The following is a 144,179-nucleotide window of genomic DNA, read 5'->3' as shown; positions in this document are numbered from 1 at the left end:
TTCTACACTACAAGAAAATCACATGCATTAGTTCCTTATAGTTGCATTAGTTCTAATTGAAATTTTATAGACAATGTACAACTGTGATGTCAAATTCTTCTGCTCCTCCCTCGGCACAATGACTAAGTAACTTGAGGCATAAGTAGCTTAACTACAAAAATGTTGCACAATATATATATATATATATATATATATATATATATATATATATATATATATATATATATATATATATATATATTTACAACAATAAGTTTAATGGTTCCAAATATATAGAAAGAAAAAAAAAATTGTCCATCCAATCCTCATTCGTCTCTGCCTACAACCTGCCATCCCTTATTTGTCTCTACCTACAACCTACAAAATAAAATAAAATAAAATAATTAATTACAATTTCAAATAATAATTTTTTTTTAAAAAAAAAGCCTATCTATAGCTAGAGCTGGGTATCAGACCGTGTCAAATCGGATTGGGTCCAACTCAACTCGGTCTGAATTTTGCATGGCCTGACCCGAACTCAATCCGATCCGCGACTAAGTCTGGGTCATTTGACTCGATCCAATCCTAACCCATGCTGGCTTGAACCGATCCGAGTCCGACTCGGTTAGGAAAATCGAGTCGAATCGGATTTGGCCAGTCTAATTTGGTCATCTATATTTGTGTTTTTCCAATGTATTGGCACCTTGCTTGCTCTTTTTCATTTTTTGTGGCATGTCGACAATGAGGTTCTGTCATGGTTTGTTGGCATGTGTTGGTATATACAAGCCATGTGTTAGTTGGGCTTCTCCATATAGATGTAGCCCAAAATAGGTGGACAACAAAAGCATAGAGATGATAGATGGTTCTAAAACATCTAACAGTCCACTTCAATGGACATGTGTGGCCCATCTGATGAGGGGACCAGCCTCATTTTTGGATCAGGTCATCATCATGGTCAGGCCCACCTGATGCATCTTTGTGTTCCACACACATGACAGGCTGGCACATGTTGCCAATTTAGTGGTGCATGTGTCATGTGGACTTAGCAAAGCATTTCAAGAGAACTATGAGAAGAAGTTTAAGCTGACTCAGGTTTGAATTGCATACCATAGATGAACTCCGGTTGAGAAATGATTAGGATAACGTAGAACTCTCACATTCTTGTGAATGTTAAGAAGCCTTCGCTTACTATAACATTGTTGATTTTCAAAGCAATTGCAACTTCTTTGTACAAAAGGATATAAATCTGCATATGGTTGAATTTGCATCTTAGGTTACTCCGTGGCGTCATAAAACAAAGAGAGAGAGAGAGAGTGAGAGAGAGAGAGAGAGAGAGAGAGAGAGAGAGAGTGTGTGTGTGTGTGTGTGTGTGTGTGTGTGTTATGACGGCCTATGAGATTGGAAGAAACGGACCTCTGATTTTGCTTCTTCAAATGATGAAGCAATTGCTTCAAATGCAGCTTTCCCATCTACAAACCACTGAGCCTGACTTCCATCTTCTGTCAAACCCTAGGGATTTAGGGTTTTCAGGATTTAGGGATTTCGAGTGCGACCGTGAGGGTAAAGAGGGACGGGTAGGGTAGGGTAAAAAAATAAAAATGGTAAAGTATATGTGTGTGTGTGTATATATACACTGAGGGGTAAATTAGTAATTTAGTATTTAATAACACATCCGGTGCGGTTCAAATCTGTTCAGCTCGGATCTAAACGGATCGGTGCATTCCGATTTGATGTTAACCCGAACTCGAACCAATTAATGATCAGATCTACATGATCATGCTCGAACCTAACCGATCCAGGCCGTTGGTTCAGTGCGATTCTGATCGGATCAGGTCTGTCAGGTTGGATCCACCGGATCGGGCCTGATATGCCCAGCTCTATCTATAGCAATATTCAGTCACTAGTAATAACACATGCATACATGAGGATTGGTTCTATATATGTACTATATGGTGAGAGAAGCTCTCTATACTATAATAACCACACTTGAATTTGGACATACAAAATTAGAATGAGAGAAGATGCATGTGCTAACTCACTTATTAACTAATGGACCTATATTAGCTTTCTGCTTCACTAGTCTAAAAAAACACCTACAAGCATGTTTAAGGATGCTTCTTTCTCCCGCATCGAAGGGTTACAAGCCATTAGCTTGTGTAATGCTTCTATAACAAAGATTAAGACTTCCTACACAATTTATGGATATACAACCCTTTGGGTTAGTAAAGGGATTACAAGTAATCTTATTAGAGGGGCTGTTAGGATGCATTTATTTGCATGTAAAGCCTTTATAGGTTGTAAAGAGATTACAAATTTTAACTGTAATTTGAAACTTGGTAAAAAGCCATGTTTTTTAACCTGAAATAGTGTGATGAAACCAATGGCTTGGATAAACCAACCATGGCCTCATATGAACAAATTCGGTATCAAACAGAGAAGCTCCCAATTCACAATATTGGATAGGAAACTTGGCCTCTCCATATACACAAATGTCCCTAATTTTTCTTATAAAATTTAGGCTGTTTGTCCAAATGTCCCCTCATATTTGTTGGGCAATCTTCTATGTTATTGATGTAAATGAAGACTAGATATGTTTATATGATTTAAATCTTTCATCTAGCTTATAACTACATATATATGACTTGCAGAATGTTGTCATGTGGTCAATGGACAGGCATTATGAAGTGATAGTGGATTGAGTTTACTTCTTTAATGAATTTCATGACTCGATTACGCTGTGAGTAGAGAGTGGGTTGTTGAACAATGCTTTCTTTTGGTACTTATGTTTCAAGCAAATTCCATCAAACAATGATTTATATATATGGTATTTGATGTAACTTCTTTTCATGGCATATCAGATCTTTCAAAGCATATTAGACCATATGTTTTCATAGATTTTGACACTCGTAGTATGCTAGTGCCTATACACATGTCCGCAGTCCTTTCATCAATTTAGACTGCCTAGTTAGTTAGTTCGTCCCATGTAAAACTTTAATTGGGACAACATGAAAAAGCTTATACCTCATAGATGAACTTTTCCATCCATCAGTGGCAATATAAAAACAAACTTTTGGAACAAAGGTCTAATAGTCCACTTGAGTTTGTACTAGATATCATTTCATGTAAGGATAGGATGCAAAATCAAGTTCACAATCCGTAGTGTAAATTCATTACTTAAGCTTAGGAAGCAACAGAAAATCCATTTAAGTTTACAAGGATTAGTTTCCTCTAATAGTAACACTACATCCAACCATGATTTGTTTCATACATTCTAGCATTATACTTTGATTTCTTTGAATCTTTCTATAAAACTAATCAAAATCAAGAACTTGTCTATTGCTAAAATTATTGGATCCTTTTGCTTTACTTTATCTCTTGTGTTGGATTTCTTAATATTATTCTTAGAAAAAGATAAACATGTTTTATCATTTAAATAGGGATTCCTTGAAATCTTGACTTTTATTCATGCTTTTTTGTTCATATATATAGTGAAGATGAAGTTGAAGGCAATGCTTCCAAGCTATTTCTCTTCAGAAAAACATTCTAAAAAACTTCAGAACCTTGGTCATATTTCTATTCTCGATTATATACCTGCAACGCCATTCAAAATCAGTCTGAAAAGTCCAATTCCAGAGTCTTGAACTTCTTCTATTCCCAAGCACTTTGATTGAGCTTAACTGAATTTTATTTTTCATATATATGGTTTCAGATGTTTGATTCTCGTGAAATGTCAAGTGGTTTCTCTTGCTCTTTAATTAGAGATCAAGACTGAAATAAAAGGAGAAAAATTATTTTAAAGCCAAAGCAGGAAACAATTACAAAATTTGCTACTCAAATTGTGCAAGAACACATACCACACACCTGCATGAACACACCTACACAAATGCATACACGGCCATACCCACTCACACACATTGGCCCACAAACACCCACGCCCACGCCCATGTGCACGTACATGCACTTTGAAAAAAAAAAAAATTCTTTGGTGAAATTGGTGTTCTACCTTTTCATCTACAGGTTCCTATAAATTCATCTGTTGTTGGCATTTAGCACTTTGCCTTCCTTCAATAGGTGGTAATTTTGGAATGATTTTTTTATATGTTAGGTTATAACATAGCATTAACATGACCTGCATTTTACTTCTGTTGTGATATTTTTACATGTTAAGTTTTTTTTTTTTTTTTTAAGGAGTGCTATATTCATTTTTGGACAAAATTACAGGGATTCGGGTCTTCCATGGAAAAAAGGACCACAGAAAGACCTATCGTAAAGGCCGAACCAAAGAACACCAGAAAATTACAGAAAATCAGAGGAGATCTTCCTCTCCCTTATCCTCTGAGCCCCACATTGTCCAAGAAAAGGACTCCCCTCACCTGTTTAGGAAGATCAGCAAAACAGGAGAAATATAACCGAGATTGGGACAAGCTGCCCATCCGAGCAAGAGCGTCAGCCGTGCCATTCCCCTCCCTAAAGATGTGTATGAAATTCACCGTTGCGAGACCCCGGAGCGTATCTGTAAGAGTTCTCCAACCTTTCCATACCCAGCCACTGTTGGCCCCATTATTTTATTTTTTTTACATGTTAGGTTGAAACATAATTAACATGACAAATTTGCATCATTTTTCCTATTAAACAATCGTGTTAAGTTTTTTTGGATGACTATCAGTTGTAAGAGATTTAAATTTTAAAAAAAAAAAAAAAACAAATCAAAACAAAAGCCTAATGTTGTTTTTTTCTTTTTTTTCCTCTTTTTTGTGGAAATGCTAGCGATGCACCAAATCCGTCGCTAATTTAAGAACAAATCGAAAAATCAGGAACGGATTTCCTCTGCAAATCAGCGACGGACCGTATCCGTCGCAAAATTTTATAGTGAATTTCTTTTTTCGCTAGTTCAGCGACGAATTTCTATTTTTAGCGACGGATCTTATACGTTGCAGATTAGCGACGGATCCCATCCGTCGTTTAATTTTTGTTGTGCAGCAAGTAGCGACGGACTATGCGACTGACTAAGTCCGTCGTTAATTTCGTTTTCAGTATTTTAGATCTCAATGTTATCATTTGCTTTGTTACAAAAAAATTGTGATAAGTTATTTGTTGTTGATAATATTGTAATTAATTAGTCATTGCTGGTATTATTTTCAATAAATAGTTGCATAAAGAATGTAAATACCAATAGCAAACATGCCAAGTATGGACAAGTCAAGAGTCATCCATCAAAATTTATCAAGTTGGGAAGGATTTGAGATGATATTTGAGAGAAGACTGAATACCATCTCTCTCATAAAAAAGGGAAAAGAGAGAGAGATAGAGAGAGAGAGAGAGAGAGAGAGAGAGAGAGAGACTTGACCTTACATTTTAAGTCACCCTTAACTATGACATAACTACATGCAAGAGGTACTTGTCTCATGGATAACTTCGACATAGTAAATCACAAACAAGTAAATTTGTCATCAGCTAAAAGTCTTGGGCATGACAATTTTTTCTTCTATTTTCTAAACACTTTTAAGTTTCTGTTTCTCCCTTTGTCGTTCAGCTAATTAAGGTGGTTTGGTTGGTATTTTTTTTTGTCTATAGATATGCATGCAATTTGTATAAAACATGAGTTTCTCATCAAATGCTTGTTGAATTGGCTCACCAAAGCAGGGGTCTCTTGTTCATGTTTATGCACAGGTTCTAATTGTTTGTCTTGATGGATCCTATGTAATGTTGTGGTTGTTATCAACACTACCAAAAAAAAAACAAAAAAACAAAACAATAAGGAGCGAAAGCTATAGATTAAAACCGTAGCTATTGGCCCACAGCTATGGTTTATATCCGTAGCAGGTCGTAGCCATGACCACTTTTATAAACAAAGAGCAGCCATGGTGGACTCCCAAGATTGTTGCAAAGAATTTATAGATCAAATGAATATGAGCAAGTTAACTAGGAGAACAAATAAATAATAGAAAACTCGACATACACTAGACATGAAAAAAAAAAAAGATGGAAATTTTTAGAAAATGAATCTATTTAGCAGTGAAAGAAATGGGACAATGATGATAACTTAATTGAATACATGATGGGGGCAGGCTTTCTTTTCCTTCTTTTTTCTTTGATCATTAGGCCTTTCTTTTTTATTTCATAAATCATTTAACTAAATGAACAAAAATGTTGTATGTGCACAAAACAACATGAAAGAAATGACTGCAGTCACCAAAAGTGTCCAATTAAATCACCTAAGCCCCATGGGTTATACTATCTGGGGCCCATATCTATGCCTAATTGTCCCTTTGAATTCCTAGAGAAGAGAACCTTTACATGTGACTTAAAAGTCTTTTAACTGACTAGAAAGCATATCACATCTAGCCTATACACTAACTCATATTGCTAAATTACACACCCTAAACATTTTCTACAGCAATACATAAACAAAAAACAAACCTGGCGAACATATGGCTAGCTCCATCTGATGCAATAGCTCATATCCCTACAAGAAAACCAAGACAAAGGCTTTTAGAGCAACACCAAAGAAGAGCAACAAACTACATTCAATAAGACAAAGTTAACAATGAAAATATGTGGGTACTTGTTTCGAATAACGAAGGTGAGCATCCATTGCCCCATTAACAACTTCCAAAAACTTAAACATATTCTTGGTTTCAACATTAGAAAGAACCATGACCTGGAAAGAAAAAGAATATGCCAATTAATGGCACCAGCCACTAGCTATCCTTAGACATGTATTCGGGATCTCATATCAATGCAACTCTACTAGAAGTAGCATATTAAACATGGATAGAATATTCTGTGTGCATAAAGTTGTAAATACCATATTGAAGTGGGCCTGCTTGAATGAAGACGTTGCAATGCGGAGGTCCTGAAATATGCCTATACCTAAATATTTCTATCTTACGGCATTGAGTTGACAAATGAAATATTTTTTAAAAAATCAGATTTTCTATGAGTCAAGATTAGAAAAAGCCTCTTAATTAGTTAAAAATAGGTCAATACCTCTTCTAAGATAGCAGTAACATCTGACTTTGTGCCTTTCCCTGCTGATAGAAACTTCTCACGAGCCTGTAGCACAAAACGGACATTGGAATAGTCTATCATAGATCTACCATGAAATTATTAATGCTAACAACATGAGAAGAAAGAGGAATTTGGAAAATAAAAAATAAAAAAATTCGCAACTAAAGTAGAATTGCATTCTCTAAGCCCATTCCAATTAGCCTAACATTAATACCTACAACCTTGATTCTACTATGACAATTATTGTGCTGAACATATCCTTGAATTATTCCAAGCACTAACATTTAAACTAGATTAGATCCATGACCAACTCAAAGATGGGATCAATATCACAAATGATTCATACATGTACCTCAACACTTGTGATACCCTCGAGGACCTGAACTTTTAAATCACGGATTCCATCTGTTTCTTGCCCATCAAGGGAAATAGTCAATTGTGTGTAGCAAAAGACAAAGGTTTGAAAATTCACAAAGGTAGTATCACACTTCTAAAGCCTGGCTCACTATAGGGATTGCTGATTCATCCATGATTCCTTCCTCCTTTAGTAATGTAAATGAAAGATTAGAGACAAAATAAAAAGACTAAAAGGTATTTGTGTATATTAAATACTAAGAAATGAAGGACGCTTGAACAAGGAATTGATGGAAGGGAAATGGAACTCTTTGAGACCTATTGCCCCATAAGAGTTTGCCTAATCAATCATAACAAAAATGAATTAATTTGAACCAAAAAAGGGAAGCTTTCTTTTTCAAAAAATGCATCAAACTCAAAACAAAAGTCAAGGAATGAATAAAACATTACTTGGAGTTTGGACCATTTCAAATACTCGGGTTCATGAAGACTATTAGAGACATCGTTAGATGAAGACCATTTCAAAAAAATTCTGGATGGATTCCTCAGTCCACATTTTTAGGTACGCCCAAATTGGCCCTTGGGTGAGAGAATGCCATGAATCTCTGTTTGCATCTATTGTATACATGGCATACATATAAATTGAAAACTGTTAAAACAGAGACATTTCATCAAACATATATTGTGCATACCTTAAACATTCATAGCAAACGACAAATGGCAAGACTATTCTATGTCTGCATCCACTGTATACATGGCATACATCTATAGAAACTCAGATTGTCTAGATCATTGGTCCCATTGTTTACTAGACATGGCCAACGAACCCCCACTAATCGGAAGATCTTAACCATAAAAATCTCGATGAATTTGAACCATTAACATATTTATGAAAATCAAACAACTAATCAAAATTTGAACCACTAACAGATGATTAACATCATTTGCTAGCGATTTGGGCCATGGACATATGGATAATGAGAAGCACATATCATGGATAATGAGAAGTACACAAGAAAATCAAACCAATAAACCATAAAAGTGATTTTTTAAGAAAGCCCTAATCTTTTTGTCATTACAGATTTTAGGAAAGTCCAATTTCAATATTATATCCTAAATCTCCATTTAAGAGAAATGAGTACCGGAGGCAACTGGCCACACCAAATCTGAAGATGATGTTGGAGACGATGCGCTAAGAGGGGGAGAGAGAGAGAGAGAGAGAGAGAGAGAGAGAGAGAGAGAGAGAGAGAGAGGGAGCCCAAGATAGGGGGGAGGGGGGGGGGAGAGAGAGAGAGAGAGAGAGAGAGAGAGAGAGAGAGAGAGAGAGGGGAGTCCAAGATAGGGGAAGAGAGAGGGAGGGAGGGAGAGAGAGAGAGACAGAGTCCAAGATAGGGGGAGAGAGAGAGGGAGGGGGAGAGAGAGAGAGAGAGAGAGAGAGAGAGAGAGAGAGATGCTAAGTGGGGCCTTTCGTAGGAAGTTCCTGCATTGGAATGCTAGGTGGGGCCCACCGTGATGTTTGTGAGAAATCCACACCATCCATCCATTTTGAGAGATCATTTTAGGACATAAGACCAAAAATGAGGTGGATCCAAAACTCATGTGGGCCATATGAGAGGTGAGCAATCCACACCATCCCTTTTTTTTACATTTAGAATGGTATAGAACCGTTCCAAATTTGGAACGGTTTAATGCCATTCCTAAACCAAAAATGTAACTTTTACAAATTTGCAAAATACACGTGGTGCGCATATACATATACATGCATACATATGTATGTATATAAATTTATATAAATGTAACCTTTTTGAATTTGGAATGGTTTAAAGCCATTCCTAAACCAAAAATGTAACTATTACAAATTTGCAACATACATACACGTGGTGCTCATGTACATACACATACAACATACATATGTATGTATATTTATATAAATGTAACCTTTTTTCTGAAGCAATCATATGGTATAATTAATCAGAAACTATTCTCCAGAAAATATATGATTTTTCAAAGAAAACATTAACACTATGGTCCATGATCATTATGCAAACATCCATATATACTATGTGCATATATACATATACATATATATGATATTTATATAAATGTAATCATTTTCCTTTAAGAAATATGGTGTAATTCAACTATATATTTTCAGTCTATAAATCATGTTACAACTAATTTTGCATTTAAAAATATATAATTAAAAAAAAAAAAAAAAAACATGTAGCTTATGATTATTATGCACACATGCATACATACATGTGTGAATTTAGTACTATTTGATTGTACCAACTTGGTTGATTGTAAATTTACAACTCTTTTGATATACCATTTATTCACTAAAATGCCACACTTATTGTGTTACAAATTAAAAAACCATTCGCATCATGTGCGTTCTACATGTTTCTAGCTTATGTTAATCCCAACACTAATGGTTTACTTAAGTAAGAACAATGAGGCCTCGACAATGTGGCTAACAGATTTTTGGAGCCGTGGATTGTGTCCACGGTTTTTGTTGCAAATCAGAAAAATTAGGTGAAGAAAGAATCAAATCTAGTTGTGTAAGATATCCACACCGAAATATCTAGGAGATTATGATTTTCTGACTCCATGATCTTTTCTGAGCCTTGACACAGATGCTCTGCAAATTTCGCTTCATGAATAATTGCAAAAAATGAAAAAGTAAAATTTGAAGTATTGAGCCATGTGTCTTGCTTGCTCTGGAACTCTTCAAAGTTCAAGCCACTCTCCGTTAAGGGACACTCCGCATATCATGCTATTCTGCACTCTCTCCTTCCCTCGCCGGTGCTCGAGGCACGCCTTGCCAGCTAAAGATACAAAAAGAAGCAATTGAAAGTGAGAGTTCCACCCTCATTGCCTATTTAAGATTTGGTGTGTGGAGGACGAAGGCACCGGCATCGATAGAGCTCGAGTGCGAGTTACATTCCCTTGCCTAAATCAGCCTCGCCTCTACTTCATTAAAGGGTAATCCAAGCTTGATTTTATTCTTTTTTTTTTCTTTGCCAATTTCTATAGTTTTAGTAACATAATTATTATTCGGCATCTTATTAACTCACTTCTTGAAGTATCACATACATTAATATTGTTAACTCTATGACCCACCTTGAAAATGTTGGAACCTATCATAATTTGTGTGGATCCCCAAGTGCTTCAACCAATGGTATAGATCAACTCATTAGTTTGTAAACTAGTGGGGCTCTTGTAGATTAGAGAATTATAATGTTTACAACTGTGTTCCAATATCTGCTTAAACCATGCCATTAGTGATGGTTTGAAGCTAAGATATTGCCTTTTCTTACTTACCTAGTAGGGAGGGCCAAAGACCTTTTTTGGCTGTTCCTATTCGGGAAGGAAGACCTGAAGACATTTCGGATTGTGGTGGTGAGAAGGGCAAAATACATTGTTTTTTATTCTCACTTGGGAAGGAAAGCCAGAAAAAACTTTGTTTGAGCTGGTGAGAAATATCAAGGTTTTCGCCTCCCTAAAAATATATCAACATAAAGACTTTTTATTTTATTTTTTTGGCAAAATAGGATTTTATAAAACTGACCACAAATAGTACTAATGATATTGATTATTATAATTCATCTAACGTTCCCATAGATTTTTCATCTATAATCTAAGCATGCCTCTCTTTCTTTGGGCATGAGTTATTGGGAAATAATCAACTCCAACCAATTGTATGCTACAACCTTTTTATTTTTATTTTTATTTTTATTTGTTGCCTTCAAATATATGCTTACAGCTTCACTTAAATACCATTTTTTTTTGGAGCAAAAAAGTTAAATTTACATACACATATATAGGGTGTGTGTGTGTGTGTGCGCGCACATATACACATACTAGTCATGGGCTCTAAGGTTATTTTTTCCTTTAAAAATCATACGTGTTCAAAGGCAAAATTAGTCATAAAAATGAATTGCGCAGATAAATAATCACTTCTCTTTCCTGTCTTTTTTTGGTACATATACCCATGTGATGATGTGAATTACTATGCTAGGTTTCAACTGACTTGGTAGAACAAGTCTGTTAGAACAAGTAGATGTTTTGATAAGTAGTGGATCCTACAATTTTTGCCAAGTCTATCATTTAAAAGCCCACTCCAACTTAATAGAAGAAATACTAAGATGACGATGATGGTGATGATGATGATGATGATGATACATGTAAGCATGTATGCACTAAATATTTAGGTTGCCTCTACCATATATAACCAGAGTAACTATAGACAATTTTACTTACGAAATAAATCTTTGGAGAGTCTTGAATATTGGGTTTTAAAAGGACATCGAAAGGAATTTTCAACATATGAAAAGAATATTAGGAAATTTAGATGTGTCATCGGCTATCATTTTTAAATTTTTTTTATGAGTTACCTGCAACATTTTTTTCTTATTTCTATGAAATAGCCTACTGCCGTACCCATATCTGTGTATAAAACTAACTGTTTTCTCAAGTGATGATAGTACTCTATTTGGTTCTTTTTTTTTGTACTTTTGAAGGGTACACTGCCTTGGATTTTAATCCAAATCGTCCAATGCATGCAGGGCTTGGGTGGTAGTACTAACGTGGAAAGATGCCGTTTGGAATGGGTTCTTCCAGCAGCTCTAAAAAATCGAAGAATGTGGCCATTGATGCCATGAAAAATGGTCCAAACCAGGGACTGAGTGAGCTGAACCTCAAGAAGCAGCTGAGCGTATTGGTTGTGGATGACAATCCAGTCAACCGCAAGATTCTAAAGATGATGCTGACTAAACTTGGGGTGGAAGCCCAGGAGGCTGAGAATGGTCAGGAGGCCGTGGACCTCCACCTTGATGGGGCCCACTTTGATCTGATCCTGATAGACATGGATCGCCTGTTATGGATGGGCCCCAGGTATGCATGCAACTGATTAGTGGCAAATGGCTGTTGCATTTATGTCATTGCTTGGAACCAAAATCCTCTGTATGATTTTATTAGCTACAGCTGGGGGGCGTGTGCACATAGGCTGAGGATATGCGCAGTCCTCGGGTTTTTAATTTTAAGATTGTAGTTCATTGAACCGGACTTTGATCTGCTGGGCCCCACTAGGAATGGACCGTAACCCAAAAATCTTGGTGGACGATCCAAACTTTTCAACTTGTAGACTCGAAACATTCGGTTCAGAAAATAAATACAAACACAATTTAAATTTTGAAAAAGTGGGGATGATTTTGAAATGTAGGGCCCAATAGACCAATGGTTTGGATCACCAAACAGTTGATGAGAATAGTGTAAGTGTATAGTGGGCGGGGATTAGGTGAGTCCGGGGGAACAGCTTATGATGGACCATAGGAACTTTTTAATGGTGGGCTTTCAATCACCACTGTTTCCTGTGGTGTGGTCCACTTGAGACTTGGATCCGTTTCATTTTTGGGTCATGCTTAAAATAAGCTGACAAAATTGATGGACGGAGTGGATATACAAGACATACATCAAGGTGGGCCCACGGTCAGGACCCAGACTCACCTAATCCGTGCCATGCATAACATGATCAGTTAGCTTTGCATTCTCCTCAGCCAAATATCATGCGTGTTCCTCTCGTAAATGCGGGGCTTTCAAGTGCAAGGCTGATATCAATAAAGGTTCTTCACGTTACAGCTGGACAACGAGCCGAGCTGATTCAAGGTTGGCACAGCTCGGTTCGATTTGGCCAGCAGCCTACCTCAACTCGAGTTTAGCTCGATTCGGTCTTCGAGTCTGACCGGCCAACTAAACTCAGTTTGGTCAGTAGCTCGGGCCAATCTGAGCAAATTAACTTTGAGTCGAGCTCAAGTTCGAGTGCCCAAATAAAAAGAGGGACAGAGAGTCAATGAAAAGAGATTTACTGGCTCAAGTACTGGAACAGAAAAGGAAAGGATGGGCAAAGAGAAAGAAAATTAGAGATTAAGAGATTGATTTGAGATTGAGAGTGAGAGAGGGCTGGTCAGGTCGATTATGGCAAAAAAACGGAAATGGGACTTGGGAGGGAGGGCTGGTTGAGTGGGCTAGGGCAAAAATAAATAAATATATAAATAGGGCGTGTGTGTCTCTGTGTGTGTGTGTGTGTGTATATATATATAATTTTAAATGTGTATAGGTTGAGACGAGCTCGAGCTGACTTGAAATATTTTTGAGCTGAAAAAAAGCTCGACTCAGCTTAACTCAGTTTTCAATCAAAACCGAGTCGAGCGGGTTAACCGAGCTAACTCGGCTCATGTCCAGCTTTATAATCACACTTATTGGCAGGATGTACAGAGTTGTACCTTTCTTAAGTCTCTTGGGGATGGCCCACCGCTCAAAACTCATGATGGACGGATGATTTTGATCATCTTCACAGCTTTTCTTTTGAAAAAAAAAAATGTGGAGTCTTATGCGGACCGTTGAAAGGAAATTTTGACAAATAACATTCAATTCCACTAATCAACAGATCAAGTCTGAGTAAACTCAAACGAGTCACATTTGATACAGACGAGTAAGCAATTCATATGCCACACATGTTAGCAATCCTGGGTCACAACACAGGCTACATGATCAGACCACGTATGGAAGTGGCCCACATGATTAATGTTCACTCACCCACTTCTTTTCTGTCTTGATAGGCGATGAGGGTGCTGCGGACCATGGGAGTTGGGTGCAAGATGATCGGGGTTAGCGCGAACTCATGCAGCAGGGACAAGCAAGTGTTCATGGAAGCCGGCATCGATGAGTACCATGTCAAGCCCATGACTCACCCCAAGCTCATTTCCATCCTCAAGGTGGTCTACGACGCTTGAACAAGACATGCATGCATGCATGCACCCGTGAAAATAAGACCTGCCATCATCCTAATCTAATAGTAAAAGCTTATAGTAGAATGTAGTAGTGCCAGTTACAAATACTAGTAGAGTTTCGATCTTTGTCTCAGCTGTAGCAGTCACATGACATGAAACTCTCCCATAAATAAAACTTCTTACTATATATCTATCAGGCCGAAGTTCCTCTTTTGCTGTGTTTTATGTGTATTTTGAGACTGAGGATCGTCAAGATGTCTCCCACGGGGGTCTTCAGATATGATCGGATGGTTAGAACCGTCCATCCATGTTTGGGTGTGGGACACTGTAAGAAAAGTATGCTAAATGGATGATTCTTGCCACTGATATGTGTAGGTGAATGTGGACCATTGAAAGGAACATTTTAACGGCTCGCACTTTTCTTTTTCTTTTTTTCAAACCGGTAACAATTCCTTCATAGGAACAGAGAGTTACAGGAATGAAAACAGGAAGAAAATACATTCGGGAGGAGCTACCAAGAAAAGGAGGCAGCCCCTCTTATCGTAACGGGGTAATGCAGCGACAAGGTACTGAGCTTAAGCCCACTCTATTTAGCAACAGGAAGCCTCGAATTAAAGGAGGGAGATCTCCTAACGCCCTGAAATCTCGGTTGGCGTGCGATGCTTATGAACATATACCTAACTAGTTTTACACGTGGGACCAACTGGGTGAAATGTGCCAGTCACTACACGGGCAAAACGGAGTCCGATTGGGTGGTGACCACCCCAACACTACACCTAGCTGATGGAAAAGTTATTTGGGCTCTATTATTATGTGTGTATGTGTTATCCACGCCGTCCATCCATTTTGCTGGATTATTTTAAGGTATATTGCCAAAAATGAGACCTAGATAAAGATTAAGTGGACCACACCACAGGACTAGGTGGGGATAATGCGCCACCGTTGAAACTTCCTATGGCCCACAACGATGCTGATTTGCCATCCAACCTGTTCATAAAGTCACGTAAACCTGGATGAAGGGAAAACATAAATATCAGCTAGATCCAAAACTTCAGTGGGCCACAGGAAGTTTTCAACAGTGCAAATTCATTCACCACTGTTTCCTATGGCGTGGTCCACCTGAGATTTGGATCTGTCTCAATTTTCAGTCCGTGTTCTAAAATGAGTTAGAAATGGATGGACGGCGTGTGGATAAAACACATACATCATGGTGGGACACTAATAGCTTTTCCCGTATCGACCTGGATGGGTCACTGCCGAATCCAAGCCCATCAAGACAGGTCCTATTAGGGTCGAAACCCACTTAGGACTGCCCTGATAGTTTTTCTTTTCTTTTCTTTTCTTTTTTTTTCTTTAAGGGTCGTGATTCAATGAAAGGCCCAGGGTGTCAAACACATGTCAAATATATTTCATGTGAATGACACGTGTTAGAGGTTAGGGCCATTCATCAGGGAAGCAGGATCCAATTTGACAGATCATTTTAGGGTATGAGCCCATAAGGGAGGCCGATCTAATGCTCAAGGGGCATTCAATCCCCACTGTGTGGTCCATTTGAGCCTTGGACATGCTTTGCTTTTGGGCTCATGCCTTAAAATGAGCTGAAAAAATGGATGGACGGCATGGATAAAACACATGGACCATGGTGGGGCCCATAGAACCGAGCCTGGACTTTGAACCGAGTCCATCCAGACAGGGAAACGACGCATCCATTGTCCATTCATCAGGTAGTGGGCTCCCTATGTAGTGGGCTCTTTGAATATGTCATTTACCAAAATCAGTGGTAGCTCGCTCTCCCATCCGCTGCAGTTAATATTTACCAAATCTGCTACACTGTTACATTGAATTTAGATTGCTAAACAATGGCACACTCATCAAATGAGCCACAAATGTGACATTATTTTCTTTTCTTTGTTTCTTTTCCCTAATTACTCAAATTTCTCAAATGAATTTGACAGATCAACAGACCAATATTCTTTTGTCCATGACAGGTTCATAGCGTCCGCTATCAGATGAATGGTTTGGATCTCTAACACATGTTCCACATGAGGACCCATGTTGAAGCATTATCCCTTTCAATGGCACATGTAGCATCCTTAAGTAGGGGTGTAATGGGTTAGGCAGACTGTTGTATTTGATGTCTTAAATCTAATCAAATTCTACGCAGATTTTTTTCGCAAAACTGCAAAAGTGCAGGATTTGTTTCCGATTTCGTTAAGGATTCTTTCCGATTTTGTTTGGGATTCTTTTTACAACTATATATATGGGTGTAAACGGGATTGGGAGGTATTCTAAGGGATTCTAAGGCTTTCTAAAATAGTTCTAGGGTTTCTAAAAAGATGGAGCAAGGGAGAAATTTAAGGATTGCCCAAGTCTGGTAAGTCCTTTCTCTTCGTAATTTCTGTTTTCATAGTGAAGATTTGTTACTTTCGTGGTTTTTTTTCTGAAAGAGTTTTCTACGTTAAATTTTTGTGTTCTCTTGTGTTTGCTTGGTGCTCTTGGATTACTATCCTAGATCCATCTCTGTGTGATTCCGCAGCACAATTCCTAACAAGTGGTATCAGAGCAATCGTTGGGGCACATATTTGAATTCGCAGGATTAGCATCAATGGGAAACGCCAAGTTTGATATTGAGAAGTACTCGAGTAAAAATAATTTTGAGTTATGAAAGATCCAGATGATTAGTCTATTAACCAAGCAAGGGGAAGTTAAGGATCTTGAGGAGTGGAAATCGACAATGAATGATGAAGACTGGAATACTCTTGATATGAATGCCTTAGCTTCCATCTGTTTATATCTCACGGATGAAGTTCTCTACAATGTTTTGAAGGAAAAAATTGTAACTAGTTTATAGGCGAAGTTAGAGGATATCTATGCGAAAAAATCCTCTGAAAATCGCATACACTTGAAGCTACAGTAGTATACCTTCAAGATGGTGGAGAGTGGAGATCTGGAGGCCCACATCAGTAACTTTAATAAATTGGTTTGCAAACTACAGGATATGGAGGAAGTGATCAAAGATGAGGAACAAGCATGTATATTGTTGAATTTTCTTCCGACATCGTATGAATCATTTAGGGACACAATGTGCGCCACAAATAAAATCCTGAGTGTCAACACTGTTATCTCGGCCCTTTAAGGAAATGCCATGAGAAAGCTAAACGGTGGCATGGAGACATCTTCTAATGCACTGTTTACGAGGGGAAAAATACTGAACAAGGTATAGGATCTTCAAGACCTATATCCAAATCCAAGGGCAAGGGTAATGGAAAATTAAAGTGCTAGAACTGTGGGATGAATGCATGGACACGTGAAGAAGGATTGCACAAATCCTAAAGCAAAGAAAGAAAACTCAGAGGTTTCTTCCAAGGAGGCCAATGTTATCATATCTGATGAAGAAACAAGTGATGTGATGTTCTGTTTGTGTCTATGGTCGGATACTTACATGACAATCTTAGAGATGAGTGGATCTTTAATACAGAAGCATCATATCACATAACTCTTCATCGAAGTTGGTTTGCTAGTTACAAGGAATATGATAGCGGACAGGTCTTTATAAGCAATAACAATGCCTGTAATGTTGTGGCTATTGGTACTATGAGTATCAAGATGTTTGATGGGATTGAGCGTATCTTGACTGATGTCAGGCACGTTCCTGATATAAAGAAAAGTCTGATTTCTCTCGATGCACTCGAGGCTATAGAGTGAAAGTTCACTGATATTGATGGTGTCCTCAAAGTTTCGAAAGGGGCACTCGTAGTTATGAGAGCGCAAAGGCATGGAAATCTTTACAGGTTGATCGGGAACACTTCAATAGGTGGAGTAGCAGCAGCTATTGTAGATTCCATGTATGTACGTATGTGGCATGTTCGTCTGAGCCACATGAGCGAGCGGGGCATGAAGGTACTATCTGATCGTTGTTTGATTCCAGCTTTTAAAAATTCTGATTTAGATATATGCAAGCATTGTATATATGGTAAACAATTTAGATTATCTTTTAAATTTGAAAAACATGTATGTAAGGGATTGCTTGATTATGTGTACTTTGACGTATGTGGGCCATCACCAAAGCTTTTCATTGGGGGGTCATCATAGTTTGTTTCATTCATTGACGACTACTGTAGGAAAGTTTGGGTTTACTTTATGAAACGTAAATCTGAAGTTTTCACCATATTCAAACAATAGAAGGCAATGGTGAAAAAATAGTCAGGGCGAAAAATAAAGATTTTAAGGACTGACAATGGTGGAGAATTTACTTTCACTAAGTTTAATGAATATTACAAGGATGAAGGGATCATCAGGCATAATACAGTGCGCCACACACTTAAACAAAACAGCGTGGCTGAGTGGATGAATCGAACTCTCTTGGAGAGGGTCAGATGCATGTTAAGTAATCCTGCATTGGGCAATGACCTATGGATAGAGGCCGTTAACACGGCTTACCATTTGGTGAACTGGTCCCCGTCTATGACAATTGAATGTAAAATCCCAAAGGAAGTATGGAGTGGTCATAAGCTATACTACTCACATTTACGTATATTTGGTTATGAGGCTTACTCTTATGTACCGTCAATTGAGAGAAATAAGCTAGACCATAGAGCCAAAAAGTATATTTTTGTTAGCTATGGTGTTAATGTGAAAGGTTACAAGTTATTCGATAAGGTTACATGTAAGGTCATCACTAGCCGTGACGTCAGACTCAATGAAAACTCTCTATTCCACAAGAATGATCAAGAGGAGCAAGAGGAACCAAAAAGGTTAATCGTATACGTCTAGATTGACGCAAATGATACTCAAGTAGAAACAGATGTGTAGAGAGAGGTACAAATGATTAATGTTCACTCACCCACTTCTTTTCTATTTTGATGGGCAACGAGGGTGTTGCAGACCATGGGAGTTGGGTGTAAGATGATCGGGGTTAGCGTGAACTCACGCAACAGGGACAAGCAAGTGTTCATAGAAGTCGGCATCAATGAGTACCATGTCAAGCCCATGACTCACCCCAAGCTCATTTCCATCCTCAAGGAGGTCAACGACACTTGAACAAGACATGCATGCAAGCATGCACCCGTGAAAATAAGACATGCCATCGTCCTAATCTAATAGTAAAATCTTATAGTTGAATATAGTAGGGTCAGTTACAAGTACTAGTAGAGTTTTGACCTTTGTCTCAGCTGTAGCTGTCACATGACATGAAACTCTCCCATAAATAAAACTTCTTACTATCTATCATGCTAAAGCTCCTCTTTTGTTATGTTTTACGTGTATATTGAGATTGAGGATCGTCAGGATGTCTCCCATGGGTGCCTTCGCTGCAGATATGTTCGGATGGCTAAAACCATCCATCCATGTTTGCGTGTGGGACACTGTAAGAAAAATATGCTAAATGGATGATTCTTGCCACTGATATGTGTAAATGAATGTGGACCAGTGAAAGGAACATTTTAATGGCTCGCCCTTTTTCTTTTTTCTTTTTTACAAACCAGTAACAATTCCTTCATAAGAACAGAGAGTTACAGGAATGAAAACAAAAAGAAAATACATTCAGGGAGGCAGCCCCTCTTAGCGTAACGGGGCAATGCAACAAGAAGGGCTTAACTGCAGCCCCTCTTATCGTAACGGGGCAATGCAGCGAGAAGGGCTTAGCCCTCGCGTATTGAGCTTAAGCCCACTCTATTTAACAACAGGAGGCCTCGAATAAAGGGAGGGAGATCTCCTGACGCCCTGAAATCTCAGTTGGCATGCGATGCTTATGAATACCTAACTAGTTTTACACGTGGGACCAATTGGATGAAATGTGTCAGTCGCTACATGGGCAAAACGGAGTCCGATTGGGTGGTGACCACCCTCTTGGGGGCCTTGTACAAAACCTTAAGATCTAGCCCCTCAAAACAAACCAGAATTATGGAATAATAATGCAATGAACTAAATCAAAACATAAACCACACCACACCAAGGATTTTTATGTGAAAAACCCTCAAAGAGGTAAAAACCACGGGACGTCGTCCAGATCAACAATCCACTATAAAGCAGAATGTTACAACTGATCACAAGCACACATCGCTTGGATCAAACCTTCTTCACTCACACAGGAGTGGATAAACTATAAGAGAAATAAAGAAGACAGAGAGATCTCACCGATTACGAGGACGTGGAAGCATTGAGATATGGTAGATCACCTCTACAAGCATAGCCTCCCTTCCACAAGCTTCCTATCTCTCTTTCTCTCTCTCTCTCACACCTTTTGATAGCCCTAAGCCCTCTTAGAGTACCTTTAGGAAACCTTAAAAAACCTTGGAATACACCCTAATCTTGTATACACCCCTTTATATAAGAATAGAAAGAGGTAGAACCCAAATAAGAAACAAAATCCGTAAAATATGTGTTTCCGCAATCGCATCTGCGGAACTCTTCGATGATATTGACGGTCTCTCAATGACAGGCTTCAATATCATCGACGGTGCTTCGATGATATCGAAACAGGACCAAAACTGTCCAGCGACTAGGGATGAAAAATCCAACAATTATCGATGTCATCGATCCACTCTCGATGATAGCCTCAATATCATCTGAAGGTCTCTCGATGATAACGACAGGACCAAAAAACTGTCCAGCGACCAGCACTGAAAAATCATGTAATTATCAATTATATCGAAACTTATTTAATTTTATCGAACCCAACAATGAGGAGAAAATCGGCATCAAATCTCCACCTTTTCGACTCAGGAGTAGTTCACCTTCTTCAAACCAGTCTGGTTTCTACAAACCTCAAACTTGCCCTTGAGCAAAGCCTTGGTCATCATGTCTGACCCATTATCGTCTGTGTGAACCTTCTCAACCTGTAACACCTTTTGTTCTAAAATATCCATAATCCAATGATACTGAACCTCTATGTGCTTCGACTTGGAGTGCTGACTTGGATTCTTGCTCAAGTGTATAGCACTTTGGCTATCGCAATAGACCACGTGTTGCTCCTACTTCAGGCTAAATTTCTATAGAAACCTCTTCATCCAAAGCATCTCTTTACATGCCTCTGTGACTGCAATGTACTCGGCCTCTGTCGTCGACAATGCTACGACCTTCTGTATCTTATTCTGCTAAGAAACCGCTCCCCCTACAAACGTGAACATAAACCCCGATGTAGACTTCCTAGAGTCTATGTCACCTACCATATCTACATCTGTGTAGCCCTCTAATACAGGTTTTCTATTACCATAGCATAAGCTTAACCTAAATGAGCCTCTTAAATACCGCAGTATCCACTTCACCGCTGCCAATGCTCTTTGTTAGGATTGGCAACATACCGGCTGACAACACCAACCACATATGCTATGTCTGGGCGTGTACACACCATAGCATACATCAAACTTCCTACTTCTGACGCGTAGGGTATCTTTTGCATCTCTTCCACCTCTACCTTCGTCTTGAGACACTGCTTATCACTTAATCTGAAGTGACCATCCAGTGGAGTACTGACCGGCTTCACTGCATTCATATTGAACCACTTTAGGACTTTCTCAATATACTACTCTTGTAACAGCCAAAGCTTCCTGCTGCTTCTGTCACGGATTATCTCCATTCCTAAGATATGTTTAGCCGGGCCCAAGTCTTTCATCACAAAAGACTTGCTCAACTCCTATTTCAGTCTATCGATCTTCTCGATGTCTTTTCCCATGATGAGCATGTCATCAACATATAACAGCAGAACTAAGAAATCACTATCTGAGAACTTGCACGTGAACACACAGTGGTCCGACTTCGTTCTATCATACCCATGCTTCAACATAAACAAGTCAAACTTCTTGTACCATTGTCGTGAAGCTTGTTTCAGCCCGTACAAGCTCTTCCTCAGCCTACACACCATATGCTCCTTGGCCTTGACTTCGAACCCCTCTGGTTGGTGCATGTAGATCTCTTCTTCCAAGTCACCATGAAAGAAGACAGTTTTAACATCTAACTGCTCTATCTCCAAATCCATGCTAGCTACCAATCTAAGCAACACCCATATGGATGTCATCTTCACCACTGGTGAGAATATCTCCTCGAAGTCTATGCCTTTCCCCTGACCGAACCCTTTCACTACAAGTCTGGCCTTGAACCTCGTCTGTGAATTCTTCTACTCAAACTTCTTTTTGTACACCCACTTGTTGCTCAAAGCTTTCTTTCCCTTAGGCAATTTCACCATGTCATAGGTGTGGTTCTTATACAAGAATTTCATCTCCTCTTACATAGCTTTCAACCATCCCCCTTATGCTCATCGGTTAGGGCCACAGAATAATTTTCTGGCTCTCCCCCATCAGTTAGCATAATTTACTCATGCGGTGAGTACCTCTTGGACGGCTGTCTGTTCCTAGATAACCTCCTCACTTGTGGCTCAATAGGTAGATCAAGTGGGGGCTGCTCCCCTAGTCCATCTTTTGAAGGAACTCCCTTGTCCTCTGCACCTTGTTGTACTCCCCTGTCATCAGACACCATGGGAGGAATAATCGGATCCATGTCCTCTAGCTCACCTGAACTAGGCTGGTTCTTCTCTGGCTTACCAATGTCTTCTATACACTAATCTTCAAAGAAAACCACATCTCTGCTCCTGACAAGCTTCTTCTCGGTCGGATCCCACAATCTGTATTTGAACTTTTCATCACTGTACCCTAAGAAGACACACTGTCTGATCTTCATATCGAGCTTGGACCTCTCATCCTTTGGTACATGAATGAATGCCCTACATCCAAACACCCTGAGATGACTGTACGATGGATCTTATCCAGTCCACAACTTCTTAGGTACTTCTCTATTCAATGGGACTGATGAAGACCTATTTATTAAATACACCGCCATGTGCATTGCTTCTCCCTAGAACGTTTTGGGCAACTTCGCATGGGATAGCATGCATCTGATTCTCTCAACAATGGTGCGATTCATTCGCTCAGCTACACCATTATGTTGGGGGGCCTTGAGAACCGTCTATTCATGCTGTATACCCAAGGACTTGCAGTACTTATAAAAGTCACCAATGTATTCACCACCATTGTCAGTGCGGATGCACTTCAATGATTTACCTATCTCTCTCTCGACCATAGCATGAAACAATTTAAACACACCAAAGACCTCGTCCTTGGATTTCAAAGCATAAACCCAAACTCTCCTAGATGCATCATCTATAAAAGTAACAAAATACAATGCCCCACCAAAGGTTTGTGTCCTCATAGGACCATAAACATTAGAATAAACCAAATCTAATGCATGCTCTTTATTAACATGAGAAGCAGTTTTAACGAATGAAACTCTATGTTGTTTCCCTGATAAACAATCAATACAGGCTTTGAGAGGTGTACCTGTCATGTCTGGAAGGACTCGCTTCTTTGCTAGTACCTGAAGCCCTTTTTCACTCATGTGGCCTAGATGCCTATGCCACATGTCAATATCTAAATCTTCCGCTACGTTCAACCCACCCTTGCACACACTGACACGTCTTATAAAGGGTACAACACTTCTTTCCTCTAGCTGTGATCAACAAACCCTTGATGAGCTTACACAGCCCACCAGCAAACTGACTTTCATAGCCATCATCATCCAGCCTTCCCATCGACATCAAGTTGAGGCGAAGGTTTGGGATATGCCTCACATCCCTGAGAACCAATGTGCAGCCTACATCGGTCTTCACACAAATATCACCGACCCCTACGATCTTTGATACACCAGAATTTCTCATCTTCACGGTCCCATAGTCACTTGACCTGTAGCTTGTGAAGAAGTCCCTACGTGGAGTCGCATGAAAAGAAGCTCCCGAGTCTATCATCCAGCTGGTGTCCTGACCCGTAGCCGTGAGACATACATCGTGATCTGCTGAAAGAATAATTATAACATCACCATCTGAAGTGACTACAGTGGAATCTGATTCATCTTCCTTCTCCTTTCCTTTTCCTTTCTTGTCGTTATTCTTACCACGATATTCATACTTGTAGTGGCCCTTCTTGCAACAATTCCAGCAATCAACATCCTTTCTGTTACTCGGCTTGCCTCTTGATTTATCTTGTGCCTTCTCGCCCTTCCTGTTCTTTCCTCTCCCCCGTTCCTGTGTCACAAGGGCCTCTTGTTAAGTAGACTCCTAAGACTTCCTCTTTGTCTCCTTATTGAAGAGGCAACTAGTAGCCTATTCCATGGATTTCTTTCTGTCTAACGCGGAGTTACTTAGAGACACCACCAATGTCTCCCAACTGTCAGGCAATGAACTAAGCAATAGCAAAGCCTGCAATTCATCATCCAGGACCATCTTCATAGAGGAGAGTTGGTTCATTATATTGCTGACCTCATTCATGTGCTCGGCCACAGAACCACCATCTTTGAACTTGAGATTCACAAGTCGTCTTGTCAGAAAGATTTTATTACCAGCTGTCTTCTTCTCATATAGCCCTTCCAATTTCAGCCATAGGCTAGCGGCTGAGGTCTCCGTAGACACATGGTGGAACACAGAAACATCCAGTCATTGTCTAATAAACCTCACTGCCTTCCGGTCCATCTTCTTTCAATCATCATCAGACATATCCTTAAATTTTGCTAATATGCCTAAAATTGGAGAATATAGGTCATTGCAATAAAGCAAGTCCTCCATCTTAGCCTTCCATATGGTCCAGTTAGAACCATTGAGGCTGATCATCCTTGATGAGCCACCTTCCATCATTCAAAAAACTGATCCTACCCGTTCAATGAACTTAGCTTTGATACCACTTTGTTGGGGGCCTTGCACAAAACCTTAGGATCTTGCCCCTCGAAACAAATCAAAATTATGGAATAATAATGCAATGAACTAAATCAAAACACAAACCACACCACACCAGGGATTTTTATGTGAAAAATCCTTAAAGAGGTAAAAACCACGGGACCTCGTCCAGATCAACAATCCACTATAAAGCAGAACGTTACAACCGATCACAAGCACACACCGCTTGGATCAAACTTTCTTCACTCATGCAGGAGTGGATAAACTATAAGAGAAACAAAGAAGACAGAGAGATCTCACCGATTAAGAAGACGTGGAAGCGCTGAGATATGGTAGATCACCTCTACAAGCATAGCCTCCCTTCCACAAGCTTCCTCTCTCTCTTTATCTCTCTCTCTCTCTCTTACCTTTTGATAGCCCTAAGCCCTCTTAGAGTACCTTTAGAAAACCTTAGAAAATCCTAGAATACACCTCAATCCCGTATACACCCCTTTATATAAGAATAGAAAGAGGTAGAACCCAAAGAGGAAACAAAATCTGTAAAATCTACATTTCCACAATCACATTTGCGGAACTCTTCAATGATATTGACGGTCTCTCGATAACAAGCTTCGATATCATCGACGGTTCTTCGATGATATCGAAACAGGACCAAAACTGTCCAGCGACCAAGGGTGAAAAATCTAACAATTATCGATGTCATCAAACTACTCTCAATGACAACCTCGATATCATTTGAAGGTCTCTCGATGATATTGACAGAACCAAAAAACTGTCCAGCGACCAGCACTGAAAAATCCTGCAATTATCGATGATATCGAAACTTGTTCGATTTCATCGAACCCAACAATGAGGAGAAAATCCCCATCACACCCCAACACTACACCTAGCTGATGGAAAAGTTATTTGGGCTCTATTATTATATATGTCTGTTATCCACACCGTCCATCCATTTTGCTAGATTATTTTAAGGCATGTTGCCAAAAATGAGACCTAGATAAAGATTAAGTGGACCACACCACAGGAATAAGTGGGGATAATGCGCCACCGTTGAAAGTTCCTATGTTCCATAACGATGCTGATTTGCCATCCAACCTGTTCATAAAGTGACGTAAACCTGGATGAAGGGAAAACATGAATATCAGCTAGATCAAAAACTTCAGTGGGCCACAAGAAGTTTTCAACAGTGCAAATTCATTCACCACTGTTTCCTATGGCGTGGTCCACTTGAGATTTGGATCTGCCTCAATTTTCAACCCATGTCCTAAAATGAGCTAGATATGGAAGGACGGCGTGTGGATAAAACACATACATCATGGTGGGACCCACATAGCTTTTCCAATATCGGCCTAGATGGGTCACTGCCAAATCCGAGCCCATCAAGAAAGATCCTTGTGTGAGGGTGTCAAACACATGTCAGAGATATTTCATGTGGATGACACGTGTTAGAGGTTAGAGCCATTCATCAGGGAAGCAAGATCCAATTTGACAGATCATTTTAGGGCATGAGCCCATAAAGGAGACAAAGCTAATGCTCAAGCTGGCATTCAATCCCCACTGTGTGGTCCACTTGAGCCTTGGACATGCTTCGCGTTTGAGCTCGTGCCTAAAATGAGCTCTTAAAATGAGCTGGAAAAATGGATGGACGGCGTGGATAAAATACATAGATCATGGTGGGCCCATAGAACCCTGCCTAGACTTTGAACTGAGTCCATCCAGATAGGGACATGACACATCCATTGTCCATTCATCAGGTAGTGGGCTCCCTAGGATGTGGGCTCTCTAAACATGTCATTTACCAAAATCAGTGCATAGCTCGCTCTCCAATCTGCTGTAGTTAATACCAAATGTGCTACACTGTTACATTGAATTTAGATTGCTAAACAATAGCACACTCATCAAATGAGCCACATATGTAATCTGGATGGTGGGACAACTTTTTCTTTTCTTTTTTTCTTTTCCCTAATTGCTCAATTTTCTCAAATGAACTTGACCGGCCAACAGACTAACATTATTCTTTTGTCCATGACATGTTCCCAGTGTCCACTATCCGATGAATGGCTCGGATCTCTAACACATGTTCCACATGACGACCCATGTTGAAGCACAATCCCTTTCGATGGCACATTTAGCATCCGTAAGTGGGGGTGTAATGGGTTGGGCAGCCTGGCACACAAATTTGTGATAATGTAAATTTAACTGAGAGTATTCAGATAAAATTTCATTTTCTTTGTCATTTCTTAAAATTCTTATATAATGTTGATGTAAAAATCTGGTCAATCCTCCCTGTCTCGTGAACCTGCACAAAGAACAAACAAAGAAAACCCTAGCTTGTGTGCCGGAGACTCTCCGATGCCAAAGTCAGGAGTCTAGGTCTAGTTGAACGTAGAAGGGTTAAGGCCAGAGATTGTGCGTACCTCTCCCCTGTGGGAATCTTCTTATTTATAAGTGGAAAAAGGTGGTGGCGTAGAGGGTGATCGTCCACTACCAAAAAAACAGGCAAAGGCTATGGATTTAATCCGTAGCCTTAGACCTAAGGCTACGGATTAAGTCCGTAGCTAGTCCGTAACATGACCGTCGTCGTAGGTGCCATAACGATAGGTCTTAAACCTATGGCTACGGATTAAATCCGTAGCTATAGGTCTATGGCTACGGATTAAATCCGTAGCCTTTTCCCCTGTAGCAAAAAAAATAAACAGCTATAGATATTATTTGTGGCTGAAAGTCCGTAGCAATAGGCCAAAATTTAAAAGGCTACACCTGTCTGATTAGTGGCTACGGATTTAATCCGTAGCTGTAAGTTAAATAGCTATAGATATAATCCGTAGCAATTATATCTGTAGTAAAAACTTCAAATAACTACGGATATTATTTGTAGCTGAAAGTCCGTAGCAATATGCTAAAATTAAAAAGGCTACACCTGTCTGATTAGTGGCTACGGTCAACATCCATAGCTATTTTGTACATTAAAAAATTAAATCATTTGTTCATTCAATTACCACCTGTTCATTCAATTACCACCTGTTCATTCAAATACCACCTGTACAATCATTCATTCATTCAATTACAATTACAATCCTTCATTCATTCAATTACAATTACAATCCTTCATTCAATTAATTACAATTACAATCAATTACAGTTACAAATACAATAATGCTGAAAATACAAATCTTTGGCTTCATTAGAGAAATGTGCTCGACTTCACCGAATTTCAGCAGCTTCGTATATTCCATCATCCTACAAACAGTCATGTCATTCATAAATTAGAATGCCCATTAGAGAAAAGAAAGACAGTGAAAGAAGTGCATCACGTATAACCACTTTTTTTTCTTAATGAATTAAAAAAAAAAAAAAACTCAAAGAGGAATAAAATTGACACAAAAGAAATGGTCTCACCATATGATTATAGGTTTAGGTTTGGTTTAGGTTTAGGTTAAGGTTAGGCTATAGGTTATAATTAAGTTTAGGTTATAGGTTAAGGTTTAGGTTATAGGTTTTGGTTTAGGTTTAGGTTAAGGTTTAGGTTATAGGTTATAGCTTTTGGGAACTTGATTACAGGTTAAGGTTTAGGTTTAGGAAATCGGGTTCGGGTTCAGGATCGGATTTAGGTTTGGGCTTTCAAGTTTAGGTTTAGGTTAGGGAGTTAAGATTAGGATTAGGTGTAGGTTTGGGTTTAAGAATTTGAGAATACATTTAGGTTTTAAGTTTAGGTTTAAGTTAAAGGTTTTAGGAAAGGTTATAAGTTTAGGTTAGGTTTATGTTTAGGTTTAGGTTTAGGTTATAGGTTATAGCTTTAGGGAATTGAGAATGGGTTATGGTTTAGGGAAAGGTTAGGTTTAGGTAATAGGTTTTGGGATTTGGGAATAGTTTTAGGTTATAAGTATAAGTTTAGGTTAGGTTATAGGTTAAGGTTTAGGGATTTGAGTTTAGGCTATAGGTTTAGGTTTAGGTTTAGGTCTAGGTTGAGGTTTACGGAATTGAGTTTAGGTTATAAGTTTAGGTAATAGGTTTTGGGATTTGGGAATAGTTTTAGGTTATAAGTATAGGTTTATGTTAGGTCATAGGTTAAGGTTTAGGGATTTCAGTTTAGGTTATAGGATTAGGTTTAGGTTTAGGTTTAGGGATTTGAGTTTATGTTATAGGTTTAGGTTTAGGTTTTATGTTTAGGTTTAGGTTTATGTTTGGGTTTTGGGATTTGAGAATGGGTTCGGGTTTAGGTTATAGGTCTTGGGATTTGGGTTTTAGGTTATAGGTTTTGGATTTGAGAATGGGTTTAGGTAATAGGTTTTGGGATTTGGGAATAGTTTTAGGTTATAGGTATAGGTTTAGGTTAGGTTATAGGTTAAGGTTTAGGGATTTGAGTTTAGGCTATAGGTTTAGGATTAGGTCTAGGTTGAGGTTTAGGGAATTGAGTTTAGGTTATAGGTTTAGGTTTAGGTTTAGGTTGGGGTTTAGGGAATTGAGTTTAGGTTATAGGTTTAGGTTTAGGTAATAGGTTTTGGGATTTGGGAATAGTTTTAGGTTATAAGTATAGGTTTAGGTTAGGTTATAGGTTAAGGTTTTGGGATTTGAGTTTAGGCTATAGGTTTAGGTTTAGGTCTAGGTTGAGGTTTAGGGAATTGAGTTTAGGTTATAGGTTTAGGTTTAGGTTTAGGTTGAGGTTTGGGTTTTGGGATTTGAGAATGGGTTCGGGTTTAGGTTATAGGTTTTGGTTTTGGTTTAGGTTATAGGTTTTGGGATTTGGGAATAGTTTTAGGTTTTAAGTATAAGTTTAGGTTAGGTTATAGGTTAAGGTTTAGGGATTTGAGTTTAGGCTATAGGTTTAGGTTTAGGTCTAGGTTGAGGTTTAGGGAATTGAGTTTAGGTTATAGGTTTAGGTTTAGGTTTAGGTGTCGGTTTGGGTTTTGGGAATAGTTTTAGGTTATAAGTATAGGTTTAGGTTAGGTTATAGGTTAAGGTTTAGGGATTTGAGTTTAGGCTATAGGTTTAGGTTTAGGTCTAGGTTGAGGTTAGGTTATAGGTTTAGGTTTAGGTTTAGGTTTAGGTGTCGGTTTTGGTTTTGGGGATTTGAGAATGGGTTTAGGTTTAGGTTATAGGTTTTGGTTTTGGTTTAGGTTATAGGTCTTGGGATTTGGGAATGGGTTCAGGTTTAGGTTATAGGTTTTGGATTTGAGAATGGGTTTAGGTAATAGGTTTTGGGATTTGGGAATAGTTTTAGGTTATAAGTATAGGTTTAGGTTAGGTTATAGGTTAAGGTTTAGGGATTTGAGTTTAGGCTATAGGTTTAGGATTAGGTCTAGGTTGAGGTTTAAGGAATTGAGTTTAGGTTATAGGTTTAGGTTTAGGTTTAGGTTGAGGTTTAGGGAATTGAGTTTAGGTTATAGGTTTAGGTTTAGGTAATAGGTTTTGGGATTTGGGAATAGTTTTAGGTTATAAGTATAGGTTTAGGTTAGGTTATAGGTTAAGGTTTTGGGATTTGAGTTTAGGCTATAGGTTTAAGTTTAGGTCTAGGTTGAGGTTTAGGGAATTGAGTTTAGGATATAGGTTTAGGTTTAGGTTTAGGTTGAGGTTTGGGTTTTGGGATTTGAGAATGGGTTCTGGTTTAGGTTATAGGTTTTGGTTTTGGTTTAGGTTATAGGTTTTGGGATTTGGGAATAGTTTTAGGTTTTAAGTATAAGTTTAGGTTAGGTTATAGGTTACGGTTTAGGGATTTGAGTTTAGGCTATAGGTTTAGGTGTAGGTCTAGGTTGAGGTTTAGGGATTTGAGTTTAGGTTATAGGTTTAGGTTTAGGTTTAGGTGTTGGTTTGGGTTTTGGGAATAGTTTTAGGTTATAAGTATAGGTTTAGGTTAGGTTATAGGTTAAGGTTTAGGGATTTGAGTTTAGGCTATAGGTTTAGGTTTAGGTCTAGGTCTAGGTTAAGGTTTAGGGATTTGAGTTTAGGTTATAGGTTTAGGTTTAGGTCTAAGTCTATGTTAAGATTTAGGGATTTGAGTTTAGGCTATAGGTTTAGGTTTAGGTCTAGGTTGAGGTTTAGGGAATTGAGTTTAGGTTTTAGGTTTAGGTTTAGGTTTAGGTTTAGGTGTCGGTTTAGGATTTGGGAATAGTTTTAGGTTATAAGTATAGGTTTAGGTTAGGTTATAGGTTAAGGTTTTGGGATTTGAGTTTAGGTTATAGGTTTAGGATTAGGTCTAGGTTGAGGTTTAGGGAATTGAGTTTAGGTTATAGGTTTAGGTTTAGGTTTAGGTTGAGGTTTAGGGAATTGAGTTTAGGTTATAGGTTTAGGTTTAGGTTTAGGTTTAGGTAATAGGTTTTGGGATTTGAGAATAGTTTTAGGTTATAAGTATAGGTTTAGGTTAGGTTATAGGTTAAGGTTTTGGGATTTGAGTTTAGGCTATAGGTTTAGGTTTAGGTCTAGGTTGAGGTTTAGGGAATTGAGTTTAGGTTATAGGTTTAGGTTTAGGTTTAGGTTGAGGTTGAGAGAATTGAGTTTAGGTTATAGGTTTAAGTTTAGGTTTAGGTTTAGGTAATAGGCTTTGGGATTTGGGAATAGTTTTAGGTTATAAGTATAAGTTTAGGTTAGGTTATAGGTTAAGGTTTTGGGATTTGAGTTTAGGTTATAGGTTTAGGATTAGGTCTAGGTTGAGGTTTAGGGAATTGAGTTTAGGTTATAGGTTTAGGTTTAGGTTTAAGTTGAGGTTTGGGTTTTGGGATTTGAGAATGGGTTCGGGTTTAGGTTATAGGTTTTGGTTTTGGTTTAGGTTATAGGGTTTGGGATTTGGGAATAGTTTTAGGTTTTAAGTATAAGTTTAGGTTAGGTTATAGGTTAAGGTTTAGGGATTTGAGTATAAGCTATAGGTTTAGGTGTCGGTTTGGGTTTTGGGAATAGTTTTAGGTTATAAGTATAGGTTTAGGTTAGGTTATAGGTTAAGGTTTAGAGATTTGAGTTTAGGCTATAGGTTTAGGTTTAGGTCTAGGTCTAGGTTGAGGTTTAGGGATTTGAGTTTAGGCTATAGGTTTAGGTTTAGGTCTAGGTCTAGGTTAAGGTTTAGGGATTTGAGTTTAAGCTATAGGTTTAGGTTTAGGTCTAGGTTGAGGTTTAGGGAATTGAGTTTAGGTTATAGGTTTAGGTTTAGGTTTTGGTTTAGGTTATAGGGTTTGGGATTTGGGAATAGTTTTAGGTGTCGGTTTGGGTTTTGGGGATTTGAGAATGGGTTCGGGTTTAGGTTATAGGTTTTGGTTTTAGTTTAGGTTATAGGTCTTGGGATTTGGGAATGGGTTTAGGTTTAGGTTATAGGTTTTGGATTTGAGAATGAGTTTAGGTAATAGGTTTTGGGATTTGGGAATAGTTTTAGGTTATAAGTATAGGTTTAGGTTAGGTTATAGGTTAAGGTTTAGGGATTTGAGTTTAGGCTATAGGTTTAGGATTAGGTCTAGGTTGAGGTTTAAGGAATTGAGTTTAGGTTATAGGTTTAGGTTTAGGTTTAGGTTGAGGTTTAGGGAATTGAGTTTAGGTTATAGGTTTAGGTTTAGGTTTAGGTTTAGGTAATAGGTTTTGGGATTTGGGAATAGTTTTAGGTTATAAGTATAGGTTTAGGTTAGGTTATAGGTTAAGGTTTTGGGATTTGAGTTTAGGCTATAGGTTTAGGTTTAGGTCTAGGTTGAGGTTTAGGGAATTGAGTTTAGGTTATAGGTTTAGGTTTAGGTTTAGGTTGAGGTTTGGGTTTTGGGATTTGAGAATGGGTTCGGGTTTAGGTTATAGGTTTTGGTTTTGGTTTAGGTTATAGGTTTTGGGATTTGGGAATAGTTTTAGGTTTTAAGTATAAGTTTAGGTTAGGTTATAGGTTAAGGTTTAGGGATTTGAGTTTAGGCTATAGGTTTAGGTTTAGGTCTAGGTTGAGGTTTAGGGATTTGAGTTTAGGTTATAGGTTTAGGTTTAGGTTTAGGTTTAGGTGTCGGTTTGGGTTTTGGGAATAGTTTTAGGTTATAAGTATAGGTTTAGGTTAGGTTATAGGTTAAGGTTTAGGGATTTGAGTTTAGGCTATAGGTTTAGGTTTAGGTCTAGGTTGAGGTAGGTTTAGGTTTAGGTTTAGGTGTCGGTTTGGGTTTTGGGGATTTGAGAATGGGTTCAGGTTTAGGTTATAGGTTTTGGTTTTGGTTTAGGTTATAGGTCTTGGGATTTGGGAATGGGTTCAGGTTTAGGTTATAGGTTTTGGATTTGAGAATTGGTTTAGGTAATAGGTTTTGGGATTTGGGAATAGTTTTAGGTTATAAGTATAGGTTTAGGTTAGGTTATAGGTTAAGGTTTAGGGATTTGAGTTTAGGCTATAGGTTTAGGATTAGGTCTAGGTTGAGGTTTAAGGAATTGAGTTTAGGTTATAGGTTTAGGTTTAGGTTTAGGTTGAGGTTTAGGGAATTGAGTTTAGGTTATAGGTTTAGGTTTAGGTTTAGTTTGTTAAGGTTTTGGGATTTGGGAATAGTTTGAGGTTATAAGTATAGGTTTAGGTTAGGTTATAGGTTAAGGTTTTGGGATTTGAGTTTAGGCTATAGGTTTAGGTTTAGGTCTAGGTTGAGGTTTAGGGAATTGAGTTTAGGTTATAGGTTTAGGTTTAGGTTTAGGTTGAGGTTTGGGTTTTGGGTATTTAGAAAGGGTTGTGGTTTAGGGTAAAGGTTTTTGTTTTGGTTTAGGTTATGGTTTTGGGATTTGGGAATAGTTTTAGGTTTAAGTATAAGTTTAGGTTAGGTTATAGGTTAAGGTTTAGGGATTTGAGTTTAGGCTATAGGTTTTGGTTTAGGTCTAGGTCTAGGTTAAGGTTTAGGGAATTGAGTTTAGGTTGTAGGTTTAGGTTTAGGTTTAGGTTGAGGTTTAGGGAATTGAGTTTAGGTTGTAGGTTTAGGTTTAGGTCTAGGTTAAGGTTTAGGGAATTGAGTTTAGGATATAGGTTTAGGTTTAGGTCTAGGTTGTGGTTAGGTCATAGGTTTAGGTTTTGGTTTAGGTTTAGGTGTCGGTTTGGGTTTTGGGGATTTGAGAATGGGTTCGGGTTTAGGTTATAGGTTTTGGTTTTGGTTTAGGTTATAGGTCTTGGGATTTGGGAATGGGTTAAGGTTTAGGTTATAGGTTTTGGATTTGAGAATGGGTTTAGGTAATAGGTTTTGGGATTTGGGAATAGTTTTAGGTTATAAGTATAGGTTTAGGTTAGGTTATAGGTTAAGGTTTAGGGATTTGAGTTTAGGCTATAGGTTTAGGATTATGTCTAGGTTGAGGCTTAAGGAATTGAGTTTAGGTTATAGGTTTAGGTTTAGGTTTAGGTTGAGGTTTAGGGAATTGAGTTTAGGTTATAGGTTTAGGTTTAGGTAATAGGTTTTGGGATTTGGGAATAGTTTTAGGTTATAAGTATAGGTTTAGGTTAGGTTATAGGTTAAGGTTTTGGGATTTGAGTTTAGGCTATAGGTTTAGGTTTAGGTCTAGGTTGAGGTTTAGGGAATTGAGTTTAGGTTATAGGTTTAGGTTTAGGTTTAGGTTGAGGTTTGGGTTTTGGGATTTAAGAATGGGTTCGGGTTTAGGTTATAGGTTTTGGTTTTGATTTAGGTTATAGGTTTTGGGATTTGGGAATAGTTTTAGGTTTTAAGTATAAGTTTAGGTTAGGTTATAGGTTAAGGTTTAGGGATTTGAGTTTAGGCTATAGGTTTAGGTTTAGGTCTAGGTTGAGGTTTAGGGATTTGAGTTTAGGTTATAGGTTTAGGTTTAGGTTTAGGTTTAGGTGTTGGTTTGTGTTTTGGGAATAGTTTTAGGTTATAAGTATAGGTTTAGGTTAGGTTATAGGTTAAGGTTTAGGGATTTGAGTTTAGGCTATAGGTTTAGGTTTAGGTCTAGGTCTAGGTTAAGGTTTAGGGATTTGAGTTTAGGTTATAGGTTTAGGTTTAGGTCTAGGTCTAGGTTAAGGTTTAGGGATTTGAGTTTAGGCTATAGGTTTAGGTTTAGGTCTAGGTTGAGGTTTAGGGAATTGAGTTTAGGTTATAGGTTTAGGTTTAGGTTTAGGTTTAGGTGTCGGTTTAGGATTTGGGAATAGTTTTAGGTTATAAGTATAGGTTTAGGTTAGGTTATAGGTTAAGGTTTTGGGATTTGAGTTTAGGTTATAGGTTTAGGATTAGGTCTAGGTTGAGGTTTAGGGAATTGAGTTTAGGTTATAGGTTTAGGTTTAGGTTTAGGTTGAGGTTTAGGGAATTGAGTTTAGGTTATAGGTTTAGGTTTAGGTTTAGGTTTAGGTAATAGGTTTTGGGATTTGGGAATAGTTTTAGGTTATAAGTATAGGTTTAGGTTAGGTTATAGGTTAAGGTTTAGGGATTTGAGTTTAGGCTATAGGTTTAGGTTTAGGTCTAGGTTGAGGTTTAGGGAATTGAGTTTAGGTTATAGGTTTAGGTTTAGGTTTAGGTTTAGGTTGAGAGAATTGAGTTTAGGTTATAGGTTTAAGTTTAGGTTTAGGTTTAGGTAATAGGTTTTGGGATTTGGGAATAGTTTTAGGTTATAAGTATAGGTTTAGGTTAGGTTATAGGTTAAGGTTTTGGGATTTGAGTTTAGGTTATAGGTTTAGGATTAGGTCTAGGTTGAGGTTTAGGGAATTGAGTTTAGGTTATAGGTTTAGGTTTAGGTTTAGGTTGAGGTTTGGGTTTTGGGATTTGAGAATGGGTTCGGGTTTAGGTTATAGGTTTTGGTTTTGGTTTAGGTTATAGGGTTTGGGATTTGGGAATAGTTTTCGGTTTTAAGTATAAGTTTACGTTAGGTTATAGGTTACGGTTTAGGGATTTGAGTTTAGGCTATAGGTTTAGGTGTCAGTTTGGGTTTTGGGAATAGTTTTAGGTTATAAGTATAGGTTTAGGTTAGGTTATAGGTTAAGGTTTAGGGATTTGAGTTTAGGCTATAGGTTTAGGTTTAGGTCTAGGTCTAGGTTAGGTTATAGGTTTAAGTTTAGGTTTTAGGTTTAGGATTTGGATCAGGTCTAGGTTAAGGTTTAGGGAATTGAGTTTAGGCCATAGGTTTAGGTTTAGGTCTAGGTTGAGGTTTAGGGAATTGAGTTTAGGTTATAGGTTTAGGTTTAGGTTTAGGTGTCGGTTTAGGATTTGGGAATAGTTTTAGGTTATAAGTATAGGTTTAGGTTAGGTTATAGGTTAAGGTTTTGGGATTTGAGTTTAGGTTATAGGTTTAGGATTAGGTCTAGGTTGAGGTTTAGGGAATTGAGTTTAGGTTATAGGTTTAGGTTTAGGTTTAGGTTGAGGTTTAGGGAATTGAGTTTAGGTTATAGGTTTAGGTTTAGGTTTAGGTTTAGGTAATAGGTTTTGGGATTTGGGAATAGTTTTAGGTTATAAGTATAGGTTTAAGTTAGGTTATAGGTTAAGGGGAATTGATTTATGTTATAGGTTAGGTTTAGGTTTAGGCCTAGGTTGAGGTTTAGGGAATTGAGTTTAGGTTATAGGTTTAGGTTTAGGTTTAGGTTTAGGTTGAGAGAATTGAGTTTAGGTTATAGGTTTAAGTTTAGGTTTAGGTTTAGGTAATAGGTTTTGGGATTTGGGAATAGTTTTAGGTTATAAGTATAGGTTTAGGTTAGGTTATAGGTTAAGGTTTTGGGATTTGAGTTTAGGTTATAGGTTTAGGATTAGGTCTAGGTTGAGGTTTAGGGAATTGAGTTTAGGTTATAGGTTTAGGTTTAGGTTTAGGTTGAGGTTTGGGTTTTGGGATTTGAGAATGGGTTCGGGTTTAGGTTATAGGTTTTGGTTTTGGTTTAGGTTATAGGGTTTGGGATTTGGGAATAGTTTTAGGTTTTAAGTATAAGTTTAGGTTAGGTTATAGGTTAAGGTTTAGGGATTTGAGTTTAAGCTATAGGTTTAGGTGTCGGTTTGGGTTTTGGGAATAGTTTTAGGTTATAAGTATAGGTTTAGGTTAGGTTATAGGTTAAGGTTTAGAGATTTGAGTTTAGGCTATAGGTTTAGGTTTAGGTCTAGGTCTAGGTTGAGGTTTAGGGATTTGAGTTTAGGCTATAGGTTTAGGTTTAGGTCTAGGTCTAGGTTAAGGTTTAGGGATTTGAGTTTAGGCTATAGGTTTAGGTTTAGGTTTAGGTTGAGGTTTAGGGAATTGAGTTTAGGTTATAGGTTTAGGTTTAGGTTTTGGTTTAGGTTATAGGGTTTGGGATTTGGGAATAGTTTTAGGTGTCGGTTTGGGTTTTGGGGATTTGAGAATGGGTTCGGGTTTAGGTTATAGGTTTTGGTTTTAGTTTAGGTTATAGGTCTTGGGATTTGGGAATGGGTTCAGGTTTAGGTTATAGGTTTTGGATTTGAGAATGAGTTTAGGTAATAGGTTTTGGGATTTGGGAATAGTTTTAGGTTATAAGTATAGGTTTAGGTTAGGTTATAGGTTAAGGTTTAGGGATTTGAGTTTAGGCTATAGGTTTAGGATTAGGTCTAGGTTGAGGTTTAAGGAATTGAGTTTAGGTTATAGGTTTAGGTTTAGGTTTAGGTTGAGGTTTAGGGAATTGAGTTTAGGTTATAGGTTTAGGTTTAGGTTTAGGTTTAGGTAATAGGTTTTGGGATTTGGGAATAGTTTTAGGTTATAAGTATAGGTTTAGGTTCGGTTATTGGTTAAGGTTTTGGGATTTGAGTTTAGGCTATAGGTTTAGGTTTAGGTCTAGGTTGAGGTTTAGGGAATTGAGTTTAGGTTATAGGTTTAGGTTTAGGTTTAGGTTGAGGTTTGGGTTTTGGGATTTGAGAATGGGTTCGGGTTTAGGTTATAGGTTTTGGTTTTGGTTTAGGTTATAGGTTTTGGGATTTGGGAATAGTTTTAGGTTTTAAGTATAAGTTTAGGTTAGGTTATAGGTTAAGGTTTAGGGATTTGAGTTTAGGCTATAGGTTTAGGTTTAGGTCTAGGTCTAGGTTAAGGTTTAGGGATTTGAGTTTAGGCTATAGGTTTAGGTTTAGGTTATAGGGTAGGTTTAGGGAATTGAGTTTAGGTTATAGGGTTTGGGATTTGGGAATAGTTTTAGGTTTTAAGTATAAGTTTAGGTTAGGTTATAGGTTAAGGTTTAGGGATTTGAGTTTAGGCTATAGGTTTAGGTTTAGGTCTAGGTTGAGGTTTAGGGAATTGAGTTTAGGCTATAGGTTTAGGTTTAGGTTTAAGTTAAGGTTGAGGTTTTGGGTTATAGGTTAAGGTTTTAGGTCATGGGTTTTGATTTAGGTTATAGGTTATAGGTATAAGTTAAGGTTTAGGTTTAGGTTTAGGTTTAGGTTATAAGACATAGGTTTAGGGAATTGAGAATAGGTTAAGGTTTAGGTTTAGAAAATCGGGTTTGGGTTCGGGATGGGGTTTATGTTTGGGTTTTCAAGTTTAGGTATAGGTTTAGGTTAGGGAGTTAAGATTAGGATTAGGTGTAGGTTTAAGTTTAGGGAATTGAGAATACATTTAGGTTATAGGTTTAGGTTTAGGTTAGGTTAAGGTTATATGTTCAGGTTTAGGTTATAGGTTTAAGTTAAGGTTGAGGTTTAGGTTATAGGTTAAGGTTTTAGGTCATGGGTTTTGGTTTAGGTTATAGGTTATAGGTATAAGTTAAGGTTTAGGTTTTCAATTAGGTTTAGGTTTAGGTTATAAGACATAGGTTTAGGGAATTGAGAATAGGTTAAGGTTTAGGTTTAGGAAATCGGGTTTGGGTTCGGGATGGGGTTTATGTTTGGGTTTTCAAGTTTAGGTATAGGTTTAGGTTAGGGAGTTAAGATTAAGATTAAGTGTAGGATTAAGTTTAAGGAATTGAGAATACATTTAGGTTATAGGTTTAGGTTTAGGTTCTAGGTTTTAGGTTAAGGTTATATGTTCAGGTTTAGGTTATAGGTTTAAGTTAAGGTTGAGGTTTAGGTTATAGGTTAAGGTTTTAGGTCATGGGTTTTGGTTTAGGTTATAGGTTATAGGTATAAGTTAAGGTTTAGGTTTAGGTTTAGGCTATAGGTTTAGGTTATAAGACATAGGTTTAGGGAATTGAGAATAGGTTAAGGTTTAGGTTTATGATATCGGGTTTGGGTTCGGGATGGGGTTTATGTTTGGGTTTTCAAGTTTAGGTATAGGTTTAGGTTAAGGAGTTAAGATTAGGATTAGGTGTAGGTTCAAGTTTAGGTTTTGGTTTAGGTTAAGGGTATGGTCCTTGCAAAGCAAATACAGATATAAATATGGCCATCCGACATAAATGCCAGGCCCTTCCAATGCTGTCCATAAAAAATGGACAGCTTCATCATGGTCATAATAGCGGTTCCCTCTTTCCAGGGAACCCCGCTCTTCCGAATAGCTCCGACGCACATCCGGGTCTGCTCCATTAATTTCGATCAAATACATAAACACGGCCTATCCAAATGGCCAGGCCCCTATGTTATCCATAGAAAATGGACAGCTTCATCATGGTCATAACAGCGGTTCCCACCTTCCAGGGACCCCCGCTCATCCGGATAGCTCCGACGCACATCCGGGTCTGCTCCATTAATTTCGAGCAAATTTAATGGAGCAAATACGTAACCACTTGGTCCCAAATACTTACTTTATAAAAGAAAATCTCCCATGTTTTCTCAAATTTTCTATTTCGATCTTTTTTAGCTCAAATCCATGTCAATGCATGAGAATCATACATAAACATGGATTTTAAGCAAAATACATGAGAGAAATTACAACATAGATATCATGCACACGATATCACATAATGTACTGTTTAATGAACTACACATGTGCATTCTTGACAAGAGACGTACCAGATGCTTGAATTTGAAATATGCAGCTCCAACCCTCCCACATGCAACATCCACCTGAAAGAATGCACATAACCGTCATGCTTGAGTAAGAAGGGAAGTACAGGCTCCACCAATGAGGTCAAGATTATGTCCAAGATTATTATTTTTTCATGCATACTCATACTCTTCACATGATCTTTAGCAACTTCACAAGTAGATACCACATTTAGTAGCATCTCAAGCAAGAGATTGGCTGACAATTATTTTAAGGAAAAAATCATGTGTAAAGGAAATTAAGAATCAACATTATCCAATTTGTATTACATTAGAAACTTTCAAGCAATTCCCTTCATTAGGGGAAAACTATATATACATGTCTATTGGAAGATATAGACAGTTTTAGGTGCTAACTTGGTTGAAATGTGAAAAAACAAATCCCAAACAAATGAATTAATTTCATATATTATCGAATGCTGAGAATTTATCAAAGCCAAATAAAAGGTTTTTTTTTTTTTTTTTAAAAGGGTCAGCATATTAAGAATTTAGTTAAAAACTGTCTAAGAAAATCATCTCATATGCAAATCCATACCTAAGAAAATAACATTAAGTTTCATAAGAGGGAAGTATTTCAGTATTCATTGAGTATATCCATAGGAGCTTTCCAGTTGTGCAATGAACAATGGTCCATTACCAACTCGACAGTAAATGTGGCTATACAGTCAGTGAATCCTGACTGTCCAAATGGTTAGCACTAGTATGGATGGCCCATGGTACAAAGGCCAATCTAACTGAAAAAATAATAGCAAGCAGTTAAAAAACTTCCCCCTTTCTAATACAGAGTTAAAAGGACTTGAATCAAGGATACAATATCCTCAGATACTATTACCTACATGGACTTGAATAAAAAAAGAAAGAAAGAAGATACAATGGAATATTGAAATTTCTGAAACCAACCCAAATGAGAGCTGTTTGTTAGGGAGGGTGTACAGATCTTCATAATATAAATACAGAATTTTAGCCAATCCAACCTGCAAAAATCATGAGTTAGCATTAAATCCAACAAACAACACATTAAGCTTTCATGAGACTTCAATCTTTTGAAATAGCATTTTATTTGCAAAAGAACCATGCAAAAGTTTATAAACTGAGCTGAAGTCTCTCATCAACACTTGTTCAAAATTCACAACATGATGCACAGAAAGTGCAACAAATTTCCACCTTTGACCACTAAAAAGACAATGCTAGAATTCTTTTTTATAAGTTTAAAAAAAATGCCAACATTCTCTTGAATAGTTGCACAGTGCATGAAGCAAAGCAACAACAAACTTAGGTGTGGGAGTCAGGAAGTGTCTACTTCAAAATGTTATCAAGTATCAGCATTTAGGAAGTGGGAGCAGGAGCAGGAATTTGAAGCGTGACTCAAAGTAGGAAGAGCACTTGGTTAGAACTCAGAAGAATCGTGCAACTAAGCCCTCTTCAAATAGTTACAATTTAAACAATCCAATGCCCTGTAAGACAACACATCTTAAACACCGCTGGAATGCAAGTAACAAAAATTTTAATATGGAGCCAGCATCATTTGATTCATTAATACAACCTTGAGTTTAATTCTAGAACTCAAAAGAACGTATAAAACATGCAAAGAAGCAAACTATTGTGATATAGCACATCATCGTACGTAATGGGCCAGACTCCATTTAAAATGGTGGTGACTACTCCTCACGTGGCACTAATGCAAAACTATCCAGACCACGAGCCCCACTGTGTGGAGCATGTCAATTATGCAGATCAATCAGCCAGCATATGCTCCACATATGTAGTTGAGAGGATTTGTGGTGTGCGACGCATGATGCTGCCATCTTTAAATCATGATAGACAGCATTGGGAAGATCTGTTCTATTTTCCATCCAGAGAAAAATATCTACAACTCAAATAATTTCTATACATAGTAGCATTCAAGGAATAAAGCCATATATACACAAGTGGGCCCGCCCCAATGTAACACTCATGGAATAAAGCTTATTCTACAAACCCACACACTAAATTCTGATAATGACTGCCTCTTACTCTTAGAAATGTTGCAGGGAAAAAGAAGGTGAAAAATGGCATGGAACCAATCATGGTAGTTTATAAGAATGTAACAGACAGGTATATTCCCCCACACACATATTTATAAGAATGTTGTCTGCTAGTTTGACCTATTGAAAGTCAATCAAAGAGGACCTACTCAAATGCATATAAGGAATGCTTTGATATATTATGGCCCATGACATTGAAAAACAACAGAAAGAAGATGAAGAAATAAATATATATGTATATGTATATATTTTCACCTTTTTCTATTTTTCTCTCAAAATGATTGATTTCACTTCAATCTATCAAATATCACTCAAATCTTGTGTTTTGATTCAAAATAAGTCTAGATCCAATATAAATTTAGTTTTTAAGCTTCCTCCATGGTTGATTGAAGAAACAACTACGTACAAAAACTAAAGTTGGAAAATTTTGAAATGGCTCCTTTATGGCTGTATCAGCCCTGTATCAGTGTCAATGTGGGGTGTATCAGCCTATATCAACTGATATGGGCTGATTCAGCCCTTTTTCTCTGGCACAACCCTCTATCACTTAACAGGGTGGCTTATGATATTGCCGAAACGAATTTTCAAAACCACGAGCAACTTGCCTATGAAAAGGGGAAATGAAGTCACGCAGTTGCATGTTAACATTTTAGAACATAAACACTAAAACCTTAAAACCTGGTCAGTTACAGAGATAACTACTTAGTGAAAAAAAAGGTACTGAATCTGACCGACCTTGAACTTACAACTTCTACTTAGAAACCAAACACCCTAACCACTAGGCTAACAACAGATTAGTTGTTAAATTGCCTCCTTTTTTTTTAATTATTAGAAAGAGGCAGATTTTGGGCCAAAACAGTCCAAGAGGGCCAAACCTAGGACCGGTAGTCAAACCAAGCCAACCACAAGAATGGGTTGAGTACTGGTTTTACACTTAATGCAAGTAGTTAGAATCTACTCAATAGATTGATGCATGTAGTTGTAATCTACTCAGTACAACCACGGAAACATATAGCAATGTTAAACAGTTGTCTTTCTTTTAACTAGGAAAGCAATGCCAAAAAGGTGCCATGGTGAATAAATAGTAATAACCGTAAGGCGTGGTCCATCGTACTCAACTCTTACTAAGAAAGGTAAAATATAATCCTGGTTAAAGCATGCACAGAACTTCATGACTAAATGCTCAATGGAAATAGAGTCTTAAGAATTTTGTAGAAGTACAATTTAAAAATCAAATATGACCAAGCACCTCCAAAAGGCTACAACAGATAAGCTCATTCATGAGTAGCAATCATGCTAACTTTAGAGGCTATAAAAGCACTCCTTGGCCAGTGGTTCACACAAAGCTTACAACAATGAGTTTGATTTTTTTGTGAACTGCAAAGGGAATACTTCACAAAGCAACTTATAGCTTCTCGGCATTGGGGGAAAAAAAATACAATACAACTATAACACACACATTGAAAAAAATAAAATAAAAAAGTACAACTACCATCATTAACGAGGGAAGGAACATCAAAAGGCAATATATTTGACAATGAATGATAGCTAAAACTTGAAAACAATCACAAGAAATTTCCATTGGCACCTTATCAACATTGTCCCTAGCAAATTGAAAACATGCACAACTGTTAGAGAAGTTAATGAGACGAATGAACCCATTACTGGTATAACACGAAATTCCAAGCAAACATTTTGAAGGGCGCTACCTAATGAATGGCCTAAACCACATACTATGCCACATTGGCATCTGTGTGAACCACTGAAAAAACACTCAATCCTATTCGTGAGAATATTGTTCAACATTTCTCGCTCTTAAAACTTACCTTAGCAACAATCTCGAGAAAGAACATGGCATGCCATATAGTCATATCATGGCAACATTACATGCACATCAGCAAATTGACATGAAATACCTGAATGTAAAACCAATACATGATATCAAAATAAGTGCAATGACAGACATAAAGGAAATGTGTACAATTATGGACTAGAGAGTGTGATGCACCTGCTAGGCATTTAATAAGATAAAACAATCAACATAAGAACTACAAAACATAGATTGATCAAGGAACTATATCACCCATACATGTGCTTCATGAATCCTTATAAAATTCCCACTAGCCTTTGCCTCTGCTAATTTCCCCTTCTAGACCTTATTAAGACCTTTGTATTCATACCTTCTATCTTGGAAACTGAAATTACAAAGCATAGTAAATACCATTTAGTTTGGACGAAGTATCCAGACATACCATGTGAAGCCGTAAACACGCCCACTAGTGAATTGAACAAGCTGGAATTTGACTAGTTGGTATTTATTTCTCAAATTAGCTATGAAAGCCATTCAGAGGAACCCCTTTTAGAATGAATTTTTCAAAGCTTGACAAAGAATAAGATATATATATATACCCTGCAAACTAGTAACCTAACCAATGTTGGTGAAAAGCACAAGAAAAAATGAAGAGGACAAACATCAACTTATTTAAGATCATTTAACTTATAACATATTTCCATATTGTTTCAAGTTCATCATGAGTTCTTTTCCAAAGGGCTTAAGCTCATAATACATTTTTTCCAACCTGGTTCTCAGTAGGATTTGGAAGTATGGTAATTGTGGCAGATGTTCCTCTATGATCTTTTGCAGCCCACAAACTTCTTTAATCTCATGGTATAGACGGTCCTACAACAACAATTGGAATCAGAAATATATAAAACTGAAAAGGTAAAGATGAATAAATGATTGAATCTACTGAGAGAGCTACCTGATTCTTAGGATTTTTCGCAAGTTCATACATAGCCCATTTTGTTGTTACCAGAGTGGTATCCGATGTTTCAATGATTGCTTCCCAGACCAAAATGTTGGCTTGGAATTTCGTGTATGGGCTGTTCATGTTTACACCATCAGTTCTTTTAGAAAGCCCATTCGTGTATGGGAAACATTTGGTCTGTTCAGCATCATGTATGCAGCCTTTTTTTAAAGCCAAAATTCCAAAATTCCTCATATATTCCAAAAGTAACATTATACATTATAGGAACTTTCCTTGCATTTGAACAATCTGTAAAGAGAGAGACAGACGGTTGATCTTTGCCCCCTTTCTCTCTCTTGAAAGAAACCAAAACGAACAAAACCAACACAGTAATAAAACAGAGAGAGGGAGAGAGATTAGCTGTATGCTTTTGGATTAGGCAGCAGATACAAAACCACATGAGAGAGCCATCAGCAGCACAACTGCCTCTTCTTCCTCTGCCAGCTTCCTCTTTCTCTGCATCTGCAACAACTTTTTTTTTTGACAAGAAATCCATATATAGTAATATTAGAATGTCTCATATATGCAAACAGAAGAATCTACGGCATCTTATTCCTATTCACAACCCTATTGACAAACCCTAAAATCCAGATCTCCCTCCTACAGAGAAAACGAAGGATCTTCTGCAGAATCTACAACGAAAATCACAAAAAAATCCTCTGACTCCTTAAAGAAATACAATCCAAACACATGCTGTAAAAAATCTAGAACAAACGCATGTAAAAATATGTAACTCGCCGTTGCAGTCGATATAACCGTCCCTACGTAAGATCAGGGAAAAACCTTCATTGGGATTTTTGATCCATCTCAGAGAGAGAGAGAGAGAGAGAGAGAGAGACTAACCGTTCTTCTTCTCCTTCTCCTTCTCCTTCTTGTAGCGAAAGGGGGTTTTGAAAGCCCTAGCAAGGGAGACAGAGAGGTTGGGAAACAGATAGGGAAATGGGGTTGAGAGATAGAGAGAGGGTGAGGGAGCGTGAGAGATCAAGAGAGGGCTGAGTGCAAGAGAGAGAGAGAGAGAGAGAGAGAGAGGATGAGGGAGGGTGAGTCGCGGGCCGGCGAGAGAGAGAAATAGGGATTTACTTATGTGAAATAGGGTGCGCGGGAAGGGTGCGCGGGAGAGGTCCGCAGACGGGATTTTAGGGGTGATTTATTTTAGGACTTGTGGGGCCCACCATTGTGTATATTAATTATCCACTCCGTCCATTCATTTTAACGGCTCATTTTTAGGATTTATCCAAAAAATGAGTCAGATCTAAGATTTAGGTGGACCACACCACATATTAACGATATAAATTTATTTTTTTCATTCTTTCTCATGGTGTGGTCCACTTAGACTTTTGATCTTTTTAATTATTGGGCTCATGCACTGAAATAATATTTCAAAATTGATGGACTGATTAGATAAAATAAATATATTGCAATGGGCCCCATGGAACCCCTTAAGCATCGTCCGTCTCTAATAAGGTCATATGGGGAGGTATGTTTTAGCTACAGATTAAGTTAGTTTTAGCTACGGATTAAATCCGTAGCTATTTAGCTACAGATTAAAGCCATAGCTATAGACCTATATAGTCCGTAGCCTTTGCTCATTTTTTTGGTAGTGGTCCCTGTTTTGGCAGGGATAAAATCCTAGTAGGATTCTGAGTTTATGTGTGGTGGAGATCCTTCTGGATCTTCGGCGAGGAGAACTTTGTTGGAGATGCTTTCCGCAATCTTCGGCGCGGATCGCGGGAGGACAGCAACGTTGGCTAGGTCGAGCTTGGCCTAATGTCGGAGTCGAGCTCGACCTGATGCTGAGAGGTCAAGCTCTTCTTGGTTGGGCCCTAGTCTGCTGAGGTTGGACTCGGCGTATTTGCTAAGGTCGGGCTCAGTCTAATGTTGACATATGGAGTTTTCTTCCTAGTTAGTTGAGAGGTGAGTGTTGGACTGTTGGGTTGTACCTGTTGCTGTTAGAACACTTGACTTGGTCTGTTGACAGTAGGTCTGCATATTTTCCCCATAACAGTAAGTCCCCCCTACTTACCAGTCCGCGTAGTGGATTGGATAAGTAGTATGTATTCAGGCCAAGTCAGGACTAACATCAGGTTGAGATAGGACTTGGGTAGTGATAAGCCGAGATGTCGAGGAAGGTGAACCACCTTAGGAGGTCAAGGAAGGTGAACCTCCTGCGTGTCATTATAAGTGATGGGAAGTCGGCGATCGTGGAGCTCGAGGTAGGAGTCTCATGATGGCAGCATGATGGCGATGCTCGACTTGCGGGTACTTAGCATATGCTAGTTGTCCTCGGAACGGGGCTCGAGGTAGTTGTACGCCCCGTGTCCTGCAGGGGGAGCTTTAGCATGTGACGCTATGACTCCCCATGCTCGGGCATTGATGGGGTGCCATCAATGCACTGAGCGCGACATGAATAAAGGGGCGAGAGGGCACCCAGAGCCCTGTATTTCTTCCCATTTTTCTCTGCCTTCCTTCGGAGCAGGCGATTTCCAGTAAGTCAAAAATTCCTCTTTTCCTCTTCTTTCTAGTGGTTTTTCCCTCTTCTGGCTAGTTTTTTCCCTTTCTAGCTAGTTTTTCCCTTTCCGGGGTAGTCTTTACTTTCCTTCTTTTATCTCGACCAAGATGTCAGATTAGTACATGGTCAGGGAAGTTTCCGAGACTTTTCACAATGATTCTTATTATACCATAGAGGATGACCCAACGAATATCTTAACTCCCCCTTCGGACGTGGGGGATGAAGAGGTGGGATTTCAGGGTCTAAGTGATGAAGGAGTTCGGCTGGAGCCAGGTTGCCTTGCTACCGCAGCCGATGAGATTGGTACTTACGACTCTGTCATTATGGAGGCCGATCTCCTGAGGGTAAGGGGAGATTACTAAATCCCTGAGTCTATGAGTCTTTAGGCTCCGGAGTTGGGGGAGGTCCTTGGTCAGCCTCGCGTGGGTGAGCTGGTCGTTTATGTCATGGTTCTCTAGTGCAGTCTTCACCTGCCTCTACATCCGACGATATAGAGATTTCTTACGGTAGTGAAGTTGGCCCCGGGCCAACTAATCCCAAATGCCTGGAGGGCTCTAATCGAGACGTGCATCCTCTGGAAGTAGCTTGGTTTCCCCGAGTTATCCGTGGCAGAATTCTTATATTTGTATAAAGTCAAGCCTAACCACACCCATCTAGGGTGGTACTATCTCTTTGCCTTGGCTAATCAAGGTCGGAGACTTATCACTGGCAATCCCTCTTCTAATAAGAGATGGAAGGACAAATGATTTTTTGTGTTTAAGGAGTGGGTAGACCCAGTGATTGGCATTCCCACTGAGTTCTCAACTCCAGGTCGGGTCTAATCAAGTTGCATCCTGGTTCAAAGTAGTTCTACACTTGCACTAACCTTCTATTTTTGTTGTTCGTAGTGGCTTCCTCATGCGTTCAGCCCGAGCTCTCTCCTGCTAGCTTCAGCGCATAGCTCATGTGAGGTTGTTGGACCCTGCACGAAGGAACGGGAAAGCGTCGATGACCCCTCATTCCATGCTAGGATCTCCCAAGTTGCCCCTCAGTTAGCAGGTATCAGCGTGTTTTAAAGTTTTGCTAAGTCTCAATACCTCCTTACTAACGTTTCTACACTTATAGTATGTCGGGTCTTACTCATCCTTCGAAGAGGCAGAACCTACCTATCGAGGCTGAGGTGGACCAGTTTAGGAAGCAGATGAAGGAGGAGTGCCTCGCCGAACCATGGGGCAGGTTGTGCCAGCAGTTCAGCCTCCTCCTGGGATTCTGCGACCAATTGATCCCCCTAAGGAGGAGGTTGCTACCTCCGCCATCACCGTAGCTCCTGAGGTGGTGCGAGTGCCCGAGGAGGAGGTTCCTTATCAGGCACCCGAGGGGGCTGCTCCCGAGGCAGGGGGAGCTCATTCGGTTCTTGCCGCATGGAGTTCCGCTCATAAGGCAGAAGGCAGTGGTTCAACTTCCTAGTTAGGCTACTTGGCGAAGCTGGTCATGCGGACCTCTCGCCATGAAGAAGAGAAGGACGTTGCCGCATTGACCAAGCAGCACCTGATGGACGTGCTGCGCGATTCAGCGATCTACCTTCAGAGGGTACTTGTCTTTTTGAGATTAGTACTCATGCCTTTACTTCCGGTGTTTTGACCTTTCTTTTTGCTCTAGGTGGCTCCTGCTATCCTATTGGCCTGACTTTTTTTCAAAGAAGTCGGCCTTGGTTATGAGAAGCTTGAGATTGACCTTTTGAGAGTGACTTCTAAGCTTCAAGCCACAATCGAAGCTCGAGATGTAGCTGTTGGGGCTCGGGATGCTGTCATGGCCCGGTTGGAAAATCTCTAGGAGGCCTTGAGCGCTGCAGAGGCTTGACTTGACAAGGTCCTTGCAGAGAATGCCTCGACAGAAGTTGCTTCGAAGGCTGAGAGGAAGAGGCTAGAGGCTGCTCTTACGGAGGCAGTCTCCAAGTTGTCGGAGACTTTGGCTCGATTGACCATGGTCGAGGCCTCTGTCCCTGAGCTGAAGCTGGCTGTGGTGGAAGCTTTCAAGGCCTCTGAGGAGCACGCAGAAAGGCTTGAAGATTATTATAACTTCGGCTTTGTTAGGTGTGAGGAGTTCATCAAGTCGAAGTATCCAGGTTTGGACTTGGATAACTTAGGCGAGGAGGCTGCGAACCACCCTGCTGCCGACGCCCCTACTACTGATGCTCCTGTTGGGGCCCCCGCTCTTGCCAAGGCTCCTTCGGATGCTCCTTGAGAGCTCTACCTTTCCTTTTTCCTGTTCTTTTTATGTCTTAAGACTTATGATCTTTTAATTTTGTTAATGGAAAGAATATTTTGTTATATTTGTGTGGTAATGTGTTGTTTGGTTAATGGCACGACCTCTATTCTATGGGTCAGCCGTTTTAGTTGCAGACTTCTTTGTTTCAAGAATTCCTAAGTTAGTCGCCTTGGCTATAAGCTTTAGCTCTTTCATTTAAAGACCGAGTTGCTTTGATGAGGGCATTTTTCTCCCTCGTGAGGGGAGCCCTTAGTAGAGTTTGCAGTTGCTTTAATAAGGACGTTTTTCTCCTTCGCAAGGGGAGCCCTTAGTAGATTTCACAGGTCGAGAATCAGGATTCGAAAATGTAGATAAAATGAACTCCCTTGAATTGGGATTATTATTATAACTTTTTAAAAAATTATGTAGATCACAGACAATGTAGTAGAAAAGCAAGATTCGAGATTGTACTCAACAAACTTAGGCATAATAAATCTTCAGGTGTTCAGCATGCCATGGGTGAGGCAGAGATCGCCCCTCCATGTCCATGAGTCGATATGTTCCTGGTCAACTTGTGCTAGTCACCGTATAGGGGCCTTCCCAGTTTAAACCTAAAGTTCCGGAGCCGAGCTCTTTAGTGTTCTGGAATGTCCTTTGGAGGACCAAGTCCCTGGTTCGGAATCTCCTGACTTTCACTCTAGAATTGTAGAAACGTACGACATGTCATTGCCGAGCTGTGGCTCTTAGTCCGGCTTGTTCTCTTTTCTCCTCGAGTAGATCCAGGTCTAGCATTATCAATTCGACATTTTGATCCTCATCATAGGACTGGGTTCGCGCAGATGGGAGCCTGATCTCCATTAAGACGACTGCCTCAGCGCCAAAGGCAAGGGAGAAGGGGGTTTCTCCTGTGGTCATTCGAGCGGTAGTCCTATATGCCCAGAGGGTAAAAGGGAGTTCTTCTGCCCAAGCTCCTTTAGCCTTTCCGAGCTTAGTTCGAAGGTGGCTCTTGAAAATCTTGTTGATTGCCTCGACTTGTCCGTTTGTTTGGGGATGCCGAGGTGATGAATAGACATTCCGAATTCCAAGGTTTTCGCACATACCTCGGAATCGATTATTGTCAAACTGTTTCCCATTATCGGAGACGATCGTGTTAAGAACCCTATACCGGCATATTATATTCTTCCAAATGAAGTCTGTGATCTTTTATTCAGTGATCGAGGCTAGGGGTTCAGCCTCTGCCCATTTGGTGAAGTACTCGACAACAACGACTGCGAACTTGGTTTATCCTTTATCAGTTGGTAGGGGATTAATGATGTCAATCCCCCATTAGGTGAACGGCCATGGTCCGATCATGGGAGTTAGCAACTCAGGCAGCTGATGAGGTATTATCGTAAATCGCTGGCACTTATCGCATTTTCAGGTATATTGTCCTGCATTTGCTTGGATTGTCGGCTAGAAATAGTCCTGCTGAAGGACTTTATGAGCGAGGGCTCGGCCGCCTGAATGGTTGTTGTAGATGTCTTCGTGAGTCTCTTTCAAGATATACTCAGCTTCATGGGGTCATAGGCATCTAAGGTAAGGAATGGAGAATCCTTTTTGTACAGGATGTCCCCAAGCATGGTATAGCGAGCTGCTCTAAATAAGAGTCTGTGTGCTTCCAACTGGTCTTCGGGTAGTTTACCTTCCTTAAGGTAATTAGCTATCAGATCCATGCAGGTTGGACTTAGATTTATGGGAAGTACTATGCCCGGATTAAGTTCATTGATGATCAGATCTGTCAGAAACTCGATTGGGATTGGTTTCGGGATATCATCTTTGGTCGTCGTGACCAACTTTGCTAGCATGTCCACCTTAGAATTTTATGACGTGAGAACGAGGCTAATGTTACACCTTGAAAACTTGTTGATCAGTTCTCGGGGCCTTCATTCTTTCTCCTTTTGCTTGGTATTCGCTAGTTTTTCGGTTGATGACTAGCTGTCAATCGCTACGAACTTCCAGATATCAAGCTCCCATTGATGATTTCAGCCTTAGCCCTACCAAGAGGGCCATATTCTGTTGCATTGTTCGATGCTTGGAATCTGAATCTTAAGGCATATAGCGCACAGGTCGGGTCTAGTGCCTCCAGAACTATTCTAGCCTCGCTGCCTTTAAAATTGGATGAGCCATCTACATGTAGTGTCCATGTTTGTAGCTCTAGTTTAATTGTTTGGCCTCCAAGCTACTCGGCTTGGACGTTGGGAGGTTACTGAGTCGTCCTCGGGCATGAGTTCAACGAGGAAGTCAGCTACTTCCTGTCCCTTGATAGCGGTACGGGGGCGATAGTCGATATCGAACTCACTGAGCTCAACTGCCCACTTTGTGAGTCTTCTTGATAGCTCTGGCTTTTGAAGAACTTTTCGAAGGGGTTGGTATGTCGGGACCACGATAGTGTGGGCTTGAAAGTAAGGCCGGAGACACCGTGATGAGATGATTATGGCTAATGCGAGCTTCTCGATGCTTGGATACCTGATCTCTACTGGGACTAGGGCCTTGCTGACGTAGTATACTAGAAATTACTTTCCTCCTTATTCTATGATAAGGACTGAACTAACCGCAGCTAGTGATACTGCTAGATATAATAGGAGCGATTCCCCTTGTTTGGGCTTTGAGAATAATGGTGGGGACCCCATGTATCTCTTGAGCTCCTGAAAGGCAAGCTCACACTCTTCTGTCCACTCTGCTTTTTGGTTTCCTTTCAGCTGTTTAAAGAAGGGCAGACATTTATCCGTAGCTCGGGAGACGAATCGGCTGAGCGTGGCTACCCTTCCTATAAGGCATTGAATCTCCTTTTATTATCTTTGGTGAAATCATCTTGAGCGGGGCTTGGATCTTGTCGAGGTTCACTTTTATCCCTCTTTGGCTCACTAGGAATCCGAGGAACTTTCCTGAGCCAACGCCGAAAGCATTTGCTCGAGTTCAACTTCATCTGATATTTCCTTAAGATCTCGAACATTTCCTCAAGGTCAGAAGGATGGTTTGCAGCTTTGACGCTTTTGACAAGCATATCATCAATGTAGACCTCCATGGATCGTCAAATCTGTTGGGTGAACATCTTGTTCACAAGTCTCTGATACGTAGCACCAGCGTTCTTCAGCCCAAAGGGCATGACCTGGTAACAATAAAGACCGTTTGTCGGTGATGAAGCTCATTTTCTGTTTATCGTGAGGGTACATCGTGATTTGATTAAAACCTGAATATACATCCATAAAGTTCAGGAGCTCATGCCCTGCTGTACTATCGACGAGCTGATCGATTCGAGGGAGAGGGAAACTGTCCTTGGGGCATGCTTTGTTTAGGTCGGTGTAATCAACACAGAGCCGCCACTTCCCGTTGGACTCTCTCACTAGGACGACGTTAGCTAGCAAGTCCAGATAGTATATCTCTTCCACAAAACTTGCCTCGAGGGGTTTTTCAACCTCCTCTCCAATTATTTCGTCTCGATCTGCTTCAAATGCTCTCCTCTTTTGCCGACTAGCCTGTGGTCGGGATCGATGTTAAGTTTGTGTACCATCACCTTCAGGTCGATGTCAGGCATATCCTGGTGCAACTAAGCGAATATATCAGAATGTCGCCGAAGGAGATTTATGATTTCATCTTGCAATACTAGGGCTAAGGATGATCCGACCTGAACCGTACGAACAAGGTCAAACACATTGAGGGGGACAGACATGAGGTCTTCCATCGGGTGTCATCTTTCGTCGAACTCTTCTTAGGGGTCCAAGGAAGTGAGGTTCATAGCTTTATGCTTCCTTACTGCCAAGGAATAGCATTGTTGAGCTTCCTTGTAATGTCTCGGAAAAATCCGTACAAAGACCCGAGTACCACCTCAAGCAGAAATCACAAAGGACCGAATTCTGTAGAAACTAGACAAAAATTAATTAAGTATTAAACTAAATAATCAGTGGAATTAGCTTGAACCACTATTTATATGAATTGCAAGACCCAAAACCATTAAAATTGGTAGCTCAACATTACTTAAAAACCTAGGAGCAATCTCAAAACCCAGTTACTCTCAAGAGCGCATTGAAACTCCGTATCGGACCTGGACCGCAGGTCGAAGGTTCAATTATCGCGAAACTATAAGGTTATGACCATCTTATTAGGCTTAACAACCATCGCGGGAATCGAGCCCAAATAGTATCCAGAAACGCACAACTTGAGCCCTGAGCAAAGTGTGTGAGAAATGCGAATATCTTTTAAAAATGCTTTGAAACTTAAGTGAATTGGGTTGTTCACTTGCAGGCCAAATTGAAGACTTCAGATTGTCAAATTCTGACCAAACTTTACCTATGGATCAGGAAAATTTTCCTGCTCATATCTATATACTTGTGGCCCTGATCGAGTGACGATGACCGCTGAAACTGGTCCTCCACGGTCGATCCACTAATCCGATCAGACAGAAATCATAACCTAGCTTAGATCCATCACCAAGGAACTTGCTCCAGGCCGTATGTAGGCAATGGACCTCCGAATGAGCTCCGTTTACTCGAAACAGGCGCCTTTTGGCTATAACCTAAGTATACCATGGCCCTGGGGCTATTTACACCACTTTTAAGCCTATTTAAGCACTTTAAACCACCCCATTCCCATTCCATACGAATTTTCTCCAAACCCTATGAGAGAGAAGAGAGAAAAGAGGAGAAAAGAGTGGAGAGTGAAGGGAGATCTTTGGAGTTTGTGTGGTCCTTCTTCCCTGTTACTCCACACATCGAATCACCTCCCCACCATCGCTACACAAGCAATTCCAACTCCGACTTAGGTAAGAAATCCTAACCCTAATCTTGTTTTAGGAATCCAAATAGAAGAATCGATGAAATAGCTAACCCGTTTCGTGATTTAGGTAGCCGTTGTGCTATAGACGGGAACGTAGTGTGCGAACCGAGTTCGTAACGGGCGTACCAACGAAAGGTGCAGACTATAAACATTTAGGTTATGGTTTTCAAGGCTTTTAATGTTAGTTAATGATTTATGAATGACTTGATTGCTGCCACATGCACCTAGATACGATGTTTTCCATACACCATACATATGTGAACTATGTTGAAAATAGAATGCATTCCATGTGTTTGTTGAAATGTTTGAATGAAAGTGAAATCATGATTTGTGCTTGCCATGACTATTAACGTAGAATACGTGATTGTTATATGTATGATAACTGCTTGTGAAAGGATTTGCCCTAATATATGTTAAAACTAATTTATTTCATATATATTAAAATGTGTAGTCTAAGTGTTTGATAAAATGTCTGAATGAGTAAGTGTTTGGTGAATTGTACTTACTAAGGGTGTTGAGATAGGATTCTCAACTACCTTAGCTATATGCATAAATTCTTTCTTGTAACTTAAATTCAACTACATGATTTATTTATGAAATACATATATATGATAATATGTTCATTACGTGTTTTATAAAATGCTCAAATGATTGTAATGTTTGAATTGTTTGTTCAATACTGTTATGACCATCACATGTGATTACCTGTTGCATTCGAGTATGATTGGGACTACTACATAGTCCAAGCAATCGGTAACGATGTTTGATCGAGTGGCCGAACTAGTCTCGCCACAACGGATACGTACGATGAATCCGAGTCGTATGGTGATTATCGACAGTAGTTAGGCCACGATGAGTGCGTATGCGCTCCATGTCGATTAATTTAGCGTGCGTTCGTACCAATCAAACTTGTCAAATATCCCGATTGGCCTATTGTATGTTTACCATGTATGGACGCTCCTTCTTGAATCTAAAGTACTGCTTACCAATGTAAAGCCCATTTCAACCTTGGTACCAAGATCCGCTAAGACTCATGAGCCAGGCATAGTGTTATGGGACACCGTGGTCAAGCTGTTGCCCTACGCTGGGGTGACAAGCCTCCCCATAGTGACTAATGAGCAACCCAAACTCGTGAGCCGAATACGGTGGTATGGGACACTATATTCGAGCTGTCGACTTATGATCAGGTGACGAGCCTCTCGTAGTGACCTCGAGTATAAATTAGGCTTACGTTGAGGTGATGAGCCTCCCGTAGTGACCTCGAGTGTAAACTCGTGAACTTGCATATCCATTGCTTTTAAATTAGGGGTGATGTTGCCATATAACTTGCATATCGTATGTGATTAACTAGGATTGCCTATCGTATGTGATTAACTACGAATGACGACCCTAGATGGATCATTGTTTGGGTAAATGATATAAAGGAAGGTACCTTAGCTTTTCAAATCTGCTGTATGAATAAGCCTAATTAATTACTTGGATAACATGACCATGCACTTACTTTTGCAAGAGAGATGATATTGCTGAGGGAGTTTGCCATGCGCGACCGTGAGATGATGTTGCTGAGGGAGTGCAGGCGAGTGCATGCATCATTACAACATACCATTCCTGCATTAACAAGAGTACTTAGGACATGATTGTTGTATTGCTTTATCATTACTGCTTGACTAAATTGATAATATGTTAACCTTTGCCTTATAGTACCACTAAGTTGATCACTCACTCCCACTCTGGGACGGTGTTTTAAAACACCAACCAGACTTTGTTTTAGCTGCGGATGATGGCGAGGCTTATGTGACGGAGCCAGACTTTTATGATGAGGAGGAGTTCTCCTACGTTCAGCTCTCATGCGGGTCTGTGTAGACCTAGAGCTGCGTCGTCGGGATTACAGGGATATTGGATTAGTGGAACATTCACATTTTGTCATTTTGTATAACTTAAAACAAATTTTGTATATATTCATCTTGGTAGCACGTTCATACTCTGGAGACCGCCCTTCGCAGGTTGGCGGTCTCCTCGGCGTTTGAGTACTTATGGGCTCTGTTGATGAGGTTGGCCATAGTCGTAGGGGAATTTTTATCAAGTGAAAAGAGAAATCTTCCCTTCCGCAGACCTCCCATCATTGCCGTTAGGGCGATCTCCTCTGAGTGTGCTTGCACTTGTAACGCTTCCAACTTAAAATCCTTAATGTAATCTTTTAGTGGTTCTCCATCATTTTGGACGACATGGAGAAGGTTGGATGCCGGTTTGAGGCTCTGTTTTCCTCCAATGAAGTTGGCGATGAAAGCTTTGTTGAGCTGCGCAGAGAAATTGATCGATTGTGGCTTCAATTGTCAAAACCACATTCGGGCCGCCCCAGTCAGGGTTATTGAGAATGCTCGGCACATAACCGTAGCTAGCGCGCAGTGCAGTTCCATCTAAGCTTTGAACGACTCCAAGTGTTCGGCGGGATCTATAGTTCCTATGTACGGGGCGATTTGCGGCATTCGAAACAAGGGAGGGACCTGTGCGATCATGATATCGGCGGTGAAGGGAGGCTCAGTCTCTTCCAGCATTGCCTCTACTGGGGTTGGGGTGTTCAATCGGTAGGTCTGTCGCATGTCGTTGATTTGTCCTTGCAAGTCTTTGAGCTTGGCTTCCCAGGGGCTCTTGTTTTTTACTATTACTTCGTCGACTGCCCCGAAGGCCTTACCACGCTTCTTTTTATCCAACTCATGACGTATGTCAGTCTTTGCTAGAGCAGAAGTGCCAGAGACATGAGAAGGCACGAGCTTGGAGGCATTGTCCCACCTACTTTAGGATCGGGAAGGCAACTCAGATGAGCCGCAAGTCTCTGGGACCGTCCGTCCCGAAGCATGCCCGAACCCGTGGGTTGGGCTAGGTTGCAATTGCTCTAGTAACCGCTTCATAGATCTCATATTATTGTTTGGTGCCTCAACTTGGCGTTCGAGGGACATAAGTCGACCTCCACGGCCGCGGGATCGTTGCACCAAACCCGCAGGTGCGGAATCAGCTTGCATCTGTGAAGAGGAACCTCCGTGGCTGGCTGACTGCTTCGGTCACGCCAAGTCGAGTGCACCCGGGGAGGCCAGGGCTTTCTTCTTTCCTCTCGCCATTACTGGATTGTGATGAAGTAAGAACAGCTTTCAAATGTTGTTCCCACAAATGATGTCAAACTATTGATGCAGAAATCTGGCCCTCTTTAATTCGTGAACCTTCATAAGGAACAAACAAAGAAGACCCTGGCTCATGTGTCGGGGACCCTCCGATGCCAAAGTCAGGAGTCTGGATCTAGTTGAACGTAGAAGGGTTAGGGTGAGAGATTGTGCATACCTCTCCCATATGGAGATCTTCTTATTTATAAGTGGGACGAGGCGGTGGCGTTGAGGGCGATTGTCCCTATTTTGGCGGGGACAAAATCCTAGTAGGATTCTGAGTTTACACGTGACGGAGATCCTTCTAGATCTTCGGCGAGGAGAACCGTGTTGGAGATGGTTTTCGCGATCTTCAGCGCGAATCATGGGTGGACAGGAACGTCGATTAGGTCGGGCTCGGCCTAACGTTTGGGTCGAGCTCGACTTGATGCTAAGAGGTCAAGCTCTTCTTAGTTGGGCCATGGTCTACTGAGGTCGAACTCGGTGTATTCGCTGAGGTCGGGCTCGACCTAATGCTGAGAGATGGAGTTTTCTTCCTGGTTGGTCGAGAGGTGAGTGCTAGACCGTTGGGTCGCACTTGTTGCTGTTAGAACACTTGACCTAACCTGTTGACAGTAAGTCAGCATATTTTCCCCATAACATATAAAATCTTGATTATAGCATTTTTAGAAACGGTAGTAATAGTGTCATGATTTTTTATAAAGAATTTCATCTTTAAATTGTTGGTTATAAAATAAAGAGATATAGGGAAAAAAAAACAAAATAATAAACAAAAAATAATAAGAGACGTATCTGAAGAATTGATGCACCTTACAATCGCTGTCTTTTATAATTTTTTTTATTTTTTTTTTTAAAAGCGTCGATAGGAAGATGATTTCTGATGCACTGTACTGACAAGTCTGTATCTGGAATACAATAACTCTTCTCCAATATGAACGGCTTAGACTTAATGTACTCTCGATCATAGCAACATAAACTCAAAAATATTCTAACTAATTTGTCCAAAAAAAATACAAATGAAAAACTAGAGAAGAGAGAAATTTTGAATAGATTTTGCATTTGACAAAAATTATCATTATAAAAATAAGAGTAGGCATGTGAGCTGTATAATAAATATACGCCAGCGCATGCCAACTTATTAATTTTTAAAAGGTCTATAGTGATTCTTTGTCCTTGTATGCTTGGATACAAAACATATATCCAGAAAATTAAAAATACTTTATCAAACATACACCGTGCTCGGCCACGGCCAGCGCACAAGATTGCTCTCATACATACTCTTATTTTTCGATACAATGCATTAGGGAAGAGTTTTAATATAAAAATTTAGCTTTCTTAACATGGGATAAAGTTAAACACAATTAAATTAAGTTTGTAAACAAAGGAAAAATATAATTTCCGTAGATTTTTCAAATATTTTGTTTTCTGACTTCATTAATCTAATAACATCAAGATCAAGGTGGGCCTACGTCAGGCACCACCCTGTTGGGTGAGGTCCGGCCGCATCTAATCCACTTCCGAACCCCAAACGGCCAAACCCCTTTCGGAAGAATGCCGTTTGGCTAGTGACGCTGACACCAGCCAGGTGGCTAGTGGTCGGTGCTATGTGACCCTGCCATGATGTATGTGTTTTATCCACGCCGTCCATCCATTTTGAAAGATAATTTTCGGGCTTGATTCCAAAAATTAGGTAGATATAAATCTGAGGTGGATCACACCATGGGAAAACAGTAATGATTAAATGTCCACCATTGAAAACCTCTTAGGGCTAACTGTAACGGTTATTTGACATCTTACTTATTGATTAGGTCATACAGACTTGGATGAAGGGAAAAAATATATATCAGCTTGATCCAAAACTTTTGTGGCCCAAGAAGTTTTTAACAGTGGGTGTTCAATCAACACTGCGGTCAATTTGAGATTTGGATCAACTTCATTTTTGGGCTCATTCTATAAAATTATATGGAAGAATGGGTGGACGGCATGGATGAAACACACACATCATGGTGGGGCTCACTGAGCACCGACCACCGGCCACCGGGGTGGTGGTTCATGGATTGGCTACTCCCCTGCCACTAGCCCGGTGGCTGATGGTCGGTGCTCTGTGGGCCTTTCCATGATGTTTGTGTTTCATCCATTCCGTGCATCCATTTTTACAGATTATCTTAAGGCTTGACACGAAAAATGATAGGGATATAAATATCATTGGACCACACTACGGGAAAACAATAATGATCGGATATTCACCATTAAAATCCTTCTAAGGCCCACTGTACTGTTTATTTGACATCTAATCTGTTGATTAGGTCATACAGTCCCAGATTAAGGGGAAAAAATATCATCTTGATCCAAAACTTTTATAACCCCCGGAAAGTTTTCAATGGTCAACATTCACTCAACACTATTTCCTATAAAGTAGTCCACTTGAGATTTGGATATAACTCATTTTTGGTCTCATACTATAAAATGATCTATAACAATAGTTGGACGGAATGGATGAAACAGATACATCATGGTGGGTCTCACAGAGCACCAACCACCAGCCATTGGATGATGGTAGGGGGAGTACCTGATCCGTTTCCTCCGCTCTCGGCATTTGCTAAACAAACTTATATTACCGAGTAAAACTAAGTTGGGCCCACCTTGAATGTATGTAGTCTATCCACGCCGTCCATCCGTTTTTACATCTAATTCAACGGGTTTAGCCCAAAATTGAAGCATATCCAAAGATAAAGTAGATCATACCGCAAGAAACAGTGGGGATAATGATTTCCACCGTTGAAACTTTGCTAGGCCCCACAGTGATGTCTATTTGTCTTCCAACCTGTTCACAGGATCATACGGGCATGGATGAACGGAGAGCAAAAATATAAGCTTGATCCAAAACTTCCGTGGCCCCCGAGAAAATTTCAACTGTAGAAGTTCAATTTAACTGTTTCCCGTTGTGTGGTCCATTTGAACATTTTATATGCCTTATTTTTAGGCTCAAACATTAAAACTATATGGGAAAATGGATGGACGGAGCGGATAAAATACATAAATCATGGCGGACCTCAAAGAGTACTCATTAGTGAGTTGCTTACTACGCATTCCGCTTCCGCTGGCGGGAACGACGTGGCTGTATGCTCTCGTTTTCCTTTTTCTTCTGGCCACACAGACGAAGATCCCAGATTCCGCAGGAATATGTTTGAATAGGACTGATGATATTCTATTTCTACTCCAACACCCCTTCAACTCTTCTTCGCTTCAGATCCAACTCGTAAATGTTTCACATGGAAGCATCCCACATCAGTTGAAACATCTTCCTATCGCCTATAGAATCTCAGCAGCAGCTGTTTGCAGCTCCCCTTAGCATGGCGATAACGGTCCTTCTAACGCACGCCTCCTCGCGGCCGCCATCTGGACCTCGGCACGTCTCTTTCGATGTCTCTCATCGCCTTCCGAAACAGAGCCGACGGGTATCCGTTGTTTCTGGCCCCTTCAATCTCAGCAGTTTCCGGTAATTCTTTAACCTAATCTCTGCGCCCTGCACCAGCTTCATCATCTTCGTGGATTAGGTACTTACCCCGACAGGGGCTTTGAGGGGCCACCGTGATGTATGGTTTTTATCCACACCGTCTATCCATTTTGCCGTATCATTTTAGGGTACAAGCCCAAAAATGAGGCAGATCCAAGGCTCAAGTGGACCACTACTGTTGAAAACTTTCCAGGCGCCACAAGTTTTGGATCAATCTGATATTTGTGTTTTCCCTTCATCCATGTCTATGTGACCTTATGAGCAGGTTGGGTGGCAGTTAACCATCACGATGGGCCCTAGGAAGCTTTCAACGATGGGTGTCGTTATCACTGCTGCTTCCTGCGGTGTGATCCACTTGAGCCTTTGATCTGCCTCATTTTTGGGTTCATACCTTAAAATGATATGGCAAAATGGATGGACGGTGTGGATAAAACGCATACATCACAGTGACCCCTTAGAACCCCTATTCGTTCATAGCTAGGGACCGGCGAGGGTAGTTCCCAATCTGGGTCTATCTTCAGGTGTGCTGCGCACTGGTCAGACACATGGAAAGGTGGTCCGCTGGCCGCGGTTGTCAATTGAATGTGTCCAATGGCAGATGGATCTCTATCTGGACGATCCTGCCATTTGATTGGTAGACATGATTGTTCTATTTCTGACTGCTGTTGATGTTCTTTTGCATCACCCATTTGTAGTTTGTGGATTGGATTGTTTACATGGTCTGCTTGGTAAAGTCTTTCTAGCCGTGGTAGGACCCGACCAATGAATGGTCCAGATCATGGATTATGTTTCTACATGTCCAATCCACTGTGCAGCATATGGGGATTATCAAATTGGTGTCCTGTGCATGGGTTAGATTACTGCCTCTTTCCTTGTTTGATACTTCAGGAGTATGGGATTTTTTTTTCTAGATTTTAATTTACTTCTTCCCATGTGAATTGTGATGCATGCTTAATCATCTTTTGATATGGATCTTCTTATTCAATGGTTGACACTTGACCTATGATAGAGTGGAGGAATTATAGCGTCCTGCCCTATGATGCAATTTGGAATGCAACTTTAGTAGGAAGACTTATAGGGGAGGCTTTAGTTAAAATTAATAGCTTGGAGGTTCCCCAGAGTGACTTGTTTCATGACATTGATAATGTGGGACTTCCACTACTTGGCTTAATAATTCAAGAAGTTCAAGAGATTGATGAGGGTTCCAGTGGAAATTGAGATGGGTGGATGAAGTGGAGATGTGCCTGTGGAGTGTTGTGTGGATCGATGCTTGCTCATGAAGCTGAACAGAGAACTTTATAAGACAGCTATTTGACTGGCCTTGCTATATGGGGTAGAGTGTTGGGCGGTTAGGAGGTACCATGACCAGAGGACAAGAGTTATAGACGTAATGAACTCACACACCTCAACAAAATAGTGTGGCTGAAAGGAAAAATCAGCATTTAATCGAAGTTGCATGCACTTTACTAATCCTCATGAATATACTAAAGAGCTACTAGAGTGATGCAATTTTAACTGAATATTATTTGTTATAGGATGGAGGATGTACCTTGGGGATTCCACCACCAAACAAGGTTCCACCCTTATATAATTCAATTGGAAGTGAGTGTTTCTCAAAAATCCTAAAGTGCAAAGAGGAAAATTCCTTTACACGAGAGATTCTCTCTTTTTTCTTTCTTCTCAATAATACCACTAGGGTTGGACCTACAAACCCTGTGCTTTTATAATTAAAAATTCGAAATTAAAAATTCAGAATAATTATAACCATGCCACTCACTTAAGTGAAATGGTTCATCATCCGAAATAAGAAAACTAAAACACTTATTATCAATCTCAACCGTCAAATAAATCATAAAAATAACAAAAAAACATAAAGGAAATAAGATCAGAGTCCAAGGGGCCCAGATCTGGAAGATTTGGCGAATCGATTGCCTGATCGACAAGATCCAATGGTCAGATCGACACGAAATAAAAATCCTATGACTAAAATGGTCTCCTAAGCAGCTCACATGCATCATTTTAAAGTGGGATCTTCCTGATGCACATCCAATGCATGTGGGGTCTTCAAAATGGCCCAGCAGGTCCCATCTGGAACTCATCTCACATCCACAAATAAAGTTGTGCTAATGTGGGTGGTCGTTTCTGTCTCTTGTACACCTGGGTAGGTCCTTTGATGTCCCCATCAATAGGTGGGAGGTGGTGACACACAACGACCTATTTTTAGGACCTCCCCTTTATTTCCTAACGAGGGCAGTATCATGAGATTGATTTCTATTCTTAGCTTAAAATAAAGTCACTTTGATGACTCCTATGCACTTTTGCCCATGCCGCCTCCTATTGATCCTCCTCTGTCTTCACCTAATAATTATCCCAAGGCTCTAGCTAAGCCTAAATTTCAAGTGGACACAAGGTGGAGAAGAAAGATGATCGGGACCATGATATAGTGCCACCCATCATGCCTTCATCTAAGTCTGCATATCTAGTTACCCATCTTGTGCCATTGTGCACTTCTGATGGGTTAGACCTTGTTACTCTCAAGAAAGGTAGACACTCTTATGAACTAGTAGTACCCACATGACTACTATAACACCTATATACAAAGGACTTGGGACGTCTCATGTATTTCTTGGGTAAGGAAAGGTCAAGGAAGTTAACAATTTGTGCCAAAGGAAATATGCTGTAGATCAAAGACAGCTTTTAAAGTCTGTTGATGCGAATTGTAAGTTGGCAAGTAATGAAGGAGAAATGGTTAAAGACTCGAGGAGGTCTCGTCAAATTGGTTGTTAAAGTTTATTTTCTTTACCATCATACATTTAGATATAACTCATGTTGTTAGCATTGTGTCTCAGTTCATGCATGCTTCAACGGTGCCACATTTGGACACTATTGTGTGTATTTTATGGTATCTCAAAGGCCCTAGGGAGAGGAATCTTACGCATGCCTAATGATCATCTTTGTATTGAAGGCACTAACATGACTTGGATGTTTTATGTTAGATGATTATGACTTGATATTTGTATGTGTGTGGGTGGAAATTTAATCACGTGGAAAAGTAAAAAGAAGTGTTGTGGCTCGATCTACTGCATATAAGGCCATGGTTCATACTAATTGTGAGCTAGTCAAGGACTTTGTAGGATTCATAGTGGAACAACCAATTCAATTGTATTGTGAAAATCAGGTGGCTTCACATGCCGCTATCAATCCCGTGTTTCATGAAAGAACGAAACACATCGAGGTCAACTAGCATTTCATCTGTGTGAAGTCGCTAACAATGAAATTTTGACTCCATATAGATCTCAGATTAACCTGCAGAAAATGTATTCCCCAAAGAACTTAGCATGGTCAATCAGAGCAAGTTTATTCCAAGTTGGGCATCAATTATATCTATTCACCAGGTTGAGAGGAAATGTTATTGCTTATGTACTGTGGGCCAAACAGCTACATGGCCTAGTATGATTGACCATACAACTATATTGCTCGTCAATGTGCGTGTGTGAGGGCCCCAGTTTTTGTATTTATTATAGTACACTGTACACCTAGTGTGGGTGGGACATATGATCCACAATGTTTACATGGGTTTATTGTGCAATGGGGAGGAATTTTGTCATTACAAAAATTTTATTAATAAAAGTAAGGGGAGCAAGCATGTGTGTACCAAGAGACACTTTCCCTTTTCTTTTCTTTTTTCACTCCTTTTCTTCATTTCTTTTCGTTTCTTTCCCTTTCTCTTCTCTTTGCTATGTCATGATTTCTGTAGGAATTGAAAACATTGTCCATGGAAACATTCCCTTCCCTTGTTTTAGAGAAAAATTAGCTATGGAAATTGTTTTCCAAGGTTTTACTTGAAAAACATGGATAGTGACACCTTTTAGAAACTTTGTTAAATCTAAATTTCGAAGCTTACTAGAAGCACCTCACCATTTGACTATTGACCTTTTAACATTTCCATGGAAAACTGCACTCCAAGCCCCAAAAAAAAAAAGGAATTTAAAGTTTTCCATTTCCTGTAGGATTCCATGTTTCCGTTCCATGTTTTTTCTCTCATTCCAAACAGCCCCTAAAAGGAAGCCAATACCAGCAAGATATATGGTTTCAACAATGGAAAGAAAAGGAAAAAACTGGGGGTGGGAGAGCGTGGACAATTTTGCCCATGCAATTAGTTTTTAGTATGGTCCTAAACTTTAAGATTTTAAAAGCACATAGAAGGCATTTCCAATATAGGACAGGGGTATCCAGGGCATTAAAATTGTGCATGCTCAACCAAGGGTATTTGAAGATTGGAGATGGGGATTATAAGCTCCATCTGGGGATTCCTTCTTGGGCCCCCTCAAGCAAGACTGTGCCTTGCAGCCATCATGATTTCTCTATGATCACCTGCAATCAGGACCTCTTTTGATTGCAGATGGTACAGACATGCTTTGATACTTATCTATTTATTCTTAACTTAATTTTATGCTCATTTTTATTCTCCTCTTTTTAATTTGGCATTTTATGATAGGTTGTAAGTGATATAGTAGACAAAGTAATTTTGTCGTGGTGCATTCAATCAATTTTTGACACACACCTATGCTATCAACGAGTAGGTCATCCTTTGTGAATATTATCATATAAATTTAGAGCAAAGAGATGTGACATTTCTAACTTGTTGTGACCAGGATTATAAGCTTTCAATGCCGGGATGTGGAAAGTGCTAAGGCTTCATCATCTGGAAACACTTCTCCAAATGGAGGAGATGGGGTTGATAATGAGATATTTGAAGATTGGAAAGTTGAACCGAGTAATCCAGGCAGTTCATTCTTGGCAAAATTAGCAATCGTCCTTGGCATAGCTGCAACAATCACCGTAGTATCTGTTTTTTTGAAGAGGCCTACTTTGGGATCATCCTCTGGATTTCCATTTATAGTCGATGCTTCATCATCTTCAGTTTCAGCTCCCTCTGTTGGTTTCACTTTGAAAGCTTTTGGATACAAAGTCATATTACCCGAATATACTCCAGGGTATGCTTCCTCTCTCTCTCTCTCTAGACATTATCCTCTCTCTCTCTCTAGACATTATATGCAACTGTGCTCTTACCCTGCGAAATTCATTATCCAAATGCAACTTTTGCCAAGAACAGAAAGATGACTTCTATTAATTAATTCTAATTAGTCATTTTTATGGAAGGTTAGATGGTAATCAATTTCATTCATCATCTCCTATCCATTGAGGGTTTGGTACTATAGAAAAATACATGGTATTCATCAAATCATTAACCCTTAGCCAAAAACTCTGGTCCCATTGAGGGATAGGGAAGTGTCTATTTCTGAATGTTAGCAAATATAAACAACTGGGAAGTGGGAGCAGGAGCGTGAGTCTGAACTCCGAACCGCAACTCGGAAAGCAAGCAATGAGTCAGAAGCACAATTCGAAGTGGGAGCAACACCTGGTTATAAGGATCGTGCAATTGACCTTGTTCTCCCACGGGCCAAAAAGAAGTCTTCTAATTTATTCATTTTTTCATTTTGGGTAACCACGAAGTGAGATGTTGTTAGGCCTTTGAGACGGCTTTCACAGTCTACATCCCCAAAATATGGACACAGAGCATAGCCACCACAATATCCACCCTCTAAGATCGGAAACATAAAGACAAACCATTATAGAAGATCAATTTCGATCTTGGCATCATTGGTATGATGCAGAGTGATAGTTCCATTCTCACTGGTCTTGAAGCAGATTTGGCGATCTTCCAATTCTTACTTGACTTGTGAATTATGAATCTATCAGGAATTGCGATTCGGTGAGGTTGGTGCCTAAGACAATTGAATAGAATGCTTGTGCTCTACATCACATTGTAAACCCACCAAAAGGACCTTATCCCTCTATCACTGTACATCAACATACAGTGGAAGATAACATAATGAACACCTGTGTATTTAGTGAACACCCTTACATTCTAAGATCAATCTCTTTTCACTACCTCCACCCAACCCTGGGCATGTAAATTGCACATGACTTTCCTAGCGGACCTATAAATTCCTCAAACACCATAATACTTGTTCACACCCCAAGTATAGGGTTGCGATGTAGTAATAAACTCGGTAAGACCGAGGTCGAATCCACTGGAACTGAAACCTGTACGTAATCTAAAAGTAACCAGAACTAGAACTAGGATAAGATGAAATCTAAATTGAATGAATATGAGGGAATAATGGTGAAATAGTAAACTAAAATTTGTAGAATTCAAAGGTGGGAAACTAGGGATTCAGAGGATCCACTTGTAGAGATCAGGGAGATCTACGCTTGATTCATGAACTCAACTAGACTTCGAGTCCCATCTTCATCCAGTTGGAAGATATAACATGAAAATCAAATCTGAACTTCTTTTGTTCTAGTTTTCAAGAGACAAGAAGGATGTAAATTAGAATGGATTCCATCACAAAACCATGCATGCCCATGAGACAAAGTAAACAACAGAATTAAACCAATCCACAGCCAATCTGAGAGATGTATAAATGTTAGGAAGGATTCCATCATCCAACCATGTCCAAGGGGCGATGGTAAACAACAGGGCTTCCTAACTGCATAATCACAATAATGAAAAGGAAATACTCAAAGCCATTGCAGATCCATTGTAATATTAGTCACAACAAACCATTAAAAACTAAAGGCATTCCTTAATCAAACTATAATTAAAATCAGTTCAAAATAATAATCAAAGCCATAGAATCAGTCCCATCACTCCACAAGCTTCACCTCTTAGCCCTAGCTAAGAGGTTAGCTAACCACATGCATGATTAACTAATTCTTTTATAAAAAATAAAAATAAATAAATAAATAAACCTAGAACAATAAAAAAACTAGAAGAAAAACTCTAATCTCCCTCTCTCTCTTGTGCTTCACGTCTAAGATATGGATTCCCCTTCTCTCTCTCTTTCTTTTCCTTTTATAGAGCAAGGAGGGGCAGTGGAATGTGCTGAAGTTGGTGGAGTTTTTACAGAAAGACAGGCGGTTTGCGTAGGTTCTCTTTACGCAGCCGGTCCCTGTTGGTGCAGCTAAGAAAAAGGGAAAAACTTCCCCACTTTCCTTCCTTTCTTTCCAAAGAAATAACGTCCCCTAGGACGTTACGAGGTGGCCTACATGATGGACGGTCTAGATCGGCCATCCGATCAATGCCAAGATCACGCAACGTCTGCAAAAACAGAAAGAGACCGGATGCAAAAACAGGGCGCGCGCACTCTCCCTTGCGTTGTGACGTTGGTGAGACCCATGTGTGAAGCTATCTGCTAAATCCAGACCGTCATTAGATTACTCATGAAAAACTGGTCAGACATGATCGGTTTTGGATCAGCTTCGTCGAGACTCACGTCATTTTGCTTGGCACCATCCAATCCTACGTCTACACCTTCATGTTCATGCAGCATCTGAGAAAAGCAAGGAGCGGATCAAGGTACGGTCGGTTTGACCTCCTGATTTCACTGAACGGTGTGGATCATCAACAGGTGTGATGATGGTGGCCCACCAGAAATTGACTGCATCTCTCCGTTGCGGAAATCTGGATTTCCAAATTCAGACGGGTCAGCGACCACTGACTGTCTTCGTCAATCCAGTGCACCTCATGTGCACGTGTGTTGTGCACTCTCACATCATGTGAAGTGGGTCCCACCTTGATGTTTCAAGAATTTGCACCATTCTTCCGGGTGGCCACCTCATTTAAGGGGTTGAAGCCGAACTTGAAGTATATCCAGATATCAGGCGGGCCCCAAATCAGGGTTTAAGGGGCTGATCTATCCATTGGGCTACTTCCACAAGGATCAAATGGCTGAAATTTGATGTGTACAGTTAATTTATGGTCCTCAGGCCATATACAAAGTTTCGAGCCGAACGGATGGTGAGAACCCTGTGATCTTGCATTCTGGCTGACTTTTAGGCCTGTTTAACGTAAGTGGCGTGATTTTCTCGGATCTTTGGCGCCTAAATTCTTTGATCTCGGTCCCCTGGGGTCCGTCCCTTATCTAAGTGACTTCGGAGCGTTAATTCCATGCTTTTAGTACCCTTTAAGTTCTTAAATACACCCTGTATCACAAACACGATTAAAATAGGACGTTAAGCATTATCATGTACGTAAAATCAAGTAATAATTGGGGTCTAATATGCAATATTTGACCCTTAACACAACCCCCAACTAGCATTTTGCTAGTCTCGAGCAAAGTATGTGAAAAATAAGTTAAGAATTACAAGACAATTTCTATAAACTCGGGTGATTTTTGAAAAACAATCCAGATACGAGAATTTTAAGATTCATGAATGTTAGGTAGTACTTTCTCTTGGAATCAAGCGCACGGTAAACTTCATAATCAAGTTCAAAGTATTAATCCATCAATTAGAAGAATTCTAAACATTGAGTTTCATGGGTGTATAGTGTAATTTCGGCTTATCAACATTAAGATTCACTTCTATATTTCATGATATCATTGATAACCAATAAGAAAATTCATGACAACCAAAACCTAAACCAGAACTTGCCTCACAGATCATCTTTTCATTCTTCCAGCTTTTGATTTTTCCATTAAAAGTAATGCCAAGGTGGGGAATCAAATCCTCACCTATAGGGAGCAAACCTATGGTGAAGACCATTCGCCTAACCCTTCCCGAATGTCAACCTTGGGGAATCGAACCGTCACCTATAGAGAGCAAACCTATGGTGAAGACCATTCGCCCAGCCCTTTCAATTCTTCTTTATAAGCATGATGGTAAAATTTATCAGGCTGGTTCCTTTCATGCTTAGTGATTACCAAGTGAGTCCTTTAATATCGTACTGAAACCTCAATGTGTAAGCGAGATGTGACATGTGAAATCATGAAATCATGATTCGATCAATGTTTACAACTTCTAATCATGGATTAATAAATCGAACGTAACTGTGAAATCTAACAGATGGCTGAATCCAAGAGTCATAAATCACCAACATTCCGTATCTTATACTTCTCAAATCACAACTATCCTTCAAAATTACTTCGAATTTACAAGAAAGTCAAGAAATTTTTTTAAAATTTTCCACAATTTTTGCTCAAGACGAAGAAAGCACTGATTAGGTAACCTAATCTCCCACCCCCAACCTAAAATCTACATTGTCCTCAACGTAAAATATATGAACATGCAATGCACATTAGATAATAAAATTGAAAGAGAAGTGATGGGAAGATAGTACCTAACGAGGAGGTTAAACGGCTTCTTTCAAAGAGATCTCAGCATGAAAGCGGGTCAGCACAAGAGTGAAACCAACGGAAGCAACGTATCCTAAAACAACTTAGAAAGCAAACTAACCTAACGGCATAAAGCCGACTATCCTAAAACGGCATAAAGCAAACTACCCTAGCCCACGGAAGCAGAGGAAAAGCTACTCAGTCATGTCGCAAGGTTCCTCTTCCGGCCAATATCTTGATAAATTTCTTAGTAGGTTTCTTAACAAGATCTACCAAAAGCCATTTTTGCAAAAGGCTTGGATGCCTTGGAGCATGACTTGCCAGAGAAACTTATGTACCTCATCAAAAATTTGTCGTTGATTCGCCTAAGGTATCCAAAGTATATATGAATCACCTGTGACAGAAAAAGTTTCAAAGTTAGTACCCCATGATGAATCAGAGACTACAAGTAGATAAGATTCAGAATAATTTTCAGTGAATGATGTAGCCTCAACACATTCCGAAGTGTCAGACTTCGGTTCAATTTTCAGCTCCTCTTCCCTTAATGGTAAACGATCAAGATCTGTGGAAGAAGGGACTTCAGAGTAAGGGTTTTCTCGATCCATGACATCTACCGAGGTACTGTCTTGTGAGGCATCCACTATTTCTTGTATCATGGGGTTGTCGGAATCCACAAAGTGTGCCAAGCATTCATTTAAAGAGTTGGGAAATTCAGCTGAGAGTGACTCGTTTTCTGCATCGAAGTTTGTGATGATTTGATTCCATTGTCTCTGGAAGCAGATGGACGCATGCTCTCTTACTCTTGCCCTGCACAGACAGATTGAAGATCATTAGGGGGAGCATTGATGAGAACACTCTGGTCATTGGTACCATCCAGTAGAGGCATTGTATTATGAAAGGTTGAAAACTCAGATGGTGGCCTTAACGGAATGGTTTCAATTCCCAGAGTCGTATCGAGCAACTCGTCCATCTCCCAAATCATCATTTAATTCAGGGGAGTGGTCTAAACATGTCTCACAAGAGTTAAAAAAGTCGGTTGTAAGGAGTTCATCCACTTTTAAATTAGACATGTTAGGTGAGTGGAGTAGATCACTATGGTTGACAACTTCCTGAACGTCTTGATCATTGATATGGGCCAAATTTGAGACTGAATCTCAATACTCATCATCATCCAATTCAGTGCAGTATGCAGTTGGGATGGGATCACATTCCTCTCATTCTATTTTTAGATTGGGTTGAGGTTCGAATAAACTAACCTCTTCCTCATCATTAAAATCAGGTGTGTCATGTGAGTGAAGTGTGTCAATATCATTGTATTTGAAAGACACCCGCGTCTCTTGATCATTGCTTTATACAGTCATCGAGATCGACTTATCGGGAAATTGAACCATATGCTTATTAATGGACTCCAACTCCTCATTCGTAATTTTAGTTTCTTCCACAAGCGAGTTAGGATCACTTTCCTCGCATTGTGTTTCTAGATTGGGATGAGGCTGGGGTAACCTAGCCTCTTCCTTTTCCATAAGGTGGGACTGAATTATTGGAATTGAGGATTTGAACAATTCACATGATTGTATGACAAGTTGATTGAATTGCTCTTGTGCTTTCATGAGTTTCTGAAGTGAATCCTCTTGGATTGTTTCTGATTGGGTTTCAAAGGTAGAGGACCCAAGAGAATTATCACTAAGATACATTGCTGGTTCATCTTCCCAACATTGCTGTTTCCATTGGTTATAGTCATACGGATCATAGGTGGGAGAATCTGATGGTTGGTAATACTTATTATCACTCATAATATAATCACGCATTGTTTTCTTCTTATCTGATGGGTGATAATAGTCCTCACTCCCATAATTATGATAACCCCAACACTCACGTACTGTTTTGTTAATCCATGGGGTGTAATTGTTCTCTTACATATGATCGCGTAAGGACTTTTTAACTGGTGAAGCATTATATTCCGGTCGGTTCTCGATGATGATTTCAGAAAAGTTTTGAGACATGTTGATTTTTATCATAATCATCATCCCAATATATCTTATTCTTCTCTGCATATTGACGTTCTCACTCTTGCATATACATGGTAAAACCCTAACTCTGAATCTAATCCTAAGAATAAAAGAAAAAATCCTACAGCAATAAGAGATCTAGAAATAGAAAGAGAAAGAATTAGAAAGAAGTTGCCAGGTTGGAAGTTCCTATGTTAGAATCCTGCAAAAGAAAACAAAAGAAATTAGTTTCTAAGAATAGAAATCCTAAAGTCAGAAAGTTTCTAAAAATAAAAAATGGAAAGTTAGTTGCTAAAAAAAAATAAAAAATAAAAAATAAAAGAAATCCTAGAATTAGAAATTTTATAAAAATAAAACCCTAATTCTAAAAATAGAAAAAGTAGAGAAATTAGAAAGAGATTACTAATTTAGAAGATCTATCTCAGAATCCTACAAAATAAGAAAGTTAGGTTAGTTTCTAAAAATAAAACAGAAAAACTTTAACCTAAAGTTAGCAAAATCCTAATCTTAACTTAATTCTAAAACCAATTAATTTTAGAAAAACGTAACCGTCAATTCCCGGCAACGGTGCCAAAAACTTGTTCACACCCCAAGTATAGGTTGTGATGTAGTAATAAACTCGGTAAGACCGAGGTCAAATCCACAGGGATTAAAACTTATACGTAATCTGAAAGTAGCCAGAACTAGAACTAGAATAAGATGAAATCTAAATTGAATGAATATGAGGGAATAATGGTGAAATAGTAAACTAAAATTTGTAGAATTCAAAGGTGGGAAACTAGGGATTTAGAGGATCCACTTGTATAAATCAGGGAGATCTACGCTTGATTCATGAACTCAACTGGACTTCGAGTCTCATCTTCATCCAGTTGGAAGATATAACATGAAAATCAAATCTGAACTTCTTTTTATCTAGTTTTCAAGAGATAAGAAGGATGTAAATTAGAATGGATTCCATCACAAAACCATGCCCGTGAAACAAAGTAAACAACAGAATTAAACCAATCCACAACCAATCTGAGAGATGTATGAATGTTAGGAAGGATTCCATCATCCAACCATGTCTAAGGGGCAATGGTGAACAACATGGCTTCCTAACTGCATAATCACAATAATGAAAAGGAAATACTCAAAGCCATCACAGATCCATTGTAATATTAGTCACAACAAACCATTAAAAACTAAAGGCATTCCTTAATCAAACTATAATTAAAATCAATTCAAAATAATAATCAAAGCCGTAGAATCAGTCCCATTACTCCGCAAGCTTCACCTCTTAGCCCTAGCTAAGAGGTTAGGTAACCACAGGCATGATTAACTAATTCTTAAAAATAAAAATAAAAATAAAAATAAAAATAAAAAAACTAAAACAGGAAAAAACTAGAAGAAAAACTCCAATCTCCCTCTCTCTCTTGTGCTTCATGTCCAAGATTTGGATCCCCCTTCTCTCTTTCTTTTCCTTTTATAGAGCAAGGAGGGGCAGTGGAATGTGCTGAAGTCATTGAAGTTTTTACACAAAGACAGGCGATTTGCGCAGGTTCTCTTTACGCAGCCAGTCCATGTTGTTGCAGCTAAGAAAATGGGAAAAACTTCCCCACTTTCCTTCCTTTCTTTCCAAAGAAATAACGTCCCCCCGGACCTTACGGGGTGGCCTACATGATGGACGGTCTAGCTCGGCCATCCAATAATGCCAAGATCACGCAATGTCTGCAAAAACAGGCAAAGACCGGACGCGAAAACAGGGCGTGCACACTCTCCCTTGTGTTGTGACGTTGGTGAGACCCATGTGTGAAGCTATCTGCGAAATCTAGACCATCCATTAGATTCCTCATGAAAAACCGGTCAAACATGATCGGTTTTGGATCAGCTTCGTCGAGACTCACATCATTTTGCTTGGCGCCATCCAATCCTGCGTCTACACCTTCATGTTCATGCGGCATCTGAGAAAAGCAAGGAATGGATTAAGGGACGGTCAATTTGACCTCCTGATTTCACTGAACGGTGCGGATCATCAACAGGTGTGATGATGGTGGCCCACCAGAAATTGACCGCATCTCTTTGTTATGGAAATCTGGATTTCCAAATTCAGATGGGTCAACAACCGCTGACTGTCTTCGTCAGTCCAGTGCACCTCATGTGCACGTGTGCTGTGCACTCTCACATCATGTGAAGTGGGTCCCACCTTGATGTTTCAAGAATTTGCACCGTTCTTCCGGGTGGCCACCTCATTTAAGGGGTTGAAGCCGAACTTGAAGTATATCCAGATATCATGCGGGCCCCAAATCAGGGTTTAAGGGGCTAATCTATTCGTTGGGCTACTTCCATAAGGATCCAATGGTTGAAATTTAATGTGTACGGTTAATTTATGGTCCTCAGACCATATACGAAGTTTCAAGCTGAACGGATGGTGAGAACCTTGTGATCTTGCATTTTGGCTAACTTTTAGGCCCGTTTAACGTGAGTGGCGTGATTTTCTCAGATCTTTGGTGTGTAAATTCTTCGATCTCGGTCCCCTGGGGTTCGTCCCTTGCCTTTGTGACTTCGGAGTGTTAATTTCATGCTTTTAGTACCCTTTTCTAGTCCAAGTTCCTAAATACACCCTGCATCACAAACACGATTAAAATAAGACGTTAAGCATTATCATGTACGTAAAATCAGGTAATAATTGGGGTCTAATATGCAATATTTGACCCTCAACAATACTAAATTACAAAGCTTCCTTCTCAAAATGGGCCACATTTAATCTTCGCCTCCATTCATTCTACGGTTTCTACCACGCCCTCTTGTCCATCGCTAATGGGCCCAACCAAGGAACAAACAATTGACAACGAGAATCTCCACTCCACACATCATACAAGAATTTGATCCCAATCCCTAATATGCAATCCCTTTAGCAGACTTCTCTTACCTTTCCAATGGCCTCCTAAGCTCCTGACACGTGTCTACCTAACACTTTGTGCTATTTATCACACAACTTCACACTTAAAACCAATCTTATTCTGAAAATCATATTTGCAATCGCCATTTCCCAGAAACATTTAACGAAACCCTCTTTCTATCTTTATATAATCACTGCGTATCTATTTAGAACAACTTTTTGTTTAACAAGTGGAGGTCATGCACTCCCCTTCCTTGCTGTTGGGAAGCCCTTTTGGATATGTATCAACCTATGTCTGATTTCATCTAACACATCTCAAAGACAGGACTCAATATAAACTCAGAGATATGCTATGGTATCCTTGATAAGGATGATGTGTTGTTTGATTTTTTATTTAAAAAAAAAAAAAAGAAAAAGAAAAAAAGATATGGATAATGTGTCGTCTCCTAGTGATGATGAGTTCCTTCCATAATGTTTGGGATTTAGTACCGTCTCTCTTTTATTTGGTGTACCATTGCCAAATGGGGGAGCTCAAGGTATGATGTGGGTGTGTAGTTCAAAGCACAACCTGAAGTGTTTGCAAGCTTCCTCAGTATCTCTTACTACACTAGTTAGAATCTATTCCTGCCTGAAAACATCTGAAAATGAAAATAATATATCATGAAATAAAACATTTGATGACATGAGCTCATTTTGCATATAAATGCATCATTTATAGCTGACAACTTGTAGCTATCTCCTAAACAAAAAGTATTATGCATATTTCTCTTGCGATGTTTTGAGTTCTAAGTGTGTAATAACATGTAATCATGTGTCACAAGCAGCTAGTTGCACTTGTATCATAAGCCTGCTACAACTAGTTATTTTAGATTCTTTCCCTTTACAGACACATGAATGTATATAGACGTGCACAAACTCATATATATATCATTGCCGTTTAGCATGGTGCTTCTAGTTATTAGTTTGGGTTGTTTCGTTTATAATGTTGAACATGACTATGAATCTTTCTGCGATAGCCAACCCTTTAATTCTTTTTCTTTTCTTTTTTCGTTTTTGATGGATGACTTCAATTTTATTAGAAGAAGATAAAGATGAAACAAATAAATGAAAGAAAATATAGGCCACTACATCTCCCAAATCATATACTGTGGGTATTCGAAAATGGTAACGACTAGCAGTTGGACTGTTTTTGTTAAGGACAATAATGGTGCTTTTTTTCTAAAGAAAAATACTAGATTTTATTTATTTATTTTTTTTAAAGATGGGATTCCAAATATGTATTCTTTTTTGGTTTTAAACCATGTTTATAATGGTGTAACAGGCCATTCTTTGGTAAGAATGTTGTCTTGCGCCGCTTGATGATATTATTAAGCATAAAGGCTTAGATTGACTTCAAAACTCTCCTATTTAATATTTTAAATATCCAATATTAATGATTCAATATATATATAAGATTATATGAGCATGAATTTAATATGAGACTATTATATATTTATGTTTATAAATCATTTTTTTTTTTTGGAAGACACAGGGTGTCCCCACCTCATTACCATAGACAACCATAAAATGTTAATGTATGAACTATGACATGACTAATAAGAGATAAAGTGATGTCAAACTAAATATAAAAACATTACTACCATGTCACCACCAGAAACAAAATCATGATGCCTATGGCTGCTCAACCTCGGTCGTCATCTGGCTATAGAAAAGTTGTTGCATATCCATAATAATCAAAAGGAAAAACCATGTCAATAAAAACCAAGGATGACTGATCACGATCATCACTACACTGGACACCTGCTATGTCAAATGCCCCCAAAATGGGCTGAAATTCATGCAATTTATCCCAGTAATGCATATCCTAACCATTTACCACTATTTCTGTCAAGAAATTTGAGGAAAAATAAAAATTAAATTTGGATGAATAGTGTTGTGTCGATATAGGACCACTTGAATGCCTCCAAAACAGGCTGAAATTCATGTAATCAGTAGGATTCATCCTATTAATGCATATCCCTAGCCATTTGATTCCATTTCCTTCAAGAAATTTGAGAAAAAATTAAAATTAAAATTCGACGACAGTGTCAGGCTGATTTGGGTACCGCCGGAATGGCCCCAAAACAGCTGAAATTCATGCGATTTGTGGGATTCATCCCAAATGCATATCCTTGTGCATTTGACATCATTCCCCTTAAGAAATTTGAGGGGAAAAAAGTTGTAACCATTTATCCCAAAAAATTATCTGAATGTACCAAAAAAACTAAAAAATAGAAATAGAGATGAAAATATTGACTTAGTGCATGCATGTGTAGATCTAAACTCCATACATGTATTTGAAGAATCTGAACTCCAAATATTTTACAAAAAATAAAAAGCTTTTTTGAAAATTGCTGAAAATTATATAAAAATTAGAAAAAAAAATTCGAAAAATTATATAAACATGGCCAAATCAAGCATGCATCTAACAAGATTTGGTCGATTTGCTAATATAATGTTGAATCAATACACTTGCAACCAAAAAAAAAAAAAAAGTTTTACCTTTTTTTTCGATTTCCCCCAAAATCAGCCCTGAATCTTCAATTCTTCAAAAATGGATTTAAACCATTTGTTTTAAACTTCAAAATTGCACAAATCTAGTTGAAATGGGTTAAAAATAATCTTAAGAAGAAAAAATGTCAAAAAAAGGGGGGAAATGAAAAAAAAAAAAAACTGAAAGGTGACTTTATACACATAACGGCCCTAGGTCATTACTCATTGTCATAATGAGCCATTACGGGCCCATTATGGTCTGAAATTTTGACATGGGCTGTTATGATCCCTTCCTGCATGGGCATGCTGTTACCGTCACACAATAGCCGTAACCATTTTTGTATACTGCATTATAAAATAAACAAGCCCCTTTTACCCACACCCATGGTCCCTACCAGAAATATCTCTAGAAACACCTCTTCTTCTTCTTCTTTTTCCAACCATCCACTGCTTGATTTGCGTCACCGTGAATATGAAAGGACCATATTTAAGATCAAGCAAATATCATGAACTTCATCCTTATGTTCGCCAGACCTTTATATCTTGTACTGGTTTTATGTGAGCATTTTTGGTTTTTCACGCAAGTCAGGATGATTTAGTTGGTATCTTAATTGCTTTCAAAAAAAATTTCTGAGATGGATGCCTATGAATTACGACAGATGGATCTACTTTTGGTTGCTTATGGCTGCTGGATGTGGACTTTTCATTAGCGAAGAGGCACTAAATATTTGGGTCTGTCCTTTCTACTGGTACTTCTGTTTTACTGAACTCATACTGGTTTGCAGACCTACCTACTTACAATTTTGCATTGACTAGGAGCATGCACAGAGACTCATAGCTTTGAATATATCGTTGGTTGGGTACCTACCATTTTGATTCAGATCGTGATAGATTTACAACTGTGTAAACCATCTTCCAGAAAATGATGTAGGTTGGCATATCTTTAGCTCGAACACTGTCTCTGGATGGGACATGGAAATCGTTCATGGAATCCTTCTCAAATAATGCTCCATACATTATCTCTACAGTGCTGTGGGTATACTGGTATGTTTTGTTTCCATTTTTGTTTTCGTTTTGTTATGCTGTCTTTTATAATCTGGTTTTTTTTTAAAAAATAATAATAATAATTAGGAAGGTAGGTCTAGCCATTCTTAGCTATGGCGATGTTTTCGGATTCAGATTCATCAGTTGGCATGAAATATCCACTTCTTTTTTTCTTTCCTGCAGAAACTATAGGCCGTATATTAATGACCACCTTGATAATGTCAATCTTACGTTGTAGCATAAATCTTCAGGGGGGTTTGTATCAGTGATATGGTACCATTTTACCTTGGGAAGCTCGTTAGGCAAACTAAGGCATCTGATAATGTTTTGTCCAAGGTTTGTGGCCTTCCATTTAGTTATTGTGCATCGTAAATAACACATTTTATGTCTTTGCTTGCATCTCTGCTTGCATAGGTAGAAATTCGAACTTCAAAGGAGATCTACATGTCATTGTCAAGCCAACTCACATTGTTCTTGCAATTAACCATCTTCCCCTAATCTTTTTTTTTTTTTTTTCATCGTGATGATAATTGCAGCTAGGGATTGGCAAAGAGAAGGCATTGAACATTACTCGAGCTGTGCAGAAGTATGGCAATCTCATTGGCTTTGGTGAGTTCTGCAAGCTGGGGAACATATTAATTTTTATGTTCATGTAGAAAATAAGCTTGAACCAGATGATTACTCATCCAGTTGGTGACATTATAGCTGAGTTATTTGATGTGTTGGGAAGAACCTGATGATCCATATGTATGCACATACACTCATATTGAACAACTCTGCCAACAAATCTGGTTGTCAATTGTCATAATCCACTATGAGTTATTCAATATGTGGGGCTTCTTGTGGACTGGTCATATTCTGAAAATAAACCATGCAGATTGTCCTAAATATCATATCGCTCCCACATAACTGATGATTAAAATTTAAAAGGGTTTCATTCATAGAGGTTAAGATTGTGTAATCAGTCTGATCTAGGAGTGCTCCATCTGTAGTAGAGCTAAAGATTTAGATGGTTTGGATTGATGCATGTTTATGCCACTTGTAGTGTCTGTCTGCATCATAGGTGCCAAGGTTTTCACCAGACAAGGGATATTGACACAGTTTTGCTCCTCAAATTCTGTGAGGTGGAACTTTGCTCCTCCGCCTTGAAATGCATTTTGGTTCGACAAGTACTCATTTCAATCTAATATCATGCTCACTGACGTGAGCAAAGAAACATTGTTGATTGTGCTTATTTGGTACCATAAAATAGGCCATTTTGGGCCACAACACAATGTGGAACTACTCATCTTAAAATTTAAGTAGTGTTAATTTTGGAATTTTGTAGATTTAGCCAATTCTCGCAACTTCGGAATCTTGGATTCTGAAGATTCTGAGTGCAGAGTTTCCAGTTATGTTCCTTTCATAGGCTATATTTAAGGTTTCTACAAGTTTGTTTATTCTTGAATTTGGCTTTCAAAATAAATTTATTTTTGAATTTGGGTTGGATTTGGTTATCTTTGATTATTCATGTAGATTCAGAGAAAGAAGAGAGGAAATGGAGAGAATACGAATATTTTCTACAATCCTCTCTCTTGCTTTTATTTATAACAAGTTAGATGAGATAACAAATAGAGATAGAAGGGTAACGTGTAAAAAGAGAGTGACATAGAGGAACATGATAACTGAGATGGCATAGAGATAAACACTTGGTATGTCAATGGGGCAGGCCTGGGTTGGCTTTGGCCTGGATTTTTGAACTGTTCAGGCCAGGCCTATTAAAAATTTTGATTTTACTTGGCCTGGCCCTGGCCCCGGCCCATGGACAGCCCTAACAAACACTGCATATGATATGGTATTCTGCAGAAGCACCAAACTGTCTTGTGACAATTTATTTGACGCAAAGTATACTGCAGGAGCACTGAACATGCATATTCTTCTAACAATTCAGTAAATAATTTGACTTCTTTAGCAGTTCTGCATGAGATTCTTGCAGAGAGTATGTTCCATGTATAATAATAGAGTAGAAATAGGATGCAATGAAAATGATTTAAACTTGTTACCTTTCACAAGATCTAGATCAGATGGGAAAGCATTGGTTTAAACAAGGGTTTAGGTCTCTGAAAATAAATCATTGCTCTTGGTGACTAAATGCAATTGTTAACACCAACTCCATTGTTTAAAAAATCATATTTGAATATATGATGCTTGAATGTCGCATTGCATATTATTGACTCCATAGAGGAGCATTTGATGTTTTCATAATTTTTTTTGGCATATAATTGATCGACTGAGAAATTAGATGAACAAGGTTGATTACTTCACATGTACATGTGCGGACATATATAGACAGATAGGTATGTATTATTCTTTCTTGAATGTTCATTTATACCCGTATGCTAACAAGTTTGTGCAACATGATTAATATTGCAGTTGAACGCTTTTCCTTTGGAGTGCGGAATCCAACATCTTTTTTGGCAGGAGCATTGGTTAGTTCCTCTCTCTCTTGGTTTATAACACAATTGGTTTGTAGAACGCTTTGAATCTTGAGGGTTTTTTGCGTAAGGGGCAAGCAAAAGATTTATTAGTAAAAGAGAAGGAAAAGGTTGGATGATCTTGTCCAGTCAACAACAGGCCTTGTAGAATTATTAAAGGCATCACATAGCCGTCCATATACTAAATGGTCTGGCAACACATAGCCGTCCATATACTAAAATGGTCTAGCAAACACATGTACAGCATGGATAAAACTTATACAGCAAGGCGGTGAACCACGATAGGTCCCCCAATTACTACCCCACAGCCCTGCCAGGATGTACATCAGGGTATACAACACATCCATCAAGGTGAGAACCGAAGATGGGCCCCACAACCCCTGGTTGGCTGGAAAAATAGATATTACAATGGGCCCAACGGCGATCGTTCGATCATAACTGTATCTTGTGGTGCACTCTGACTAAGAATTGGGTTTGAATAAAGCAGTGGGCCCCACCCATTGCTCGTGTTGCCCCCAAACCACGGCAAAAGGGATAGACAACATGGAGAAAAAACATACAAATTTGTGGGCACACTACCCCCCACTGTTTACCTCTGTGTGGTTTGACTAAGACCCGGATTTTCCTGATTCTTGGGTTGTGGCTTAAAATGATCTGAAGAAGGGGGTGGACAGCATGGATCTAACAAATACATCAAGGTGGGCCCCACAAGCTGGCCAACCCAAGGCCCCAAAAGCTCTAGACTGAGGTGATATTTGTGTTTCCTTCTCCATCCAAACTGGTTCCACCGGTTGGATGGCAAGTAGACATCGGGGTGAAACTTAGTAAGGTTTCGACAATAGACGTTCAACCTCACTACTTCCTATGATGTGGCCCACCTGGGAACTGAATCTCCCTCAAATTTAGGCCTGTAGTCTAAAATGAGTTGGCAAAATGGTTGGACGACATGGATGAAACATACACAACATGGTGGGTCCCCCGAGTGAGGCCCATCCCAACACTGGGCTCCTTTGGACGTACCTGGAAAGGTGCAAGGGTGGACTTCACTACCTCCACTGTTTCCTATGGTGTGGTCCACTGAGATCTGGATCTCTCTCATTTTTGCATAAGGGTGAAAGTTGGGCCCTGGGGGTTTCATGGGGTGTTGCATCACATGGACGGTTCAGATTTTGCACTCACATCACGAGAGATGAGTTCTGAAAAAGTTCTCGTGAGAACTGGTTCGAAGGTGAGCATTCCTCTCTCTCTCTCTCTCTCTCTCTCTCTCTCTCTCTCTCTATATATATATATATATATATATATATATATATATATATATATATATATAAGAGGCAAAAGCATCACTCCACGGAAAATCAGGCTTCAACTTTTTGAGCTTGTCTGGCACCAATTTGGGGCATTTGAACAAAAGACATAATAAATATGCATATTGGAGAAGGATGCTTTAATCATGGTTAAATGACCTCTTAAGGATAAATGCCGACTCTTCCTAGAAGAAAGCTTCCATTCAATCCTTTCAATCACAAGGTAAATGCCTAACCGGCTTTCATATGCACAAGGGTAGCTTGAGGTACGAAGACGGAAAAGATCCCACCCCACACCTAAACAAGTCTACAAATTGGCCTACCTTCTCCCCCAACATATGCAACTAAGCATTTTGCATTTCAAATCATTCACCTTTACACCCGACACTACTTCAAAATATGAGATGATTTTTTTGCAAATTGTCAATCATAACATCTTCTGCTTCACAAAAAAAAAAATAATAAGAAAAAAAAAAATAAGAAAAAAAGAAAAAGAAAGATGGTATCATCCGAAAACTGAAGATGAGTAACACATTGGCTTGAGTCCTCCAATTTGAACCCCCAAATTAAGCTCAGTTCTTAATGTTTGAACCACATCTTACCAAAAGCTTCGGCAACCACCACGAACAAAAAAGGAGATAAGAGATCACCCTGCCATAATCCTTTGGAAGCCTTGAAAAAACCTTTGAGAGATCCATTAACCGGAACAAAAAAAGGAGGCAGAGCCCAGACATTCCTATATCCACAGTCTCCATTTCCAACCACATCAAAGACTACCCAACATATAGTTCGGGAATCCCCAGTCCACATGATCATAGGCCTTCTCGATATCAAGCTTACAAATCATCCCTGCTTTGGTGTTGTAATCTTGAATTTAATTATTCCAACAAAAAAAAAAAAAAGGATTTGTACCTTTTTTATTTTTCCGAAATGTGATCACCTGAGCTTCAATTTGTTCAAAATGCTTTGATTATGTGTTTTAATCTCCAAAGAATGCATAAGGGTGGTTGAAATTACCTTAGAATCACTCCCACAAACTAAAAATGTGAAGAAGAAAAAAATCAAAGAAAAGTATAAAAATCCCCTCATAGTGATGGTTTAAAAGAAAAAGAAAAAGGAAAAAAAAAAGTTATCTTTTTGTACTGTTACAATCATAAAACACAAGGTGACCTAGTGAGAAGAAGTGGAGATTTCCACTTGCAAATCAAACATCCCACTTAAAATTGAATCCTCTGGAATCCATTCCTCAATAGTACCTTGGGAAATAATGATTACATATTCCTTTGTTTTCCCATGAATTACCACTTATCAAGTAGGCCCTAAAACTTCAAAATTTCATTCAATTGTTCGTAAATTAGTTTTGCCTAGGCAAAAGAGGCCCCAATCTAATCCTAACTTCGATTTCAATAAAATATCAATAAAACTCAAAGTATTATCTTTCAAAATAAATAACTAAAATGCCCCTATTTACTGTCACAGCCATGCAACACTTCACTAGATCAGTCATAACTCACTCAGTTCATGTTAGATTCGTGCAATCTTGGTTAGTTTGAAAGTTACATAAGCTTTCGAAGAGAACCAATTTTATGTCACTTGGTTATTACCACTTACCCAAAAAGAGATCCAGAAGTTATCAGAATAGGGGAACGTATAAATTATTATTTACTAATTAGCTTCAACTTCTAAATACCAATGGGCTGCATCTAATTGATCATAAAAATCCAGTGTGACAAATGCCCACTATGGGTTCAAACACTTTTTAATGCACATTTTCTTTTATTATCAGATCTTTGTTTCTTGAACTCCTGCATGTTTCATTGAGGCGAAGAGCTTAAATATTTAGCACTAGTTTACAGTTATAATCTCTAGAAAGTCAAATGCTTATTGACTATTTACATCTTATCAATATCTTGATTAAGATGGGTGTGCTAAAATGCAGGGGATATCCTCCGATTGTTTTTTTGCTGGTGTTTGTTGTGGCGGCCTGTTTACTCTCCCAATTCAAGTTAGTCATGTTCAGTGCCTGGAAGAGACAATCTTTTGACATTTTATTTCATGCTTCACTTTGATTTATTTTTTTACTGTCAAAGTGTTGCTTGTACATCAGCTGTTTGGGATTTGTTTATGAACCTTATTACAATAACAATTCATAAGACCCCATCCTCATTAAGTGTACAGGTCCTCATGTCCCTTCTTAAAATCTTGTGCCAAGTCTTTTTAAGTGTTCCCTTATCTATCAAGCCCTTCAACATCAATCACAACTCCCTGCCTTACTATGACCATCTCTGGCTCTTTTAGCTCATGGATAAACCATCTCAAGTAGTTCTCCATTTTTCTTTGGCTTATACACTATCATTCGTACACATATAGATCTTCACCATCGTAGCCTTGTCATGGCTGTGTTTGCATTATCTGTATTGATGCATGTTGGGCACCCTTGGGATGAGGAAACATATTGGTATCATAAGGGAGATGTCAAATGTATCAGGAAATGTATTGTCGTATGACAGAAAATTAGAAATTTTATGGAATTTCTCAATGAAACTCCAGGAGATGTTAAAAAAGACGTGATTACACACACAGGACTCAAATCATAGAAGAAGAAGAAGAAGAAGAGGAGGAGGAGGAGGAGGAGGACGAGGATAGATCCTATTTGAAGTCGATGGCATCCATTAAAAAAAGGTGTGGGAAGGGGTACTCTTCTTGTTAGGTAATGGAGGAAGATACACATTGGGGAGTGTGGAGGTTATGGATTTAGTTTTGTTGGGAAAGTGGGTTTGGAAGTTTGGGGTTGAAGAGAGTAGTCTTTGGAGGGAATTGGTGGGTAGGAATTATGGGGTGGGAGAGGGGGATGGTGGACTCAATCGTCATCATTGTATGGATCATACTTTCTTTGGAAGTTGGTGGCATCAAAAAAAATGTGTGGGAAGGGGTACTCTTGTTAGGTAATGGGGGAAGATACAGTTTTGGGAAGACATGGGTGAGGGATCAAAAGTTGAGTGAGGTATTCCCTAGGTTAGCAAGGATAGCAGTAGAGGTGAATGTCATAGTGGCACGTTGCTTTCACATACAAGGTGAAGAAGTTATTTGGATACCTTTGTGTAGAAGGAATCTAGATGGATGTGAGTTAGAAGAGTTTATTGACTTGCTAAAGCTACTATCCAAGGTTCGACCAGTGCTCAATGAGTCGGATTCGATGTTTTGGCAAAAAAAGAAATCTGGGAAGCTCTCAGTAAGATCTATTTTCAAGGTATTAAGTGTCGTAATTAATAGGGAGGGGATTAGTCATTCCACATATGTATGGCGTTATGGTGCTTCTCCAAAGGTTGTGGCTTTCGTATGGTTAGTAGGATATAACAAAGTGCTAACGGTCGACAATCTTCACAAGAGGAAGATGATTATTCAAAACGTCTGCGTTATGTGCTACTAAGACGAGGAAATGGTTTCATCTGTTTATACATTGCTCTTTTGCAAGAGCTTTATTGGAAAGTTTCTTCAAGTTGTTTGATATAGGATGGGTTTCATTGCGCTCCATTGATCGATTCTTACTAATGTGTCACGGTGTTGTTTTTGGAAAAAGAAAGTCTAAAGTGTGGCAGCTTTGCTTGCTTCTGGGATATGGTTAATTTGGTTGGAAAGAAACAATTGGTGCTTTTGGAATCAGGCGGGGCGAGTTTCAGAGGTGTTCCATAAAGCCAAATCAAATGTAATGGAATGGGCAATGGCATCAAAGGCTGTTGACCATTCTCCTTTTAATTGGCTCGAGTTGTAGATACCTTATTGGGTCCTTGTATATTTGTACTTTTTGGCTTCGGCCTCTGTGAATAAAATTTTCTCCAATGTTTTAAAAAAAATCAAAATCAAAATCAAAGTCCATACAGGACTTATTGTCACCATGATAAACCATCACGATCAACATTGGCTTTTCAGGGCACACAACACTAACAAGGTGTTATAACTAAAGTCACTCATCCCGCAACCATACAAAGTGGAGCCGTGTCCATGATGCAGCATGTAAGTGGAGCTCCCCTACTCATCACTAAAATTTATGGACAATGCTTTGTGCAATAGCCTCCTCATGTGTGCCCACTGTTTCTTGCAAGGCAAAAAATGCTGGTTCGATGTGCCACTTGAGGACATGCTATTGTGTGATGCGCATCATGGTCTGGGTATAAGGTGGCCTGGCCAAATTGTCTCTCAACAGTGAATAGGTTAAGCGGCCTTTTACTATGACTCGCCTTACAAAGATAGTTGTTGTTATTGTCACCCTCGTCACTCTATCATCATCCTTGTCATCGGTGACAGCACCTTCATAATCTCCACTTCTAGAGGGATAAAGTCTAATCATCACTCTTTAATCACTTAAGCTCATTCCATATGACACAACCCAATCCTGAGGCCTCATCTCCATATGTCAGGCCCACGGGGATCCTGCTCCTCATCAATGCATCAAACGAGTCATCATGAGACCCCACTTCTTCAGCCATAATTTTGTCAATGTCAATGCTCATCTCGGCAATAGTTGTGGCTATCCCGGATCAGGGCGTCGATTTGCCTCATCCAACTTTATCAATTTAACCCAATTGTAAAGTGGGTCCTCGCCATCATTAACGAACACACCTCTACAGATGGCCATCATGTCCAAGGGCTGCGCTTAACTCATTCTCATTGTCTGTCTGTCAGTGCCTATAGCTGCCCCTGTCGCAACTCCATGTTGTGGTGGCAGAAGAGGAGCTTTGGAGTTGTATATGCTAGTATGTCCCTTTTATTCATGCCGATGAGCGCAGACAGAACTGCTCCAACTTCACTTACATGTTGTTCTCCTCCTTTGTTTCTTCCTTTTCTTTTGCCTCATCTTCCTCAGAATCTGAAGTTTTGAATTCTAGGCCTTTTCCCCACCTGACGATGATACCATTTAGGCCATAAATAGTTGGGGGGTTTAACAGTACACTCACTAGGCAGAAGTCACGGGTAAGATATTTAGGATGGATCTACCAGTTGGTTCCAGTTCTGGGTTATTGCCAATGCATGGTGGGGAATGTAAAATGATCTATCCAAATCACTAGGTATAGTTCTATCATGCGTGAGATCACCAGGTATAATTTTTCTAAATGTATCATGAGGATACTCATGCATTAATTCGTGCATACCATGAAATTGTATTTATCTTCCATGTTGCTACATGCGGATCTTCCTTGATTACTTCATTGCTAACGCCATTTTCTCTGTTGTTATGAAATCAGTTGGGGATCGGATTTTTGTTGAGGGAGCGTCCTTTGGTGGCCATTGCGAGTGTGGCAACAGCGGTGGTACAATACATACCTCTTTCTTGATAGGATTCTGCATTTTCTTCAAACTTTGTTGGAGAATTGGGGATCTAACTTCTATGTATGTACAGGCTATATGGACTTTCTTTCCATATGCAGTTGCTGCATCAACGGCCTTATTCCTTTTCCTGCGTCGACGTCAGTCCAGCTAGTACTTGCTATTAATCTGCTCAAAATGAGTTCATTTCATTTTAGTTAACAGTAATTATGCACTAGAGATATTCATCTCTAATACATTATGAGTTCATGTTAACAGTAAGATTAAGATCTCTAATACATAATTACTGTTAACTAAAATGAGATGAGCTCATTTTTAGCCTTCAACCAAACAGGGCCACCTTAGTTCTTTCAAATATTAGATCACGATAAAACAATTCTTCCTTGGTGTAAAGTTCGTAGTATTTATTTATTGTAGGGTGATTGATCATTCATTGAAGAACATGCTCATTTTATACCCGGGTTCATAGAAGTTTGCATATGCAAATCTACGTGAACTTCTACGACTCTTTTGAGAGAAAAAATGACTACTGTAATTAACAATGGAGCTATGATTCCACAGGAATTTGTGTGAATTCCTATTGGGCTGAAGAGGGCTGCCAATGACAAGAAGACCATTGTATAGGTGGAATGCACTGTAGATCGCAAATCACCCAAAAATGAGAATTTTTGGATGATCACAGCAATACGGTTATGGGTATGCCAAATGGACTGTAACATCCATTTTGCAGGCCCTTTTTTGAATGGTTGTGATCAGGACATTTTTGTCATGAGTAGACTTTCAGCTGAGGCACATTGTGAATAAAAGATACATTAAATGATGAATGTTTTCATTGACCGTAATAAGTATCAGGAAAACTACCGTATTAAGAGTTTTGTTTTCTTTTGAGAAAAACAGGGTATATTAAAAAAAAAAAAAAAAAAAAATTAACATTTGTGTATATATATATATAGAGAGAGAGAGAGAGAGAGAGAGAGAGAGAGAGAGGAATGCTCACCTGTGCACCTTCTTTTGTGAGCACCTTGGCACACATGTCATGGGCACGGAATCTGAACGGTCCACGTGATGCTGCACCCCTTGAAACTCTACGGGCCCAATTTCCAGCTTGATCCAAAACTCTATTGGGCCATGGAAAAGAGAAGTACAATTCAAGTGAGGAAATTGTTTCTTTTTTTCATGGCCCACCAGAGTTTTGTATCGAAGTAAAAGTTGGGCTTGTGAGGTTTCAAGGGGTGCCGCATCATGTGGACCATTCAGATTCCATGCCATAACACCCATGCAAAAGGTGTGCACGTAATAAGGTGAGCATTCCTCTCTCTCTAGAGAGAGAGAGAGAGAGAGAAATGGTCTCTTGCGCAGCGTACCGCAGGAGAACTTTTGCGCACCAAATTACCACGGGTCATGCAAACTTAAATAAGTGTATTGTAAGTGAGCCTCACCATGATGTGTTCCTATGATCCATTCAAACAATTCAGTCCGTGGTATCAATTGAACTAAGGGGTGCAAAAAATATGGCTGATTTGTGATTTACTAGGCCATAAGATAAAAAAAAACAGTGGCAGAGGAGAAGCCTACCTTTGAATTTTTATAGGGATGTTGAAGCAATACCCACAAATTATTATCTTGACCCATTATAGTTGGAGTGGATTTTACATACATGTTAAGGTGGGCCGACCCCTAGTCGACCCAGTATTGGTTGGGATGTTGTCCTAGGCTGTGGATTACAAGTTGCGGTGGCCATCAGCCACCTAACAGTTGGTTGGTACTAGTTGACCCAACAATGATGTATGTGTTTAATACAAGCCGTCTATCTATTTTTCTAGCTGAATGTATAGCATGATCCAAAAAATGAGTCAGATCCAAATATCAAGTGGACCATGCCACAATAAAGATTGCTGGAAAGCCCACCATTAAAAAATTCTTTGGGCCAACGTAAGTTTTGGATCAAGCTGATATTTGTGTTTTACCTTCATCCAAGTCTTCGTGATATAATCAATAGGTTCGATGGTAGATAAACTGTACCTAAGAATTTTTAATGATGGCATTTAATCTATTTAATCACCATTATTTTTATGTGGTGTGGTCTACTTTAAATTTGGATCTTATGCTTTTTTGGATCATGTCATAAATTGAGCTAGAAAAATGGATGGACAGCTTGGATTAAATATATACATCATCATTGGGCCCACTAGCACCAACCAGTAACAATGTTATTAGTTACTGAGAGGGTCGACATGCAATCCACATCTCTGACGCATCCCAACCACTATTGAGTCGGCTAGAGGTTGGCCAACCTTGATGTTTATTTGAAATCCGCTTCATCCATAAGATATGTGACAATAATTTAGTCGTAGTGATAAAAGATCAACCACATTTATAATGTCGGTGGGCCACATGAGTAAAAACCGTGTAGGGGATGCCCACTATCCAAACAGTCACTTGGTGTGACCCGTATGAATCACAACTCTACCTACTTTTTAAGACACTACTTGTAACATCATGGATTTTCATTGTTTTGAATTTTCAAAAATTCTTTAAAATTTTTTTTATGTAATTAACTTATATTATCACTTACTGACCATTGGCATTCAATGTTAGTTGATACATAGGTGATACCAGTAAAGAACCGCACAAGTTCAATTAATCAACCGTAGGAAGCCAATGAATCTGCCCGATCACTTGAACATCAAGTTTAGCCCCATGATTTACTCATGTAGGGCCCAAATCTAACTGACTCATCACTAACTAATCAAGAAAATCATAACTAAATTAAATATCTAACCGAAGCCGAGTCAGATAAAGCCCGGACCTTGATTACTAGACCAAATCAACCCCGTTACACTTTTATCCTAAAACCAACGGTTTAGAGTAATTATGACCAAATCTCTACTTTCACTACTTATAAATAGGTCACATTATAAACATAATTAATCCAAACCCTAATCATTGCCTACGAGAAATCTCAATACCAAATTCATTCCAGAAATGCCCCGATTTTCCGAACAAGCTCTAGACCGCTCGTTGTTGGGTCACTAGTTCCAAAACTATAGAATAATGTCCATCTTACTGGACTTAACATCCATCGTGGGAGTCGGACCTGGGTACTGTCCAGAACCGCTCAACTTAAGCTAACGGACGAGTGCATAAGACGTGCAAATACCCTAAAGGAAGAGGCTGAAACTTAAGTGAATTGGATCGTCCACTCCTATTCAAAGTTGAGGATTTTGGACCGTCGGTTTACGACCAAACTTCATATGTGGAGTAAGAATATTTCTCTACTCATATCCGTATAACTGTGGCCCCGATCGACCATCGGTGACCGTTAAACAGACTTCTAACCATATCTATCGATCAACACATCCAAATGACGAGCCGAACATGTCCATACGTAGATCATCATTAGGGCTAACTATCCTACGGTGTATATTAATATGTACACCCCATAGTAGGCCCTAGAGGTTAGAAAAATCCTCCCATAGAGCTAGTATAGTAAAAATCCAACCCTTATGGCCATTTATACCAAATCTGGCATTATAAAAGGGCCTCATTTGGGTACCCCCTCTCCCCATATGAATTTGCCCTAGAAGAAAGAAAGGGAGAAAGAGAGAAAGTGAGAAAGAAGAAGAGAGAGAAGAAGAGAGGAAGAGAGAGTAGAGTGGGGAAGGCTTTAGTGCTTTCCTTCATCTGTCTCCTCAAATTAAAGCCCTAGCGTCGATCATTTTCCTCCGCCGAATCCGCCTCATTCGCGATTGGAAGGTAAGAAACAAAACCTACTTCCCAACCTAGGTTTTTCTAAAATAAATTGCATGAATCTTACCAAATTGCTTCTAAATTGGTATAAGAATCATTTTCTCTAATTTTCTAACCCAATGAGCGCCATGAGTTGGGCGAAACGTCACAAGGTGCGGACTATTATTCTTAAGTAGCGTAGCACCAATTTTAATATGAATCTAATGATTTTGCTTATTGGGTGATGTATTTGGGTATTCTAGAGAAACCTAAATAAGACTTTATACTTAGGTCTTCCTCAAATCAATATGGAATAATTATGTAATGTTTGATGTTTCTCAATATGATTGGGCATGTATTTGATGATTACTTGTATATTCCTTGCTTGATTCTTGTATGATGTTTCCTCATAACATGTTGGATACACTAACCCTCGTGTGTTTTTTGTACTATGAGATATTGAAATGCTTGGCTTCTTCACTAACCCACATAACACACATGTACCTTTATTTCATAATATTGTTAGCATTTGCATTGTAGAAAAATCTGAATTTTTATGTTTGGAAATATGAATGCATGATATCGCTTGTGTTAGGAGATAAACCTTGATTGTTGAAGTGTTATTGAATATCATCAAACCCCTAGATTGGTCAGGAATTTGAGGTGAGAGATGATGGTCCTGTTGGTAGGACTATCCTGAGGCTAAACCCGGGGATTTGGGCGGGTGCGTATGGACGACAGTAGTTGGACTACATAGGTCGTTTGTACCCAATATCGTCTGTCATGTACTCGCTTGAACTCGTGCGGTCTAGTCTACTCATTGACCAACCATGGTTGTTGACCCTGTCTGCTCACGCCTGTATGGAACCTGAACACCTTTCAACCATTGAAGCCCATTGATAATTTATTAACACCGATCCACTGACTCGAGAGCTGGGCATGGTGGAATGAGACACTGTGTCTGAGCTATCGGCCTATACTGGGGTGACGAGCCTCCCCGTAGTGACCGCGAGTGATCCCTCTGCTCAATACTCTCCATGTGCTTGAAGTCGGGGATGAGGAACCTGACGGGATCAAGGATCGCGGGGTCTTGCCCTCATATGTTGGGGGGCCTTAGCCTCGCAACCAGTTTAGGATATTAACATCACGGGGTGTACTAGTTTTCCCAATCTGCTATTTTAATTTACTTAATTAAAAACTCAGCTAACACGATCATGACCGCATCGCACTAGTTAGGTTGGCGACTCAGTAGTTCAGGTCACAATGAGGGTGGTTGGTTATACGCGATCGTTAGATGGAGTCGCTCGAGGGAGTGTTGTTGCGAGGGCATGCATCATATCATCTATCATGTACCTGCATTAACAAGATTAGTTAGGTGTTTATGTATGTTTGTCTTTCATTAAATTCATAATATAATTGATGTTTGTTATAACTGAAGAGTAATAGCACCCACTGAGTTGATCACTCACTCCCACTCTGTGACGGTGTTTTAAAACACCAACCAGACTCTCCAGTAGTTATAGGTGACGCAAAGTACGAGGAGCCTGGTAGTACGAGTCTTGAGGAGGAGGACGAGCTATCCTACTTCCAGCTGATGAACGGTTCTCCATCGGTCAGTAGACGGATTTGGATCGCTGAGTAGGGGACTCAGCACATCATTCTTTTTGGACATGTTATTTTTGTAATTTTGTTGGGCAACGCCTTATGTGACTCATAGTTATATTTTTGGACTTCTATATCTTTAATCATTCCCACTTCAGTAAACTAGTTGTGAATTGTGATTCATGTTTCTAATAATTCCATATTGCACATTACCCTGACTAGACATAAATTAGTAAAATTGGATATAAATGATATCCGGGAACTTGAGAGTCGAGCGTATGCACGACCCTCAATTTTCAGGGTGTTACACTATTAAATTTCTATCATAGACCTAATGATCACGATGGATTTCATGAATGTATCATGGTGGGGCCTAATCCCAACCCACCCTTTTTACTTGTGTTGGTTGATGCACAAAATATCTCATGTGGTAATGTGCGTAGGAGACCGGGACTCTCTCTCTCTCTCTCTCTCTCTCTCTCTCTCTCTCTCTCTCTCTCTATATATATATATATATATATATATATATATATATATATTTCAAAGTGATATGCTATAATAATGATAATCCTACTGTGTAGGAGAATATCCAAGAAAAATATATTTTACTACTTAGAGGATCAAACTTATCATGGTCAAACTCTAACTAATGGACAAAATAAGCACATTAAAAAATTTTAAGAGCTAAAGGAAATAACAAAGCATCTGCTAACAAAACTTGATAAAGTGGTTGACCCTTTGAAATATATTAAACCATATGATTTATTAAAAAACATGTATTGATAAATTAAAAGAGATGACTATTTTTTCTGTTCTACAACACCACTTTCTTGCAGGATGTATGTGCATAATATCTGACATATAAATCTTGTTTCAAAGAATTAGGTTTAGAGTTTTTTACATAACTGATAAATAAACCCACTCCCATATTTATAGAAAAACCTTAACATAAAAAATAATTTTTTCTTCCGTCAATATACCAATTCTTATACTCTATCCTATGGACATATGAAATATTTTCATTCATCATTTAATCTATTTATCCAGAGTGTGAGGCCTCAAGGACTCTTTAATCCGTCTGGGAGGATGACACCACATCAAATCCAAGAGTGGACCAATAACAACATGTCCCATCTCCAAGTACTTATCTTAGACCGTTGTGTGATCACTTTTGAGATGGGATAAGTACTTAGAGATGGGACATGTTGATACTGGTCCACTTTTGGATTTGGCACCGTGTCATCTCCTTAGAGATGGACGCCAATTGCTCACTGACACTGCCTCACTACCGGATGGTATTTTGTGGACCATGCCATCCATCCATTTTGGATCATTATTTTATGGCATGAGGCAATAAATGATGAAGATCCAACTCTCAGGTGGACCACACCATAGAAAAACAATGGTGATTAAACATCCACCATTAAAAATTTATTAGGGTCACTTAATGTTTATTTTCCATCTAACCTGTTGATCAGGTCACTCAAACCTAATGCAGGGTAAACACATAATATTGATCCAAAACTTTTGTGGCCCCCAGGAAGTTTTTAATGGTTAGCGTTCAATCGCCATTGTTTCTTATGGTGTGGTCCACCTGAGATTTGGATTTACTTTATTTTTTGATTCATGCCCTAGGAGCTGGCAAAAGGGATGGACGGCAGCATAGATAAAACACATAAATCATAATGGGGCCCACAGAGCACCATCTAGTAGCCAGCTATTGGCAGCGTCTGTATACAGTCCATATCCCCATGAGTATTAATCGAAAATAATGTGTAAAAATGACCCCGACAAAATGCACGATACAATCACGTTTTCTCGTATCCATCTACATCAAATAATCACCAACAAAACCTAACCAATATAGAGGCATGCGTATGTATCCAACAGGTAGATTTTGCTCCTCATCTAACAAATCATGTGATTTGGATGCATTACTTTGAGAAACTTGAAATTTTCAATTAGATGGTGGGGCCAACTGGTCCATGGTTTGGATCAGTAGAACATTGGTCCCTTGATACAAATAGAAAACTCAAGTATGAAATGTCCTTGGGTCGAGTATCAATCAAACATCCGTTGTAGTTTCTCTCTCTCTCTAGTTGGATGCAAACGTCAAATAATGGTAGCGAATTTAATTTCATCTACATATATAGGTAGGCAGGTGGGTAGGTTGTTGCCGGCTAACTTGTCGCACGTTATCCCCCCACGGAATTCCTAAGTGGACTTGCTCGAGTGCATACCAGTAGAGCTGCGTGCGGGACAACTTGACTCGTCCCACTCGTTTAGACTCGATCGGAACTGAGTGGGTGAGTCAATCAGAACTCAAACCAAGTCGTGTTCGAATCACCTAGTAATTCGACTCGACTCACAATCCAACTCAATAGTGACTCGACTCGTGTATGTGTGTGTGTGCGTGTGTATAGTAAAGTCATGTGCACCTACGCACGTGCACACCTTTGCACACATGTCATGGATGTCTAATCTGAATGGTCCATGTGATGCGGAATCCCATGAAACCTCGAGGGATAAATTTTCACCCTTATCTAAAATTCTGGTGGGCCATAACAAAGAGAAATGCAAATCAAGGGAGGAAACCGTTTTCATTTTTCATGGCCTACCAAAGTTTTGGATCAAAGTAAAAATTGGGCCTGGGGGGTTTCATGAGGTGCTCCTTCATGTGGACTGTTCAAATTTTGGAGTCACATCAGGAATCACAAGCAATACAAAGTGAGATCTATCACATGGATGTTTCAAGACAATGATTCAACATATATATATATATATATATATATATATATATCTATATATATATATATATATATATATATATATATATATATTGATGTATTGGACCCATCCAAACAGTGGATGGTGCGATTTATTGAAAAACAAGAGAAAATAGTGAAAGTGTTAGTTAAGGCTGGGAACCCTCCGATGCCTATGTCAGGTAGTTTCATAAGAGTAGAAGAATCGGGATATTTATTGTGTGTACCTTTACTCATGGCAACAGCTGTATTTATAGGCTTTGGGGGGCAGTGGCATATATGGCAATGCTGCATGCGTATTGTGGAAGGGATCTTCTTCCGAATGCACTGTGGTTATCTCCCTCAGATCCACGGTGAAGATCTCAGGAAGATCTTCTTCAAATAAGATCTCCGAGTAGTCGGGATCTGAGGAGGTCTGGGTAGATGGCTAAGGCCGACCTCCAGAACGAATGGGTCGAGATATTACAGATCGAACTGAACTGTGAGCCATGGTCGAGAATGGTATAGACCGGGCTGAAGTGTTAATCATGATCGAGCCTCTTCTTCAAGGCCGAGATCAGTATTTGAGGCCGAAATTAGCACCCGAGGCCGAGGTCGAAGTTGGTACCCGAGGCCGAAGTCGATATCTGAGGTTGACCTCCACGGTAGGTAACCAAGGTCGATATCCAAGGTCGACCTCCAAGTTTGGTAATCGAGGCCGAGGTCGAAGCAATCCATAACCATCGAGTCTGGCTACTTGGCTCATCTGTTTCATAGATCTAGTCAGTTCATTTTTACCCATAACAATAGCCCCCCTATTTCGAAGGTTTCTTCAAGAGCTTGGGAAGTATGTTAATATGAACTGACACTGTGTGATGCCTTCCACCGAAGAGGTTGGGAGGTTGAGAGGTCAGATGGAGTAGAGCTAGTGAGCCCAGCAATCGTAAGATCAATAAGCCGATTGTTCAATGGTAGATCGCGCACGTTAGAATTAATAGGAAGGACTTTTCCTCCCTTAAATTGAGGGAAGTCCCAATCGACGGCCAATCTAAGTAGAACGAGTAGGTCGGGTGATTTAGAACTAGTAGGAGAGACTTTTCTTCCCTTCAACTGAGGGAAGTCCCAGTCGTCGATCGCGTAGCTCGGATAGTAAGATTTTGAAAAAAATTCTTCTCCCCTGACCTGGGGAAGTTTTTTCATAGTAGAATTCACAATGGATGAATTTATTCCCTTGCACTAAGGGAAGCCCTCATAGTTGGTCTTATAGTGGAGGACTTTCTTCCCTTCCATTAAGGGAAACCCTCGTAGTCAATCATGTAGTTTGAATAGTCAAAAAATCATTTAAAATAATTTTCTTCCCCTAACCTGGGGAAGTTCTTTTATTGTAGAACCTATCAAAAAAGTAGAAAACTATAATCATAAGCACATTTTTTCCTTTAAAAAAGGAGGCCGCTCTAGTTTTGTAAGTCAGGGTTGGCCGACGAGTCTTACTACCAAGCTCGGTTGATTGGTTCAACTCGATCGTCAGGTTTTCTTACTCAGCCCAGCTTCCTCAAGTACCTGCTCTAACTTGGTGTTCAAGGGAGTGTACCAATGGAAGCAACTTTCTGGATATCGGTTGGTACGATGGTCTTGGTCTTGGTCGTATTCTTTCTTTCTTTTGGCGTTAACGGCAGAGGGTTCCCCTTCTACCCTTCGCTTCATATCCTTAGAGAAGTTGTTTCCTTCTCGAGCAACTCTTCGTGAACTAAAGAACTCCTCAGTATTGGAATAATTTTTAAGATCGGTCAAGTAGGTCGACAGGGGTAGTCGGGGAGTTCTTACCAATAGAGAAGATGAACTTTTCTCATTTAAGGCTGGCTACCATGACAACCATAGCTATATGATTGGAATAATCATCGACCTAGACAGCTTCAACGTTGAAACGGATGACGTAGTCTTTTAACAGGTCGTCCTCCCTCTGAGTGATTAAAAGAAGATGAGTTGATGACTTTCTTGTCTTTCTAACCGATGAATTGTGTGACGAAGACCTTACTAAGTTGAGTGAATGAGCTAATGGACTTCTGCTTTAATTGTATGTACCATTTTCGTACAGTTCCCAACAAAGTCAAGGAGAACGCTCTGCACATTATAGAGCTCGACGGCCCGTGGAGCTCCATCCACGCCCTAAAGGATTCCAAGTGCTCAGTCGGGTTGCCAGACTCCGAATATTGGGCGATCTGAGGCATTCAGAACTTGGGCGAAAGTTGAGCTACCATGATGTCGCCAGTGAACGGCGGCTCTATCTCCTTCAACATGGCCTCGACGGAGGTTGGTATTTGGGCACGGTAGGCTTAGTAGATATCTTCGATCTGACCTTGCATTTCCTTAAGTTCTCCCTTCTAGGGGCCCTCATTTTTTCCTACCGCCTAGGGAGAATTCCATGCCTATTCTTCTCCAACGTGTGACGCAAGTTGAAGTAGGTGGGCATGGCAGTCTCCGAGGTGTGGGAGGGCGTATGACTCAGCTACCCAAGATGTTGCTTGGTTCTCTATGAGTCGACCAGTGCTTGAGGTGGTGCAAAGACCTCGATGGCTGCCCATGCATCTATCCCTTGGTCGGGAGATTGGTTTTGTTTTTCCAACTTAAAGTTCCAGAGAGACGAGCCGACCTCCCTGGTTACGTGACCTCTGCACAAGGCTTGCGAGGGCAGAATCATCCTGGAGTTGGGAAGGCAGATCTCCTTGTTCTACAAATAGTCCGCTGACGTAGGAGCAGTTGCAGCAATGGCGGCCAAAGCTCTCTTTCTTCCTTTCGCCATTGTAGAACCTCGATGAGATGGGAACGACTTTGATGTTGTTCCCACAGACGGTGCCAACTGTTGATGCAGAAATCTAGTTGATCCTGCCTCACTTGGTAGCCGGAGTACCTGCGATTTATTGGAAAACAAGAGAAGACATTAGGGGCACCGGTTAAGGCCGGGGACCCTCCAATGCCTAAGTCAGGTAGTTTCATAGGAGGAGTATAAGAATCGGGATATTTGTTGTGTGTACCTTTACTCATGGCAACGGGTGTATTTATAGGCTTTTGAGGGCGATGGCGTATATGACAATGCCTCTCTATGATGGATGCGTATTGCGGAAGGGATATTCTTTCGAATGCATTATAGTTATCTCCCTTAGATTCACGACGCAGATCTCAGGAAGATCTTCTTCAGATAAGATCTCCAAGTAGTCAGGATCCGAGGAGGTTTGGGTAGATGATTGAGGCCGACCTCCAGGACGGCTGGGTCGAGATCTCACAGACCGAACTGAACTGTCAATTATGATTGAGAATGGCACGGACCAGGCTGAATTGTTGATTATAATCAAGGCTCTTCTTTAAGGACGAGGTCGGTATTCGAGGCCGAATTTGGCACCCGAGGTCGAAGTTAGTAACCGAGGCCAAGGTGGATATCTGAGGTCGATGGTAACCGAGGCCGAGTTTGATATTTGAGGTCGACCTCCAAGGTTGGTAATCGAGGCTAAGGTCGAAGCAATACATAGTTATCGAGTCTGGCTGCTTGGCTCATCTCTCTCATACATATGGTCAATCCATTTTTACCCATTATATATATATATATATATATATAGAGAGAGAGAGAGAGAGAGAGAGAGAGAGAGAATCATGCTCACTGGCGCACCTACGCACATGCACACCTTTGCACACTTGCCATGGGCGTCTAATCTAAACGGTCCATGTGATGCGGAATCTCATGAAACCCCAAGGGACAAATTTTCACCCTAATCTAAATTTTTTGTGGGCCATAGCAAAGAGAAATGCAAATCAAGGGAGGAAACTATTTTCATTTTTCATGGCACACCAAAGTTTGAATCAAAGTAAAAATTAGGCCCAAGGGGTTTCATGAGGTGTTGCTCCACGTGGACCATTCAGATTTTGGAGTCACATCATATATGATGAGTTCTCAAAAAAGTTCGCACCAGTTCCATGTGAATTGGTGCGCAGCTGAGCATTGGATATATATTGTGTGTGTGTGTGTGTGTGTGTGACTTTTCAAGTTTGAGATGATGTGTAGCTGATGGAGAGGTTGCGATTCTAACAAGTGCAAGACTTGTTCCGGATTAGTCTATGCTAGATGGAATCAGGTCAGGCATGCTAGACTTATGACCTAGTCGGGTCGAGTTCAAGTCAAGTATATTTCAAAACTGGATCGAGACAGGTCAACCCTAACTCAGTCCAACTCGACTCGGTGCCCAGCTCTACATACCAACCTTGCGTGCAAAAACGAGGCATACGTGTGTAAGACCGGAGCGCTCCACAAGCCATCCATGTTGTATGTATCGCATATGATCATCAGATTCGCTACGAAAACAAATGAATGGTTAAGATATATTGACCAACGGTGGAAATGCTTTCTTTCCGATCATCAGACAGCCTAATGAGTGGCTTCTATCTTTCGTGCATGTGCCACATTTCCACGTGCGAGGTCAGTCCACTTAACAAAGTGTACTTGAATTGAAGTAGTTCGTATACACGACTTCTCTTAATATCCACTCGTTTGCTTCCTGGCTTTAAATTTTGGTAGGAAGGTAGGTTGTATTTCTCAACATGTGGCCAGTTGGCTCACTTAATTTGATATGACCGGAAGTGGGTCCCACCTCTACGTCCATCATCACATGATATCCCAGGTCTTGAAAACCATACATATCTGCCCATGTCGATGTGATCTAGACCGTAGGTGGCGGAAACAATGGGATTGTGAACAGTTCAAAATTTACACTGATTGGAGAGACGGGATCGTCTATTTAAGTGTAAAATGTGTATCTTGATTTTCCAAGCCCTCTATAAATACTCGGCAAATAAGCAATTGTTACTCTTTCAACCTGTTTGAAAAAGAATTCGGATATATGACTGAGACAAACAAAAATTCCCTCTATAAATACTCGGCAAATAAGCAATTGTTACTCTTTCAACCTGTTTGAAAAAGAATTCGGATATATGACTGAGACAAACAAAAATTTCTTATTTTCTTAGTGGATGTCATCATTAATGTTACCAGTAAACTGCTGCATTAGATGTGATTTATGATGATGTGGCCCAATTACATTGCAATAAACAAGTTTTCTGTGGGCTGCAAAGAGAGGATCTGGTTTCTTTGAAAATGGGATGTTTTTGTGTTTCAAAAATTAGTTCAAAAGATCAGTTTAAATTTGTGAAGCCCACTGTAGTATATATGATATATCTGTGATGTCCATCTGTTTTATCATAACATTTTGAAGTATGATCCAAAAAATGAGGTAGATCCAACACTCAAGTGCCCTACACTAAAGGAAACAGCAACCCCAAGAAGTTTTTAACGTAAGTGTTTGATTCCAATCTGCCTCATGTTTTTTTGCTAGTCCCTAAATTTAGCTAAAATAATGGATGAACTGTGTGGATAAGCCACATACATTACGATGGGCCCCACATATATTTTACAGTGCCCTTGGTTTTAGTTAGAGGTGGGCACTGGATGACTCGATCCGGCTAACTCAACTCGTCCAACTCGTTCTGATCTGACTTGACTCAATTCGAATGGGTGAGTTGGTCCGAACTGAGTAGGCTTTGCCCAATCCGAACTCAAACCGAGTTGAGTTCGAGTTACCTAGTAATTCGACTCGACACAACTCGAAACTCAATCCAGTTAGACCCGACTCAATCCAAAACCCGACTCTCTAATCCTACCTGCCGCACCCTACCTCGACTCGATCCCAAAATCTCTTTCTCCCTCCCACCTCCTTATCTTCCAAGCCCGACCTCTCTCTCTCTCCCTCCGTCATCCTTCTCATCTTCTAAGTCCAGCAACCACCCACCACCTTCACCCTCCTCCTCTCTCTCCTCTCCACTCTCTCAGTCTCTCCCTCCCTCATCTCTCAATCTGACTTGGTGCCAAGTTGATCCGACTCGGTACTTTTGACCGAATAGAACTCAGTCCGGTTCAGTCCAGGCTAGACTGGACTCAAATCGAGTTAGGCATGCCGAACTCGTTACCGAGTCGAATTGAATTCGGGTCAGGCCTATTTCAAAACCGAGTCGAGTCAGTCCTAACTCGGTCAGACTCAACTCGATGCCTAGCTCTAGTTTTAGTGTCGCAAAATAGCATCAAATCAAGCACCAATAAAGATCCAGTGATTACCAAAAGAAACAATTATTACTCATTTATTTTGTAAGTTGTATTTATCGCAGATTTGGAAGCTACGTGGGGTTCACAGATATCTCTGTGAGAATCCACTCCGTCCATTACTATTTCAGCCTCACAGTGGGACATGATTCCAAAAATGAGACAGATCCAAGACTCAGGTAGGCCACACAACATGAAAAAGCTGGAATTGAACATCTGCCATTGGAAACTTTGTGGAAGCTAGGGAAGTTTTGGATTACGATGCTGCTTGTGCCTACAGTTTATCTAACCTAATGAATAGTTTGGATAGCATGTAAGCATCATGGTTAGCTCTAGGAAGGTTTCAATGGTCGACATTTCTGTTCTCATTATTTCCTATTGTGTGGCCGATATGAGTTTTGGATTCGCCTGATTTTTGGAGTTTAGTCCTATTTGTGAGGTTGAGAAAGTAATTTTTTATTGGCATCTCTGTGGACCCCACATAGCCTGACTGTGACCGCAGAAACTTCATGTGGTGGGGACACAGGCAACCTATGCCTTATTTAAGGAGGGTATATATAGCAGTCAACTCAATCACATTGATTTTGCTGCAAGTGGCCATCAATCCCTATAAATCACGAGATGTGAGGATAAGCATTTTTATTTATGCCCGTTTGATTTTCTACCGTTAATTTAATAGAATTCAACATTTATTACTTACAAGCAAAATTTTGAAAAACGGTCACATATTTTAAGACGTGACTTATACAATTTTGGGGTAGGTCTGGACTTGAATGATGAGACTTTCTGTGTGGCCCCATCATGATGTGTTTCATATCCATGCCGTTCATTCATTTTTCCAACTCGTTTTAGAACATGAGCCAGAAAATGAAGCAGACCCAAATTGCAGGTGAACCACACCACATGAAACAGTGGTGATAGAATGTCTACCGTTAAAAACTTAGCCTGGATGAGTGGAAAACATAAATATTATTTTTTATCCAAAACTTTTGTAACCCCATCACTGCTGTTTCCTGTGTGTGGTCCACCTGAGATTTGGATCTACTCTATTTTTTGGCTCATGCCATGGGAAAAAACAGTTGGACGGCCAGGATATAAAACGCATAGGTCAGTGGACCCCACAGTCCTGAATCCACTGACCTCGTGGTTCCATGATCCACCGAATCCGGGCCATTTAAGTCGCACCCAAACCCTCCACATACAGGTCGATTTCATGATCCCGTTAGGTCTAACCAGAACGGTGATCTCTATTTCAACTTCAATCCGTATGGCCACGAGATCCACGCAAAGTGAATGCCCATCAATCGACATTTTACCGATTGGCTTCCATCATGTAAAACACTGATTCTCTTCCCTATCTTCCACGTGGTAGGTAGGGCCAATGAATCTATCTTCTCGATCCAGCGAGACAAACAGACTATACATCTGTACTCCTCTCTCAAACCCGAATCTCACCCCTTGTAGGGCTACCACGTTATACATGTGATGTTAGGATACTGTTTGGCGTATCAGAGTCGCACTTAACTCAAGTTTCATTGAAGCTCTGTACAACCGAAAATGACAGATAAACAAAATATCTAAAGAAATGAAAGATAAATACATGTGAATATGTGTGTGGACAAACAATTAAGACAGGTGTTGGTTATTAAAATGTGGCCTATGATTTAATCCTACAAGGACTTGATTGTTTGATGGATCCAATGATGATAAGTCATGGATATTTATGATACTCCTAAGCGTACTGTACTTATGATGGACAACAGTTATCTAAGCTAATATGAACTTTGAATGTTTTGCAGCATGGATGGACATGAGTAGAGTAATCTAAACTAAGATAAGCAATGTTGTGCTATGTATAAGAGATTATATTGGGTGATTTGATGAGGATTTTCTATTCATTGCTGGGTTCGATGAAATCGAACTAGCTTCGATATCATCGATAATTGTCGGGATTTTTCACCCCTGGTCGCTGAACAGTTTTTGGTCCATTTTTGATATCATCGAAGGACCTTAGATGATATCGAAAGTTGTCATTGAAGATTTACGCAGATGCGATTGCGGAAATGCAGATTCTGCGGAATTTGCTTCCTATTTTGATTTTACCTCTTTTTATTCTTATATAAAGGGGTGTATGCGGGATTATGGTGCATTCAAGGGTATTCTAAGATTTTCTAGGAGAGTTTATGGCTATCTGTAACGTCTCGGAGAAACCCGTACAAAGACCCGAGTATCACCTCAGGCAGAAATCACCCAGGACCAAAACCTTTTAGAAATTAGGTTAAAGCTAGCAAGTGCTAAACTAGAGTGCTTGTGAAATTAGTACTAATCACTTTAAATATGCTCTGTAAGACCCAAAACGTGCAAAATCATTGACACTACATTACCCTGAAATCTAGAATCCATCCTTAAACTCGGTTGCTCTTGGGAGTCCACCGAAACTCCGTATGGGACCTGTACCACACGTCGAAAGTCCGATTACCCCGAAACTATACGGATATGACTGCATTACTGGACTTAACAACCCCCTTGGAAATCAAGTATTGATTGTGCCTATAAATGCACAACTTGAGCTCAGAGCAAAGTGTATGAGAAATGTGAAAATATTTAGAAATAAAATCCAAATTTAAGTAATCTGAGTCGTGTTGCTTGCGGCCCAAATATAAGGATTCAAACCGTCAGAATCTGACCCAAATACACCATCAGATCAGGAGAAAAGTCCCACACAAGTCGGTGTACTTGTGACCCTGATCGAGTGCCCGAGACCGTTGAATTGAAACGGGTCTACCATGGCTGATCTACAAACACGATCAAAACGAAAACTCTACCTGACCTAGATCCATGGTTAGGGAGCTTAAGTCCGACCACATATGGAAGAGGGGCCACCAGAAGTGCTCCGTTGGGCCGGAACAGTCCATATTTGGATGTAACCTAAGTATACCTTGGCCCTAGGGTCATTTCTATCAAACCTGGACCTATATAAGGACCTTAAACACTCTCTCTCATAGGTCATACGAATTTTGCAAACCCTAAGGGAAAGAAAAGAGAAAAGAGAAGAAGAAAGTGAGGAAGAGAGAGAGTGAGTGAGAGATAGATGTTGGGATTCGATCCCGTCGCTCCACGCACTTAGCCACCCCCTCTATATCGTAAATCAAGCGATTCCGACTCCGTACTTGGGTAAGAAAACCTAACCCTAATCTGTTTTAGGGTTTCAGATAGTGTAAGTTATGAAATAGTTAACCTAATTTATGTTATAGGTTGTCAATCCACCGTTGACAAAGGCTAACTGTCTAAAACTAATCCGTTACCCGTTTATCGGCATAAGGTGCGGACTATAAACGTATAGGTTATGGTTTTCAAGGCTTTCAATGTCGGTTAATGGTTTATTACTGATGTGGGTACTATTTCACATGCCAAATGCGATGTTTGATTCGTGTTTCAGATATATATGAACTATGTAGAGTTTAGTGTATTCCATGTATTTGTAGAAAAGGCCGTATACGTATGAAATTCGAAAGAGTGTTTGCCATGATTAATCGTCGTGTGCTTATACTAGTTGTATGTGTAACAACTCCTTGGCGAAAGGATTTGGCCCAGTATGTGTTACGGCCAACATACGTCATGTATGTTAAAGTGTGTAGACTAAGTGTTTGTCGAAATGTCTGAGTGAACATGGAATCATGATTAATACTTGTTATGATGGATGTTTGTTAATGCATCATCGTTGTATGTGTCGCAAGTCCTATGTAAAAGGATTTGCTATAATATGCGTTTTAAGTAAATAAATCTATGTATGTTGGAATATGTAGTCTAAGTGTTTGTAGAAATGTCTAAATGATCAGACATATAGTATTTGTACTTTACATGGGTGTTAAGATGAGATTCTCAACTACCTTAACAATGTGTTTGATTTCCTCCATGTAACTTATATTCTTCGTCTGTTTTACTTAGACACTGCATATGTGTGAATTCAAGTTTTAGTTGAAATCCATCAAATGCTCACATGCTTGTATGATTGGAATTGTTGATCCATTACTGTTTTGATTATCCTGCATGATTATCTGTTAAAATTGAATGTGTTTGGGACTATGGTATAGTCCAGGCAATCGGTAGCAGGTTCTGATTTGGTGGTTGAGGTTGTTTTCGCCCACAGGACGTGTTCGATGAGTCCAAGCCGTACTTTAGTTATCGACAGTGGTTAGGCCACACGGAGTGCTCGTGCACTTCATGTCGATCAATTCGATGTGCGCTCGTGTTACTCGAGCTCGTCAAGTAACCCGATTGACCCGATGTATGTTCACCATGTATGGAAGTTACTGTTTGAATCTAGGGTACCAAACTTACCAGTGAAAATCCCTTAAAACCTTGGTACCTCCATCCGCTAAGACTCATGAGCCGTGCATAGTGATATGGGACACCGTGGCCGAGCTGTCTGCCTACACTGGGGTGACGAGCCTCCCCGTAGTGACCAGTGAGCAACCCAGACTCGTGAGCCGAATACGGTGGTATGGGACACTGTATTCGAGCTGTCGGGCTACACTGATAAGGTGACGAGCCCTTTGTAGTGACATCGAGCATATTCTAAGACTGTGTAGAGGCGACGAGCCCTTACGTAGTAACAAGAGTATACTAGGCCTGCACTGATAAGGTGACGAGCCCTTTGCAGCGACCTAGAACCGCAATATCATATGAGAATTGCTAGGACTGACGACCCTAGAATGGATCATTGTTTGGGAATTGACATAAGGGAGGTACCTTAGCTTCCCAATCTTACTGTATGAAAAGGACTGATAAGAACTTGGTAATCATACTCATGCACCACAATGCATGTGTGTAGAGAGCACGAGGAAGTGACTGACATGCACGACCGTTAGATGAAGATTGCTGAGGGAGTGTAGGCGAGGGCATACATCATTTATTCATACCATTCCTGCATTAATCAGAGTATCTAGGGATGTTCGATTGTATTGCTTTATCATTACTGCTTGACTGAATTGATAACATGTTAACTTTTGCTTTATTGTTCCACTGAGTTGATCACTCACTCCCACGTTACGGGACGGTATTTTAAACACCAACCAGACCCTGTTTTAGGTTCAGATGATGGCGTAGCCTGCGAGGCAGAGCTGGACTTCGAGGATGATAAGGAGGCATTCTCATATATGCACTATTCAGACGAGTTTACATAAACCGCTCTGATTGGCGGGGCTTCAGGGTTATACTTGTAGTGGACTATTACATTTTGACATTTTGTAATTTCAAACAATACATGTAATTATTGACATGGTAATGCATACATACTTTGGGGATCTAAATTGGTTTATAAAATTATACATAGTCGTTTCAGTCTTCCGCTTGCGTATTACAACTGTCCCTGGATTATGTTTTGTAGTTTTGGCTTAATCTTATTCATGTTTATGCACTAATATAGACAACATTTAATCATCATTAAATATGTTGCATAAGTGATGCGTTGGAACTCGGGAGTTGGACTTTTACTCGACCCCCGATTTTCAAGGTGTTACACTATTAAAGGTGAGAGACAGAAAGAGAAAGAGGAAGCTTGTGGAAGGGAGATTCTGCTCGTAGAGGTGATCTACTTCGCAGTCTACGTCTCAGCGCTTGTATGTCCTCGTGATCGGTGAGATCTCTCTGTTTTTCTTTTGTTCTCTTATTGTTTATCCACTTCTGCAAGAGTGAAGAAAGTTTGATCCAAGCGGTTTATGCTTGTGATTGGTTGTAACGTTTTGCTTTATAGTAGATTATTGATCTGGACGAAGTCCCACGGTTTTTACCTCTTTGAGGGTTTTTCACGTAAAATTCCTTGGTGTCGTGTGGTTTATACTTTGATTTATTTCATTGCTTAATTATCCCATAATTCTGGTGTTTTGGGCGGCTAGATCCTAAGGTTTTGTGCAACGGTCCCCAACAAGGCGTGGGTCTCGAATTCTTCATTGCATGCTTCTTATATAATCGGGGAGGAGGCAAAGTGTTTCCTAGCTGGCCTAGGATCCTTGGCAATCATGATGCACAATTGTTTTATGATCATTCCAGTCTAGCCACGAAGATCTTCGGAGGTCATAAATGTTTTCAAATCTCCTTACCAACATAATTACAGAGTTTTGTGACTGTTCGAATTCCTCACAGCATCTTTGGTTTCCATCCACTTTGAAAAGAATATGCTTCTCAAACCTTCGTAATCATTGCAAGAGCACCGATCATCTTTGTGAGGATCTCCCTTTTAGGCGGGATTGATCTTGTCAAGCATATTTGATTATGATAGGATCCCTATTTCAGTAGTGCTTTATAGGCTTATCGGGCACACTGCCTATATTACATACGCTACGGGTGTTAGGACTATGTCATTTATTGTAACATCTTATCCACAGACGTGCATATAGTCTTGTGTAGTTAGATCTGTATACAAGTCGACTCGGCTCGGCTAGTAGCTAACCCTTGCTTGAACTTGACTCGGCTCGGCCAGTAGTTAACCCTAGCTTAAACTTGACTCAACTTGGTTCAGTCAGTAGCTCGGGCCAGTTCGAGCTGAGTTCGAGCCTGCTCAACATTTTCTAAAACAGTTAGAATGCATCTTCAATTTCTCATATAATGCAAAACAATAATAATATTTTATAGGTATTTCATCAAACACCTAGAGAGAAGCATCAAAATCAAATACCTGGGCGAGCAATGTCAAAATCAAACAACTGACGTATCCATTCTTTTCTTGCCAACACTTCGTTGAGTCATTTCATCAAACACTCGGCAAGCAACATTCATATCAAAATAATTGAGCCATCAAGCTGGTTCGATTTGAATCGAGATTCAATCCGAGTCGAGTCGAGCTCGGGCAAGCTCGAACTTGGCTCGAAATTTTTTCGAGCTCCAAAAACCAGCTTGACTCGGTTTGAATCTAATTTTGAGCCGAGGCGAGTTGAGCTTTTCCGAGTTGAATCGAGTGAGCTAACCGAGCTAACTCAACTCGTGTACAACTCTGTGTAGTTTTTCTTTTGGTAGGTGATGTGCCACCAAAGGTTATGAGGTAAAAGATATTCTTGATCTATGATTAGGATTTCATAGACATGTGGTGACATCTCATTGGTCCACATGAATGCACGGGATGGATGTAAATAGTTCCCAATGGCCATTTTGCCATGAAATAGCCAAGCAGGTGATCTAACTTTTGTACTCAACAACCTTATTGCCCACTAAGGCTAGTATTTAACCAAATAATGAATGGATTTTCATTAATTATCTTATTTATTTATTTTTTTCATTTTCAACCGATTGTAAAAATATCTACATTATTAATTTCATTAGCTTTGGTCTAATTTATATATTTTAAGTTATATTATTTTAACATTGAACATTGTAAATTATTATACATTAATTAAAAATTCTTTCTTAGAATTCATTATAAGGATGAACCTTCTCATTCGCCAATTACTAAATGTAGCATAATCGGTGGTTAAATAGATAACCGATCTTCTTAAATATAGTCTTAATTCTATCTATTTTAATGCCTAGAATCACAAGGCATATGGTTTAAATCAAGTTACATTCGCTTCGGGCATGCATTATACAAATAATGATTGAATTTGAGCCAAACATCCTAATTAGGTGAGCCACACCATTTTAATCCATGTGAAATTGTGCCTAAAACATTTAAAAGCACTTCATTAAGGCCATTTAAGTTTTGGAATGGCATAAAGTTTGGGGTAATCCCTTAACTAAGTGGGACACACATAAAGGAGTGGTTAATGTATGAACCACATCTCAGCGGGCCCATAAACAATTAGGAAGGGTTTAATCGATGGGCATCCACTCTTAACATCTGTCTATAGTGTGCCCACTTTATTCTTGGATTTACTTGATTTTTAGGTTCACAGCCTAACATGGAAGTACACATTTAATTGATGGTCTGGATGTCCCACACCCATTACAATGTAACTCACAGAGCTAACATGGTTTGGAAGTTCCCAATAACCTCATCCGTTACATAACAGCATCCACCTGGTTGGATTTGTATGATGAGCGGATCTCATATTATGGTAGTTTCTTCTTTCTACTTGTGAGACTTCCAATAACCTTTTATTATTATTATTATTATTATTATTGGGTTTCGGAATTCACAGGCCGTCAGCGGGTGATTCGGTTCAACGCCCAACAAACGGTCTGGAATGGTCTGCAACACATCTTCAAGCAAGATCCATGGGCCCACCATAGAGTATACGTGAAATCTAATCCGTTCATCAGGCGAGAACCATTATTTGGACCGTACATACAGAAAATATAATTGATGAAAAAACTTATATGGAACCTATCAATGAGAATAACGTAAAATTGCTTCCAAAGCCACTAAGTTCAGACGGCATTGATTTTTTATTTTTTATTTTAAAATCTTCTCTTACATGATTAACGTGTTTGATGAAGGGTACAAACCAGGGTAGCCTCACATGTAAACGTATGGTTGGCATTCGATCACCATGGTTTTAAGTGGTGTGGCCCAGTTGAGTTGTGAAATTAGCTGATTTGCGGCTTTAGAAACTAAGATTAACTATAGAACCTTATAGACGGAGTGGATTTTACATATACAGCTGTTGAAGAGAATTCCAATCCCAACAAAACCGGCTGCCGTGTCTGGTCGGGACCTGACCGTTTTGTCCGGAGCCATACCCGTCTTGGCTGGATCGGGGAGCCAGTTTCTTCTCAGCGGCTGAAAGGTTGCAGGTATTTTTTTACTGTGACGCAGATTCAGTCAATCTCAGCTGTGCGGCTCACCGTGGTATACATATTTTGTATCCATGCCGTTCATACGTCTTGTCAACTCATTTTTAGGATGAATTACAAAATTGAAGTAAATCAAAATTTCAAGTAAACCACACCACAGAAATAGTAGTGATTGAATTCTCACCGTTAAAAACTTTTTGGGGCCCACTTGAGATTTGGATCTGGCTCATTCTTTTTTTCCATTTCCAAAGTGAGCTGATAAACAGGATGGACGGAGTGGATATAAAAAACATACATCCTAATGAGCCCTATAGTCACAGATCCACCATCATCTGTGGTCGGTCACAAAATCACGTGTGTTGTAGAGGATTCCGGGGAAACGGATCAGCTACTCACCCTGCCATGGCTAGTGGTCGGTCCTCTGTGGGCCCCACCATGATGTATGTGTTTCATCCATGCCGTCCACCCATTCTTCCATATCATTTTATGATATGAGCCCAAAAATGAGGTTGATCCAAATCTCAAGTGGACCGCACATTGTTGATTGAACGTCCACCATTAAAAACTTCTTCGGGACACGAAAGTTTTGGATCAAGCTGATATATATTTTTTACCTTCATCCAAGTCTTTATGACCTAATCAACAGGTTAGATTTCAAATAACCATTACAGTGGGCCCTAGGAGGCTTGTAATGGTTGACATTCAATCAATAGTGTTTTCCCATGGTGTGGTCCATCTGAGTTTTAGATCTTCCTCATTTTTCGGATCAAGCTCTAAAATTATCTTTCAAAATGGATAGACGGCGTGGATAAAACACATACATCATGGTAGGGTCCACATAGCACCGACCACTAGCCACCTGGGCAGGTGGCAACGTTACTAGCCAAACCGGGTCCGGATTCCGGATCCTCTCATTCAGGTTCCGTGGGCTCTGGAATATGAATGCGCCCATCTTCCCCAACAGCCGATTTCAGTTAAAAAGAGGGCTTTTGTGATACTCTGGCTGCGTACGACGCTTGATGCGCGGGCGCTCGGCATTTGTACACGCGACATACTAACTCAAAAAAAAAAAAAAAATGAATGGTGCAGATCGCTGTGGCCAAGGTACAATCTTACATCTGACTTGTCGACACATGTTTGTGGAAATAGGATTACTAGATATTTCATTTTTAACCGTCCAAAAAATGTCCCTCAATCCTATATTCAGAAAAACAAATAACCTGAATTTTTTGTTTATGATACATCTAAACTTGGTATCATAATCTGGACCGTTAATTTGACTGCTTCTATGCCACGTGTGATATTGTTTAAGTGACTGCGTATCATCCACCATACTCTGCCAGCGTATCAGTTTTTCTCTCAACAGCTTTGAACTATAATTAAAAAAAGACAGAAAAATAAAACATTTTTTCTCTGTTTTACCTCTTTATTTCGATTCTTTCTGGAAAATCCCTCTTTCTTCTTCGATTTCAGTTCTTGAATTTCTTTCCGTCCGACGAGATGGCCTGTACTACGATCCATACCTGGACATTCTCTACGCTTGTAGGCGCCTTCCTCGATCTCGGCGTTTCATATCTCTTGCTCTGCTGCTCTGCTCTTGCATACATCGCTGCGAAATTCTTAGGGTTTTTCGGCCTTTACTTGCCTTGCCCTTGCAACGGTCTCTTCGGCGATCCCGACGGGACCAAATGCCTCCAGCGATTGCTCGTTGATGCTCCCTCTCGCAAGATTTCGTCCGTACAGATGTCCGTCCGGACCCGCTTCCCCTTCGATTCTATCTGGAGCAACACCACAGATTGCAACGGCCGGCATCTTGTTGAATTCGTGAACGATAAAACCCGTGGTGGCGATGGTGGGGTTCTTGAAATTCAGGGAGGAGAGGAGTCGTGTAGCTCGTTTTCGGAGGCGCAGAATTCACGGAGCTTTACCGTGAGCAGTAGCCCGGTGTCGAGGGATGAGAGGGTTGGGTCTGAGGCGGACGTGAATTCCTGCTCGGCGCGGAGAGGGAGGTCTGATGGTAAGGGGAAGGGGATTTTGCATCAGAAGCCACCATCGGGTCTCCGTCGTCGCCGTAGAGCTTCTGCTGCTGTTGTGCATGGGAAGTTCTCGGCTGTCTCATCTTCGTCCGATGCGACTCCGCCACCGCGGCTGTTGCAGATGGTTGGAGAAATGGGGATAGATAAATTCAAAGAGCGGTTGTCACGCGTGAATTCTGGTGCGGATCGCCTTCAATGTGAGCAAAATTATTTTCAATTCCTTGTTTTTGCTGTTTTTGGTGTATTTTGATCGTAGACACGCAATTCACAGCACACATGTGGAAGATAAGGGCCACCCATCAGGTGGGTGCCTCAGTGAACATTCCCCAGCCCAAATATGAAGAGGTTCTACTCATCAGGTGGGCCATGCTGTTGCAGTGAATATAGAGTGGTGGTCATCTTGCTTCTAACCTTCTGTTTCCTTGAACACATTTAGCCAGCCTGATGAGTGGATTGGCTTGATTCTGGACCCGTGCATAATCACGCTGGACACCTCTGATATATGGGCCAGATCTCAGACATGTGTGTCATGTGAGTATATGTGCTGCAGATTGCCCCCTCTTCAATCTCTCCTTGTGGATTGAACATGTTGCAGTTGGTTGCAGTTGGCTTGAAAAAAAAATGTTAGTTATATGTCTCTTCCATGCAAGCTTAAATTTGAATCGCTGCATTTTGATTTCTCTTCCATTCTTTGATTAGATTCCGTAATTTGAATTACCGTGATTCTTTTGTTAGTTCATCTGATCCAGCTTTATGAGGTACCTGTGGCACCGCATCTTATTCACTTTACACATGGCCACATGTATGGTGATCTGGACTCTCCATCTTTTGGGTCGCTCCATGAATGAACTGCGATACTGAAATTGCACCAATATGACAGATCCTGGTCAGCTGTTATCCGTGGCAGACTAGTGGAGAGTTGATACCAAAATAGGTGATTTTGGCATTCAGCTGCCCAGATTGCATTGAGCAGATAGTTAGGATCATTTGGTTGGTGCAGTCTGGAGCCTGGGGCAAGTCGCTTTTTGGCACCCATTAGATGGGCAGTCTGGATCTCTGTACACACAGTGAAGTTGTACGGATGGAGATGGCATGCTATGTGGTTTCCTGTCCGCCTCGCTGGATAGGGAATGACTCCTGACTATGTATAGGATTGTGCATGTTGCTTATTGCAGGGTAATGCTAATTAATGGTTTATGAGGTTTCAGATCATGCAGAGGATATGCCTATGGGCGTCAATTTGATCGAAGGTGATCTGCCCAATAACGGATCAAATGGGCTTCTTGGTGAAAATGAGGTTATGGATAAGTATTCATCTTTTGTTGAAGAATTAGTTCGTAGTGCTCGGTGTGGGGATCTTGGAAAAGAAGCAAATGCTATTAGAGTCTTGGAGCAGGCACTTGAAGAAGAACACGCTTCTTCTACTGCTTTGTATGTGGAGTTGGAGAAAGAGAGAAGCGCTGCGGCGTCAGCTGCTGATGAAGCCATGGCAATGATATTGCGCCTCCAGGAGGAGAAGGCATCGATAGAAATGGAGGCTCGGCAATATCAACGGCTGATTGAAGAAAAATCTGCTTATGATGAGGAAGAGATGAATATTCTGAAAGAGATTCTTGTGAGGCGGGAGAGAGAGAAGCACTTCTTGGAGAAGGAAGTCGAGGCTTATAGGAAGATGATACTTTCTGGCGGAGGACACCAGCTGTCAGAAGATGATCTACGCAATATGGTGGACATTTCAGGAGAGAGGCCTTGCTCTTCATTTGATTCATCTGAGGACCCAATGATGCTGATGCTGCAGGAGCTCAGTGAATCCATTGGAAAGAAGGAAATAGGGAAAGATGTGAATAGATCTCCTCAGAGTGTGCCTTCTGCTGAGAATCGTAGTACTCTTTATGTCTTTGGGAATGAATCCCCATCTTTGGATGGGGCTGAAGATGTTGACTTCATCAAACGAGGTGATTCACAGAGGATGGGTAGCATGGACAAACATTACCCACATCCACATGTACAAGAGTGCATGGATGAGGTCAACGTGGAGTTTCAGGAGAAAGGCATGGTATCCATGGATGTTGGTCCATCTACTCCACGGGATGATGGATCAATATTAGAGAATGATTCCATCGCTGTTAAGTTGATGGATGGGTCTCGGGAAGGTGGCTTGCATGACGAAACTTTTCTTTGGGCCAATGGACATAGGCAGAAAGACGAACCTGCAATATCCCAAGAAGCAGCAGCAGAGAAAGGTGACAATGCTTGTAGCGGAGTTGATTTTGGGACTTCTCAGTTTGACATGGAGTCGAGCATTCATGATGTTCATGTTGTTGATGATAAACAAAACATGGTTGGTGGAAAAGAAAGCGAACTGCTTCAGACCGTTACTGTTTCAGAAAGCTCCAATGAAGGTGGTATTTCATTGGAATCTTCTGCCCTCAGGAAGATTGATGTTTTGAGTGATCATCCAAGTTCAAGCAGGGTAGCAACTGAAGAACACATTCATAGAAGCCGTTCTGACACGGCAGCAAGGTTTCTACCGAGGGATGGTTCACGAGGCAAAGTGTTGTTTTCTGATTCAAGAAGAACTTCCCTGTCTGAAGTTGACTATGAAAGGTTGAAACTTGAAACAGAGGTTGGGAGACTGACAGAAAGGTTGAGGATTGTCCAAGAGGGAAGAGAGAAGCTAACCTTTTCTGTGGGGCACAGAGAAAGGGAAAATTTCCAGTTGCAGCTGTTGGAGGAAATAGCATCCCAGCTTCGAGAGATCCGTTCACTAACGGAACCTGGAAAGGCTGCACGCCAGGCTTCTTTACCTCCTCCATCCTCTAAGGTGAGTAATGTGAATTTGTCCTTGACTATTTTCTCTAATATTATATATGAACAATAATATAGATGTCGACATTCCACAGCTCCGAGCGTGGATCATCCATGGTGTAGTCATGTCTTAGCTTTGATTTTATTACAGATGAAATGCTAGTTTTGGACCTGGCGCAAACCTTTGAAATATTTTTGGACATTGGGTCTGTATTTAAGTTTTGATCTAGGCATTTGAAGCAATATTTCCCCCTCCATTTATTGATGCTTTATAATGCATCACAGGATCTTGATATATGCTTTGTTTTATGCAATGTTTTTAAATAGCGAGTAGTATGCAACATAGAGTTCACTCCTTTGAAGTGTGAGGCATAAGCTACATAGCGTATAGCGTAAGTTATGCTACTTCTAGATTTTGAATTAAGGCTGTGATTGGTTGCACCAAATATCATGTAATTTCATGATATTTTGCACCAAATTCGACTGGCTAATAATGAAATTTCATGATATTTGGGGCAACCAAGCTCACCATAAAATAATAGGAGGAATAGGGCAAAGATTAACTATAAAGATAGAAAAGAGAGCAACATAACTGGTTTAATACTGTTGTTATTATTAGTTTTTTTTTTTATACTAAAATTGCTGAAAAGATTAATTAGTTTTTATTGAAAAATAGAAAAATGTAATAAATCATTGAAAAACTTAATTGATTTTTGTTTTGGTAAAAAATAACTTGTAGTGTAATCTCTGTAGCATATAACGTAGGCTATGTAGCATGTAGCATTTGTAAATTAGCATGTAGTGTAGGCTACATGTGCGTTAAGCTATTTTCATGAACTATGTAGCGTTATGGCCAAGCTATGTTATGTAGAGTAAGCTACATGCTACATAGCATAAGCTGTTTAAAACACTGGTTTTATGTTATTCTAAATCATAATCATGGTTGCTAATAAACTTTATTGAACGATCTTGAAATCAAACCATAAGACCTGGAATAACAGGATGGAAAAACTATCAATTGAAAAAAAAAACAATGTTGAGAAAAACATGTATGAATGTGCAAATTTTACATTAGAGAATTGGGATATTTTTAGTTAATTTATGTGATAACATTGAGAAAGAAAACTTGGAGGGGAAAGTTATGCATGACACGGGTCACAAAAGATCTTCCATTTGTTCTGCATTGGATAGTGTTTTTTTCCTTTTTTCTTTTTCTTTTTCTTTGAAAGGTAATTCTACATTGGATACTTCTTTTGCAGTTAGTTCTATTTGTATTTTGAAACTTCTGTGTAAGTCACATTTGCAAATTCACAAAATGATTAACACCCCACCTGATGCTTGTCTTCAGTTTGTTGTGAGCTGAGTTTTCTCTTGGCTAGAAATGTTAAAGCTAATACTTGAATACCTTGGAAGGTTCAGTTTATGCAACTTAGGCATGTCTGAAGACATGCTGCTCATTAGATATAGATCTATTTGCTGTTTTTTCTCCACTTAATCACATATCGTCTGAGCATATTATTTTAGTATGAATGTGTTGTGCCCCTGATGCAGCTGAAAAGTGGGCCACAATCAAAGATGGAATTTTGGGACCATTTGATGTACCCTGCAGTCCTGCACTCTGTCTGTGTTCGGAATTGGGTCTCATGATCTATTTGATCAGTGATGTGTTTCACAGCTGGTCTGAACAGTCATGGGCCCTCGATGATGGTCTGATTGTTCTATGGGTCAATATGGTCCATTTGGCTGGACTATTTTAGATATTTTGTAATTTTTTCTAGGAAAAACCATCTTATTTAGCAGGTAAAAGTCCTAGAATAGCTGTGAAGAGAAACCGGTAGGTTTGGTTGTAAAGTAGGTTCTCTCCCATCTACTTATCTCGGCCTTCCTCTTTAGTCTTAACATGGGAAAACCTTCCATCCACCTTTGGGACGCAGTGATCGAGTGGTTTGAAAGATAGTTGTGTTGGAAATGTAAATATCTTTGGAAATGTAAATATTTTTCTTTTGAAGGACGTATCACTCATAAATTCAGCCTTCTCAAACATGCAAACATATTTTAGGTAATTGTTCAAATGCTCAATTGGTGTGATTAAGAGCTTGAGAATTTTCGAAGAGACTTCCTATGGAAGGGATCAGTGGATAAACACAAGTTCCACTTGCTGGGGTGGACTGAGGTTTGCAAACCGAAACATTGCTCTGCTTGGGAAACAAGGGTGTACATCGAGTCGAACCGAGTTGAGCTGGCCTCAGCTCGAACTCGGCTCGGCTCGGTTCGGTCAGCAGCTCGGACCAAGTTTGAGCCAAAATCGAGCCGAGTTCACCATTGAGGCATTTCCACAAACACCTGAACTGCAACTTCAAAAACCCACTGTTTTACAAACAGAGGCAATGGTTTTATAGGTGTTTTATCAAACACCTTCTAAGTAACATAAAAACCCCCCCAAAAAAAAGAAGAGAAAAAAGGTGTTTGTTTAATGTACATACCTTTCTTGCCACCAGCTAGACCTTCCTTGCCACCAGCCACATCTTGTTGAGTCATTTTATCAACATTTGGTGAGCAACATCAATGGCAAAGTAACCGAGTCACCAAACTGGTTCGATTCGAGCTGGATTCGATCTGAGTCGATTCGAGCTGGGGCCTGCTCGAACTCATTTTTGAGCTCAAAAAATCAGCTCGACTCGGCTCGAACTCATTTTCAAGCTCAAAAAATCGAGCTTTTTCGAGTCGAGTCGAGTGAGCTAACCGAGCTAGCTCGGTTCGTGTACACCCCTATCGGGAAATGACTTTGGAATTTCGGGATATAATGTGATTCCTTGTGAAAGCTAGTGATCTTGGGTAAGTAGGGTCTAAGTGAAAGTGGGTGATTTACCAGAGAATCCTACCTTTCTAGGACCTCTTGGACATGGAAGGTGATATGTGGCATTATAGAAGTTTTTGTGAAGGCAGCTGTGGAGTTGGGGGATGGTTTGGATAGTCGGTTATGGGGTGATGTTTGGTGTGATATGCGCCAGCACCATTGAGGAACAATAGGTCTTTTCGTGGCAAGGTAGCTGATCCTCAATGCTAGAAACAACATATTTGTTGGGCATATGCTCTCAAGTTGTTTCCAATTAATAGAGAAGCTTTTAATGTGTCCTGGGACTAGAGGTGGGCATTGAGTCGAGTCGGACCGGATTGGGTCCAACTCGACTCGATCCGATTTTTTCAATAACCTGACTCGAACTCGATTCGATCCAGGATCGAGTTAGTAGGGCTGACTCGATCCGATCCGAATCCTTGCTAGCCAACTGAGTGCGATTCGGTCAGGGAAACCGAACCGAGTTGGATCAAGTTGAGTCTGTCCAGTCAATTCGGACTGGGCTGAATCAAGATAGGGAGAGAGAGGGAGAGAAAGGAGGAGAGAAAGAAGGAGAGAAAGTGGGAGAGAAAGGAGGAGAGATGGGTGGGTGCGGCGTCGTTCGGGTAGAGAAAGAGAAGGGAGGGATTAGGGCTTCGTTCCGGTGAGGCGGGTAGTAAAAAAATGAAAATAAAAAGTACTACTTATATGGTACCTAATCGAATCAGATCGGATCGGATTTCGGATCGAATAGGTCCGGATTGACCACGATCCGAACTCGATCCGATGTAGGATCGGATCTAAATGGTCCTACTCGAACCGCACTGATCCAGGCCTTCGGTTCGGTTCAAATCGGGTCAAATCCGTTGGATCGGGTCGGATTCTGCCCAGCTCTACCTGGGACGTTAGTTTCCCCCTCCTTGGAGCAAGACGATTCCTCGTTGTTAAACCATAAGAGACTACATTGTGAAACTGTAACTTGTTTATTTCACTAACAATGAGGATAACATATAGGAGAGAGAGAAGATCTGTAGAGATCTTAACAAATACACCCCTTAACAAATATAGAAGATTTCCACTCTAAGAATATACCCTAATCTACTTTAACATCCTCCTTCAAACTGAAGGTGCTTTGAAAGGATGAACTTAAGTTTGAAAGGTTCAAACATTCATTTAAAAGTAAAAGAAATATTCAATAGTAATGTGGCAGTGAACGACGAGTTGCGACGAAACAACGAGAGGTAACGAATTGACGAATAACATGAGGTGAGTAGACACACTTTTGACAACTTCTATGATGTGAATCATTGAAACTTTCAATGATTGATGAATGATATAGTGGCACTTTCGGTGGCCGGAATTTCACCCATTGCTCTTTTGGTGTATATGCACTTCTGGTTGTTTGGAGTTCAATTGTTGCTGATGCAAGACTGATGCATGAACTAAATAACATGTGAGATCAAGTAACATAATTAACACAATTAACAAAAAAAAAAAAAACAAAAATATTGCCATAATAATCACGAATACCATGAAAACCAAAAGAACATCATGCATAATCCTAGCCTAAGTTACCAACATCGTCACACAAGACCATTAAATAAAAGGAAACTAGGATCGAATGGATGTAGGGATATCCAATTAACATAGGGTATAATCTATTTCAAAGTAGAAGACCTAATATAACTTGGGGTAAAAATTATGGTTTGGGTAATTTGGGAAAGTAGGAAAGTTAGGGATTTTAGATTTAGAGTTAGGGTTTTGGGAATGAAAGAAAAGGGTTTTGATATAAGGATGATAGAAAACCAAAAGGGGCAAGGTGTGGCGGTAAGGCCAACCCGAAGGATTCACACGTGTGGATGTACAGTCACACGTTGGCGTGGGATGGATGAGTTTAGGTCGGGTTGGGGTTTGGGATTTTAGATGGGTAAAGGAAAGATGGGTTTAGGAGAAAATGAGGGATTACGATGGGAGAATCGAAGAACTTAAAGAAAATACCTTGTTGGAGGGGAAAAAAGACGATGGTGTGGGGATAGATGGAGATCTCGCACCTCCGTTAATGCAGATTAGCCTCGCACTAATCTCCCTTCTAAATCACATGGAAGTATCTTCAAATCTCATGAAGATGGAAGAAGAATCAAGCAAGAGCTTTAAAAAAAAAAATAAAATCACAAAATCCAATAAAGGAGAGGGCGTCACACGCCCTCCCTCTTTTATAGCTCCAAAAAAGTTCAAAAATTACAATAAACACCATGTTTTATGAATTTTGACGAAAATAGCCGTAGTCTAACTAAAATCAACGAAAACACTCACAATGGTGGCCAAACATAACATAAACAAAACTAACACCTATAAGCTGATGAAATCTAAGAAAAAACTAGTGTGGACGATCCACAATCAATAGTCCAATCGTGTGATCCAACGGTCCAATCATCACGTCCATCCAATTCAACGGTCTGGATCACTCTATAAGGCAGCTCATGTACATCTTCCCAGTGCAGGGTCTACCAGATGCTCACACATGCACATGGGGTCTTTAGCACGATCACGGGTACTCCCCTAGCCACATGGAAATTGGTGCAGCCTGCTAACTCTGATACGTATGCAAATGTGTACGTGTAGTGATGTCCTCATTAGTTGCTCTTCTGGTGGCTCTAGATGTTTCGATAGTAGAGAAATGGTCTGATCTAAAATGGCTAGCACACAAAAAGAGTTAGGTCTAAATGCCCGGCACAAATGAAAAACACATCCTGTCAAAAGGCTTAAGACAGAGAAGGCACATAGTTGAAGGTGCATAGAGGCGACAAATAAAGCCAACAACTGTAACAGATGGATAGATTGATTGGATGGTGGCAGTAGGCATGCATGGAAAGAGGTTTCAGAAATGGTAACGCATGGCAATTGGAAGGTTGGAGATGGTGACGAATTCGATAGCTACCATCCATTTGTGATTTAATAATGTTGTTGTTACGTGATTTGCTGACCTTCAATGGATATTGCTGGCAAAGAAGGGGTGCGAAAATAGGAGCTTGATGTGGACATCAGTGGTGCACCCTTTAGAGTGTACCATAGGAGGAGGCGTCGTCGACAGAGTACTGGAGCGAAGGAGTTGACGTGGATGGACGTTAAGTCCATCGGACCCACTTTCTGATGTGCTACAAGTGCAGGAGTGGCATGACCACACCCTGACCATAGATCCATGAGTCGGATTTCACACCCTACCACATGGGTGTTTTAGTTTTAGACGTTTTTTGTTCTTTTTTCTTGTTTCAGGGGCTTTATTGCACTTTCTTTATTTTTTCGTCGTCTTATTATTTTCTTATTTTCAGGGGCTTTAATGCACTTTTACTTTTTCCATAGCTTATATATACGTTGTGACCTATTTTCATTATTATTGAATGAATAGAATTCATATCTTTTCTTCCTCTTTATTCAAGAGATTAGGGTTTCAGGATTGACCCTTGGGTGTTGAGGATTTCACCCTGATTTCAGGTTTCTTTCTTTCTAGATCTTTGAGGTGCAGGAAAAAGGTAAGAAACATCCTCATTCTTTTCTTTTAACAACAAAGGACCTGTACTTTCTTCATCTCGAACTCTTTATTCTTCACCCCTTTCGTTCATCTCTGGATATCCCCCTTCTAGTTTGAATAGAAAAGAGGGATGGTTAGTCAATAGAATCAGATCCAAACTTGACCGTGGACTGACTTATGCTAGATCTGAGATATCTTCATGTCCCTAGGTCCTCCATTTTTACTGTTTATGTGATTTTATGCTAAGGGGCATGATCCTGACGGAATGACCTCATCTTTGTGTTGAGATTTACCTAATCCCTTTGATTGGAAACGGTTAGTTGATTTGTGTATTTATTTGAACATTCTTTAACCTAATTATACATGCATCTAGGATTAGGTCATCACATGATGGTTGTGCTCGAAGATGATGGCGGTGACTCCCGTGGATGGTGGGTTCATGTGGATCTAGTTGATTGTAGATGATAGTGGTTCTTGAAGATGATGGCAGTGACGACATACAACTCCTAGATCTGATGGGTTTCTGATAGACAAAGATGGTGATGGGCGGTAGTACAACGTTGGTAGAAAGGTGAATGAGAGGCGGTGGTGATGTTTGTCGCCTGATCTGATGAAGACATCGGAGAAGACAAATTCCAACATAGGCTTCAATGGTGGGCTTCCTCGCCCCCGCTGTTCCCTTCAGTGTGGCCCACTTGAGTATTGGATCGGCTTGATTTTTGGGCTTATGTCCTAACATGAGATGGAGAAACTGATGGACAATGGAGTTCACATGACCTCATAGTGGTCCCAACACTCCTTGTAAAGGATTCTGGCTCACATTAAATGCGGCTGGACAAGTGTTGGATAAGGAGGGCAAATCGCTTTGTGCAAGTCTCCATAACATTACTTTTATAATATACGAATGACTAGGATTTAGATAAGGGGTTCTTCCACTTTGGGAAAAGGTGTGCATGTGCGCGTGACTGTTTGTGTGTGCATGTGTGCTCAAGTGCACGCACGTGTGTGGGTGCTTGAGTGTGTGCATGTGTGTGCAAAAAGATTTTCTTGAAAAGTTTAATAGTTGAAATAAAATTTTCTCAATTTCCTTAGTGAGATTGTTTTAGAAGAAAAATTCTTCTACATTGGTGGTGTGACGACACCTTGAAGATTGTTTTTGCTGAGATGTCTAAAACAGTTCTTCTCTTGGAAACTCAGATTTGGTGCTTCTCCATATTTGGCTTGCTAATTTTTTTTAAACTTGTTTCTAGTGAGACATATAGTTTTAAAAATGCTTTATGCATCATGACTGGAAATTTCAATTTTCTATGCACATATGTAACCCAAATTATAGTTTCCAGAATATACAGTTTCTACAGTCTCCTTTGACAATTCGGACCATAGCAGCTTCAGCTCCTGTGGACGAGTTCTGATTACCGAATTAACCAATTCCCATCAACAAATTTCAGATCATGTTTCTCTTGGAAGTTGGGTATTTTTTGGTGGTTGCAATCTGTTTGATCTTGTTTATCATATTACAGGTATGCTTGAGATCTATTTCAAGACTGTTTCTGGGAATTCCAGTTCCAGATCCAGTTAGCATAGCCGTTGGATTTTTGGTTCTGATTTTGTTCAAAAGATATTCCATTTGTTCGACGAGTGTTCTATTTCAATCGACATCCAGTCCTGATCACATTCAACAGCTGCCCCTACCATACTTTTGTAAAAAACCGGCAACCCGCCTTTTCCCGTCAACAACTGATAGAACATACTTTGTCCATTGTTCTATTAGAGATGAAAGAGGGGAGGAATTCCTAATACAAAGATGCCACAGCGATGACCAGCAGACCAGGAGCTGATTGGCAACAACAAGTGAAGCCACGATCTACATTCTTGCAGAAGAATTGGAACTCAATTCCTCGAACTTGGAGGGTCCAAAGAAGCGAAAGAAGGATTGGTGTTACATAAACAGTCATCTTATGAATGATAGTCCAATCCATCATTTAGGGCTTCATCATCAATTGCTGCAAAGTCAAGGAAGATGAGTTACAAGGGTGGATCAGCACGATGGCAACTATTGGCTTTAACTCGAGGATGAGTTCTCTTCGAAGCCAAGTGGAATTGATGCAACCAGACGGCCACACAAGCCAATTGATCAAAGATTTGAAAAATCCAACCGATTCAATTGTCTTGATTAATCATCTGGATCGGATCCATGGTCTAATGATAAATCTGATGAGATCAACAGTCAGATTGCATTTTGGGGCTGAGGGAATCAATCAGATGGATCTCACCGTTCGTAGTATTAATATATTTTTTATAGTTAATTTAACCAAGGATTTTAATAATTTCCCTTTTTGTATTTTTGTCACTCTTTAGCTGGGCCTTTTTTGGGGCATTAGATGATGTTAGAATGACACAAAATTGGTCATTTAATTGCCTATTGAGTTAGCTCTCAAACAAGCCCAAGATCATGTAATTCCATTTCCAATGTCATTTGAGTGAGTTATGGCCAATTTACATTAGGCCCATATGGTAGTGATGGGATTAATGGGAATTTTGGTCATTTTCAATTTTATTAGGCTTTCGTTCTTTTATTTTAGTCATATATAAGGCCATGATGGTCATTTGAAGGATGATATTTGGGAACAAAAAATTAGTTCTCTTTGGTGCTTGATTTGGAATAGGATATTTAGTGATATCCACCGGTTGGCTAGAGGATTCTTTGGTTCTTTCCTACAATCTTGCATTTCTTTCTTTAATCCATTTACATTCCCTCTTGGTTGCATTAGAGCTCGATTGGGAGCTTGTAAATGGAGGTAAATTGGAAATGGAATTGGAGGTAAATGACTTACTCAGTTGTGTTTGGATGGGAGTCAATGAGAGGAATTGGAATGCATTGGAATTTTTCAATATATTCACAGGAAAGTATATGATATCCCAAATCAACTTTAATATCTCAAATCAGTGCACCTATGTAATATTTAATAGAATGATTATAATAAGCCCATTGAAATATATACCTCAGCTAAAAAAGAGGATTTTTTTAGCCTCGGGTGGGCCACAACCGTAAGAACAACTGTAAGGATAACAAACAAGTAACTAGCCAATGTTTTTTTAACCGTCCATTTAGATGGTCAATCTTTGGACGGTTTGGATCATTTTATTGGTGTGATTTTAGTGATTTACCCAATAGTTAGATTGTTTTGGAGCATCTTGAGTGTTCCACATGTATGTCGGCCATGTACGTAGCGTCACTTTTGTTTTCTTCCGTGACTCTCGAAGGAGCTCAAAAAAAGGCATTTCACCCAATTTACTTTCAAATCCTCTCTCGTAGAGAGGATTTCATTTGCAAGCCTATTTACACCCATTTCATTTCATTTACATGCATTTACTCCCATCCAAATACACTTCAAATGTCATTTACCTCCATTTACTCCCAGTTCCCCAAATGGCCCCTGAGGGAGTTAAATTTATTGGTGTCCAAGAACAAGGTAGTGAAATTTAATAGGAGATACCACAGTTACTTCAGGAATAACTTGGTTAAAAAAAAGGAAAGTAAACGATGGGAAATTCATGCACACGCCCCCTCTATGCACGTATTCGAGGAGGAGGTAGGCTCCACTTTCAATTTGGATCAACAACATCATCTTTGGAGGACCCCATAATTAAGTGGCTGCATTATGGAGCATTGGGGAGGACCCGATCATCACATAGATCTTACCATCGGATCTCATGATCGTGGCCCACTACTTTAGATGATTTAGGATTTTGAATTTTGATTATTTTTATTATTAGAAACATCATGAACGGCTTTGATTACTTAGATTAGTTATTTTATTTATTTTAGTTTTAGTATTAGTGCGCACACATAGTGCAAGGGTAGTTTTGTCTTTTTGGATTTAGGATTTTCTTATAAATAAAGCAATCTCATGTATGAACTATCATGATATTATGAATAAAAAATCATGCGTTTCTTCCTCTCTCTCACATTGAGTTGAAGGATCAAATTGGGTGCGAAGCCCTCCCTTCCTCGAAGGGTTAACTACCGTAATGCGAAGCTATACCCCGCTTCAAATCCTCACCATCTTCTTCCGCATCTCATCCATTATCCTCAACACCCCATCCACCATTGGATTCACCAATTTTCGCATCAAAATCCTCTCTTACAGCGGTGCACAAGAAGGTTTTCAGATTTTGGTGCATTTAGGGGGCTGAAACTTCGATAGAGTATTACACACAAACCATGTGCCGGATCGAAATGATTTTTGGTATGGAAACAACCCACCCCTAGCCGATCCTAGCCTAGGAGTCCTTTCCCGATTTTTTGGGCCCCACACAAGTATGGACGTCTAGTCACACGTGCATCTAGTCCAACCTGCTGTCCAGCGTGCGTTGTCCATCTTAGGTCCTCTTTTCCCCCCCTTTTTTTTTGGCTTAAACCCTCCCCATAGGATCCCCCATTAATCCTCTACCTAAACCCCCTTAGATCTACCCCTAATATTCTCTCCTAAACATGATCAACATGTGGTACAATGGAATTGTTAAATCTGAAAATTGCTAAATTAGTCCCTGTGCCCTCAAATACCTTGACCGATCCCTAACCGTCATTTAGAAAACCTCATAATCCAAAATCCATAACCCAAAAGAGTCCCAAATCTCAATTTCGCCCAATTTTCAAACCCTAAATTTTCCCCTAAATTGAAACTTAGTGAATCTCGAGTCGGGAACAATCCTATGCAAGAATGGGTGATTCTTACTCCTTTGGGCTTCTTTGGCTTATAATTTTATTTGATCCAGCCCTAATGGTTGTGTAGGCTTGGACCCCCATGGATTCCCCTTCTTGAATGTTTGATAGTATGTAGGATGTGGAATTTTGTGATTGTTTAATATTGGCGTTAATTTCATGTCCTGCATCAGTAAAGCATTCATGAAGAAGTTAATATTATGTGGAATGAGACGGTTAAATGCATTAAGGAATTGGCAAGAGGAGTTCTAGGAGTATGTAAAAAGAAAAGTCACGATTATAAGGAAACTTAGTTGTGGGATGATGAGGTCCAAAAGGCTCTTAGCAGCAAACAATCATGATACAAGGCTTTACAAGGCTTGGCAAGGGGCTAGAAATGAGAAAAGAAGAAGAAGAATATTTAAATGCCAAAAGGAATGCTAAGGAAGTGGTGAGGTTAAGCTTAAGGCATATGATGATTTGTGCAATAGATTGACGACAAGAGAAGGTGAGAAAGAACTCTTCAAAAATAGGGCCAAATTCGAGAGTAAGCAGCTGTTAGCTGGGCCCATCATCAGCAACATCTCCAATTGGCTTGTCGATATTGGTTCTTATCTCACAAAGGTCGACAGGATTGTTTGGGAAGGGATTGCCCGTTGGCGCTTCATCCAGGCCTCGTCAGCCCCCCTCTCTCCATCTGTTATGTGCAGGGTTGTTCGGTGGGAAAAACCGGCCGGGAATTGGATGAAGCTCAACGTTGATGGCTCCGCCCGAGGCAACTCGGGTGTTGGCGGTGGTGGTGGTGTCTGCCGTGATCACGCAGGGAATTTCATCTTTGCCTTCCACAAGAGCTACGGCCTCGTCTCTAACATGGTTACTGAAGCTAGGGTGATGGTTGATGGAATCTCTCTTTGTAAGCATATAGGGCTCTCCGCCATCATTGTCGAAACCGACTCGCGTGTTCTCTTTGAAGCTGTTGTCAGGCACTCTACATCTTGCGGGTGGAAACTATGGTACCACCTTGAATCCATCCATCAGCTTTCCCTCTCCCTCAAGATTCACTCACATTCTCAGGGAAGGGAACGCAGTGGCAGACTATCTTGCCCATACAACCAGCAGCGGTGTCCCAGACCAAGTTTTCTTTAACCTTGCTGATCTTCCTCGGCTTGCCAGAGGTTCCTTGGTCTTGGATAAATCTGGGGTGGGCCAGAATCGGCACTCTCGGCCCAAAATTGGGATTGGCTAAGGCGGTCATGCCCCCCCCCCCAACGATTTGCTCGGTTAGGTGCAGTTGGGCCCTGTTTTCTACAACTCCTTTGCAGAGCGTTGATGGGTGTTGTTGCTTTCCTTGTATCGGGCCATCTTTGCCGCCCCTTTGGTCCCCTCACGGTTTTCTTTTTTTCTGTCTAGATGTATATCTTTGTTCTTGGTGCAGAGCATATGATAGGTGGGGCCTGGATCTTTTTGTTGGGGCCCACCCGAATGACTGTAACCCCATGCTTCCTTAATGAATCTCAGGTGGTATGCTTCCACCTTTCTTTCTTTTTTTATATTAAAAAAAAAAGAAAAAAAAAAAAGAAAAAAGAAAAAAAGAGACTTGTAAAAATGAGGGAGGCCTAGGTCATGTTGGATGCATTAAGGGTAATAATCAAAGGGAATTGGTTGAGGATAGAGATATTAATGAAAGGCGGAGAAGTTATTTTTGAAACTTGTTAAATAACAACCACTCTTAGAGCTTAGGAATGTTAGGAATCATAAACTCAAATGAGGTTGGAGATCATGGATTTTTTTTCATATGATTAAAGATATCTGAAGTGAAAGAAGCTTTGACAAATATGAAGTCTAGGAAAGACTTGGGACCAATTGGTATTAACCGTTAGAGGTTTGGAAGTGCAGGGAAGATCTTATTTTGGCTGACCAAGTTGTTCAAAATATTGTCAAAATGAAGAAAATGCTTGACAAATGGAGGAAAATTACTGTGATACCCATTATTAATAATAGAGACATACGATGCTGTGTTAAATGTCATGGGATTGAGCTTATGAGCGATATTATGGAATTTTGGAAGAGAGTAATTGATTAAAGATTAAGGCATGAGACATGTTGATGCAGAAATCTAGTTGACCCTACTTCACCTCTTGCAAGCAGCTGAGTACCTGCAATTAATGGAGAACAAGAGAATGCAATGGGGGTGCCGTTTAAGGCCGGGGACCCTCCAATGCCCAAGTCAGGCGTATTGACTCATAGTAGGTGTAGTAGAATCGGTATGTTTGTCTGTACCTTCTTCCATGGCAAGGGTCTCTATTTATAATCTCTCGACGTCACTTACGACGGCTGGATAGTTACATATCACAAAGTGGATTTGTCTCTAGGTATATCGCGGAGGGTAATCATATCTTTATATATTGTAAGAATATTTCTATTTCGAGGTGGTGGTCTATATTCGAGGTCGAGGTTGGTACCCGAGGTCGAGGTCGTCCCTGGAGACCGAGGTCGGTACCCGAGGACCCAAGTAACAACTAAGGCCGAGGTAAAAAGTAGCCAACACCAAAGGTCAGGTTGATTTTTCGGCCCTCAAGCAATCCATAGTCATCGAGTCTAGTTGCTCGGCTCATCCATCTCATATATTTGTTTAACTCCATTTTACCCATAACAGTAGCCATCCTACTTCCGAGCTCTATACTTTATGAGCTCGAGAAGTAACTTTTGAACTAATGTATGAGAAGGTTAGCTTGTTCAATGTATGTTCCTCAATTTTGTTGCCTTTGTGTGGGTGGTCATGTATGATGACTTAATAGATACGATAGTCGAGCATGTTGTGATAGGTCGTGCACGATAGAATCAATAGGTCGATCGTCAAAAGGTCGATCGTCAAATAGTAGACGTAATAGTAAGCCGAGCACTAAGGATTTTCTTCCCTTAAATTGAGGGAAGTCCTTGTGGTCGATCGCATAACTTGGATAGTCGGGATTTGAAAGAAATTCTCTTCCCTTAACTTGGGGAAGTTCTTTCCTTATAGAATTCATAAAATAGTAGAGGAGAAACGGTAGCAATATCAGGGGCACCTTTTTCTCTTTTATAAAAGGAAGTCACTCACAATCGAATATGTAGATAAAAACGGTAGATAAAACAATAAAAATAAAGGGGAGAACCTTCTTCCCTTTAACTGAGGGAGATTTCTCATAGTCGAACACGAGTAGCTTCTATCAAGGCAATTAGTCGAGCACGGTCATTTCACATGTTGGAGTTCCTCATGGATAGTAGATTTTTAGATGATCGGCATTCCATGGGTGAGGTAAGAGCTTACCCTCCATGCCTTCTAGTTGGTACGTCCTTCAGTACCTGATGTCGAGGTTGAGCTCGACGGATGAGCCTTATTACTAAATTTGGTTGACTGGTTCAACTTGGTCACCAGGTTTTCTTGCTCGGCCCAACTTCTTTAAGTACCTGCTCCGATTTGGTGTTCAAGGGAGTGTACCAATGGAAGCGACTTTCCGGATGTCGGTTGGTATGCTGGCCTCGGTTTTGTTCATCCTCCTTCTTTCTTTTGCCGTTAGCGGTAAAGGGCTCCCCTTCTTCCCTCCGCTTCTTGTCCTTAGTGGAGTTGTTTCCTTCTCAAGTAGCTTTTCATGAACTAAAGAGCTCCTTAGCATTAGAATATTTTTTAGCTTGGTTAAGTAGGTCGGCGAGGGTATCCGGGGGGTTCTTATCAATAGAGAAGAGGAACTTTCCTTGTTTAAGGCCGGAGCTTTAATCCCCGACAAATCAGGGAAAATGCTCTGCACATCACGAACTCAAAGGCACCGTGAAGTTCCATCCAAGCTCTGAAGGATTTCAGGTGTTCGGCCGAGTCCCCAGATCTAGATTAGGGGGTGATCTAGGGCATCCGAAACCTAAACTATAGCTGATATCTCATGATTTTGTTAGTAAATGGGGGCTCAGCTTCCTCGAGCACGGCTTCGACGGAGGCTGGAGCTTTTGCTTGGCCTACTGGCTGGATGTCACCGAGTTGTTCTCGGATCTCTTTTAGCTCTGCCCCCAATGGGACCTCACTCTCTGCGATGACCTTAGGAGTCTTCCCATACCTTTTCTCTAGAGTGTGGCGTAGGTCGGACTCAGTGAGCTCGGTTGTTCCCATTGTTTGCATGGAGACTTGCATGCATCGCGCTAGTCAGTCCTTTACTGCATACAAACTGTGAGGTACCTGTGGAGGTCGAGATTGCTCGGTTGTTGCCTCCACTTTCATGCCTTGGTCGGGAAACGGTTGTTGTCTCTCCAATATCCGCATTATTCGATTCACATTGTCGGTTAGGGCCTCGACTTGATTATTCAGGGAGATGAGTTGACCAGCTCTGTTGTGAGGCCCTACCCGAGGCCACCGCCAGAATGGGGTCAGTATGATGTTCCGAAGGTGATTTCTCAAGTTGCTCATCTGGTGCGGGGATTGGTACAGTGATGGTGGCCAAAACCTGCTTTCTTCCTTTAGCCATTGTTGAGCAAACAAGGTTGATGATTCTTTTGATGTAAAGGGAACTTCTTAGGTGGCTTTGCTGTCGTTCCCACAGACGGCGCCAAATTGTTGATGCAAAAATCTGGTCGATCCTGCTTCACCTCCTGTGAGCTGTTGAGTTTCTACAATCAATGGAGAACAAGAGAATGCACTAGGGGCGCCGGTTAAGGCCGTGGACCGTTCGATGCCTAAGTCAGGCGTATTGACTCACAACGGGTGTAGTAGAATCGATATATTTGTCTGTACCTTGTTCCATGGTGAGGGTCTCTATTTATAATCTCTTGACATCATTTACGTAGATGGCAATGAATCTGTTGGATAATTACGTATCACAAAGTGGACCTGTCTCTGGGTATATCGCGCCTTTCTCGGCGAGATCCTTGGCAAAGATCTCGGAGGGTAATCCTTTCTTTATATATTGTAAGGATATTTCTGTGCCGAGGTGGTGGTCGATATCCGAGGTCAAGGTTGGTACTCGGGGCTGAGGTCGGCATCCGAGGCCGACCTCCGAGGTCGAGGTCGTCCCTTGAGACTGAGGTCGGTACCTAAGGTCAATACCCGAGCGCCAAAGTAACAACTGAGGCCGAGGTAAAAAGTAGCCAACACCAAAGGTCGGGGTGATTTTCCGACCCTCAAGCAATCCATATTCATTGAGTCTGGCTGCTCAGCTCATCTGTCTCATACATTTGTTTAGCTCCATTTTACCCATAATAGGACAAATGTATCTGAAAATCAGTTCAGATGTATGTAGAGGAGGTCAACCATTGCAGCTATTTTTTACTTAGACAGTTGATGAAGAAGTTTAGGGCGAGGAAAAAAGATCTCCACATGGTCTTTATTGACTTCTTGGTAGATAACCCCAATTTTGATTTAATAGTATGGCCATACTTGTTCAATTTATCTCTCTCAACTAGGATGCCATGGGGGCGGGCCTTGAAAATTTTTGATACAAGGAGGAATTTGTCTCTCTCAACTCGTAGGGCCTTGGACCCAAAAACATTACTCACAATGGAAGTAAACATGTTAGTAACAGAACCTTCTCCAAATTGATAGTTTCCTTATAATCCAGCAGGTGCTGGAAAATAAAGGAGACTTGAGAGGATATATTGCCATAGTTAAGGAAATGTACAAGGGAGTGGTAACTAATGTGTTGATGACTAGTGGAGAGACAAGGGAGTTTGAAAATGCAATTATGTTAGGTGTATACTAGGGGTTGGTGTTGAGGTTGTATCTTTTTTGCATTGGTTATGGATGGCTAACTAGGCATTAGTAAGAAGAGGTCCCATGGTGTATCTTTTTCGCAGATGACATAGTTTCGATTGACAAGACAAGGGAGGAGGTAAACACAAAGCTAGAAAGGGATGCTTTAGAATCTAATGCTTATAAAATTAGCCCGACAAAATAGAGCATGTGAAATGCCATTTTAGTAATAATACGAGTGGAAATGAGGTGCTAGTTAAAGATTGATGGCAAGAAGTACCCCAAAATGACCATTTTTGATATCTTAGGTTGATAAGAACAGAGAGGTTAAGATGGATGTTGCTCATAGAATTAGAACTAGGTGGACGAGTTGGAGATGTACCTCTTGAGTTTTATGTGATTCCGTATACCAATCAATGGGGGGATTTTATAAGACAGCTATAAAGGGTAAAAAGCCATGCTATATGGGATGAAATGTTGGATAGTCAAGGAACAACATGTTCATAGAATTAATGAAGTTCAAATGAGGTTGTTGAGATTGATGAGTGGCAAGACTAAGAAGGGTAGAATTAGAAATGAACATATATAAGGAAGCTTAAGAGTAGTCCCAATAAGTAGAACTTGTTGATTGTAATCGACCAATGTAATAGACCATTAGATAGCATCGTAGTGCTTGATTTTAATCAACATATGTAATAGTCTATTACATTGCGGCTGTGGAGTTTTGTGCTTTCATTACTGGTCATGCCTAGATAGTGGAGGGTTGTGGGTTTACAAAGGGGGTCTGGGAAATCTACTTGCAAATTTTTGGGGGTGGCTTGTGTGAACCATTGTGGACTTTTTCAGGTCATGGGGACCGTTGTGGTTGAAGATTGGCAATGCTTGCGGGTTTATGGGCAATATGGGGAGAAAGGAATAATTGGTACTTCTGTAACACAATGGGATTAGTGGGGGGTTTTTTAGTAGAGCAAAGATGAATATAATTGAGTGGGCTTCGGTGTTTGGTGCTTCAATTGGACACAAATTATCCTATAATTGATGGGGTGCCTTGTAATTTTTTAGTCACTTAGCCATTTCTTTAATAAAATAAAATCGTCATCTTTCAAAAAAAATTAAAGGATGGTTATGTGAGGTTGGTAGCCGGCATCAAACTTATGCCATAACTTTCATCATGAATTTGAATAATATGACATTGTAAACTGCATTGGAACCTATGTGTAGTGAGAAATGGGCATGGGTTGACTAGGGTGTCCCTCAGAAGCGACATGCCGCAACAATGCCAGTTGCTGTGAGAAGTAGGCAAGGGTTTCCGCATCATTTTGGATGTGCGTGGGTAAAGAAGCTAGTCCACGACAATAAGATTCGTCTTGCCACAAAGAATATATGAACATTGATAGGTAAGAGTATAGAGTTAGATATGCTGAAACAAAAGAAAGTTAACACAACTTACATTCAAGAGACCAGGTGGAAAGGGACCAAAACTAGAGAAATTGATGGATATAAACTTTGTTATATGGAAAAGGACAATAATAAAAATGGGGAAGTGGGAGATAAAGATTTAAAGGATAAAGTTGTAGATGTTAGGAGAATAAGTGATACGATTTTATTAATAAAACTTCCGTTAGGAGAGAAGATAATCAATGTTATTAGTGAATATGTGTCACAGGTATGGTAAATGGATAGAATCAAGAAACAAGTTTGGGAGGATATGGATGGACTAATGCAAGGAATTCCGAACGGAGGATATTTTTAGGAGGAAACTTAAATGGTGATGTAGGAAAAGAAAGTAGAGGATATAAGAGCGTACATGGATGATTATGAATTTGAGAGAAGAAATGAGGTAGGGGATGCTATCCTTGATTGCACAATGGCATACAACTTAGCTGTAGCAAATACATATTTTAAAAAGAAAGATGAACATTTAATAACTTTTGAAATTGGATCATATACAAGCCAAACAAATTTCTTTTTACTTAGGAAAACATAGCAATCAATATATAAGGATTGCAAGGTTATACCGGGAGGGTCTGATTGTGAAATTTAGGGGAATTCTTTTGGATGTTTACATCAGAGATGGAAGACAGGGAGTGATTAATAGGTGTCTAAAACTATGTTGTGGAATTTAAAAGGAGAATTTTTATTTTAAAAAAAAATAATTTAGAAATAAATTAATGGAAGAAGAGAAGTGGAATTTTGAGGAAAAGTAAATGTTATGTGGAATGAGATTGTTGAGTTCATTAGGAAAGTGTCAAAGGATGTTTTAGGAGTAACTAGAGGGAAAAACCAATCATGTAAGGAAACTTGTTGGTGGAATGACGATTTAGATAAAGCTATTCATGAGAAATTTTTATGTTTCTTGGCAAAGGACTAAAAATGATGAAAATTTAGAACAATATAGAAATGCCAAAAAGATTGCTAAGAGAGTAGTAAGTGGGGCTAAATTTAAGGCTTATGATGATCTTAATAATAGGTTAGAGAAGATAAGGTGAGAAAGATGTCCTAAAACTTGCAAAAATGAGAGAGAGTAAGGGTAGGGACCTAAATCATGCTAGATGCATTAAGAGCAATAACCAGAGGATACTAATAAAGGACAATGAGATCAATTAAGGTAGAAAAGCTATTTTCAGAACTTGTTAAATGACAACCACTGTGAGAGCATAGGGATATATTGACATGACTAAGGATATGTATGGGGGAGCAATAACAAATGTGAGGACAACTAGCAGAGGGACAAGTGAGTTTTCCAATTACTATAGGCTTGCACCAGGGGCCGGCATTGAGCCCCTACCTTTCTACATTGGTTACGGATGAACTAACGAGGCATTTGTGGAAGAGATCCCATGCTGTCTGTTGTCTCATATGACATAGTTTTGCTCGTCAAGGCAGAGGAGGGCGACAGGGCGTGAACACAAAGCTAGATTTATGGAATGCTTTAGAATATAAAGGATTAAAATTATTCGGACTTAACAAAGTATAATGAGTGCAATTTTAGTAACAATAGTAGTGAAAATGAAGAATTAGTTAAGATTGGTGATCAAGAAGTTTCCCAAAATCTCTACTTTCGATATCTTGAGTTAGTAATTCATGAGAGTAGAGAGATCGAGAAGGATGTTGCCCATAGAATTTAAGCTGAGTGAAAGAAATGGAGATGTGCCTCTGGAGTTTTATGTGCTCTCGTGTACCACTTAAACTGAAAGGGAAATTTTACTGGATAGCAAAAACACCAGCCATGCTTTATAGACAAAATGTTGACCAATTAAGGAACAACATATTCATAGGATGAGTGTAGCTGAAATGAGGATGTTGAGATTGATGAGTGGTAGGACTAGGAAGGATAGAATTAGATATGAATGCATTCATGGAACTTGGGAGGAGAAATAATAGGTAATAACATGAGGGAAAGTAGACTTAAATGGTTTGGTCATATGCAACGAAGACGTGGTAGGACTAGGAAGGATAGAATTAGATATGAATGCATTCATGGAACTTAGGAGAAACAATAGGTAATAACATGAGGGAAAGGGATATGAATGCATTCATGGAACTTAGGAGGAGAAACAATAGGTAATGACATGAGGGAAAGTGGACTTAAATGGATTGGTCATGTGCAACGAAGACCAATAACCATGCTGGTTGGAAGGAGTGAGTTGGTACAAGTTAAAGGCTCCGAAAGGGCAAGCGCAAGGCCCAATAGGACGTGGGTGGAAGTGGTAAGAAACAACTTGATGACCTGTTGTCTAACTCAAGGTATGGCCTTGACTAAGTGTAATGGTGAAATATGATCATTGTAGCTGACCCCAATTAATTAGGATAAGGCTTAAATGATGACGATGTCAGGGAAAGTAGACTTAGACGGTTTGGTCGTGTGTACCTAAACCAAGAACTACATGTGTACGGAAGCAGTGTTTAAAATATTGGTATCACATTACGTATCGCATTCTTGGGATATAGATACGTATCGGTTATCGCATGGGATATATTGGTTGTATCGTGTAATGTATCAATGTTGTTGGAAACATGGGGAAACACGGGAAATTGGTCGAATTTTTCAATGAAACTTCGGTGATTGTTAAAAAAGACATCAATACATACTTATAAATCAAAACATTACAAAAAACAAGTAAATATAATAGGTTTTCTTTGTATGGGGTCCTAATCTATGAGTTGTCTAACTAAATTGATGCAAGTATGTTCAATGTCTATTCATATAATTTATAAATGTAAGAAGACGTGTGGAAACACAAGCAATACATTCAAAAGCTAAAGAAGAATCACTAGATTATGTTACATACATGTTTGATTTGATTTCTGGACATAGATTGCAAACGATTTGCAAGAAATTGGGAAATTTTGAATTTATTTTTTTCAATTTTCTGCAACTCAGCCCATATCCTCAAATCTCAAAATCGAAGCTCCCAATCCATCGTTTTTCAAGCAAAACATGAAAAATCATGGATTTGTAACAATTTGACACTAATTTAACATGATTTACAGAAAATAAAATGATCAAAATTTGAAAATGCTCACCAGATCGAACATGTGGGATATATCACACTAGTGCGTTTCTTATTGCACAGGTGGGATACAAGATATATCGTGGGATATATTGGCTGATATTGTCGATATTTAAAACACTGGATGGAAGCAATAAAAGAGGACATGACCTATGGTCTAACTAAAGGTATGGCCCTTGACAAAGTCGAGTGGCGGTATAGGATTCATGTAAGACTTAGATGATGATGATGATTATGAAATCTTCAAAAATAAAAAAAAATGATGATGGAAATTAGACTTAGATGTTTTGACCATGTGTATCTAGAACCAAGAGTTGCACTGGTTAGGAGGAGAGAGTGAGTTCAAGTTCGACACTATGGGCCTTTGGATGCATGAAATTAGTCAATTCATTAATTTGAGAGTTTAGGAATGGTGGAACAAGATTCATGTGGCGACCCCAATCACATGGGACCAGGCTTAGATGATGATGATGATTTATTTATTTATTTATTATTTTTAATTTTTTTTACCCACACACACACACCCCCACACACTCACGCCCTAGTGGAATTTCAACACCTATGGATGATGATGATTATTTTGAAAGTTCATTGAGTGATATTTTCATGAATCGTGAGTTACTTAACTAGCCAATTAGTTGTTTGGGGTTTTAATGCAGGGGCATTTTCACACCGGGCTCGAGTGGGGTAGCCTGTGGGATGCGAGGGCATACTTGGGGCGGGTTGCCCGTGTGAGGCGGGCGGCTCATGTGATTTGAGGCTCAAGAGGGGGGTTTGGCTGAGGTCCTAACCCATGGGATGTGGGGCCTAGGTTATGAGATAATGGGATTAATTCGCCATGCTCTATCAGTTCGAGCTTTAAGAGCAAGTGGTTAATTTTCTTACATCAAAGTGGTATTAGAGCGGGAGGTCTCGCGTTCGAGACTCTTCACTAGGGGTAATTAATGTAGGGGTATTTTCACATAGGGCTCGAGTGGGGAAGGAAATGAGATAGGAAATTTGTCCATGAAATCACATGGTTGGATTATTCAAATGATCCAACATGTGGGGCCCGCATCTGATTGCCCCTTTAAAAACCACTCCAATACGATGATCTTAACCATCTAGTCAATGGTTATGAACTTCTTTGCCCATATTTGTTGTTCTAGAAGAGGTCCTATCAAGTATGCCCACCTTTTGTTGTTATTCCCTCCCAAAAGATCACTTTGATCAAATGATTCAAACCATATGATCGATAGCTAGGAAATGGATAACCCACATCTAGTCATTGTCCATCATGTGGGTCCATCTTTGAATCGCCCATCCCTCTTATACGTGATCTAGACGGTCCATCATGTGGAACTTGCCATTGCTTGTTAATCCCTCCTAAAAGTCACCTTGATAGGATGATTTTAATTGTTCAAGCGATGTAATTAAGACATTCCGATCATTGATCTTGACCATCCATCATGGTGGGTCCACCTTTGATTGCTCATCCCTCTCAAAAGTCATTTTGATTGGATGATCCTAACCATCGAACCAGTGGTTGGGAAGATGGGCAATCCATATTGATTATAATAAAGGTTCAATTGTTGATCTAGACCATTCTTGACATGGGGCCCAAACTTCTGAAAAATCATCTTTGATTTAATGATCTTAACCATTCGATCAATTGATAGCAAAAGGATGATCAATATTTATTATGCTAGGACATGCCCTATACATGATCAGGGCCCTCCATGTGGGGCCCACTTTACATTATCAATATCTACCAAAAATCATTTTTGATAAGATGATCCTAACCATCGTTAGATGAACAACTAAGAAATTGATGATCCATATTTATTACATGACACAAGTTTATCTGTGATGTGGGGTCCACCTTTTATTGTCCATCCCTCTCAAAATACTTTGATCTGATGATGCTAACCATCAGATCAATGGCTTAGAAATTTGATGGTCCATATTGATTGTACTACAAGGGTCATTGACTAGACCTTTGATCATGTGGGATTTGCTTTGATTGCTTATTTATGTCAAACATCAATTCGATCAAATGATCATAGCCGTCATACCAATGATTTTTTATTTTTTTTTGGGGAACATTATCAATCTTAACCTTCAGTTTTTCTTTTTCTTTTTCTTTTTTTTTTTTTTTTTTTAGGGTCAGGAACATTCTCAATCTTAACCTTCAGTAGCCCTTGATTTTAACTTTGTGAATTGGAGAATTTTAGTTTTTTTAATACCAAGTTCGAGATTTATGCCCCTTTTTCTAATTAGGCAATTAGTGAAATTAGTGAATTTATCAATTAATGCCAACCCAAACACATTATTTGCCAAATTCATGAATTTGGTGATTAAAAACTCACCAACTTCATGAATTTAGCGTGCATTCAAACAGGCCCTATACAAGGGCAAGGGAAGGCAGGCCCAAAAGATGGTATCGATGTCAACACAAGTGGCATTTTGGCGGGAAAGATGGTATGCACAGAAGATGGCACAGAAGTAACAGAGAAGTGGTCGGTCACCTATTGGCAGTGTTCCCACAATTTTGTGGTGATATTCCCCCTTCCCTGCTAACATACCACTTTGTAGGTAGGACATTGTACTATGGAAACAGTGAACCTACCACAAACATCATCCTTCTTGAAGTTCAGGTTGATCCAGTCACTAGGTGGGCCACTCCAGTATGTCGAGTCAGACTGTCAGTTGCCTGAGCCAACTGGCCTGATTTTGTGACAGGTGATCTTCATGGTGGGACCCACCATTTTCATGGTAGCATGTGAAAGATGGTGTGTCATAAGAAGGTGTGGTGCCCTTGTTATATACTTCAATAAATGTATCCTCCTCCATGCTGCGTGCTTGAAATTCAATACCTTGTCAAATAACATGAATCTTATAAGCAATGTTGCATTGTTGGACTGCAAGGTGTGCTGTGCCTTTCGTATTTCTAAATCAATCCTGCATGATTGTTCCCCCTCATAAGCATCGCTAATTAGAAGATGATTCAATTTTCAGGCAAACTCAAAGAAACGGCGTTGTCGAAGCGTGTCTTGGGGAGTCCAAGAAAGCTCCTGAAACCATACTATTGTACTTAAGAAGCTGAGATGCCAATATCAAGGCTCTTCGAATCAAATGGGAGACAAGGCCTCGTTTGGTTATCCTTCTATACAGAAATCTGGTTCCTATTGACTGCCATCTCCACAGAAAGATGGGAGTTGGTGTCATCTGTACGTACCACAGAGATTACAACCTACAGGTACTCAACTCCGTTATGATCTGATGCCCCGTTATAGACCTTTAAATAGCTTTAATAAGTAAATGTGGAGCTGGTATCAAGCAGGAGGTGCTCTCCCTTTGAAGGACAGGAGACTTTGAGGAGAATGGAGCTGTTGTTGATTACTGTAGCAGTGGGGCAGCCTGAGATGAGATGGTGATGATCAAGGAATTTGCTTTTTGCCAAGAACCTTAAGAGTGCGTAAGATCTGTTCACTCCTTACAATGCTGTCTAAGATACATTTAGTCAGTCTGTAAATACCAGGTAGGAACCTGTATCGTTTAGAACTTTCAATGCCTTTTTTTTCTTGGAAATCATTATTTTTCTGCAAGTCACTGATCCATCATTGTCGTACCACCGTCCAAGGGCATATTGTCAGTGTTGGAATTGGTAGAAGGAAAGTGACTGAAACTAAACTGTCCAGAGCTTTAATGCCCAAAACCGGTGTGTGAACTTGGTGTTTTCAATAGGGTGTGCTCCAGTGCTACTGTTACCAGGCAGATATAGGGCCCACATGATGCATGCATAAAATCCAGCACCTCATATGAGTCAGTGCATGTCACCCCAGCACATCATGTGATTGGATTACATGATAAAAGCATAATGATGATACTTTTTATATTATTTAAATGTCAAATTAATTGAAAATTTATATTTGAATACGAGATATTTCTGTAATGTATTGTAAATTTGTTATGTATTATAAATTTATAATTATTACAAATTCTTTTACTTATTTTTTTATTACATTTGCATTTGATTACCAAATTATATACTGAATTATATATTTAAAAAACAGGGTAAAATCATAATAATGAAGATTTTACCTTATAATACCGTTGCAATTCATTATCCAAATAAGCACCCTTGTCCGTTGTATTTCTCAATTTTCAAAAATAATATATGGTAAGGCACATTAGCATTAGGAAAAGGACACCATTTAAAAAATGATGCGACTTGCCCCGTAGCTTTTCTACATAACTAAAAGTAGTGTTCAACTATAGTTTACAAGTATTGCGGTACTACAAGAATCCTTCACTGACAATCAAAACGTAAGCAATTGCCTCGCCTAGCTTGCCGCACTCAATGGGAAAAGACCTGAAACAATTCAAAATCCAAGCCGAGACCTACCTCAGGATCGGCCCGTTGACAGCCCTAATGGTATCAACATCGCTTCGGTATAAGGTTCCTCAAAAGATACTGTCATAAAGCATATGCTCTAAAATTACTTACGAACCTAAACTACGACAGCATTACGCTCTGACCATCCTCAACCGTCGTCCGATCATCTATATTCCCTGCTCGCATGCACTGACACCATGCACAAGCATAAACTACAGCAGCAAGCAACCATCACTCGTCGGATACTCCGCAATGAGTCCCAAGGTCAACATGCTCAAATGCGAACCATAGCGACCAAATAATTCCTGTGATTAATTGGTAATCATTCGTCAAACATCTTTCATTTCAATGGTCCATCAATACATGAAGCTATAAATTTCATTTTACAAGCCATGCAGAGGGCACCCAAGATTACGACAGTTTAATTTACATTACTTGTATGATTTGTGTGCAAGTTATTGGTGCCTGTTTAACAACTATAACACTCAGCCAGTGTATCAAAGTTTCTCTCTTGTCATTATTCTGGCAAGAATTTCTGTTCTTGTTTAACTGATCCGTACCCATGGTGTGCACGCCTTCAACTAATTATTATGGTTGGGAGATGTACTCTCTCATTAATCATTGTGTTTGGTGCACTAACAACACGTGTAAATGATATACACGTACGTAATATATGAACTGTTCACCAGTTAATCTCTAATGTGTGGTTGTTATGCATTAAAGATCATTCTAACCAGGTCATTAGATAGGGACACATACGTACTCTCCAGACAGCTCTTCAAAAACGGTGAAGTGTGAACTGACAGTGGGTGTACTAACAAGCTAACAAAAAAAAAAAAAGACAGCTCTTCAAAAACGTGGACCACCCAGTGATGATGTTGACCTGACCTTTGAGACACAGAATCTACACAGTGAGTCCCTATCCTCTGCTTGTCACAAGCAAGATTTCCTGCTTGTTGCAATGTGATTGGGCCACATCATCATTGATTGTATTTAATGCAGCAATGCTGATAATGTCAATAATGACGTGAACTAATTACATTACAACAAATAAGAAATTTCTACTTGTGGTAAGCAGGGGATCTGGATTCATATACAGTTGGTTACTTGACATCATCACTATTATGCAAGTGAGCCTCATTTCAAGGCGTGAGGCATGCAGGGGAGCAAATTAGGTGAGGTTGGTGCCCTCAGGTGGCCAGATTTGATGTGGTTAGTCCTTGTGAGGTTGGTCAAGTACGCACTCGACCTAATTGCTTCCAAACAAATGTGCTTTGCATAGCAGATGCAGATTAAGTGGTGTGTTGATGTGTTGGGTGCTGTGGGGCCTAATGTGATGTATGTGTTTTATATCCATGCTGTCCATCTATTGTTCCAGCTTATTTTAGAACATGAGCCTATGATTTTTGATCAGAAGCTCAAGTGCACACCATAGGAAATAGTGGTGTTAATGATGTCATTGTTGAAATCTTTTGAGTAGACATCATCTGTTGCATTTTTAGTGTTTCAAAATAAATAAAAATTATTTTTTAAAATGGTTTGAAATTTTCTTCCTTTAAAAAAAATAAAGAATAAAATTTAAAAGCAACAAAGGCTTTTGACTCCTAGTGTAATGGATTTAGTCCCACGTTGAAAAGGCTAGTAGAATACTGTGTGTTTATAAAAGAAGGAATTTGGACAGGGCGTCGACTTCTTTTAGGGACGTGAATTTGGTTGTTGAAGAGTTATGCCAACAACTTCAATCTATACCATGAACACCACGTGTGCATCGGGTGAGGCCGCACCATGGTGTAGTGTCACATGAATACACTTGTCAAAGCGTAAACATTTTGTTGCTTTTGCAATTCCATTTTTTTTTTTTATAACAATCTAACAACCATGTCTTGGGCAAGGGTGTTTCTGCACCCATTCATGGCATCCAAAGTCTATAAAACGGAATTCTCCAATTCCAATTTGCATAATATTCAGTTATCTGCAATCCGAATTTTAGCAATAGTATAAGTGTTTTCTCTCTGATTCGTTTTGGTTTTGTCTTGGTTAGATAAATAGTGACAGTTCAAATCTTCATACATCCAGCAGATATTCATACCTCAAGTGCGCTGGCGTGGCAAGACAATATTCAAGATGATTGTTAGGCATTCTTATTACGCCATGGACAACTTCTAAAGAATGACAAATTAACATTAAGCCAAATGACTTTCACCGTGCTTCAAATTTTATAAATCTTTCTATTCTTCCTCACTTAAATTTCTAATCTCTATTTTAATTTTTTTAATCCAAATTTTTATAATAACAAATTTACAGATCTAAAATTCCAACACCATCATCACCAAAGAAATAGATAGGAAATTCAAATGCTAAGTGGACCATGATTTCACATGCTCTTTTCCATCAATGCACGGTTCCTCAAAGAAATAATAGCATCAGTAATAGTGCATCTATCGCATTAAATGCAGTAATGATGTAGCCCAATCACATTTCAACAAAAAGGATTTTCCAGGTTAACGTGCTCCTACGCGATCCATAGTGATTGAGTAATCCTAACCTTTGATTAACTGCCAACTTGAATAATCCTAACCTTTGATTAACTGTCAATCATTCGTTGAATTCAGACTGTAGAATTTGTTTCATTTCAATGGTCCATCATACGTACATGAAGCTGTAAATTTCGTTTTACAAGCCATGCAAAGGACAGCCAAGATTACGATGACGGTTTCATTTACATAACTTGAAACACACGTATGCAAGTTATTAGCGCCTGTGTATCAACTACAACACTCAGCCAGCGTATCAAAGTTTCTCTCTTCTAATTATTCTTGTGAGTAGTTTTGTCCCGTGTAACCGGTGCCCACGCCCTGCACGCCTTCAACTGATCATTATGGCTGCAGGATGAAGTCTCTCATTAGCACCAGAAATAGTGCTCCGTGCATAGCAATACACGTAAATGACATACACGTATGTAATATCTGAACCGTTCACCAATCAATCCCTACCGTGTGGGGGCTATTTATTAAAGATCATCCCAAACTGGTCATTGGATAGGAACACACACATACCGAATTCAGACCGTTGGTTGATTTCTCCAGACAGCTCTTCCGAACGTGGACCACCTGGTGATGATGTTGAATTGACCTTTGAGACAGAATCTATACATGGGAGCCTAGCAGGTGTTACCCCGAAAACAAGTTAGAGGGTGTTATCCTGACTGTATGGGGTCCACTTTGATGAATTTCTTGTATATCCAGACTGTTCATCCGTTTTTTCATCT

General features: G+C 39.8%; 3 protein-coding genes across 8 annotated transcripts; all 3 read left to right on the top strand.

The window, feature by feature from the left end:
• The first annotated feature begins 10,210 nt into the window (after positions 1–10,210).
• Positions 10,211–14,180, top strand: LOC131247408 (two-component response regulator ARR22-like). Its single transcript, XM_058247711.1, has 3 exons — positions 10,211–10,329; positions 11,913–12,240; positions 13,965–14,180. The coding sequence occupies exons 2-3, from the start codon at positions 11,942–11,944 to the stop codon at positions 13,969–13,971; spliced, it is 306 nt and encodes a 101-aa protein (XP_058103694.1). The 5' UTR covers positions 10,211–10,329; positions 11,913–11,941; the 3' UTR covers positions 13,972–14,180.
• Positions 14,181–60,281: 46,101 nt separating this feature from the next.
• On the top strand, positions 60,282–87,847 carry LOC131246439 (uncharacterized). Of its 4 annotated transcripts, none has more exons than XM_058246570.1 (10): positions 60,282–60,688; positions 65,362–65,703; positions 77,967–78,039; positions 78,239–78,351; positions 78,603–78,687; positions 78,888–78,960; positions 80,764–80,819; positions 84,049–84,134; positions 87,373–87,438; positions 87,528–87,847. In XM_058246570.1, the coding sequence occupies exons 1-9, from the start codon at positions 60,543–60,545 to the stop codon at positions 87,392–87,394; spliced, it is 996 nt and encodes a 331-aa protein (XP_058102553.1). In that variant the 5' UTR covers positions 60,282–60,542; the 3' UTR covers positions 87,395–87,438; positions 87,528–87,847. The 4 variants fall into 4 exon arrangements, with proteins under 4 accessions (XP_058102553.1, XP_058102552.1, XP_058102550.1 ...); XM_058246567.1 differs by having other exon boundaries at positions 60,284–60,688; positions 84,069–84,134; XM_058246569.1 differs by lacking the exon at positions 84,049–84,134.
• Positions 87,848–111,796: 23,949 nt separating this feature from the next.
• On the top strand, positions 111,797–140,258 carry LOC131246438 (myosin-binding protein 3). 3 transcript variants are annotated; one of them, XR_009171374.1, is made up of 4 exons: positions 111,797–112,628; positions 113,640–115,255; positions 139,531–139,771; positions 139,856–140,258. XR_009171374.1 is itself a non-coding variant. In XM_058246566.1 (3 exons), exons 1-3 carry the CDS (start codon positions 111,896–111,898, stop codon positions 139,588–139,590), a joined length of 2,391 nt encoding a protein of 796 aa, XP_058102549.1. In that variant the 5' UTR covers positions 111,797–111,895; the 3' UTR covers positions 139,591–140,258. The 3 variants fall into 3 exon arrangements, 2 of the variants coding, with proteins under 2 accessions (XP_058102549.1, XP_058102548.1); XM_058246566.1 differs by having other exon boundaries at positions 111,797–112,610; positions 139,531–140,258; XM_058246565.1 differs by having other exon boundaries at positions 139,531–140,258.
• Positions 140,259–144,179: the final 3,921 nt, after the last annotated feature.

The sequence above is a fragment of the Magnolia sinica genome, chromosome 5 (genome assembly GCF_029962835.1).
Source record: "Magnolia sinica isolate HGM2019 chromosome 5, MsV1, whole genome shotgun sequence".
Lineage (NCBI taxonomy): Eukaryota > Viridiplantae > Streptophyta > Magnoliopsida > Magnoliales > Magnoliaceae > Magnolia > Magnolia sinica.
The sequence above is the reverse complement of the archived record's forward strand: the minus strand, read 5'-3'. Positions and strand labels throughout refer to the sequence as shown.

What these genes read in the sequence shown, in the direction of transcription:
- LOC131247408 (XM_058247711.1), top strand. Translation starts at nt 11,942, where the DNA reads ATGCCGTTTGGAATGGGTTCTTCCAGCAGCTCTAAAAAATCGAAGAAT.
- LOC131246439 (XM_058246567.1), top strand. Translation starts at nt 60,543, where the DNA reads ATGGCGATAACGGTCCTTCTAACGCACGCCTCCTCGCGGCCGCCATCT. An exon ending in TTCAATCTCAGCAGTTTCCG is followed by an intron (nt 60,689 to 65,361) that starts GTAATTCTTTAA and finishes TGTTGTGACCAG; the next exon opens with GATTATAAGCTTTCAATGCC. An exon ending in TTACCCGAATATACTCCAGG is followed by an intron (nt 65,704 to 77,966) that starts GTATGCTTCCTC and finishes GAATTACGACAG; the next exon opens with ATGGATCTACTTTTGGTTGC.
- LOC131246438 (XM_058246565.1), top strand. Translation starts at nt 111,896, where the DNA reads ATGGCCTGTACTACGATCCATACCTGGACATTCTCTACGCTTGTAGGC. An exon ending in TGGTGCGGATCGCCTTCAAT is followed by an intron (nt 112,629 to 113,639) that starts GTGAGCAAAATT and finishes ATGAGGTTTCAG; the next exon opens with ATCATGCAGAGGATATGCCT. An exon ending in TACCTCCTCCATCCTCTAAG is followed by an intron (nt 115,256 to 139,530) that starts GTGAGTAATGTG and finishes TTCAATTTTCAG; the next exon opens with GCAAACTCAAAGAAACGGCG.